Genomic DNA, 144,179 nt, shown 5'->3' on the forward strand with positions numbered 1-144,179 from the left:
TGGGTGGCGCAGCGGTTTGGTGCCTGTCTTTGGCCCGGGGCGCGATCCTGGAGACCCGGGATCGAGTCCCACGTCGGGCTCCCGGTGCATGGAGCCTGCTTCTCCCTCTGCCTGTGTCTCTGCCTCTCTCTCTCTGTGTGACTATCATGGATAAATAAAATTAAAAAAAATTAAAAAAAAATCCAGCTTTTCTAATTGTTCTTGATGGGAAGGTCTTTTTGTTTCAGGCCAATTCACCCACAGCTGGAAGCAGAACTGAATTATTATTTCCAATTTACCTATAGATTATTTTGTACTTTTCACATGCACAAATATGCAAGTGATGATACATTTGTGTTTTCCTTGTCAATATCCGTATCTGTTATTTATATTTTCATGCTTCATGGCTGAGGTGTCTCCCATTAATCTAGCAACTTTAGTAGGTACTAAAGTACCAGGCAGTTTAGTGGGTTTTTTGTGGGTTTGCTTTGGTGAGAGGGAGGAGTTAAAAGTGCTCAATTTTGCAATACTCATTTATCTTGCAAGGCTTAAATTTTCCTCTTTGCTTCTTTTCTTTCTCGTCACCTAATTGTCAAAGGGTGCTTCTCCTTTCTTTTTCACCTTTTTCCTTCACCAGAAGCTATGTTTCAATGCTGTCCCTTTAAATCATGCCTGCTCCCTTTGAAGCTCCTTCCCTATAGTTTGTGCTCTGATCTACTTGGATGTGTTTTTAGACTCAGACTGAAGATGGACTTGGTCTTTCTGGCAGTAGTTTCAGACTAATGTTTGCAATGCCCTTGCACAGGCATCCTCCTCTCATATTGCAGCTGATCTCCATCTGCCGTGACTCCACAAAACCTTGCACTGGGGTGGTGCTGGGGCAGGCATATGAGAGTCCATGCTGAAATTTGATTTTTCTCATTTTATTCAGGTAGTTTGACATTTCAAAGTTCTCTGACTCCAAGTGATGCTTAAAGTGTGACTTTTGTGTAGATTTACTTTGTCCTTCTTGTGGTTTTTGTTGTTGTTGTTGTTTTCATTATTCTGCAATGACATATTGGGAAACAGGTAGCTTAGGTTGCCACCAATGTCTTCAGCTACCTGGAAGTTCCTTTTTATTCCTGAACGGTATATTCAATATAAAATTCTATGTTGGAAGCTATTTAACGTTTTACCAAGCATTTCCAAAGTATAATTTTACTATAGTCTGGTTTCCATGGTTGGGAATGAGTCTAATCTTTTAGTCTAACAGCTAATCTTTTTATTTTTTTAAAGATTTTATTTACTTATTCATGATAGACACACAGAGAGAAAGAGAGGCAGAGACACAGGCAGAGGGAGAAGCAGGCTCCATGCCGGGAGCCCGATGTGGGACTCGATCCCGGGACTCCAGGATCGCGCCCTGGGCCAATGGCAGGCGCTAAACCGCTGAGCCACCCAGGGATCCCCACTAATCTTTTTTAAAAAAGATTTTGAGAGACACAGAGAGAAGCAGAGACATAGGCAGAGGGAGAAGCAGGCCCACCTTGCTTAACCGCTGAGCCACCCAGGAACCCCTAACTGCTAATTTTTTTAAAGTTATTTTCTCTCTGCTTTTTTCCCCCTCTTTGTCTTTGGTGCTCTGAAGCTTCACTGATGTATCTAGATATGCATGTTTATTTTTTCTTGCTTGGATTGTTTCTTTAATCTATAGATACCATTTATCAATTTTGGAAAACTGTGTCATTGTTTCAAAATAGTTTCTTATGCTCCATTCTTCCTCTTCTAGAACTCTGATGATCAAACATGTATTATTATGTTAAAGCCACACTTTTACCCTCTCCGTATTTTCTACCTTTTGGTCTCTGCACTACATAAGAGAGAGTTTCTGTGGGTCAATTTGTAATTCACTGATTCTCTGTGTCCAATCTGCCATTTTAACTGTGCATTTTAAGTTCCGTGCTGTCACTTCTGAAGTTCTATTATTTTATAGTTTCCTGTGATAGTCTCAGGCTTATCTTCTATTCTTTGAAAACAGTAAGTGTATTTGTTTTATAAGTGTCTGATAATTTCAACATCTGAAACCAGTATAGGACTTTTTCTTTCTTACTGGTGGTTTCTTATTTCTTTACATGCTTAGTTATCTTTGCCTATGTTTGGTCATTGCAAAATCATGAGGTCTCCTCCAAATCCAGGATGGAAATACCTTCCACCAGAGAAGAACTGAGTTTAACTCAGTTACCTAGAGGTAGTACCACATGGCTTGACACCTGGACCACCTAGGCTATGGTATGTGGCTAAATTCTAGACAAAATATTTGTGGTGCCCAGTCCCTTTCAAATGTGTTCCATTCAAGTCCTGCTGAATAGAAAACCATGTATACAATCCTTCCTCTGCTGCCCTCCCAACACCCACATCTTCCAAATAAAAACCCAATAGCCAACCTGGATTTTCTTAGTTTCAGACTAAAGATTTTAGCTTTTCTGTAAATCTAAAACTATTATAAAATTATTTTCTAAAAAAAAAAATCCAAGAGTTGTCCAACTGAGCCATTATCATAATCAGCCCACTCGCCACCTATCCCATTCCCTATCTTCAGGATCAATTCTTATGGGTACCTCACATCTTTCAAACACTAAATCAGAGCCTGTTTGATCTTGAACAACTCTACTAGAATCAAACAATACCTATTTAGGTGACAATAATAATTATAAATATTGGAATGACTTCAAATACTCAAAAACAGTAGTGGTTCAGATCTAACAATCTAGATCTCTCCCCATGACCCCTTTGCTTTGGCTCAAGCTCGGTGACAATCGCATGTTATAGCAATTTCTATTTATTCTACAATCTCTTTCTACATGTTCCATCTTAAATTTCTCCACCTGCTGCTACTATTTTCCACCTACAGCATTGATTGCCTCACAGCCTCTTTATATTGCTTCTAATTGAATCCGTAAATTGCACAATTTATTTTAAATTGTGGGTAATAATTGAGATATTTATCTGAGGTCTGCTATAAACACTATACAATCAGCTGGCATTCTAGCTGCAAGTGAGAATAAGATGAAGACCTAACACAATGGCATTTATTCATAACTGAATAGCGTTAGCACTGAGTATCATGCTTAACTGCCAAGAATAATTAGCTTCTAGAAACCTGAAAAATGAAATATAATTGATAGCTTACTGTTTATGATACAAATCAAAAGGTTCTTGATCAGTTATGAGAAACTCCTGACAAAAATTTAGGAAAATATTTCAAACAGTGAGGGGAAAAAACCCATTCTATTCAGACTTCTTACAGCAAGCAAGTAAGGCTCTTTTCACTGAATAAACATAAATACAATCTAATTTAAAAACAAATATGAAGCATTTGGCACAATTTTAAAAACTTCACTGCCATGTTATAGACAATCTATGGAACTACATAATGGAAAATTTCATACTCTCGTTTTTAGTATTCATGTGTAGGGATTTCTTCTAAATTAAAATGACCACCTGTACACAGATCTTTGTTCATATATTTGACACCTTTCTTTCTGGTTTCAAAAAAATCAGAAAACAGCAAATGAAGGAAAATGATGCTGTTTATCATGGGCATTCAATTCTGAGTCAAATAGTATGTTAATATAATCCAATGTCCATGTTCAAATCTCTATGTTATATTTCCCCTATAGCAGAAAATTTCTTTTTAGAGGAACCAGTCACTGTGGAAATATGGCCTATTCTTTTTTTAAAAAAAGATTTTTATTTATGTATTCATGAGAGACACACAGAGACATAGGCAGAGGGAGAAGCAGGCTCCATGCAGGGAGCCTGATGTGGGACTCGATCCCAGGACTCCAGGATTATGCCCTGAGCTGAAGGCAGACGCTCAACCGCTGAGCCACCCAGGTGTCCAGTTATTCTCATTTCTATTTCTCTGGTCTGGACTATGAGTTCCTTGTCAGCAGAGCCCATCTTTTTATGTAATTTCGATTTCCCTATTCCTATTGAGCCACCAGTATCAACAAATCATTGCTAAATGAAAGGGGTTGGTGAATTCATCACTACTGTGCCTAAAGTGGCAGGACACATTATAGAATGTGGCTTATTTGGAAAAAGGACAACATTTTTAACAAACCAGTTTGAAATGCATACATAAATTTTTCAATGGCCAGTTTTATGGTGTTTATTGTGGAGTGATTGGACATACATCAATCTAGCTGAGCCACAAACAAAAGGACTGTGGCTGCTATATGATGCGATTATTTCAGAAACAGCTTTGAGTCAATTCATGAAGACAAAAACACTCTACAGGTGATACTGTATATTCCTAGCTGGGTACTATTTTCTTTCTAGTATAGGTAGAAAAACCAAATACATAACTTTCTAATCGGACAATAATTTTTTCTGGTCCATTGCTTTTGAAAAAAGATTGAGACAAAACACAAAGAAAGACAAACAGCATAAAATAACTTTTATACAGGATTAGATCTGTTTACATATAAAAAACAGAAAGGACCTCATTACAATTAGATTTCACATAAATTACACAGATTGACTTTTTAAAACTACTATTCAACTTCATTTAAAGTCCCTTTTAAAATTTCATTTTGAAGGCACAGTGCATGAAATAAACGAAAGACTGAAGTACTTGAGATGAATGAGTGTTGGGCATCTCATATAAATAGCTATAGACTTGTTCTGGAGCCTGGAATGTCACTCTGAAAAAATGGAGAGGTGTAAAGTTGATTTTTATTCTGAGCATAAAAAAATACCATTGGGTCATACCTCCAGAAAATCTGCAGTATGGCTAGCATAGAATGTCACTAGTACATTTATGTGATGCCATTTATAAAAACTATAATCATACATATTTACATAATTTATATCCAATTGCCTTAAAATGGTAGCCTATTTTCAAATTTCATAGTATGTTCTATCTAATCAAAATCAACTAGGACAATATTCTGAAAATCAAGTGGAAAATTAATTATTGCTAAAGGTTGGAGAAATGGGTGTTGGGAGATATTTCTTTATAAACTGGAAATCCAAGTTTAGTTGACATTAATCAAGGGCCCTAATCACCCCAAAGAATCTGCTGTAGTTAAATCAGAAACTCAAAAGAGTTACCAAAAAGTTGCTAGGTAGAAAGTCACTGAACATCAACCACAGTAGAATTTTTTGTAGTAACAATAAAGTTGTTATTGTTAAAAACAATTCTACCAGAGAACCATGGGTGGGGCATCATTACAGCATTCATAGCCAAGAAGCTTTAATACAGCAGGGACAAAACCTGGCATAGGTGCATTTCTGGCAACAAGAAGAGAAAACTATTTACTATTGAGAATAAGCTGAAATGGAGGAGCAGATCATGGTTACTAACCTGGTATTAGCTCAGAAACACAATAAGCTCAGGCATAAGGACTACCTTTTATTTATTTGTCAATTTGTAATTATTTTTAAGTTCAATATTCATTAATTCAGCAAATCCTATTCAGGTGAAAGTTACTAAAGATTAACCAATCAATCACACTGGGCCAAATATACATTATGTTTCCTTTCTGGAGGATGACAAAGTCCCAAAACAAATTCCCTCCAATGAGAATTGCAAGCATTCCTCAACTGGACGGGATCCCTAACACTATGCAAGTGTTCAGCAAAATACATCAAAACCAAAAGGCTCTCCATCTGGAATTAACTTGGGTTTATCTTATTGAACTGCATAAACAGTACAAGTACATTTACACAGGCAGACACTTTGAAAATTACCTACTTGATCACTTTGCTTTTATTAAGGAGCTGGGAGGGAAAAAGGCTTACAAACTGATCACCAGGACAAAAAACATGCCTTGTGAGTAAAGAAAGGCACAACTCAGATTTGGGCAAATTTCTTAATACTGTGATACTTACTTGCCTCCATGACTCCAAGGAAATGAAAAGTCTATAGGAGAAACACTGAAGAAATGCATTCCCCATTCCATATGGCTTCAATGCCTTAAGCAGTTAATGTGGTCTAAGATTAGATCCACAAATAAAAGACAAAGCAGGGCTGATAACACAATCTTAGTAGTCATGATCCTATACATTCATGTTCATAGCTAACACAGGCTGAGAAGATCTTATTTTCCAGAGCAATGCATTATTTAGAAATTCATTAAAGATTCAAGATTCATAGCAGAATTTGGTCTTATTTTCAGGAAAAATTACTAAAAGAACTATTTGTATGTTCATTTCTAAAGAAATTTTATACATGCTTAAAAGGCATGGACTCCAGCCACTGTGATGAACAGTTTAAGACATGTTTAATTCAAAGGAGAAATGAATTTAAAAGGCACCCTCTAGTGAAGACCAATGCTAATAAAGTAAAGGCTGTCACATCAATTTTGTTTTCATTTCTACCTGCAATGTCCCAAGCAGGGCAAGCCACTCATTGGCCCTTTGTTAGTTTTGACTTTACACTCTTGAAAGTAAAGCTAAAAAGAGCAATGCCACCACATCACCCCCCCTAAAGAAAATATAAAGTTTTATTAGAAGACCAATAAATCTTTCATTAAGTATTAGATGTGTATGTGGTGGGGTGAGAATGGGTGGCAAGGGCTAAAAATTTAGAGTTGTTAACAATAGGATTAATATCATTAATATCATTTGAACCACCCAAATTTATCACAGATACTCACTAACAAATGTCATGACCTCATTATTCCTGCCAAACCAAATCTCTTTATATAAAGCCACTTTGGAAACTTGGAATGACCTACATGGATAGTAAACCACTCCATATGAAGGCTTTGGGATGATTGATACATTAATGGGTATAGAATACAATTCGAAAAGATGAGAGCAATTTTTTGATCCCCTGATTTAGTACAAATTCAGCAGCAACTTGGCCATTAAAAACATTCAAAGGTATTAAACCATTAGATCATTGGTAAGGTTCAGACTTTAAAAAAGCATCAATTTCATTGAATAGCATGATATGATAGACACAGTAAAATGCAAATCTTTCAGGTCTTTGCAATAACCTGAGTGGCAGTGAAGATGATACTTTCTCACTACAGTGTTATAGTACACGGCAGTCCATAGTTTACTTTTTTTTTAATGGAGGGAGCCATATTTAAATGCTTTCAATTGAACTTAAAAAAAAAACCTGGTTGATCAAAAAGAGACTGTCAAGTGAAACATTAGGACAAAGAACCCAATCACTTGCAGAGGCTTATATATGAGTAAGACTGGCCAAGCTATTTGAATAACAGTAGGATATCCATAGGCTTGAACTGGAACATGAACTGTAGATATTTTGTGTTCAAATGTCAGTTAAAGAATGTGCAAGTAGGTCTCTTCCACACTTCCAGATATTTTCAGTAGAATTCAGATCTTGTACATTGCTGGATCATCTGAGAGCCATAAGTGTACAATACAGAAAAAGGTTCAAATTTAGAAAGTATTAAAGAATTAGGTATTCTAGAATAAACTAGTGCTTCACAGATTAAAAGCAGCAGCACCTGTGGGATTTTACCAAGTTGAAAGATATGCGACACAAGTTTTAGCTTTTGGTAGATCTCCCTCTCAGTTCTATTCAAATGGACATTTAGATCTTTTACAACAAAGTCAACAAGTTCTCCCTTAAAATGAGGGTATTTAGAACTCTGCTAAACCTTACAAGAGAGGTAGTGAAATCCTGCTTAGAGCATAGCCCACCAGTTCTGGTCTAACCTTGGAAAAAGTAGAAAGCCAAATGCGGAAGCCCATTTATTCATTTCCTAATGTTATATATATTTAAAAATTAATTCAGCCTTCATTAAACCTGAATAATAAGAGAAACTCCAGCTATTTAATAACTAGAGAAAAGTACTTTTCAGTAGGCTGAGAAAGCCTTGAGTTTTTAAAGCTTTATGTCAGATTCTGACTGCTGTCCCTGCCTAAATGTTTCTGGATTCTTTTGGCCATTTAAAATAAAGAAGAAGAAAAAAAAAACTAAAGCCACTAGTAAACACTTGATGTGCAATATATAACATCCACTAGTTGGCTTTATGCAGTTATAACATAAGCTCCAAACAGCTCATCTTAAATTAAAAAGAAAAACAAAGTGGCTGTCCCATCGCTGCATAAATAGAAAGCAGACCTTTTTTTTTTCTTTTTTTTAAAGGTAAGAGTACTTAAAGGAGGGGAAGTTCAAAACTGCCAGCCAAATTCACAGAGAATACAAATTTAGCAAGTTAACTTCCCAAAGCTCTTTGAAGAAGCAAGAGAGTCTCTTCTTAATGCAGTGTGTCTCCCAAAAGGAACTGTAATTTTGCTTGGTATTTATGCTGGGAGATATGTGAAGTCTGTGTTTCAATGTTTGCTAGAATATAACGTTTCCTCTTCAGTGTCCGTTTCATCCTGGAACTCATGGCTTAAGAGGGACTTCTTGGAGCCTGTTGACATCATGCGAATTTCATCTTCATACTCATCATGGTGCTGCCTGAGCCGATGAAAGCCATCCTTGTGTCTGTTAGACTTGATTGAGCAGATGCACCAAATAATGCAAGCTGTTAGTATCAATGCTGACATGGTGGCACCTGCCAAACAAAATCACCATATAAGTGGTGTCCCACTTTCAAAATATAAATACGCTGCTTACAATGACACCTTTTATGTATGCCTTTTATTTTGTCTTCATTTCATGCACTTAGAAGCAACATTATTACACAGGCAGTACATGCATACTATGCAAAGTTAGAAAAATACAGATAAGCAAAAATACTAAAACCCCAAACCAAAATTCCATATCATATCTCTATTAACCAGAGATCATTTTTCACAGCTCTCATGAATATTTTTCCAGAGCTTTCTTAGTGTATGTATATGCATATTTTTCTTTAACCACAATGAAATCAAACTGTCTACTGTTCCACACTGGCTCTATATCGGTTGACTTCTACTGATCTTTTCCAGTAAATTTTACCTCATCCCAAACCCCTCATTTATTTAACATATTTATACATGGGTTATTGAAGTAAGAGTCTTAATATAAGAAAATAGTAATAAATTCATAATAAAAATTAAGTTCATTGAAGCAAATAGATGGGAAGCCAGACTTAAACCATTGCTGACTCCTAGCTCCTATGCTTCTAACGACTAAGTTATTCACATTTTATCTAGTTCAAGCTGATAACTCTTTACTTTAAACGCTCCACAATAGACTCTATTATTTGACCGTAGTTCCAATACACCACTGTTTATTAACTGAAACTCTCTCCCCCACAGACCGTATAGTAAAACTTGGTTATTTTGTGTCAAGTCCAAATTGCACTTAGAAAGGAACCAAGGTTCTCTGTCAAAAAAAAAAAAAAAAAAAAAAAAATATATATATATATATATACAGCAGAGTATTTATTATTTTACCACACTTCTTTTTTCCTTTCTTTCAGTAATTCAAGCTATGGCACATATTAATCCTGGAGAAAACAAATACTTCCTCCATGATCTTAAAAAAATAGAATACAAGTCGAAATCCAAAGGATTTATGATCTTAATGTAAAGCAAATGATTCATTCAATCAACAACTCTTCATTAAGACCCACTACATGCCAGCCGCAGTCCTAGATGCTAGAGATGTAGATAAACTCCCTGTTCTCTCAGGGTGTTTATATTTTAGTGGGAAAGATCAAATATAGACAGGTAAATGACTAAATATATAATACAATGTCAAGTGGTATAATAAGTGCTATAATAAAAAAAGTGGAGTGGAGTGACTGGGGTGCTATTTTAGCTAGGGTGATCAGGGAAAACCTCTCTGTGGAGATGACATTTTGAGTACAGACTTGAAAATATGAAGGAGCAAGCCATGAGAATGTATGGGAGACCAGTGTTCCAGGAAAATCCAAAAAGTGTTTAGATAAGGAGATATTAGAAGAAAAGTGATTAGCTTCAGGTGATTGGGGAGGCAATCTACTCTCAAACTGAAATGTCAGAACTGGTTTTTTTATTTTTTCAAATTTTTCTTTAAATTCTAGTCAGTTAACATATAGTATAATATTGGTTTCAGGAACAGAACCGGTTTTAGCTTCAACTACTAAAAAATTAAATTTCTTTACCTGATACAGTTACTACAAGCTCCCTTGGCAACCCAAATATCCGGTTATCCGTGTCAAAGACTATTACCACAGAACTAGCTGCATCATGATGCACAAAGACCTAGAGAGATAAAGTGCAAGAATTATGACAAAGTTTACTTAAGGTATATTATATCCCAAGAATATTCCTAAGGCCTTTCTACCACACCAAGGAGATGAGTCACTGTCCTTGGAAGTATACAAAATGCTGTAAAAATTTCCCTGTTCTTGCTGAAGATTATGATAACAAAAGTATCATAATCAAGAGTTAGTTGTACATTTTATTTCTTTTTTCCTCACAAGTTTCAAAATAGAAGTGCTATTAAGAATGAGAATTCATATGGTACTACTAAATCTGAGTTTCTGACCTGGGAATGTTGTTGCTGATACCCATCAGCAATGGCATTGATGTTATGGACGCCTGGGGCCAACAGCACGTGGAAATAGCCTCCTTCTTTTGTGTGCACCTTTATTCCTTCATTGAGTACAATGACTGCTTTAGAAATCGGTTTTCCAGTCTTATCTTTAACAAAACCATGGACTCCCTTGTGAACCTGAAAAAATATTCAAAATATAAATTTATGTTCCCAGATATCCTCGAGGCAATAGCTGGTGGCACAACAAAAACAATACACAAACAGAGCAACAACAAACTCCCCACAAAACTGGCTTGTGGGTTCTTCCCCACTGACTCTGGCCTTATTCACTACTCCTTCCCTACTTTAGAGCATAGAGATGAAATAAAGAAAAGAGAACTCTGACACGGTCAAAGCCTCAAGTGTTAGGACCTACTTTTAATGTCCTGAAGATTTACTTTCCACCACAGTACACTATCTCTGCATGATATTCAAATGAAAAAATATGCAACATCTCACAGGGTTAAATGACCTCAATTACAGATTTCAGATATGTGAAATCATGGCACCTATTAGATGATATAAATTCAACAAAACTCTTTCTCTATATATGTTTAAAATAGGGATCCCTGGGTGGCGCAGCGGTTTGGCACCTGCCTTTAGCCCAGGGCGCGATCCTGGAGACCCGGGATCGAATCTCACATCGGGCTCCCGGTGCATGGAGCCTGCTTCTCCCTCTGCCTGTGTCTCTGCCTCTCTCTCTCTCTCTCTGTGTGTGTGACTATCATAAATAAAAAAAAATTAAAATAAATAAAATAAATAAGTTATTAGTAAACCATTAAGAAAATGCTTTGATAAAGCTTTTTATTGAACATATTCCTGGGAGTGAAATCTGCTTTTAGCTAAAAGGAAAAGGCTCACCTCAACCAACATGCTAAGAAGAGACTTCTTGTTTTCTGCCCACAAGGAAGGCAGTTGTGCTGCACTAGGGAAGTAGCAGCAGCTTGTGTATACTGTGATTTCCGGACAGTGACCATAGGTAACACTATAATCCTGGAATACAAAAATTCAAAAACAAATATAGAAAAATTAATACATAAATGTAAGAATGAGGTTTTGTGATCCAACAGAAAAGAAAGAAAACCTAGGTGGTATAAACAAAGAGTCTGTAAAGCATTTAATAGCAAATCTGAATAAACCACTCAGTACTATAATCAGTCACAACCATAGCTGTTGTGAATAGAGTCCTTGAGACTAGGGACTAGGTCTAATTCATTTCTGCATCTCCAGTGCTTGCCATGGCACCTGGCAGGTAGAGGGGGCTTGTTAGGGTTTGTTGAATGAATGAGTGAATAAATAAGTGCATGGAGACGGCCAGCTTCCTTCTTAACTCCATAACTTCACAGCTGTTGTTGGAGCCTGGAGGCAGAAGCACAAGCACTTGCCCTCAGATACCTTCACCCTGCTGGTGACAGCAGCCACTGCTTACCATAAAGCAATTCTCCAAGCACAGGAACTGCTTGTGTGGACAGGTTCCAAAACTGAACTTACCACCTTTCCCCCCTCAAATATGTTCTTTTTCCTTATTCAGTTAATGGTATTAACTCATGTTCTCATGCAGACATGAAATCTGTTGTTTTTGACTTGAGTTTCTCACTATCATCCATAATTTGCTAAATCCTATCAATTCCACATCTGCAAATATTTCTGAAACTTCATCCCTTGATTCCGCTCCCACTGTCCACCATCCTAGCTCAGGACCTCACTATTTATTGTCTATGCTACTCTACACCAGTGTCCCTGTGCCATGGTCTCTCCCTCCAAATAATCTCCTATTGCCGAGAGATTAATGTTTCCATAGCACAGTTCCGATCATGTTACTATATACCTGCTCAAAACTCTCAATGGCTTCCCATTCCTTACTAAACAAGTGTTCAGAGATTCAAACTCTCTTTCCATTCTTGTCTTCTGCTGCTCTCCATTACACCTCCTGTTCTAACTAAACTAGACTGCTTATTGACCTCTGTCCATACTGCTTCCTCTTTCTGGAATGTTCTGCTTCACCATCTCTGCATCCCAAATACCATTTATTCTATGAAGAGAAGACCACATCTCTGACGAGGTGTAATCTTTTTTCTTTTATTTTTTAATAATAAATTTATTTTTTATTGGTGTTCAATTTGCCAACATACAGAATAACACCCAGTGCTCACCCTGTCAAGTGCCCCCCTCAGTGCCCGTCACCCATTCAACCCCACCCCCCGCCCTTCTCCCATTCCACCACCCCTAGTTCGTTTCCCAGAGTTAGGAGTCTTCATGTTCTGTCTCCCTTTCTGATATTTCCTACCCATTTCTTCTCCCTTCCCTTCTATTCCCTTTCACTATTATTTATATTCCCCAAATGAATGAGACCATATAATGTTTGTCCTTCTCCGATTGACTTATTTCACTCCGCATAATACCCTCCAGTTCCATCCACCAACGTGGAAAGCAAATGGTGGGTATTTGTCATTTCTCATGGCTGAGTAATATTCCATTGTATACATAAACCACATCTTCTTTATCCATTCATCTTCCGATGGACACCGAGGCTCCTTCCACAGCTTGGCTATTGTGGACATTGCTGCTAGAAACATCGGGGTGCAGGTGTCCCGGCGTTTCATTGCATCTGCATCTTTGGGGTAAATCCCCAGCAGTGCAATTGCTGGGTGGTAGGGCAGGTCTATGTCTTTAATTTCTTATGGCACCTGAGAGTTGCTCTCTCTGAGATCAAATCAATTAATTCTGTAACATAGTTATTTGTACAATAGGATAGGAAATATGTTTCATTTATCAATAGCATAGCAAAGTACCTCACACATAGCAACTTCTTAGTAAAAAAAAGAACGGAAAGCAGGCAGAGATGAGGATGAGGCCAAATTTCTAGTTGCACATGTTAATGAAATGATTAGCAACCACCTACCTGCTAACAACTTCTTACTAATTTGAAGTGTATGGACAACCAATTAAAATAATATCAGAAAGAATATAAAGAAGATCTAAGTAAATAGAAAGACGTAACTGTGTTCATGAATAGGAAAACAATACTATTGAGATGTCTATATAACCCAAAGTGATCTACACACTTAACACAACCCTTAACAAAATTCCAATAGTAAGTGCAAGCAAGCAAGCAAGCCAGCCAGCCAGCCAATCCTCAATTCAAATGGAATTGCAAGGATCTTGAATAGACAAAAACAACCTTGAAAAATAAAAAGGTTGGAGTAATCACATTTACTAATTTCAAAATTTACTACAAAGCCGCAGCAAATCAAAACAGTGAGAAAAGCTGGGAGAAGAATAGACATAAAGGCCAATGAAATAGAATGAGAGTCTAAAAATAAACCCATACATCAATTGATTTCTGACAAGGGTGCCAAGACCATTCAATGGGGGAAAGAATAGTCTTTTCAATACACGGTACTTGGACAGTTAGATTTCTATATGCAAAAAAATGAAGTTGAACTCCTACTTCCCATTACATACAAAAATCAACCTAAGATGTATCAATGACCTATATACAAGACCTAAATCCATAAAACTCATAGAAGAAAACATAGCGATAAATCATCATGACCTTAAATTTGGCTATGAATCCTTAGATATGACAACAAGAGCAGGGGCAGCAAAAGAAAAAACAGATAAATCTGACTTCATCAAAATTAAAACCTTTTGTGCATCAAAGGGCATCACTAAGAAACTGAAATGACAACCCTACATAATGGGAGAAACTACTGGCAAATCAAACAAAATGATAAGTGTTTGATCCAAATATGTAAATGACAAGTATAGCACCTAAAATATATAAAGAATTCTTATAACCCAGCAACAACAAAAAGACAAGCAACCCAATTTAAAAATAGGCAATAGAGGGTGTCTGGATGGCTCAGTGGGCTAAGCAACTGCCTTCAGATCAGGTCATGATCAAGCCCCACATTGGGCTTCCTGCTCAGTTGGGAGTCTGCTTCTCCCTCTCTTTGCCACTCTCCTTGTTCATTCTCTCTCTCAAATAAATAAATAAAATCTTTTTTAAAAAATAAAAAATAAAAATAGGCAATGGAATAAAAAAGTAACAAAACAGGGATCCCTGGGTGGCGCAGCGGTTTGGCGCCTGCCTTTGGCCCAGGGCGCGATCCTGGAGACCCGGGATCGAATCCCACGTCGGGCTCCCGGTGCATGGAGCCTGCTTCTCCCTCTGCCTGTGTCTCTGCCTCTCTCTCTCTCTGTGTGACTATCATAAATAAATAAAAATTAAAAAAAAAAAAAAAAAAAAAACAGGCAATGGAGAAACAGACATTTCTCCAAAGAAAATATACAAATGGTCAATAAGCATATGAAAAGATGCTCAACCCTATTAGTTCAGGGAAACGCAAATCAAAACTACAATGAAGTACCACTTCACACCTGCTCGGATAGCTAATAATTTTTTTAGAAAAAGGAAAATAACAAGTGTTGATGAGGATGTGGAGAAATTGGAACCCTCATACATTGTTGGTATGAATGTAAAGCAGTTAAGCTGCTGTGAAAAACAGTTTGGCACTTCCTCAAAAAGTTAAACAGAATTAGGACATGACCAGCAATTCCACAGCCAGATACATATCCCAGAGAACTGAAAACAAGGGTTCAAACTTACAGTTGTACACAAATGTTCCCTGCATGTTATTCTCAATAGCCAACGGTAGAAACAACTTCAGTGTCCAGCAACAGATGAACTGTTATACATACAACAGAACATTATTTAGCCTTAAAAAAAATGGAATACTGGCACAGGCTAACAAAATAGATGAACCCTGGAAACATTTTGCTAAGTGAAGAAGCCAGGCACAAAAGGACAAATATCATAATATTGTATGATTCCACTTACAAGTAGTATCTAGAATAGGCAAAAACATAGAGATAGAAAGTAGAGAGGTTACCAGGAGTTGGGGGTTACCAGTGGAATCAGGAATAATTGCTTAGTGGATGTGGAATTTCTGTTTGGGGTGATAAAGAAGCTTTGGAAATAGATGGTTTAGAATGGTGATGGTTGCACAGCACTGAAGTGTAACTAATGTCACTGAACTGTACAATTAAAAATGATTACAATGGCAAAAAACAAATGCTGTCAGAGGTTGAGGGCTGTCTTGTCAAGAAAGCCATGAAACAGATGCCATTCACTTGAATTATATCAGAAAAGTCGCCTATTCTGTCACTCAATGGTCAATAATTATAGTTCTATTTTCACTGTATTCTACAGAGCATACCTTCATGCTGCCCAGGTGACTATGCCATTCTGCTCCACGCATTACGCCTCCTGGAATATTTTCATCTATAAAAGTATTGAGAGATAGAAGATCAGCAAGACCTTAAGGTCAGACACTCTCTATCCCAGAAAGCAGCAACAACAACAAAGGACACAGAAAATACCCACCTGATTTTTTTTTTTTTTTTTGCTGTGCAGTATACTTTTTTTTTTTTTTTTTTACCCACCTGATTTGTTTGGGCAACTGGGCTGCCCCATGTGCATGGATGGATGGTTATTTGCATAAAGAGATGCCAAATGCTTCAGAGTTTCTTTGTTTTCCACTATAAAAAGAAAAATTCAGAAGTTGGAGAAGTCTATAAGATTTTACTCTAAGCTCAACTTCATGGATACAAAGGCATCTTTCTCTCCTAGTAAATCTTGTGCCTCACTGAGGTTTATCAAGGAGTTATTATAATTAACCACATGGTTCTGTTTAGCCCAGGATAATCAGACAAAGAAGACATGCATCTTCCTTATATTAAAAGGTATAAATGTTTAGTTTATACAAGAGGCTACCTCACTAAAATACAAACTAGTTTTGGTATGTTTTACTACATTTTACGGCAACTGTGGTCTAATAACAAGATTTTTATAAGCTACATTGAAAACAACACAAACTACCTCCATATACAATGGTCCCAGAGATTTAACAAGAAATTGTTAATCTCCTCTTAAGTGCAACCAGTTAGGCAGTCAGGGTTAAACCTGGGGAGGGCAATTCTATTTTATTAATATTTGGTTACATATCAGAATGAGTTTCTTGAGGCAGGCAATGTATCTTATTCATTTTCATATTCCCAATGTCTACAGACATAATAGTTGTTCAAAAAAATGTTTGTGAACTAAAATGAACAAATGTGATAAGATGGCTACACTCAATAAAACTAGCCTATTATTAGATCTGACCTCTCCCCTCCAAGTAACTAAGTTATATGTACAATCTTCCTAGGTTGGTTATTTGCTCATGGAGTGTGCTCAAATGCTCACTATTTTTAAAAAATTTTAGGGGATGCCTGGGTGGCTCAGTGATTGAGCGTCTGCCTTTGGCTTAGGGTGTGAGCCTGGAGTCCCAGGATCAAGTCCCACAGGGTTTCCTGCATGGAGCTTGCTTCTCCCTCTGCCTGTGTCTCTGCCTCTCTCTCTCTCTGTGTGTCTCTCATGAATAAATAAATAAAATCTTAAAAAAAAAAAATTTAGAAGGGACATTACCTAATTGGAATTTCCTACCTAATCTTGAATAGTATATACATAAACTAACATTCTACATACCTGTTTGTACTGGTTTGTCATATGGGTATGTGACCAGCACTGAACCACCATCTAAAGCAACAGAAAGACTGAAGTCTTGTTTTTGAATCAAATTTTCAATGATGGCTTTAGTTTCAGGCTGGGAGGCATTATCTAAAAAATACAAAAGTTGAATATAAAATATTAAGTTTTAAAATTTTAGTATGAATAGCTAAGAAAATATTCTCTACAAGAACACAATCAGAGGCTAACTAAAAAAATCTGCATATAAACACTTTATTATTCCATAAGCCACTATCTCAATAGCACAAAGGATACACTCTGGAAGATAATTTTGAGTTTTACATATTTCAGATGATGTGTAAGGTTAATGATCTAAGCAAATCTAAGAATGTTATTACTGGAAACAAAAAGGGATGGATATAACCTCTTTTAAAAAATAATCGTCTTTGAAAGAAAATAAGATTTTTCTAAATCAGAATGTTTTCTGTAGTGCTGTTTGCAAGAGCAAAAAATTAAAAAGAAACTAAATGCCCGTTAGTAGGAAAATTGTTGAGGAACCTAGAGTATTGCCATACATTAACAGCATACTAAGATGCCATTAATAAGAATATGTTAGTGATCTATAAATATTGGAAATGGAAAGATATCAGTGATGTACTCAATGAAAAATGTCGCAGAATAATATGTATAATTGATGATCCTATTTGAGTCAGTAAGAAAGGCTCCTTCAAATCAATACACACATACACCGTGTGTATGTGTGTACACATATATGGGGGGGAGAGAAAATATAAATATCCATATGACTAGTAATGGAACTCCTCCAATATTATTGATAGAATTTCTAAGAAAAAACTTGAATTACTTTTGTAAATGATAAAGGAGAAAAACTGGACAAGTTTCTAGCTTGTCATTTATACATTATACATATTACATAAAAGTAAACCAATTACTCATCTACACAATCTACCAATCTCCTAGTAAAGAAAAATAAAGTTAGCTGCAAATTAGGCTTACTTGTGAAGTCTGTATCCAAGTCTTTGCCATGAGCATTTGTTTGTCCTCTCTTTGAAGTACAGTCTTTCTCTTGTGCCCTCTCTCGCCCATCTGGATTTAGAGAAGGGACAATCACAATTCTAGTCCTGTCAACCAGCTAAAACAGAAACAAAAATCAGTTAGCCCTATGTAGAATCATAAGATACCCTCCCATGCCTCAAACAGAAAGTCTTTATTGTTTTAAACAGACTTAAAAGGTAGGAAAACAAATAGAAAATTCGCTATTGTTCCAAAAAAATTTAAAAAGAAATGAAGAACTACTGCATAACAAACATTCCCAGAGACCTCCTGATGACTTACAAAGGGGTCCGAAACCACTGTCTGCAGGCTAAATCCAGCTGGCTGCTTGCTATAGTAAATAAAGTTTTATTGGCACACAGCCATGCCCATTCATATGACTATTTTTGTGCTGTAATGGCAGAATTGAATAGTTGCAACACAGAACAACAGTCCCACAAAGCCTAAATTATATACTATATGTCCCTTTATAGAAAACGTTTGCCAACCATTGGCTGAAACCAATAATAATAGTTAGACTACATTTTCCAAATTAAAAACTGGAATGCATAATCTAACAAACAGCAGTCTATGTCTGGAAACAATGAGACAGGAGAGTTGAAATCAGCATAGCAAAGTGGAGTAGAATATTTGTCTTACTCATAATAATTTCTCCTCCAGACAGTCCATAGGCATCAATATCTACATATGTGGCATGAACTAACTTGTTATATACTTTATCCTGTATGTTTATGATAGTAAATCAGAATAAGTGATCTCTGACTTATTTATTCTGTTAAAATAATCTATAGATTGAAAATATTGGAGACCCTAAATTCATTGGTTCTTAACTTTCTCCCCTGGCAGAGATATTTTTTTCTAAAGTGTACATGCTTGGATTTCACTACAGGTTTCGAGGTATGTGTATATTTCCTTAAACTTGCCAAATAATTCTGATCCTCATCTCAAAACAAATCTCTAGAGTAAGATTAGTAGTTAGATTAGACCAGTGAGGCAAATTCTCATAAACTAGAAGTTTTGAAATTCCTGGTAGGTGTTTTACCTAGGACATATAGTGTCTTATAACCACAGTATCAGTAGGTAGCAAGGTGGCCAAACATTAGAATAACCTAAGGAGCTTTTAAAGAAATAATGATGTCTTTGGGGATGGGGCCCAGGTAGTGGTATTTTTAAAAATTTCCCAAATGTTTCTAATGTGTAGCCAGGCTTGAAAACCAGTATCCTACTCTCCCATTTTTTAAGAAAAGAACAAAAAAAAATGTCCTTGGATACTCTTTACAACTCACATTAAGAAATCAATACAATTTGCTTTGCTGAAAATGGTAAAATAATTTTTGATCAAGTCTGATTTAAGTTCATCTCACCTAATCCCATAGGTACTTTCCGGTCCTAACCATGACATAAATTTTTCCCAAATTTCTTTTAAGGGAGGCAGTATGGTAAAACACAACAGCACAGACTTTAGAGTGAGACACAGTTGGGTTTAAACCCCAGTTTTACCACATACTAGCTGTGTAAGTTATCAACTATCTCTGTCTCAGTTTTCACATCTATAAAATGGAGATAACGTAAATTGAGGATTAAATTATGATACATGGAAAGTACTTGGTGTAAGCACCTGACACATGCAGGTACTAAACAAGTATTAGTTCCTTTCCCCTTTCCTAAAGTCTATATATAGGCAGTGCCAGTTAGTGGGTGCTCTAGAGGGAGCACACTTCCTTTCTCTAAGACAACACAGAATTAGGTTCCTTAATCATATATGACCAATTCTCTGGATCAAAGTTCTTTTCTGTAGTCATGTGTGGCTAAAGTAGACAAAACCATATTTAGAAAAAGCCATATTGCTTTTTCTAAAATCTCTTAGTAGCCAAGATGTCCAATAATTTTGAACTTCTTACATGAAAAGAAAAACTATTTGTTTTTCCTCCTTGTATTCCTAGCAATATAAGTCTCTCAAGTTAGAATGTACAGAATGGTGAGTAAAGAAGGGCACTTTGACTATTAAAGGAGTAAAGGACTGAATATAAATCTTTAGTATTTTTTCTTCTATGCTTCTTAATTACACACAAAGAAATATAACAGAAAGACACTATTAACAATGAGTATAGACAAAGATGGTCCTCTTATTTTTATAGTTTTTTTTTTTTTAAATTTATTTATTCATGAGAGACAGAGAGAGAGACAGAGACAGAGGGAGAAGTAGGCTCCATGCAGGGAGCCCAACATGGGACTTGATCCTGGGACTCTAGGATCATCCCCTGGTCTCAATGCGGCGCTAAACCGCTGAGCCACCTGGGCTGCCCAAAGATGGTCCATTTAAAAAAAATTTATAATACACTAAAAGTGCCTCTGTGTAAAATTCAACAGGAAATTAAAAAAAAAATTTTTTTAAAGTAAGTTCTAGGCCCAATGTGGGGCTTGAACTCACAACCCTGAGATCAAGAGTCACAGGTATCTACCAACTAAGCCAGATAGGTGCTCCTAAAAAATTTTTAATGGTGCCTTAATCTCAATGCATGACTCCGTTTTTCCCCTTCTGAAGCATGTCAAAACAGGTTATTCTCTTACTTGAGTAACAGCTGGATTCTTTTTGTAGTTTAGGCAGAGAAATTCTGCCAAAGCCAAAAGTAGTTCAGTTCCAACTGGAGCATTTCCATGGATACCAGCAACAAAACGAATCTTTGGTTCTTCAGGCTCAGATATGTTGGGTTTATTGGAGATTTCAAGGGACCAAATGTGACGATATTCAGAGCTCTGTCCCAAACTTTCAAAAAAAAAAGTCAGAAGTAATCAGGTATTATGTTAATGTTGACATACAGATATTTTAAAAAGTCATGAAAACAAACATGAAAAGCCTTTAAATCTTTAAAGAATGAATCATTATGTCAGAAAACCCTAAGAAAATTAGTTTTCCTTGACCGAAGAAAATCAAATACAAGTAAGATATTATCAAATTTAGGAATTCAGTCATTCTCATGCCATCTTCACAGTATTTACCCTGCCTCCTATAATCTGTACTACTATTTAGCTAACATGTTTTTTAAATTAACTCACTCACATTTTTTATTATGAAAAAATTTACATATATACAAATGCACAGAACCCTACTTTCTGAATGTAAATTAATTTATATAAATAAGACACTTTATACTTTACTATAAATGCAATACTAGTATTGTAAGAAAAATCATTTAAAGTGCTATGATTGCCCAAGAGCTCTGAACTTAAGGCCTGGTTTCTTTGATACAAAGGGAGATTTACAAGAGTTATGTAGGGAAAAAATATCAGTATTAAATTGAGAAGGATTAATAGAAAAGAAAAATTATTGGTTTCCCACAATTCTATTCAATGATGCTTAGTGCCCATTGGTGGACCACCTAAAACTGTCTTGTGTCTTACCATTGGCAGGTATTGCATATTCGGGGGAAAATATTTAACTGAAAAGTGCATCTTGAATTGGAAGGTTAAAAAGAACTTAAATAAACTAGAACTTAAATGAAAAGAACAAAAAATTATGTCAAATTTTTCGTTTATTTTAAAATAAGAAAGTCTACAAGCTCTAAATGGCACTAAAATGGACAATATTAAAACCTGAATTGGGCAGAAATATTTATGAATCAGTTGAGGAAGAGAGGTAATTGGTATTGCCAACGTAAATATCAATCTTTGCATCTAGGAATATTATAAACCAGTATTTGAGAAGCTAAATGTCTAGATAAAATTAGAAGGACAAATAAAGAAAAACAAAGTAAAAACGTAAAAGGCTAGAGAATGTTCCTTAGGTATGTAGTAGAGAACTATAAGCTCAGGGAAAAATGCAGAGTACAGCTCTCAATGGGCAAATGATAGGTATCAACAAATCAAGAAAATATTCGAGTAACTATAACAAGACCTAAAAAAGATTTATAATGAAACAGTGAAAGTGAGGCAGAGAAGACACAGAAAGTTAAGCTAAAGGCTGGCTCAGCATCAGTTTTCCTTAAGCCAGTATTGAATATTTTTCCAGGACCCTCAATCACCTATTGTCCCTAAGTTTTCAGGGAATAGCAACTGTGAATAAAGACTAGAGAAAATGACAGCAACCAGGCTTAATTTTCTATTTGGGTAAAAAAAAAAAAAAAAAAAAAAGAATGATTCCCTAATGGGTGAGCTCATAGCTCCAAATCTGTCCCTTGTCCCCCCCCCAAATAAACTAAATTACAGCCAGGACATGAATCTATAGCTGAGAAGTGGAGAACATTTTTAATTCAGTCAAAGTAATCATTAGGAAGAGTAATTTTACATGTCCAGGAGGCACAGATCATCCATTGTTAATCTAAAAAGTAATTCTCCTCCAATGTTCCTCATAAAAATTTCCAGTTTCAGTGTTAGAAAGATCTCTAAGCAGTATCTGTTTCAAAATAAGTAAACTTCAATTCTCTCTATATGCAGCTCCCAAATAAATTACAAGAACCATTCAACATGGCTTATGTTGAATGTAATTTCTTTAAAAAAAGGAAAGAAAGAAAAGCAGTAAGAGAGTGGCACTTACTTGGTGAGATTTGTGATGTGTGGGTAGTTCATTACTAGTCCTCTCAGAAACTCTGATAAGTCTTTGTATGAATGGTATCGATAAAGAGCCAGAATTGAGGAAGATCGTAACATGAGGCCTTCTAAACCGTTCTCAGCTGAAAGGTCTTTAATTAAAGTCTCAAACTCTTTAGTAGTTGGATCACTGACATCATCAGTGTTGGTGCTATCCCCCTTTCCTTTCTTTGATTCGTTGTTTGAATCTGCTGAAGATCGGACAAGTGTGAAGTTCACCTGAATAGCACCTTCGCTCTTGACCGTCACATTCTTGGTAACTGGATTATACCTAGAATAAAGGAGACATCAGAGCCATGCTTCTGCAGTGGGAATACCCAGGCCTCAGGGAAATAGAAGTCTTCAGAGGAGACATGAATCCTTGAGATAAATCCTCTAAGAGTCAAATATTTAACTTTGTGATAGTTTATTATTTGTTTTAAATATTAATTAACACAGAACAGTCATGGATAGGCTGTAAAATGTGATTGAGTTTTTTGATTAAACATCTGACATCAGGGCAGCCCCGGTGGCGCAGCGGTTTAGTGCCGCCTGTGGCCCGAGGTGTGATCCTGGGGACACGGGATCGAGTCCTGCGTCGGGCTCCTTGCGTGGAGCATGCTTCTCTCTTTGCCTGTGCTTCTGCCTCTCTCTCTCTCTATGAATAAATAAATAAAAATATTAAAAAAAAAACAACATATGACGTGAAAAGAAAGTTATAAATACCCCATGTCTCCTGGAATCTGAGTCCACTTGTCTGTCATCAGGGTATGTGTTTGGAAAAATTTGAGAGGTACTAATTAGGACATTTTCTATCAACTGCATCATTCCTGCCCTATTTTTCAGATATCTTGCTGTTTTTGTTTTTCTAATACTATGCTAAAATGGAAGAAAAACAGAAAAGATCTCATTTCTCATCAGTGTGAAGTTCTAATCCATCCATTTTACAAACCACTAGATTTTTGAAATTTTTCTTTAAAAAAAGGTAGCAGTAACTATAAATGTTTTCATGTACTTATCCTCACTTCAGTGTAATGTTCAAACTAACTCTTCATAAATAAGACAGCCAGTAAGGGGAGAGAAAAATATCTACTGGTAACACCTACGCTTATTAAAACACAAAAAAGAAAACTAAGAGAGTAAAAACGATGTTTCAGATTAAACAGTCAAGTAGTTCCGATTCTAAGCTCTTTTTTTTTTTAATTTTTTTTTTTTTTAAATTTATTTATGGTAGTCACAGAGAGACAGAGAGAGAGGCAGAGACAGGCAGAGGGAGAAACAGGCTCCATGCAGCGGGAGCCTGATGTGGGACTCCATCCCGGGTCTCCAGGATCGCGCCCTGGGCCAAAGGTAAGCGCCAAACCACTGCACCACCCAGGGATCCCCTTCTAAGCTCTTTAAAAAGGATAAGGAAGATAAAGAAAATTAAGTTTTTTCCAAAGAAAAAAGTCACAAGCTCATTTTCTTAAGTAAATATATCTTTGTAAAAATAAAATTTATAAAAAAGATGAAAATTGCCTTTCTTAGAGAATTGGAAATAAGAAAAATTCACCAAAGTAATACTTCAACATAATAAAGGCCACATATGAAAAATTTACAGCTAACATCATACTCAATGGTGAAAAGCTGAGAACTTTTCCTCTAAAATCAGGAATAAAAAAACGATCCACTCTTGCCACTGGTACTGGAATTCCTGGCCACAGTAATCAAACAAAAGAAATAAGAGGCATCCATATTGGTAAAGAAGTTAAGCTGTCACTATTTGCAGATGACATGATATTGTACATAGAAAATCCTAAAGGCTACCCAAAAATCTACTAGAAGTAATAAATTCAGTAAAGTTGCAGGATACAAAATACCCAGAAATCAGTAGTATTTCTATACATTAATAACAAAGAGGTAGAAAGAGAAATTAAGAAAACAATTCCATTTACAATTGCACTAAAAAGAATAAAATCCTAGAAATAAACTTAACCAAAGAGGTGAAAGACCTATACCCCTAAAACTATAAAACACTGATGAAAGGTATTGAAAATAATACAAACAAATGGAAAGATATTCCATGCTCATGGATTGGAAGAATTAATATTGTTAAAATGTCCATACTACCTAAAGCAATCTACAAATTCAATGAAATCCCTGTCAAAACACCAACAGCATTTTTCATAGAACTAGAACAAAAAATATTAAAATTTGTATGGAACCACAAAAGACCTCAAATAGCCAAAGCAATCTTGAAAAAGAAAAGTAAACCTGAGGTATCACAAGCTTAGATTTCAAGGTATACTGCAAAGCTGTAGTAATTAAAACAGTAAGGTGGTCACGGAAAGCAGACACATAGATCAATGGAACAGAATAGAAAGCTTAGAAATAAATCCATACATACATTGTCAATTAATCTATAACAAACAAGGCAAGAATATACAATAAGGAAAAGGTGGTCTCTTCAATAAATGGTGCTGGGAAAACTGGACAGCTACATGTAAATGAATGAAACTGGACTACTTTCTAACACCACACACATAAATAAACTCAAAATGGATTAAAGACCTAAATGTGAGACCTGAAACCATAAAAATTCCTAGAAGACAGGTAGTAATTTGTCTTATATTGGCCACAGAAATGTTTTTCTAGCTATATGTAAGGCAAGGGAAATAAAAGCAAAAATAAACTATTGGGACTACATCAAAGTAAAATGCTTTTTGCACAGTGAAGGAAATCATCAACAAAACAAAAAGGCAACCTATCAAATGAGAGAAGATATTTGAAAATGATATATCCAGTAAGTGTTTAATACCCAAATATATGGGATCCCTGGGTGGCGCAGTGGTTTGGCGCCTGCCTTTGGCCCAGGGCGCGATCCTGGAGACCCGGGATCGAATCCCACATCGGGCTCCCGGTGCATGGAGCCTGCTTGTGTCTCTGCCTCTCTCTCTCTCTCTCTGTAACTATCATAAATAAATAAAAATTAAAAAAAAAAAAAAACAACCCAAATATATAAAGAACTTATATAAGTTAACACCAAAAAAACCATCAATCCAATTAAAAATTGCCATAGGACGTGAATAGACATTTTTCTAGAGAGGATATACAGAAGGTCAACAGGCACATGAAAAGATGTTCAACATCACTAATCATCAGGGAAATGTAAATCAAAACCACAATGAGATACCACCTTGAACCTGTGAGAATAGCTAAAATCAAGAAGACAAGAAATAACAAGTGTTGGCAAGGATGTGGAGAAAAAGGAATCCTTTTACACTGCTGATGGGGATGTAAATGGGCACAACCACTGTGGAAAACTGTATGAAGTTCCTCAAAAAAATTTTAAAAAATACCCTATGATCTAATAATTCCATTATTGGGTATTTACCCAAAGGAAACAAAAACAATAAATAAAAAAGATACATGTACCCCTATGTTTATTGCAGAATTATTTACAATGGCCAAGATATGGAAACAACCCAAGCATCCATCAATAGACCAATGGATAAGGAAGATGTGGTGTATAGGGATGCCTGGGTGGCTCAGTGGTAGAGCGTCTGCCTTTGGCTCAGGGCATGATCCTGGAATCCTGGATCAAATCCCACAGCAGGCTTCCTGCATGGAGCCTGCTTCTCCTGCTGTCTATGTCTCTGCCTCTCTCTCTGAGTCTCTCATGAATAAATAAATAAAACCTTTTTTTTAAAAAGGGAAGATGTGGTATATATGAAATATTATGCAACCATAAAAAATGAGATTTTTATCTGCAACAACATCCATGGACCTAGAGGGTATTACACTCAGTGAAATAAATCAGGCTGAGAAAGGCAAATACTATATGATTTCACTCAGATATGGAATCTCAGAAAACAAATGCATGAACAAATAAACAAAAAGCAGAAACAGGCTCATAAATACAGAGAACAGTCTGATGGTTGCAGGGGACAGGTGGGCAGAATGGGTGAAGAGGAGTGGGAGATACACACTTCCAGTTACAGAATGCATAAGTCACAGGGATGAAAGGTACGGAACAGGGAATGCAGCCAATGGTATTGTAACAGTGTTGTACAGTGACCAAAGGTAGCTGTACTTGTGATGAGCAGACCATAACTATAGACTTGTTAAATCATTATGTTGTACTTCTGAAACTAATATAACATTTTGTGTCAACTATACTCAAAAAAAATCAATCAATCAATAAAAGAATGGTTTAGGTGAGGATAGAAAAAGAGAGCGTGAAAGAGCTTTAAAAAGAAACAAATGTAAAGTGGTGGTATTTATTGGAACATGTATGTACAGAAGTCCTTGGGGCACCTGGATGGCTTAGTGGTTGAGCATCTGCCTTTGGCTCAGGGGGTGATCCCTGGGTCCTGGGATTGAGCCCCACATCGGACTCCCTACAGGGAGTCTGCTTCTCCCTCTGCCTGTGTTTCTGCCTCTCTCATGAGTAAATAAATAAAAATCTTAAAAAAAAAAAAAAAAAGAAAAGAACAGGAGTCCTTTTTTCCCAACTAACAGGTATTTCCCAGAATTGTTACCAATAGTGAAGGAATCGTTCACTATAGCCTTACATCTGGACAGGAGGCAGGGGACCTGAGAGGAGGAGTCTACTGTTTAAAGTCCAGAATATCATAGATTTCTTAAATCTGATAGCTTATATACTCATTTATCACTAGAGGAGGATCAAATGTGTAACCAGCTCTAAACTTTCCAGCATTAAACTCAAGGTTGCTTGACTTCTCCAAGGCTTTCTGACAATAATCTTCTAGGACAGAATCATGTTTGTCTTTCCTCAAGCACTTAATATCAAAGTATTTAGTCACTCACCCTCGAGCAGATGCTGTGATTTTATAAGTTCCTGGAACCAAGAGACGCCAGTAATCTCCAGTTTTGTAGGTAGTCACTGGATGATTAATTTCAGCAACACTAATGGTGGCATTTAATATACCCCTGCCATCTGTGGCATCTAGGACAAATCCTTTGACACCCTGATGAACCTGGATAAAGTACAAGGACACCCAGATATGAATGGTAAAGATCATCATCTAATTATTTGGGGAACTCATATCCAAAATAATAGATTGATAAAGTAACATGTGGAACAAATAGGAATTTAGGAGTTGAGAGTAAAGCTAAATGTAAACACCCATTTAAGCAAAATATTTTAGTTTCTGAAAGGCTAATTTTTCATAGTCTTAGGTTCATCTTTATCACGAAAAATACAAACAGCACTGTTTAAACTTTAGCACATCTGACAATTTCAGTATATAGGACATTCTACAAGAAAACTGTCCAGTCCTCTTTAAAAGGGAAATGTCAGGGGTGCCTGGGTGGTTCAGTCAGTTGAGCCTCCAACTCTTGATTTTGGCTCAGGTCATGATCTCAGAGTCGAGAGACTGAACCCTGCATCAAGCTCCATGTCAAGCTCTATGTCAAGCTCCATGTTGGGGCTCTACACTGAACAGGGAGTCTGATTGAGATTCTTTCCTTCTGCCCCCTCCACTTGCTCACTCTCTTTCTCTCAAAAAAATAGATAAATCTTTTTTAAAAAGGGGGTGGATGTCATTTTTAAAGAACGGAAGGACTGTTCTAGATTAAAGTGAGTAAAAAGATGTAATAATCAAATGCAATACATAAACCTTGGCTAGATACTGGCTCTAAAATATAGCTATGAAAAGACATTTTGGGGTAAAAGAGAGGGAAATTTGAATGTGGACTATGTACTAGGTAATATTAGAGAATACTATTAGTTTTCTTTTGTGAGATAATGGCACTTGAAAATAAGTGTCAGTCTTTAGCTCAGATCATGATCTCAGGGTCCTGGGATGGAGCCTGACATGGAGCCCTGCATCGGGCTCTGTGCTCAGCAGTGAGTCTGCTTGTCCCTCTGCCCCTCCCCCTGCTTGTGCATGTGCTTTCTCTCTCAAATAAATAAATAAAATCTTAAAAAAAAAGACGCAAATCAGTGCGCCTAGGTGGCTCAGTGGTTGAGCGTCTGCCTTTGGCTCAGGTCATGATCCTGGAGTCCTGGGATCAAGTCTCCCATTAGGCTCCCTACAGGGAGTCTGCTTCTCCCTCTGCTTCTGTCTCTGTGTCTCTCATGAATAAGTAAATAAAATCTTTAAAAAAAAAAAAAAGGCAAATCACCACCACCACCTTGTTTAATCATTTTCAATTCCTCCTCCTGCATACAAGTGAACTCATTTTCATCCATGAATTTTCTAGATAAACACACCAAAACATGAATAGGCTGAATTCAGAAGGGTGTATTTGAAAATCACTGTGTGAAAACTACATGTACACATAAAAGTATTCTTGCTCTTGGGAGAAATTTCATACTTCATTCCTGAATAGTTACCTGTTTCATAAACTGGATTAGAGATCTTCGATTCTGTTCCCAAAATTTTGGCAGATCTTTCTCAAATGGGTATTTCACACAACCTAGCTCAATAGTCACTTCAAAGCAATTTGTTTGTAAATAGTTCCAGTCCTGCATACCACCTAAAGGATAATAAATTAAAATCAGTAACTCTGAAGTAGAACTAGATCAGATCCCAAAAAGTAAGCAACACTCCTAGTAAAAAAGCCAAATCCATCTTTTCTCAGCATTGGCTGAAAAACAATAGTATGTTCATTTGAGAGTTCCCTGATGTGGATGGTATAGGTAAGATACCTACAGTTTCATGTCCAAAAAGAAATCAAGTATAGCTTACCCTCTTCTTATTAGCACACCAAAGGATTTTTGTCACAGCCAGAGGTAAAATATAACACTTTCATAAAGTTTTAGTACAGTATCTTTACTGAAACTCCAAAAGTACCAAATTAAAAGATAATTGAAAAGGTTATCTGAATATTTTAAATTATTTAAATAATATTTTTAAAAGAATGATATTTTCTCAAAATTAAAAAATCAGTAAGAAGCAGCACCATCCAGTGGGAAGAAAATCCATCAAGTTATATGGCCTTGATATTAAAGAATGTTTACCTGGGACATTATACCAACTAGCTCCATTTGTTATTCCATGAGGAAAATATTCATTAGGGTACATATTCTTGCAAGGTCTACCTTGAAACATCTGGGAATTTTCCTGAAAAAAAAATTAAGAATCTTTACTTACATTTGGTTGCATTGCAGGAAAGATAAGGAAAAATAATAAAAGTGGTTACCAATAGGGTATGTTCGGGGGGTGGGAATGAATGGGGTGAGCAGAGTCATGGGAAGCACTGAGACTTTTCATGTATAACTTTCTATGCCATTTTGACTATTTACTATATGAACTTATTACCTACTTTTAAAAATCAAAATTTTAGTATATGTGCTGCCGAAGCGAGCACTTAAAAATCAAAATTAAATGTGCTCTGTAAAAAAACATACTTTATTACTTGCAGTTACAAATAATATAAAACCCAACCTAATCCCCTTCCAAAAAAATCCCACAATAAACTGTTCATGTTTTCAAGAAGCTTGGAAGTCCCAGAAAGATAATTCACATACGATGTGGAATAAGCAGCTTTCTCTTACTTCTAGATGGTCCCTCTGTGCTTTGACTGCATTCTGTACCCTGTTACAATTGGTTGTACCTTTTTCTTCCCTAAAAACAAGACACTGTTCCTTGAAACAATTTGTGTCTTTGTGTCCTGAGCATCTATCAGCATCTAGCATAGTGCATGTGCAATAGCTTGCCCAATGAAGAATAAAACAAACTGCCATGGAGACAAAAGTAAGTGCTACTGGAATTCAGAGAAGAGAAAGATTACTGACCAGAGCAGCAGTGGAGGTTTCCCGAAGAAATTAAGCTTTGAAAGATAGTCAAAACTTCATTTCTTTCTTGTGGAAATAGAAAACAAATTGTACAAAAAGCATGAAGAGAAAAATAACAATTCTCTATTTTCCCACTACTGAGAATTAACCATTTAACTTTAAAATATATAAGCGGGGCACCTAGCTGACTCAGTCAGTAAAACATGTGATTCCTGATCTTGGGGTCATGAATTTAAGCCCCATGTTAGGCATAGAGCCTACTTAAAAAAAAAAAAAAGTGTATGCACATACACACATGAACATATGTGTGTGTGTGTGTATATATATATATATGTATGTATATATATATGAAAACAACTTCCCTTGATTTAAAATTTTAAAAAATATATATAATAACCCCCTTTCATAAACTTAACATACCAATTACAAGTTTATGATCCCACTGCTTTCATATCAAACAAAAATTATTATTTTGGATTAATGTAATAATTATGTACATGCTCTTTTGCTTTCTGATTTTTCTATTGAAGATGTGCACACACCTTTATGTCTCTCTCTCCACTTCCATCAGTACCGATCTATCCATTCAATTATAAGTTATACAGATGTATTACTATACTAATACAATAGACATAATATAAATCTGCATAAAAATAAAAACGTTTTTTTAGGGATAAATTTAAAAATATAAACAAGGAAAAAAAATATAAACAAGGGGCAGGTGGGTGGCTCAGTTGCTTAAGCACCTGCCTTTGGCTCAGGTCATGATCTCAGGGTCCTGGGATTGAACCCCATGGGCTCAGTGGGGAGCCTGCTTCTCCTTCTCCCTCTGCTCCTCCCCCTGCTTGTACTCTCTGGTCTCTCTGATAAATAAATAAATAAATAAATAAATAAATAAATAAATAAATAAATAAATATCTTTAAAATTTTGTTTTAAATATAAATAGAATTTCTAATATATTCTTCTTACATCTTAATGGATCATCTAGTATAAACCTTACTCTAGACACCATAGTTCTAGGAAGTAGCTATTAACATTTCAACTTTATCTCAGAGCAATAAAGAGCCACTAAAAATCACTGAAGAAAGGGTGGTATGTGAAATATTCATGGCTCTAGGTAAGTTTATCCTAATAACATGAAAAATAAACCAAAGCCTTCAGAGTACTACTGAAATAATCCAAATGTAACATCATGTGCCCCCCCACCCCCCGCCCCGGGAGGTTGTGGCTTTTGATTTTACCATGTGCATTTACCATCTCCTTTAATTCTCGCTACTCTGATAACTTTTAAAACCTAATTAAATTTTTTCACGCAGTTTGACAACTTAAAGAAGACTGAGGGTGAGGATGGCCAGTCTCAATCCACACACAGTCTAAAAGTTACATACCAAAATACTAAATGATGAGGGCTCGCTAGGCTTATTTTCTTCTTGTTTGCTTGCCTGGATCTTTTAATCTTTTTTACAGTAACTTCCATTCTATGAAAGTTTTTTAAAGAGGCACTTACATAGTGGTGACATAGTGGTGACATCTTGGTGACAAGATGGTAAAAATGGTTGAGGATAGAAGACGGAGGGAAAAAAGAAAGTAAAAGACAATGTCCAGCCAATAAAAGAAAAAAAGCAGAGCTTTCTATTATACAATGCAAGAGATCACGTGGAGAAGACAACAGTATCAGATGTCAGAGGTCAAGAAAGTTAAGAAAAACAACAGATTTCTGGTAATCTTTGAAGGGGCACTTGCAGGTAAAACAATGTAGGCAGAAGATGATAAGAAACTGAGATGAGAGAACAACAATAAGGAAGTGGACACAAGAGACTACTTAGTTTTCTTCTTTTCTTTTGATTCCTCCTGAACTAATTTTAGACTTGCAGAAAAGTTGCAAAAATAGTAGAGGGTTTTATATATCTTTGAGCCAGCTTTCCCTAAGGTCAGCATCTTATGTAACCAAAGCACAATTATCAAAACAAGGAAATTAACATTGATGTCATACTGTTAACTAAAATAAACTATTTTTTACTCAGAAATCACTAGTTTTTCCACTAATACCTTCCTGAAACTTTGTCACTTGGTGTCTGTCACGTCATATAGCAAAAAGCTCTGTTTCTTTACTTTCACTTAATTGAATTCATTGAATTTCATTATACTTAAAATATAATAAAAGTTATTATAGAAAGATCAGAAAATGCAAAAACACAAAAAGAAGAAAATTATAAGCCAAAGATTACTTAATATTTTGGTATGTAACTTTTAAGCTCTTTTTGGCCTCTGCACAAACTGGGATGGATGGGAATGGGTACCCCACCCCTTAGTCTTCTCAAGGTTCACAAAATCTGCTTCACTGAGATGTAATTCACATATAACATGGCTTACCCGTTTAAAGTGCACATCTCAATGGTTTTTGGTGTATTCACTGAGTTGTGTGATAATCACCATAGTAAATTTTAGGACCGTTTTATCATCCCAGAAGAAATCCACACCCATTAGCACTCTTCATTCTCTTCCAACCTTCTCCTGGCCTCCCCTTGCTTCCCCAGCCCTAGGAAACCACCGATCTATTTTCTGTCTCCATGGATTTGCCTGTTCTGGACACTTCATATAAATGGAATCATACATTACACGGTCTTTTGTGACTGACTTCTTCCACTTAGCATAATGTTTTCAAGAGATATTCAAGTTGTAATTTGTTGTGCTCTATTCCTTTTTATGGCTGAATAATACTCACTGTGTGAATGCATCATATTTTGTTTATCCATTTATTATTTGATGGACATTTGTATTGTTTTCATTTTTGGCTATTACTGATAATGCTGCTATCATTTGTGTTTGGTTGACCCTTGAACAAAATGGGGGTTAGTGGTGCCAATGCTCCCACACAGTAAAAAATCCAGATGTAATTTTTGACTCCCCCAAAACTTAACTACTAACAGTCTACTGTTGACCAGAAGTCTTTTTTTTCTGACCAGAAGTGTTAACCAATAACATAAACAATGAGTTAACACATGCTTTGTATATTATATACTGTATTCTTACAATAAAATAAGCTAGAGAAAAGGAAACATTATTAAGAAACTCATAAGGAGGGCAGCCCCGATGGCGCAGCGGTTTAGTGCCGCCTGCAGCCGGGGGTGTGATCCTGGAGACCCAAGATCGAATCCCACATCGGGCTTCCTGCATGGAGCCTGCTTCTCCCTCTGCCTGTGTCTCTGCCTCTCTCTCGCTCTCTCTGAATGAATAAATGAATAAATCTTTAAAAAAAGAAAAAAGAAACTCATAAGGAAAAGACATTTGTGGTACTATATTTATAGAAAAAAATCCACATACAAGTGGACCCATGCAGTTAAAACCCCTGTGGTTCAAGTGTCTACTGTATAAGCTTTTGTGTAGATATGTGTTTTCATTTATTTTGGGCATATACCTAGGAGTGGAATTGTCAGATCACATGATAATTCTATACTTAACATTCTTAGGAACTGCAAAACTGTTTTCCAAAACAGTTGCACCATTTTACATTCCTACCAGCAATACACAGGGTTCCAATTTCTCTATATTTTTACCAATACTTGTTTTCCATTTTTTTATTATAGCCAGTCTTAGTGGGTACAAAATGGTATCTCATTGTGGTTTGCATTTCCCTGATGGCTAAGGTTATTATCTTTTGTGTACTTCTTGGTAATTTGTATATCTTTTTGGAGAAATGTTTATTCAAATCCTTTACTCATTTTTCAATTAGGTTGTCTTTTGATTATTTAGTTGAGTTAGTTTAGTAAGAGTTCTTTGTATATTCTAAATATAAGATACTTATCAGATATGTAATTTTCTCCTATTTTGTGGACTGCCTTTATACTTCCTTGATACTTTGTTATGTGTTGAATTCTGTCCCCCAAAAAAGATATGTTGAAGTCCTAACCCCTAAAGACCTCAGAATATGACTGTATTTGATTATAGAGGTAATCAAGTTAAAATGAGGTAATTAGACTAGGCCCTAATTCGATATGTCTGGTATCTTTATAAAAAGGGAAAATTTGGGGATCCCTGGGTGGCGCAGTGGTTTAGCGCCTGCCTTTGGCCCAGGGCGTGATCCTGGAGACCTAGGATCGAATCCTACGTCGGGCTCCCGGTGCATGGAGCCTGCTTCTCCCTCTGCCTATGTCTCTGCCTCTCTCTCTCTCTCTCTCTCTCTCTCTGTGACTATCATAAATAAATAAAAAATTTTTTAAAAATTAAAAAAAAAAAGGGAAAATTTGTATATAGACAGGGAGGATGCCATGTGAAGACAGAGGACTGAATTCATCCACCTAGAAGCCAATGAATGCCACAGATTGCCAGCAAAACACCAGCAGCTAGGAAGAGACAAGGAAAGATTCCCCAACAGGCTCTAGAAAGAGCTTGGCCTTGCCAAAACCTTCATTTTGGACTTCTAGACTCTAGAACCATGAGAAAAGAAGTATCTGTTGTTTTAGGCTACCCAATTTGTGAAACTTCATTACAGAAGCTGTAAGAAACTAATACAGTATCCTTTGTAGCAAAAAAAGGTTTTAATTTTGATGATACCCACTGTATCTTTTTTGGGGTCACTTGTGCTTTTGATAGCACGTTTAGGAAATCAGTGTCTAACTTAATGTCACAAAGATTTATTCCTATATTTTTCCTAAAAGTTTTATAGTTTTAGCTCCTACATTTAGGACTATGATTTATTTTGAGATAATTCTGGGGGTATGGTGGAGGAAGGGGCCCAAATTCATTCTTTTGCATGTGCATATCCAGTTTTCCTATCACCATTTGTTGGAAAGATTATTCTTTCCCCCTTAAGTTGTCTTGGTGCCCTTGTCAAAAGATCAATTGATCATACATGTAAGTACATATTTCTGTACTCAGTTCTAATTCATTGATCTGTATGTCCATCCTTATTATGTTAGTATCTCAGTGTCGTATACTATAGTTGTTGTTTTGTTTTGTTTTTAAGATTTTTCTATTCATTCATGGGAAACACACACAGAGAAAGAGAGAGTGGCAGAGACACAGGCAGAGGGAGAAGCAGTCTCCTTGCAGGGAGTCAGATGCGGGACTTGGTCCCGGATCCTGGGATCACGACCTGAGCAGAAGGCAGGCGCCCAACCACTGAGCCACCCAGGTGTCCTGTATACTATAGTTTTGCAGTAAGTTTGAAATTGGGAAGTATGAGGTCTTTAGCTCTTGTAATTTATTTTTTTGTTTTAGAGATAATTTTGTCTTTTTCTTCCATGTATTTCCTGAGTTTTATCAACTGTCCTTCATTTCTTATCTTTTTTGTTCTCTGTTTTCACTTTTTAAATATCTGACTTAAAGTTTTCTTCTGCTTCTTGATTATTTTTTGGTGGTAGTAAGGTTTCCTCAAGCAATATGTGTAAAACTTCATTTCCTGATTTTCTCAAATAGTTCTTCTTGGATTTTACTTCTCTCTCTCTCTCTCTCTTTTTTTTAAAGTTTTTATTTATTTACTCATGAGAGACACAGAGAGAGGCAGAGATATAGGCAGAAGGAGAAGCAGGCTGCTCAGGGAAACCTGATACGGGACTCGATTCCAGGACCCCAGGATCACACCCTGAGCAGAAGGGAGATGCTCAACTGCTGAACCACCCAGGCGTCCCTGGATAAACCTATCTCTTGTTCATTTTTATGATACTGGGCTGTTATATACGATTCTTATTTAATGGTGCCCTTTTCTGTCAGTTTAGCAAAGTACTTTAGTGTGTTTTTGTTTTATTTGTCTTGAAATAAGGGTGGAGCTGTGAGTCCTCTGGATTTATGGTTCTCTTCTGTCTTGCACAATCCTATATTTCCCCTCTTTTCTTCTTTTCCTCTTCACTATCCAATTACCAAAGGGCACTTCTTCTTCATTTCTTTTTGCCTTTTTTTCTGCCCCAGAAGTTAAAAGTTTGGAAGATTTCCCTTTAAATCCACCTATCCTTTTAAATTGTGTCTGTCCCTTTAAATTGCACCAGACTTATAAGTTGTATATACTTTGAAATTTCTTTCCAATATTCCAGTGCTCTCACCTGCCCAATTATCTTTTTATTTAGATTTCAGATTTAGGGTGCACTTAATATTTGGTAGTCATTCCATCACCTTCAGGTCTGCCCTTCATTAATCCCCTACTTCTGTCATCACAGATTGTCTTGGTCTGTTTTTCTTCACCATGAAGCTATTGAGAGCATGGGGGATTTGGATGTATGATAGATCATGATAGATCACGGCTAAGAGAAAGGATGCTATGAGTAAAGACTGAGGATTTTAATTATTATCTTTCCCATTTACGACAGAAGAAATAAAGGAATAAGCTTCCAGAGGAGGCAGGATGTGGTGAGATCAAGAAATGGAGTAAAACATGGGAAAGACACAAATTGATAACAATGGAGAAGACAGAATCTGAATGAACTCACATCAGATTATTCAAAGTTCTACTTAGTCAAGGCAAAGTGATCTACTGAGAATAAGGGGAGTAAAGTTGGGATTAGGAGGTTCAGGTAGAGGGTAAAGGATTAGAATCATCCAAGTGGGAAACACGCCAAAGAGTCAAGCAGCAAAACATGAAGCATTGCCAAGTAGAACCGATGGCTCTGTTGAGGTTAGAGAGCATAGACGGAGTGTGGTCAATTTCCACGACTGTGTGGCTTTTCTGGGATGTATAAGAGAGACAGTGGTGACAAATACTGCAGATTGGACATTGGCAAGGCAGGTATGTCAAAAGGGTATCCCAAAGTGTGAGTGAGAGTATCACTGAAAAGGATGCTTGTGGGTCTAAGCTGGGTAGAAAGTAAAATCAAAAGAACTAAAGGTCAAAGAAAACAAAAAGAGGCCAAGGAACTCAATGTCACAATGAGGGTAAAAAGTAGCACCAAATGTGATGGGGATATGAGCAAAATCTGATCACTTATTTTGATTATTCAGAGGGTATAATATTCTCATATGCCACAAACATCCCTCAAAAATGGTGTGCCCAAACAGAAGACAACTATTCTTTAAAGTTTAAAATAGACATATTCCCATTAGAAACTCTCAACAAACTCACAAGGTCCACTTGTGCAGAATGAAGGCATGGGCAACATAAAATAACAGAGGGCTGTGATTAGAGACCACAGAGTTGCAGTCTTAATATTCTTTACCTATAACCAATAAAATCACAGACTGAGTATGTAATAAGACCAAAAATTGAAACTAACAGGCCTGGTTGCCAAGCCCCAACTTTTAACACATTATCTAAGAATGATTTTTCCATTAAAATTTCACACAAACACACATACATACAAAAACCATTTCTGACTATAAAACTAATGTATGTTCATTACAAGAAGTTTAGAAAATACATAAATTTCTACCTGTTTTCTTTCTTTTTTTTAAAAACATTCTTTTTTTTTTTTTTTTTTTTTTATGATAGTCACAGAGAGAGAGAGAGAGAGGCAGAGACACAGGCAGAGGGAGAAGCAGGCTCCATGCACCGGGAGCCCGACGTGGGATTCGATCCCGGGTCTCCAGGATCGCGCCCTGGGCCAAAGGCAGGCGCCAAACCGCTGCGCCACCCAGGGATCCCTCTACCTGTTTTCCCTTGGTATATGTTAATATAGGCTCTTTGATAGTTTAGACTAGTGGTTGGCAATTTTCTTCTATAAAGGACCAGACAGCAAAAATTCTAAGCTTTACAGGCTTGAAAGTGTCTGCTGCAACTACTCAACTCTAAATCCAGTAGGCTGGATTTGGCTCTCAAGCTGTAGCTTGTCAACCTCTACCTCAGACTAAAGGTAGGTTTATAATTAAAATACTAGTCAAATGAAATAAACCAGCACACTAGTTTATATTTATATAAATATATATATATATATATTTATATTTATATTTACTAGTTTATTATGATTCAGGTACAATGCTAAAAACTGCAGGCAAAAAGACATTACTTGAGCACACTAGTTTATATTTATATTTATATTTATATTTATATTTATATTTATATATAATATTTATATATATATTTATATTTACTAGTTTATTATGATTCAGGTACTATGCTAAAAACTGCAGGCAAAAAGACATTACTTGAGCTTAAAGGTTAGTGGGGAAATACACAACAAATTCAAAGTGAGGTAGAAAACAGGAGAAAAAAATGGTAAGACAGCATGAAAGGAATCATGCAATGGAATCACAGAAAGCGTAACCAAGAAGAAGGTACCTGACCAGATTCTTACTGGACTTTATTTTAATGCATTGTTTAATTAAAGAACTTTATAGCATTTTATGTTTAAACACAAGCCTACCTTGGAATAAGAAAGTGCTATTTGTTGAAACACAGCATCATCTGGTGATTTACTATATGTGGCAAGCCCTTGTTCATCATCATCAAAAGGATAGTTCACTACTAAAGAACCTGCAAGGGAAAAAGAGGAAAATGTATCATGTTATCTCCTTCAAGATGGATTATCAACATAAATTGCACTTTCATAATACTGCTAGAGACTGGAAACCAATACAATTTCCACAGTTTTCATTTGTTCACCTGTTCATGTATTCTATCTCTACTAACCCACATATCTTTGCCTTTTTTATCATGCCACTTTGTGGGAATGGAAGTGAAAGAACATATTCAACTTGATTTCAGATGAGGTAATCCTGTAGTAACAAATACCAGCCAACATTTGTATAGAGCAAAAAAATTTTTATGAAGCAAGTATGAAGAACTATGCTCATTCTATGCCCCAAAATAGTTCTAAGAAGAAAAAGTCCAGTTCAATACTGCTTAGACAAATTTAATGTCCCAAAAAATGTTCATCCCAGAATTATGACCTCCATATCTAAAAGAACAGAAAAAAGCCAACATCAACTTCTACTCAATACTGTTTTCGTACAGCTAATTTTCTAAGGACAGAAAAAAAAGTCATAAAAGACTTTTTTCTATGAAATGGTCTATTTAAAAAAAATTAGTATCAACCTAAAAAGCAGGATCAGTAAAGGAAAAAAATAGATATATTTGACTTCATCAAGATTAAAAACTTTTGTGTGTCAAGGACTTTATTAATAAAGTTAAAATATTTTTAAAAAGTTAAAATACAACCTATAGAACAGAGAACAGGAGAAAATATATCAAAATCAGCAATCTGATAAGGGCCTAGTATCCAGACTATATAAAGAACTCCCACACCTCAACAAAAAGACAAAAAAAAAAAAAAAATTTAATTGGCAAAAGACTTGAACAGATATTTCTCCAAAGCAGATACACAAACAGCCAAGTACAAGAAAAGATGCTTGTTATTAGTCATCAGAGAAATGCAAATCAAAACTACAAGGAAATACCACTTTTTACCCACTAAAATGGCTATAATATAAAACAGAAAATAACAAGTGTTGATGAGGATGTAGAAAAACTGGAATCCTCATATGTTGCTGGGAATGTAAAACTGTATGGCTACTGTGGAAATCGGTTTGGCAGTTCCTTAGAAAGCTAAATATGCAATAATCATATGGTGATATTTCCATCAAAAAGCTAAACATGGCTAAATGAAATAAGTCAGTCAAAGACAAATACCATATGATTTCATTCATATGTGGAATTGAAGAAACAAAACAAATGAACAAAGAAAAGAGACAGACAAAAAATAGACTCTACAGAGAACAAACTGAGGGTAAGGTGAGGGGAGAAGTGGAGAGATGGAGGAAATAGGTGATGAGGATGAAGAGTACACTTATCATGATGAGCACTGAATAATGTACAGAATTGTTGAATCACTATATTGTGCATCTGAAATTAATATAACACTGTATGTTAATTACACTGGAATTAAATTTTTATAAAAAAGCACAAAACATGGAATTACTCAAATAAATTGAAGACAGGGACTCAGATATTGTATATCATTATTTACAGCAGTATTATTTATCAGAGTGAACAAGTAGAAACAACCCAGATATACTTCAGTGAAAAAATGGATAAATAAATTGTGATATATACAATGAAATATTATTTGGCCATAAAAAGGAATGAAGTACTAATTAATGTCACAATATGAATGAACTTGAAAACATTATGCTAAGCGAAAAAAGAGACACAAAAGATCACATATTGCATGACTCCATTTCTATGAAATATACAAAAAAGAAAAAAAAAAAGAAATATACAAAACAGGCAAGTCCACAGAGATAACAGAGACTGGTTGTTACCAGGGCTTGAGGTGAGGGGAAAATAGGGAGCAACTGCTCAATGAGTAAGAAATTTCCTTTTGGGGAGATGAAAATGCTTTGGAGCTAAATAGAGATGGTGGTTGTGCAACATTGTGAATGCACTAAATGTTACTGAATTGTTCACTTTAACGTGATTAATTTTATGTTTTATTTTCAACTTTAAAAATTAGTATCAAAAAAAAATTAGTATCAAAATTTACAAAGAGGAATCTTACCTTTCTTTCAAAATCCTTCTGAATTGTTGACACCAAAGAAATCCTCTTTTAAATTTCTTTGCTAAGATTTCAAAACCCATTTAAAGATTTTATGATGAGAAAACATAATGTCATAGAGAGGAAAGGTTAGATGGCAGTGGAGTAGAAGGACCCGCATCCCACGAATACAGGTAGGTGACTATCAAATCATCCTAAATACCCCAGAAATCAATCTGAAGACTGCAGAACAAACTCCATAAAACATAGAGAAGAGGCCACATGGAAGAAGCTAGGAAGTGTGGAGACACAGTTTAGGAAAGAAATGGATCATGGTCTTTGTAGTGGAGAGGGAACCATGGTTGCAGAGGTCAAGAGACGGACTAGCACACAAACAGGGATGTACAGTGGAAAATGAATCCCCAGAGCAATTGTTTTGGCAAGCGAAAAGGCCTGAATTTTGTGAGTCCTTGCAACCAAAGGGGCTTAAAGCCTGGAGTTTTAAAGGTTAGCATGCTTGGCTCTGGGAGAGCTTGGAGGATATTGGGGTTACTCTTGAAGAGAAGGCAGAGTGAACAGCTAGTGGACACACAGTGTAGAAGCAGCAATTTGAAGACCACCTGGGGCACACAGTGAGGAGGTTATTTGCTCATCTCAGAGTGTGTCCCAGAGAAGTAGCATTCAAGGAGATACTCCTCTAGGAACAAAGAAACTGGCCAGAGCCATCTCCCTCTCCTACCCCTCAGCATAAGTATAGGGCCAACAGTAGAAACTAGTGCGGTGCTGACACTCACTACTTAACTTGCTTATATCAAGCTCCATCCCTCCACATCCCACACTTTCCCACCTCCATGCTCTGAAGAACCACCTTTCCCAGTCTCACTTGCTTAAGTTCCAACCCAGTGGGCCCCAGAAGATTGACCCAAGCTCCTGCCCACAGTGTGTATACTGAACTGGAAGTTCTGCAGGGCCTCAGTTCTGGTAGTGGTGGCAACAGGTCTCATTTCACAAGCAAACCAGAACATATCTAGTTAAAACTCACTACATTCAGGCTAGGGACCCAACACTACCCACAATAGGCAAAGAGAGCCTCTGCAGGCAACTTGCCTGAAGGATAAAGCAGCCAGGACAAAACAGCAGAGCATACACAGCACACATTGAAGATAATCCTAGAATACCAGGCTTCTAGGGGAAGAAGGGATGCTGCAGAGAGAGCAGGGCAATATAGGACCTCCTCATAAGGCCATTATCCGCAAGATAGGAGATGCAGCTGACTTTCCTAACACAGAAAAACAGGCACAGAAACTTAGACAAAATAAGAAGACAGAGAAATCTGTCCCAAATGAAAGAACAGGACAAGGCTATTGCTGGAGATCTAAGTAAAACAGATATAAATAACATGCCTGATAGAGAATTTAAAGCAATGATCATAAGGATACTCACTGGACTTGAGAAAAGAGTGCAGGACATCAGTGGGACCATTAACATAGAGATAAGGAATAACAGCCGAGTTAAAGGGGTCAATAAATGAAATGAGAACATGTTTGATGGAATGAACAGATCTAGAAGACAGAGTAATGGAAAGTAATAAAGCTGAACAACTCCAAACTGAAGAAATAAATGTTCCCTAAGATTTTAAGGTTAAAATCAGCCCAAACAAGAGGAGGGAATGAAGAAACCTCCCCCCTTGTAAGTAGGGCCAGCCCTAATCCAGAGGCAGCCCATCCAGGCATCTTCCTGAAATTTTAGCAACTAAAAGCATTCTGTTTACAATAAGAAAACCATTTCCCCCCACACCCTGATTGGAATGTCCCTGAATAGGTTCATGTTGACCCTCTGTGAAATCAATAACCTGAATGCTATGCAACTCCCGAGGTTCTTTTGTCTTTAAGCGGTTTTTTTTTCCCCTTTTGCCTTTAAAAGATACCTGTAATTACTAATCAGGGCTCTCTTCCTCTTCGGAGGCGGAGAGCCCGTTTGCGCAAACGTCCAATAAACCCTCTTGCTAATTGCAAAAAAAAAAAAAAAAAAAAAAAAAAAAAAAAAAAAAGCTGAACAAAAGAGAGAAAAAAGAATTATGCAAAATGAGACTAGACTTAGGGAACTCTGTGACTCCATCAAAAATAATAACATTTATATTATAGGATTCCCAGAGCAAGAAAAGGGAGAAAGGTGGGGGGGGGGGGAGATAATTTATTTGAAGAAATAATAGTTAAGAACTGTTCTAATCTGGGGAAGGAAACAGATATCCAGATCCAGGTGGCACAGAAAACCCCCAACAAAATCAACAAAAGCAGATCCACACCAAGACATATTATAATTAAGGTGGCAAAATACACTGATAAAGAAAAAAATATTAAAGGCCACAAGATAAAAGACAGTTATATACAAAGGAAACCTACCTCATAAAGCTATCAGCAGATTTTCCAGCAGAACCTTCCAAGTTAGAAAGGAGTGACATGATACTTAAAGTGCTAAATGGGAAAAACCTGCAGCCAAGAATACTCTACCCAGCAAAGCTATTATTCAGAATAGGAGAAATAAAGAGTTTCCCACACTAACAAAAACTAAAAGTGTTCATGACCAGTAAAGCAGCCCTATAAGAAATATGAAAGGGGACTCTTTGAGTAAAAAAAAGGAGAGATTAAAGTGACAGTATGAAGGCAGTTAACATAAAAGCAGTAAAAATAAATATTCCTGCAAAAAAATCTGTCAAGGAACTCATGAAATAAAAAGATGTAAAATGTGACACCATATGCCTAAAACATAGGGAGGAGAGGAGTAAATGGGTTCAAATTTTTAACAACCATCAACTTAATATAGACTGCTATATGCAGAATATGTTATATACAAACCTAATGTAATCACAAATCAAAAACCACTAATAAATATGCCAAGAATAAAGAGAATGAAATCTGAATATATCACTAAAGAAACCAGGCAAACCATGGAAGAGAGAAAAGGAGCGAAAATCCTTAGAAACAACCATAAAACAAGTAATAAAATGGCAATAAACACATATCTATCAATAGTTATTCTACATATAAGTGGACTAAATACTCTAATCAAAAGACACAGAATGACAGAATGGATAAAAAAAATAAGACCCATCTAATATACTGCTTCTAAGAGACTCATTTGAGACCTAAAGACAGCTGCAGTTTGAAAGTGAGGGAATAGAGAAATATCTATCATGCAAATGGGTGTCAAAAGAAAGCCAGAGTAGCAATACTTTTATTGGACAAAATAGACTTTAAAACAAAGATTGTAACAAGAGATAAAGACGGACACTATATAGTAATAAAGGGGACAATCCAACAAGAAGATAGAACAACTAAATATTTATGTACCCAATATGGGAACACTCAAATACATAAAACAATTAATAATAAACATAAAGGAACTAACAGATAATAGTACAATAACAGGGGACTTTAACACCCTATTTACATCAATGAACAGATCATCTAAACAGAAAATCAATGAGGAAACACTGGCTTTGAATGACATACTGGAACAGATAGATTTAACAGATATATTCATCCTAAAACAGCAAAATATACACTCTTTTCAAGTGCACATGTTACATGCTCCAGAACAGATCACATATTGGGCCACAAAGCAAGCCTCAACAAATTTAAAAAAATCAAAGTCACACTCTACATCTTTTCTGACCATAATGCTATAAAACTAGAAGTTAACCACAAAAAAAAAAAAAAAAAAAAAAAAAAAAAAAATCCAGAAAGTACACAAATACATGAAGGTTAAATAGCATGCTACTAAACAATTAATAGATCAATCAGAAAATAAAAGAAGAAATAAAAAAGTACACTGAAACAAATAAAAATGAAAATACAATAATTTAAAACCTTCAGAATGTAGCAAAAATGGTTTTAAGAGGGAAGTTTATACCAAGATATGTCCTAAAAGAAACTAGATGACTGGAGATGTATCTCCTACTGTGACAAGGTCTTGATACATTTGTAAATCTGTAAATTATTTTCATTGGAATATAAGTATTAAGTTTTCAGATTTAGCCAACACAATGTGTGATATATTCTGAGAATATTTTTTATAACTCAAAAACCTGTTTTCTATCAAACATGGTATAAAATATATTAAAAATTATTTTGCCAACCAGGTTGTGACTTCATAATTCCTGTTTGGGTCTTTAAGAGTTGTTCATGATTACCAAATGTAAAAAAAATTTTTTTTCCTACTTCTGGCAAGCTTTCAAAGCAATTTTTGAAAGAGAATTTCAACTTACTTTTTAAATATAAACATAAGTATGTACTGTTCTAAAATGGCAGGTTAAAAATAAATTTAAAATAAATAGAATAGAATAGAATAAAATAAAATAAAAATAAAATAGCAGGTTAATCTATATGCCATTAAATCTCAACTGTGATAACTTCAGTAGTTATCCTGACATACATCGACACTAGATTACTTCCCTATTATCCCTGGTGCTAATAACTTCACTCTTTTTTTTTTTTAAATAGCTTTACTGAGATGAACAGTTGACCCCCAAACAACAGGCACTTGAATTGTGTGGATCCATTACATGCAGATTTTTATCGATACAATACTACAAACTTATTTCTTAGTGATTTTGTAGAAAGATATTTCTACAAATGATTTTCTTAATAACATACAATTTTTTTCAAGCTTACTTTATTCTAAGAATTCAGTATATAATACATACAGCATACAAAATATGTGTTAATCAACTATTGATGTTATTGGTAAGGCTTCTGGCCAACAGTGGGCTGTTTATAGTTAAGTCTAGGGGGAGTCAAAAGTTATACATGGATTTTCAACTGCACAGAGGCTGGCCCCCCTAACCCTCATGTTGTTCAGGGGTCAACTGTAATTTACATAACATACAACCCATCCATTTGAAGTATATAATTCACTGTTATTTAATACATTCACAGGGTTGTACAACCATCATTACTATCTAATTATAGACAATTTCATCATGCCGAAAGAAAACCTTGTACCCATTAGCAGTCACTTCCATTTTCCCCCAACCACTAATCTATCATCTATTTCTATGCATTTACATATTCTGAACATTTCATAAAATAGGGTTTTGGGTGACTGGCTTCTATCACTTAGCAAATTTCCAAGTTTCATTTATGTTGTAAAACGCATCAGGACTTCACTGCCTTTCATGGTTGAATAATATTCAATTGTATGGGTATACTACATTTTATTTATCCAATCATCAGTTGATGGATATTTGGGTTGTTTCTACTTTTAAGTTATTATGAATAATGCTACTATGAATATTCATGTACAAGTTTACATGTAGACATATGTTTTCAGTTCTTTTTGGTATTTACACTTTCACTCTTACTCACATTGCCCTAGTTGGACATTGTGATTATTTTTAATCTTGACCTCTCATCCTATTCAACTGATCAATTCCTGCTAAATTATATGAAGGTGTGTAAGCCCAAACACTATAGGAGAATGAGACTATTGTGCTGCAGCTAAATACATAGCAAGGAAAAGATAAGAGAATGTCTTATAAACCTACATGAAAGAGTATATTTAATTTTAGGGAAGAATAGGACTAAAAATTTCCAGTTCGTTAGTGTTTAATTTTTCTGAATGACAAAGAGTATGTTACCAAACTCCCAGTGAGAGGGATAAATATAAAACACATGTGAGGGATAAATATAAAACACTTGGAGAACTAAGTGAAGGCAGAGGAGAGAGGAGGGCGAGAGGGACAAGGGGAGAGAGAGAGAGGGAGGAGGGAGAGAGAAGATAGTGGGGAAGGAGTATGGGGGAGGGGAAGAGTGGGAGAGAAAGGGGGGGAAATAGCCAGGAAATTGGCTTAAAAAGCAATGAGAAAAGATCTTTATTATTTTCTGCCCTAAAAGCGGTAATAGATACCTGTTTTAAAATACCCAAGACTATAAACAGGTAACATTCCACCAAGATTTTCAAATGCTCTCAACAAGAATTAATTCTGGAATATCAAGTTGCTATTACCTCCATGCAGGTTTGCTGACAGTACAAATGGATAGGACTTCATCCAGCTCATTACAGCAATAGTTTCTGGTTGGGTAGGATCTGTGATCTGAAAGAACTGGTCTGGGAAATTTCGGTTCAGGTCAAAGTTGTTGCTGTTGTTTCTGCCAATTACACTTACTGAATCTCCTGTATGAGAAAGTATTCAAATTTAAGCCATATTTCACTTACATTTTAATCAAACACACTGCTCTTAACTCAAAGGTAAACATGAACACATCAGTCTTCACTATGATTAATTATCACACTATGATTAAAACATACATTTTTGGGGGCAGCCCGGGTGGCTTAGCAGTTTAGCACCACCTTCAGCCCAGGGCCTGATCCTGGAGGCCTGGGATCGAGTCCCATGTCGCGCTCCTTGCATTGAGCTTGCTTCTCCCTCTGCTTATGTCTCTGCCTCTCTCTTTCTCTCTCTCTCTGTCTCTCATGAATAAATAAAATCTTTAAAAAAATGCATTTTTTGGTATTGTACATTAAAGAAGTGTTTCTCTTCCAGATCTTTTGAACAGAAAGGTAAAACCATTATTCTTTCATTTCTGTCCTCTGTTCAGACTTTGAGGGGAAAAAAATCCAACTACCTAAATTATACTAAAACATTGCTCAAAACAAAAGTATTGCTCAATTGTCAATAATCCATATACAATGATGCGATCACTATGTTCAGTGGACATGACTGATCAGAGGGAGGTTCTATTGAACTGGTGTACATGTTAATTAAAATATTGTAGAGATAGACCAAATGAAAAGAAGAAAATTGTGACATGCTTACATTAAAGTAATCACAAAAAGGTAGTCAAGGACATGGTTGGAAGTTTAACCCGAAGGAGAAGAAAGGGTTGAATTTAAATTTACTCCCTTTTGGGATCCCTGGGTGGCGCAGTGGTTTGGCGCTTGCCTTTGGCCCAGGGCGCGATCCTGGAGACCCGGGATCGAATCCCACATCAGGCTCCCGGTGCATGGAGCCTGCTTCTCCCTCTGCCTATGTCTCTGCCTCTCTCTCTCTCTCTCTGTGACTATCATAAATAAATAAAAATTAAAAAAAAATTTAAAAAAAAATAAAATAAAATAAATTTACTCCCTTTTAATAAGTAATGTGAATCCTATTATATCACTATGATGAGAAAAATTTGCAAGTGAATGAGAAACATCTACTGGAGGGTTCACTATTAGAACAGTTTTATCTCTCAGAAAGGTCTCAAAAGAGGAATATGGAGGGATTTGTGAAGTTGACAAAGAATAAAGTCCTTAGCGAAATGAACTGAATTAAAAACATGGATTAACCTGGTCATTCATTGGTTGGTTTTCTCAGTGTTCAGTCAGTGAGAGTCATGTGGCTGCATGTTCACATGGTTGGTACCTACTCTACTCACTGGTATGATTGCCTGGAAGGAACCACAGGTTGGGAAGAGAGATTCTCACACTCCTAGTGTTAGGCATAAAGTAGCCCCAGTAAGCAAGTGGCCATGCACCCTGCTCTGACTATACTGCCCCAGGAGAGATGAGCCAGCCCTGAAGAGGCAGAGGAATGGAAAGTTAGTAACTCAGCAGGTTTAGAATATGCATGGGGAATACAACTGGGAGTCAAACTAGAGTCACTGGCTTCAAAAGAGATTTGGTTTGAGTTTTCACCTATGGGATAGTGTTCCCAATACAATAATTTAACAAAAATTATGTTACACCGTAATTTTTAAAAATAATTAAATAAATTTATTTTATTAAGTTATTATTAATCAAATAATTAAGTTACCTAAAATTATTCAATTTTTTTTAAAAAAAGATTTTATTTAATTATTCATGACACATACAGAGAGAGAGAGGCAGAGTCATAGGCAGAGGGAGAAGCAGGCTCCATGCAGGGAGCCCAATGCAGGACTCAATACTGGGACTCCAGGATCATGCCCTGAGCCGAAGGCAGACGCTCAACTGCTGAGCCACCCAGGCATCCCTATAATTATTCTTAAAATGGAAAAATGTATCAAAAATTTGTATTATATTTTAGGCAATAAGAGCCATTACCACAGTGAAGAACTCCATTAAATATAAAATTGATATCATAATTGTTGAATGAACTAGCCTATCTTAAAAGAATACAAAAGCCAGAACAAAATAAATTATAAGACAAAATAAGAAGAAATTCCAAGGAAATAACTAGTTCAAATTCTACTCCCAAAAAATCCTTATGATAATCAAAAAGGTTAAGCATTAATAGACAGCTATTCTTTACCTTCCTGGGCCTTTTCATAACCATCAGGATTCATGGATGGCATAAGGTGAATTCTAGTGCTGCGAACCAAATCTGTTACTTCAGGGTCTGTTCCAAAGTTCTTACAAAGGTATTCAATGAGGTTCAATAATAGTTCTCGTCCAACCACTTCATTTCCATGCATATTTCCAATGTACTTAAATTCTGGTTCACCTGAAAACAAGGTAATTACATAGAAGAGTTTTTCCTTTTTATTTTATCACAGACTCTATTTTTTTCCCCAAAATATGTTAAGACCCTGAACCAAAAATTTTAGAAAAGACATACTTTGGCAAAAGAAGCAGGAAAAAGTATCTTATAAAGCAGCTTCCCTACTAGGGTATACATCTGAGCAAGCTCAAAGCATATACAACATGCACATGCCATATAATATGAAAATAAAAATATTATCAGCAGAAAAAAATATAATCTATCCAGTATATTAAATACTGTACCAGATATGGATTATGAAATGGATTTTTTCCTTTTCTTGCAAAAGATTGGTTACATTTTCTTTGTTCCAGTTATACCTACTATAAGTTATCCTTCTAGATGAAACACAGAACTATGGTACATAGCTCTGAGAGGCATTACTGAAATTATGTATAAGACCACACCAATTACCTGGTTCATGGACACCTGGATTATCAGATATCTCCATTACATAAAGTTCTCTTGACTCTACTGATTTTCCCAATGAATAAAGCCGGGTGATGTTGGGATATTCATTGGCAAACCTTCTCAAGAATATTTCCATATCAGGGAAATGGTGGTGGTGAAAGTCCTTTGGTTGAATTGGTTGGTGGAAGGGTTGTGTTCCAGGAAGATTACTAAGCAGAGCAACTGTGCTAGCAGTTACTACCATCTCAGTTGTGTCAGGGATTACCGAAGCCACAGTTGGCCGAACGGAAAAATTCACCTTTGTGGCTGGTCCTTCTTTCACTATTATATTATTAATAGTCAGTGGCATATACCTGAAAAAAATTTTTTTTGTAAAAGTAGGTGGCTTGGAGTTAAATTCAAACACACAATGCTTTAACATTATAAAAGCACAACAGGTTTTTCATTCTCTTATACTTAGTGGTCTATCAAAACTCAAACTAAAAAAAGATAAATGGGTGAATTCAAGTCTTTTAGGATATGATCTCAGAGAATCCCAGATTAAGTCCTTAAAGAACTATTTCTCTTACCCTCTTCTCAATTCCACACATTAGAATGCTTACCAAAAATTACATGCAAAGGAGAGAATAATATGAAAGACTGTAACCATTACTGTAACCATTACTACATTACTCAAAGAAGGGATAAATCATCCAATTCTTTGCAATACCTTATCAAACTGACATTCCAACTAGTTTCCCAAATTGTAAAGTTCAAACTAAATGAAACATTTTCAATTAAATCCTTAGCAAACTGTGCTTCCAGAAAAGTGTCCAGGGGAGGTAAGAAACCATTCATTTCATATATTAGAAAGCTGATGATAAGACAGCTCTTTAAAATGTCTTTCCCAGGGCAGCCCGGGTGGCTCAGCGGTTTAGTGCCGTCTTCAGCATAGGGCGTGATCCTGGAGACCCAGAATCGAGTCCCACGTCAAGCTCCCTGCATGGAGCCTGCTTCTCCCTCTACCTGTGTCTCTGCGTATCTTTCTCTCTCTCTCTCTCTGTGTGTGTGTGTGTGTGTGTGTGTGTGTGTGTGTTTGTCTCTCATGAATAAATAAGATCTTAAAATGTCTTTCCCCGGGACACCTGTGTGGCTCAGTGGATGAGCGTCTGCCTTCGGCTGAGGGGGTGTAATACCGGAGTCCCTCCCGGGATTAAGTCTTGCATCGGACTCCCTCCTGGGAGCCCACTTCTCCCTCTGCCTATGTCTCTGCCTCTCTCTCTCTATCTCTTGTGAATAAATAAATTTTTTTAAAATATGAAATAAATAAAATAAAATGTCTTTCCCAGAGCTCCAAGTTTCTTCTACTCCGGTACTCAATTAGCTTTGAGGTAATGCTTTACACAGCTGATTGTCTTTTTAAGCTTTTAAAACTATCCTTCCTGACACTTTTACAATTATGCTTCATATCCAGTTATACTGTTAGAGTATGTGACAAAAGACTCCACAATACTATTTTTTCACTATAAAGGAGGGAAAAATCAGAAAACAAGGAAAAATAAAAGCCATATACAGTAAATAACATTTCCTAGACTATATTTCTCTCTTAGCTATAAACAGAAGCTTGATATTTTTAAAGTCTAAATTCTTACCCAGTTAAAACAGCTGTAATGTTGTAAGTTCCAGGAACAAGTAATCTGTGGAAATCACCAAATCTACCTGTTGTGATATTATGATTAATACCAGCCACTGAGATGGTTGCGTTCTCTAAGCCAGATCCCGTCACTGAATCTTTAACAAATCCTTTAACTCCAATATGGACCTAAAAAAAACAAGAATCAAAGTAGGCTGCTCAAAGACAATTTGGAAGGCAAGAGAACACAACCTCTCTGCACTGATGCTAGAATTTCTTTAAAAAATAAGGTTACTTTTCTATTTCTCTGAAATATTTTTCAATGCCTCCAAGTGAAAATAAAATATAGACAATATGAAATTCTTAAATTTAAGTCATATGTGTCTGACATCTAGGCCAGTAATATGCTTTTGAAATTCCTTCTCCTCCAACGTAGGCTTCTAATTTTTTCAACAAGGAATAGTTTCTCATTAAGTAATAATTTCTGGTATATTCAATAATATATTACCCTGCCCAATATTTAAACTGATGTCCATGACTGATATAGTAGTAAAGGCTCTCTAGCAAATATGATCACATGACATTGTAAGAACCTGACAGTAAAGGTTTGGCTAATTATTTTAGCCTATAAAAGCGTTCTAAGATAATCAGAGAAAGCCCTCCAGAGGAAAAGAACTGTTAAAGATTGCTACTCATATGCAAATAAATTTCTCCCTTATGTCATTCATTACTTCTATACCCCAACCTTCCAGTCTGCTACTTTTACCTTTTCAATCAATGTGATCAAAGACTCACGATTGTTCTCCCATTCTTGTCGAAGCTGTGAAGCAGGTGGGTACTTGCAACAAGACAGTTCTAATGTAATCTCAAAACAGTTGGCCCATACATAATTGTAATCTTGCATACCACCTGTAACATAAAGGAAAAAATAAGTTTACTCTCAGAATTCTACTCTCAAAAAGACCAAAAAAATTAAATCAGCCACCTCTACATCTATAAATTTTCTTTTCATAAAATTGTTTGAAGTTGGGGAATGTTCTTGGATTATAGAGGACACTAAGGAAGGTTAAAAGAATATACACTGAAAAGGAATATACATAAAGGAAATAAATTTGACTGACGGGATGAACAGTTATGAAGAGCACAAACATATCAATTAATAACAACAGTAATAATGATAACAGCTCTACATTTGGGTGTTTACCACATGCCAGACCTGTTCTATGAGCTTTAAGAGTATTAACATTTAATCTTTACAACAAGTGTATAAGGTAGGTATTATTATTTCACGCATTTTACAAATGTGAGACATAGGATACAGAGAGATTAAGATTTTTAACAGCATGCATGAAAAGTACACATGATCTTAAAGTTGTGAAGAATGTTCACGCCAAAGCACTATTAAGTGCCTACTTTTCTAACTGTATTCCCCTTTATCAAGAAGGTGGCAAGAAAAAAAGAAAGGCCAAATCTAGGGTGATGCAGCTACATAAATCAGGGAGGGAGGTGGAAAAACACAACAAATCCTTTCAAAATGTGTTCAGTGGAAGAGAGAAGTAAAAAGGGGAGTAAGAATATCTACAGCCAACTACCTTCACCACTTCTATACCCATAGAAGCCTACACACTCATTATGTAGAAAGTTTATTAAAACCTTATCATTCCTGTCACTCGATTTTTTTTAATAGGCTTTATTTTTTAGGGCAATTTTAGGTTCACAGCAAAACTGAGCAGAAGGTACAAAGATTTTCCTTTACCCCCTGCCCCTATACAAGCATGAGCTACCTCATCAGCATTTGCAACAGAGTGGTACATTTATTAAAACTGATGATCCTACATTGTTGACATATCCTTACCATCCAAAGTTCATAAATTACATTAGGATTCACTATTATTGTATATTCTATGAGTTTTGACACATGTATAATGACATGTTTCTACCATTACTGTATCATCTAGAGTAGTTTTACTGCCCTAAATATCCATTGTGCCTCACCTATTAACCCCTCCTACTCCCTAACCTCTGGTAACCATTTATCTTTTTACTATTTCCATACGGCTTTGCCTTTTCCAGAATGTCATTTAGTTGGAATCATACAGTATATAACCTTCTCAGATTGGTTTCTTTCATTTAGTAATAGGTATTTAAAGTTCCTCTATGTCTTTTCATGACTTGATAGTTTTCTTTTTAGTGCTAAATGATATGCCATTGTCTGGATGTACCAGTTTATTTTACCCATTCACCTACTGAAGGATGTGTTGGTTGCTTCCAAATTTTGACAATTATGAATTAAGTCACCATAAACATCTGTATGCAGAGTTTTGTGTGAACGTAAGTTTTCAGCTCCTTTGAGTAAACACCAACGAGCATAGTTGCTAGATCATATAGTAAGAATATGTTCAGTTTTTTTATAAAACACCAAACTGTTTTCCAAAGTGGTTTGTACCATTTTGCATTCCACTACCACCAATGAAAGAGTTTCTATTGCTTCACATCTTCGTCAGCATTTGTTGTCAGTGTTCTGGATTTTGGCCATTCTGGTACGTGTGTAGTAGTAACTTGTTGCTTTAATTTGCATTTTCCTGATGACATGAAATATGGGACATCTTTCATGTTTTGGTTTTTTAAGATTTTATTTATTTATTCATACAAGACGCACAGAGAGAGGCAGAGACATGGGCAGAGGGAGAAGCAAGCTCGCCAAGGGGAGCCCAATGCAGGACTTGATTCCAGGACCTGGGGATCACAACCTGAGCCAAAGGCAGACACAACCACTGAGCCACCCAGGTGCCCCATCTTTTCATGTTTTTTTTTTTTAAAGATTTTATTTATTGAGAGACAGAGAGAAAGAAAGAGAGTGCATGAGCAGGGGGAAGGGCAAAGGGAGAGGGATAGCAGACTCCCCACTGAGTAGGGAGCCCTTTGCAGGGCTCAATACAGGACACTGGATCATGACCTGAGCCAAAGGCAGCTGCTTAACTGACTGAGCCATCACAGCGCCCACATCCTTTCATGTTTATTTGCCACCTGTATAACTCTTTTTATTTAAAGATTTTATTAATTTGAGAGAAATAGAATAAGCGAGCAAGCAGGTAGGGGGAGGAGCAGAGGGAGAGGGACAAGTAGACTCTGTGCTGAGCACAGAGCCCAATGCAGGGCTCAGTCCCACAACTCTTAGATCAAGATGTGTGCCCAAATCAAGAGTCAGACAGTTAACTGAGACACCCAGGCATCCCTGCCACCTGTCTAACTTCTTTGGTAAGTTGTCTGTTTTTTGCTCACTTTTTAATCAAGTTTTTTTTTTTCTTATTGTTGAGTTTTAAGAATTCTTCATGTATTTTAGGTAACAGTCCTTTATCAGATGTCGTTTCTTCCCTTTGGGGGCAGAATAATATTCCATTGTATGTGTATACCATGTTTTCTTTATCCAAATGTCAATGGACCTTTAAGTTGTCTCTTGGCAATTGTTAAATAATACTGCAGTGAAGATGGATGTGCAAATATCTTTTCAAGATCCTGCTTCAATTTTTTTGTATAGGTACTCAGAAGCAGGATTAATGAATCATACGATAATCTATTTCTAACTTTTTGAGGAAGTTCCATACTGTTTTCTATAGTGGCTGCACTATTTTTATATTCCCGTCAACCATGCAAAGGGGTCCAAATTCTCCACATCTTTACTATTTTGTTTTTTTGGTATTTATTTTTTATAATGACCATCCCAAAGGAGTGTAAGGTGATGAGTCATTGAGGTTATGATTTGCTTTTCCCAATTAGTGATAATGAGTATCTTTTCATATGCTTATTGGCCATTTGTATATTTTCTTTGAGGAAATGCCTATTCATATCCTTTGCCCATTCTTTAATCAGATTATTTGTGGGTTTTCTTTTTTGAATTGCAGTTCTTTATATATTCTAAATATTAAACCATTATCAGATATATGGTTCACAAATATTTTCCACAGGCTGCTTTTTCTTACTCTGTTGATCGCTTTCCTTGCTGCACAGGACATTGGAAGGTTTTGAACAGGGATATGATATGATCTAAGCCACTTTTTTTTTTTTTTTTTTTTAAGTAGGCTCTCCACTCAGTGTGGAGCCTAATGCAGGGCTTGAACTCATGACCCTGGGGATCAAGACCTAAGCTGAGATCAAGAGTTGGACACGACCAACTGAGCCACTCAGGTGCCCCATGAATTGCTTTTTAAAAAGATCATTCTGACTGCTGTGTGGGAAATGACTGGGGGCAGGGAGCAAAGGGGAAGCAGAGTGAAGAATTAGAGAAGAAAAAGATGGTGACTAGGTTGGTAGTAGACATGAAGCAGACAGATTTGGATATAGAAAGGACTTGTTTATACAGAATCAAGGCCTTACATGACTTGTCTTCTACCATTTTCCTTTGCCCTTTAACCTCCTTTCATACTCTCCCATCACTGGCTCTGCATCTGCCACAACGACTTCCCTGCAGTTCACTGGATATACTAGGTATCTCCTGACTTTGGGTCCTTGCTCTAGCTATTCCCTTTGCCTGGTATGCTCTTCTTCCAGATATCCCTGCTTGATTCATTCCCTCGCCTCTAGCTTTTTGTTCCAATTTCAACTTGACTTCCCCCATTTAGGTTGCTACCCTCCTCAGCACTGTCCCCAAGCCCATCCCACCAACACTCATAATTCTGCTTACCGTTCTGTACTTTTTCTTTTTTCTACAGTACTTAACAATTTACCTATTAAGTTTATTATTTACTGCCTATTTCTCTCTACTAGATTATAAGCAACACAGAGCAGAAATATTTGTTGCACCCACTGATGGATATTCCAAGCACTAGAGCAGTATCTGGCACACAGTAGTCCTTCAGTAAATATTTGATGAAGGAATAAAACTAGGCAATTAGGGGATTCCTGGGTGGTGCAGCGGTTTGGCGCCTGCCTTTGGCCCAGGGCACAATCCTGGAGACCCGGGATCGAGTCCCACGTCAGGCTCCAGGTATATGGAGCCTGCTTCTCCCTCTGCCTGTGTCTCTGCCTCTCTCTCTCTCTGTGACTATCATAAATTTTAAAAAAAAATTAAAAAAAACTAGGCAATTAAAATTTGTTTTGAATGTATTAAATTTGAGATGCCCCTTGAACATCTATGTAAGGATGTCAAATAGAGGTTGTCTTCCAGAATATATGCAAGTTTATAACCACCACAAGCCCAGTAACTTGGTCTTAAGCCTTTTTTTAGAAGGCAAGGTATCCATCTTTTGGCTTTCTCTTATTGTCCAGCATCTTGGCACTCACTTTGGGTCTGGTATCTATGATCATCTTTGATTAACTCTCACTTGTATGTACACATGTGAAATACACATAGTAGTTATCATACATAATATTTTATTTCTTTTAAAGATTTTATTTATTTGGGAAAAGGAAGGAGAAAGAGAGAGCATGAGTAAGGGGGAGGGACAGAGGGAGAAGCCGACTCCCTGATGAGCAGGGAACCTGATGTGGGGCTCCATCTCAGGACCCTAAGATTATGACCTGAGTTGAAGGCAGATGCTTAACCAACAGAGCCACCCAGACACCCCATACATTTTTATTAACTTTTTCCAATTTTGTACTATATTGGTCATAATACAATGGTCATTGTGTTTAAGATATTATACTAAGATTATAAGATTTATAAATAAGAGACATACCTTCACTCATAGTCTAGTTTTGGTGAGGAAGCAGAACACAGAATACATAAAAATTATAATTTCAGAGCAATGCGAGTGTGGATTAATATGTTTTTTTGCATATGTAAAATTTAATAGCTGTTTTAAATTGCAAACATGGCCAACTCATATTTTAATTATGCCGAAGGCAGTGAAGTAGACTACTTACAACACTATAATCACCTGGCTTGAGTCCTGGCATCTTTTGTCTGTCCCTTAATTGTCTTCAGTAGCAATTTAAGAAACGCTAGCTAAGAGCAACAAGAAGACCAAGTTTACAGTAATATGTTGAAGTATTATCTAATCAGCTTTTTAGACTTAGCTTTAATAGTACTGTAACTAGCCAGTGCCAATTAATGACACACAGAAATATCTTCCCAGGGTAGGAGTGGAGAGGAAGAATAGAAGTCTTTGAAAAATAAGACTTCAAGAGAAGAAATTACAGGGGCACCTGGGTGGCACAATTGGTGAAGGGTCTGCCTTCAGCTCAGGTCATGATCTCAGAGTCCTGGGATCCAGCCCCACATCAGGCTCCCTGCTCATCAGGAAGTCTGCTTCTTCTTCTCCTTTTACTCCTCCCCCTTGCTTATGCTCTCTCTCTCTCTCTCTCAAATAAATAAATAAAATCTTTTAAAGAAGACTGAGAGAGAAGTTACATTTAGTGGCCTCTAGTCCCATAGATCACATAGTGTTGCAATCTTTTTTTAATCATATAACTACAGACAATCTAAAACTAAATGTCAGATTCATGGAGACAAAACTCTTTTTGTAGGTCCTATAGATTTGAGGAAGTATTACAGTGAATAGTGTACCTAACTGTAACACATCCTTGTGGAATCAATTGTAGCCTCACAGTATAGAATCTAGGAGAAATACAAAATATTAATTGAATCTTGGCATATGCTCTCCAAGTTTTCCTTTGATAAGACCCTATTTAACAGAAAGCCATGTAAATATTGGAAATAAAAGGATGATTACACTACATAGAAACAATACAAAAACTAATTCCTTTCCCATATTTCAGCAATAATCAGAAAGCATAACAGAAAAAAAGATCTCAGCAACAAAACCCACAACACACATAAGATTAAATATAATAAAATGTATAATACTAAGTAACATAAAATTTTAATGAGGGATGTAGATTTCATGCTTCTAGATAGGAGGCTTAAAAATATCAAATTTCCTTGAAATTAATTTTCAAATACTACACAGAAAAATAGATTTTTATTGCAAGTGGACAAAATGATCTAAAATTTAGAAAAACAAATGGATGAGAATATCCAAGACAACATTAAAAAATAAGAATGACAACAGGGACTTGTATTGCTACATATTAAAATGTCTTAAAACTGTACTTACTAAGGCAGTACAGTTAAGATCAAAATAAACAGACCAATAGAACAAAGCAGAAAGCACAGTAACAAAAACATTTGCAATAACAAAATGATTAAAGATACATTTAAAACCGATGGGTAATGAATTAGTAATTATTACATGAACAACTGGTTAACCATGTGACAAAAAATAGAGGGGAGGTTTACTTCATATCATACCAAATAAACGCTTAAATCCATATTGAATGATGTAACAATGAGATCGTAAACAAAACTGGAAGCCAACAGAAATATTTTCATAGTCTCAGGATGAGAGAGAGCAGCGCCATGGCGGTCGGCAAGAACAAGCGCCTTATGAAAGGCGGCAAAAAGGGAGCCAAGAACAAAGTGGTTGATCCATTTTCTAAGAAAGATTGGTATGATGTGAAAGTCTCAGGATGAGAACCTTTCCGAGTATGACAACAAAATAGTACAAAAGCATAAAAGGAAAAAAATGATGGATTTAACTGGTAACAATTGTAAAATTTGGTTAATCAAAAAACAATCTTAAAAATAGTTTTAAAAAAGAGACAAAAAAAACTCATAAAATAAGGGAATTTAGAACATTCCTGAGTAATAATTCAAAAATTATGTGTATGAAATCTTCAAATCAGGTATGACCCTAACATAGAAATTTCTTTTTCAGGAATTTATTCCAAGATAATAGCTACAAGGATGAGGATTATAGTGTTTAAATCGAAAGAGAATAAAACTGGAAACAACCTGAATATCCAAAAACGGTGGGTCAGTTTACAAATTATTATATAAAATAAGCTACTATGCAACTATTTAAGGTGTTGTGGACATATATTTATGGGCATGATATTTACCATATAATAACAAACAAGATTACAAAACAGCATATAAAGATAAATCTTATTTCATGATACTTAAATTTTATTCTTCTTTGAAACATACAGAGTTTCTCAAAAACTATACTCAAACTATCCTCAAAACAATATTCCCCTATACTCAAGTATGAGTTAACTGATCGATCAAAACAATTTTGACAATCTCTCTAATCAACATACTGCTATATAGTGTTTTTTTAAATCAGGTTTATTGAGTCATATAGTTTATATACTGTAAAAGTCATCCCTTTTAAGTACATAGTGCAATGTGTACATTCATATAAGCCCCACCACAATCAAGATGCATAACATTTATAACATCCCAGGAAGTTCCCTTCCCCCCAGCTCCCAGGCTCTGGGCAACCACTAATCTAATTTTTTTGCCTATATTTTTGCCTTCTCCAGAATGTCATATAAATGAAATCATGTAGTGTGAAGCCTTTTGTATGAGGCTACTTTCATTCAGCACAATGCTTTTGAGGTTCATTCATATTGTTGCATATATAAATTCTACTTTTTTTTTTTTAAGATTTTATTTATTTATTCATGAGAGACACAGAGAGTGAGATCGGGAGACAGGTAGAGACACAGGCAGAGGGAGAAGCAGGCTCCATGCAAGGAACCTGACATGGGCCCCGATCCTAGGTCTTCATGCCCTTGGCTGAAGGTGGCGCTAAAACGCTGAGCCACTGGGGCTGCCCTAAGTTGTACTTTTTATTACTATGTATCCCCTCACATGGATATAGTACAATTTATTTATCCATTCACATTCCATGGGTATTTGAGTTGTTTTCAGTTTGGTGATTATAAATAGATATCTCTGCACAGAGATCTTAGTGTGGGTATATATTTTCATGTTTTTTTTTTGGATAAATATCTAGGAGTGGCATGGCTGAGTCATACAGTAAAAGTTTAACTTTATAAGAAACTGTCAAACTGCTTTCCAAAGTGGCTTACCATTTCACATTCCTACCAGCAGTACATGAATGTTCCAGTTGCCCTGCATCCTCACCTAACAAACTGCTCAAGCAACTGTTCAGACTTTTTAACTGGAAGTATTCTAGTAGGCGTGTAGCGGGGTCTCACTGTAGTTTTAATTTGTATTTCCCTGACAACAGATAATACTGCACATCCCTTCATGTCTTTGTTTATCCTCTATATTAGGAGACCTTGGAAACTAGGGACTATTGGTGATATCGTAGAGAGGAAGGACCTTAAGAAAGGGATCCCACAAAGTTGTCTATGAACTCCTGGGTTCAATCTTGAACTGCACATGTGTGGGTATGATCCTAAACAACATACCAAAAGCACGGAGAACTGAATTACAAAACAGATCACCGCCTAGTTCCCAGACTGGTCCTTAGGAGATGAGTACATAGAACAGATCTGAACAGAATCACAAAAGTTTTGAAAATTGATATTGCAATCACAGCCCACAGGAGGCAAGTCAAACTTAAAATGGAGCCTAACTGGGTCATTCATTGCTAAAACAAAAAAAGAAATTATCATCTTTATAGAATTTAAACAAGACTCAGATCTCATAAGATCTAAAATGTCCAGTCTATAACTCAACATTATTTTACATTCAAAGAACCAGGAAAATGTCAAACACTTGAAAGGAAAAAACAATGATGAGATACCAACTCCAAGGTGACCTAGATGTTGGAATTATCACACTAACCTTAAAGCAGTTATTTTAGCCATACTACAAGGAAGTAGGATGAACCATTCTTGAAATAAAAAACAGAAGATATAAAGAAGAACAAAGAGGAAATTTCAGAACTGAAAAATATAATAACCAAAAATTTAAAATTTACTGGATGAATTCAACAGAAGAATGGAATCGACAAAGGGAAAGAATGAGTTAACTTATAGACAGACAAGTAGAAATTACCTAATGTGAACAACAGAGAAGAAAAAGAATAATTTTAGGGACAAAGGTCTACCAATGGGTCTGACATTCTTTCTTGTCACTTGAATCTGAGGGCAGAAAAAGGGCACAATGGAAGAAGAAGGAGGAGGAGGAGGAGGGGGAGGAAAGAAGAAGAAAGAAGAAGAAGAAGAAAGAAGAAAGAAGAAAGAAGAAGAAGAAAGGGAGAAGAAGAAGAAGAAGAAGAAGAAGAAGAAGAAGAAGAAGAAGTAGTAGTAGTAGTAGTAGTAGTAGTAGTAGTAGTAATGATGGCTATTAACTCCCCAAATTTGGCAAAAGACATAAACTTAGATTTCAAGAAACTCAGTAAATCCCAAACCGGATAAATTAAAAAAAAAAAAAAAAAAAGCCTAGATACTTCATAACCAAACTTCTAAAAACCAAAGACAAAGGAAAAAGTCTTGAAAGCAGTAAGAGGAAAATGATATGCTCATTTGGGGAACAACAGTCCAAATGACTGAATTTCTTCATCGAAAGCCATGGAGGCCAGAAGACAAGAGCACAAAACATTTAAAAGGAAAAAAAAAAAAACCTGTCAACCCAATACCTAGAGTTTTATAACCAGTGAAAAAGGCAAAAATAGACATTCTCAGTGAAGAAAACTAAAGAATCCATCGCAAACCAACTTGCTTTAAAAGAAATGCTAAAGAAACTTATTCAGGTAAGAAAGAAATGATACCAGAGAGAAACTTGGGACCTCCAGAATGAAAGAACAACAGAAATGGTAAATATCTAGGTAAATATAATAAACTATTTTTTTCCTCTTAAGTTCTTTAAAATATGTATGACAATTGAAAACAAAAATCCTAACATTGTCTGGTGAGGTTTTCAATGAATATACACATAACCAAATAAAGTGGTGGAGGGTAAAATGTGGTGGTTAAGATTTGTGCATTCCTCCTGAAGTCGTAAAATATCAATCCTATGTAGAACTATGAAAAGTTAAGTGTGACCCAGCAATTGCACTAATGGGTATTTACCCCAAAGATACAGATGTAGTGAAACACCGGGGCATCTGCACCCCAATGTTCATAGCAGCAACGTCCTCAATAACCAAACTATGGAAGGAGCCACAATGTCCTTCCACAAATGAATGGATAAAGAAGATGCGGTATATATACCGGTGTATAGATACACACACACACACACACACACACACACACACACACACAGACACACACTGGAATATTACTTAGCCATCAGAAAGGATAAATACCTACCATTTACATAGACATGGATGGAACTGGAGGGTATTAGCTGAGTGAAGTAAGTCAGAGAGGGACAATCATCATATGGTTTTAGTCATATGGGGAATATAAGAAATAGTGAAAGGGATTATAAGGGAAAGGAGGGGAACTGAGTGAGAAAAATTAGAGAAGGAGACAAACCATGAGAGACTCCTAACTCTGGGAAACAAGCAAAGGTTGTGGAAGGGGAGGTGGGCGGAGCGGTTGGGGTAACTGGGTGACAGGCACTGAGGAGGGCACTTGATGGGGATTTTATACTATATGTTGGCAAATCGAACTTCAATAAAAACAAATGGAAAAGAAAAAAAGTTAGGTGTGTAAATTGTAACTCCTAGAGCAACTACCAAAATAAACTATACAAAGGAGATATAGTAAAAAACACAGAGATAAAATACGAAACATTTAAACAATCCTGTAGAAGACAAGAAAGAGGAAGCCGCAGAATAAACACCAGAGGGAATAAAGAGGAAAATAATTTAAAAAGTAGACTTAAATCCAAACATATCAATAATTATATCCAGTGTAAATGGTATAAAAATACCGACTAAAAGACAAATTGTCAAATGAATTTAAAAACAAGAGCCAGGGACACCTGGGTGACTCAGTGGTTGAGCATCAGCCTTCAGCTCAGGTCATAATCGGGAGTCCTGGGATCAAGTTCTGCATGGGGCTCCCTGCAGGTAGCCTGCTTCTCCCTCTGCCTGTGTCTCTTCCTCTCTCTGTGCCTCTCATGAATAAATAAATAAAATCTTTTTTAAAAATTAAAATAAATAAAATCTTTTAAAAAACACACACAAAAAACCCACAAGAGCCAATTCCATGCTGTCTATAAGAAACTCACCTAAAATGTAATGGCATAGGTAAGTTAAAAGTAAAAGAATGGAAAAAGACATACTACGCAAACATAGAACAAAAGGAAAATGGAGGGGCTATAGTAGTATAGTAGTATCAGCTAAAGTAGATTTCAGAACAAGGAACAGTGCCAGAGATAAAGAGGATATTACATAATGATAAAAGGATCAATTGACCAAGAAAACATTACAATTCAACTCTACCATCAACTAGATCTAAATGACATTTATAGCACATCCCACCCAACAGTAGCATACACATTCTTTTTCAAGTATAAATGTAATATTCATCCAGACAGACAATACCCTGGGTTATAAAACAGACTTAACAAATGTAAAAGAACTGAAATCATACAAGGTATATTCTTTGATATGATGGAGTTATACAGAAATTAGTAATAGAAGGCTACATATAGGATATCCTTTTTAAAAATTTATTTGACAGAGAGAGAGAGAGCGTGCACAAGCATGGGGAGTGGTAGGCAAAGGGAGAAGGAGAAGCAGACTCCCCCCTGAGCAGGAAGCCCAATGTGGGACTCAATCCCAAGATCCCCAGATCCTCAGATAATGACAGTGGCATCTGTATGAGTCCTGAGTCCTATCTTGGGTCCCCCCAGCATAGCCCCTCTACCTCCAGGGGCTCTCCAAATAGGAGCTTGCTGTCTCCAGGTTCCTTCTGTGGTTCTGCCCGCCCTAAACCCTATGACCCCCCTGGAGAGAAGACCGCAAAAGTAAAGGTTGAGAAACTAGATAAGAAACTGAAAAAAATGGAGCAGAACAAGACAGCAGCCACTAGGTACCGCCAGAAGAAGAGGGCAGAGCAGGAAGCCCTCACTGGTGAGTGTAAAGAACTGGAAAAGAAGAACGAGGCTCTGAAGGAGAGGGCAGATTCTCTAGCCAAGGAGATCCAGTATCTGAAAGATTTGATAGAGGAGGTCAGAAAGGCCAGGGAGAAGAAAAGGGTCCCCTAGTTGGGGGTGTTAGGAATGTGTGCTTGTACATAGGCTTGCGCTGAAGCTGTGTTGTAATAAATTATTTTGTAGTGAAAGTACTTGAAAAAAAAAAAATAGGAGCTGATAGGAGCTGAAGGCAGCCGCTCAACCAACTGAGCCACCCAGGTGCCCAAGAATCCTTTTCTTGTTTTTTTTTTTTTTTAAAGATTTTATTTATTTATTCATGAGAGACACACAGAGAAAGGCAGAGACACAGGCAGAGAGAGACACAGGCTCCCCACGGGGAGCCAGAAGTAGAACTCTATCCCAGGACCACAGGATCATGACCTGAGCCAAAGGCAAGCGCTCAACCACTGAACCACCCAGGCGTCCGAGGATATCCTTTTCTTAATGAAATCTCATAAAAGTAAAGCAAATTTCCTCTAAGCCTATAATAATAAACTATTCTCAGAAAGCAACTGATAAGTTGTGGTGTCTACTCAATCTACCTATTTCTAAACTCATAGGAACCCACCAATGTGAATACTAGCAAACTAACCTTTATTTGCAACACAAAAAAAGATAAAGCTACCCTAACTTTAGAATGTCACAAAGTTTTTATTCACCAACTTCGCTTCAGTTTAGAAATTACATTTTTAAAATCATCTAAAAAAAAACTGGAAGCAAATGAAGATGTTAACTGAGTATTATGAATAATTTGGGATTTTTTTTTTGTGAGATGCTACAAATAGGCATTATTTGTTATCTGTGTTAAACTTAACATTTATTTTCCCAATACTAAATGTCAAAGACTCTGAGTAATCTTAACTAGGTAACTGATTTAGATCTTGTTGTCTTGATTTTTCCCTCAACAACAACAAAGAGTTCCCTGTAACAGATAATAGCCATTAATCTGTAGATAAGTCTGATGTTACTGACAGCTGCACCTACTTCCAGATTCAGTTAACACATTTGCTTTTTTTAAGGTGATGTCATGCAGCTCAATACAGGCTAAAAGATTAAATATCAGACTTCAGAACTATATATTTATCCAGTCAAAGAAAATTTTAATTTTGGGAAGTGGAACATTCATTACAGGCATGCCTCAAAGCAATAAAGCACTTTACTAATAGTATAAATGATCTGTTATTTATCTAACTTATTAACAATTATAAATAAGCAAGCCTCTATTACCCATTAGTCTCTCTCAGGGGGCTATCTAAACCAATGACCTTCAAACTTGTTTATTCATATTAAAATAATTTTGAAAAATTATGCAATGCTTACATATTTTTATTTAATTTGTATTTTTTAAAGGTTTTATTTATTCATGAGAGACACACAGAGAGAGGCAGAGACATAGGCAGAGGGAGAAGCAGGCTCCTTGCAGGGAGCCCAAGGTGGGACTCGATCCCCGGTCTCCAGGATCACGCCCTGGGCTGTAGGTGGCGCTACACCACTGGGCCACTGGGACTGCGCAAATTTTTATACTTTTAAATAAAACTTTTACATTATTATTTTAGATGTCCCCAAATAAATAAAAATTGAGATTTAATTCCTGGAATCATATTTTTAAAACTTGTATGAACATATACTCTTCTTTAACAATAAGAATTTTATATCTTCCCTTTTTCTACTTGAACTTACATTTCTGTTCTGCTTCATCCACAGATTTTTTTTTAAATATTTATTTATTTGAGAGAGCATGAGCAGAGGGGAGGAGCAGAAAGAAGGGAGAAGCAGGCTCCCCTCTGAGCAGGGAGCCGGATGCAGGGTTTAAACCTAGGACACTGGGATCATGACCTGAGCTAAAGGCAGACGCTTAACTGGCTGAGCCACCAGGCACCCCTACAGATTGTTATTTGAATGTGACATATTTGTACGGTTCCAAGTCCTTCACTGATCATCCTATAACACTTTAAACTATAATATGTATGTGTATATAGTTAAATTTTCCTTAATTTTCAATTAACTTAATGCCCTAAGTACTAATTTTTGTCTTCCAGGTTGAATTATTATAATAACGACTGGCATAAAATTTATCAGAAAGGCAAAATTATAAATTTTAATAAACAATAAACAGGTAATAATTCTTGAAAATATTTTTTTAAAGATGTATTTATATATTTAGAGGGGAGGGGCAGAGGGAGAAAGAGAGAATACCAGACTCCCCACTGAGCATGGAACCAAAGTGGGGCTTGATCTCAGGACTCTGAGATCATGACCTGAGCCAGAATCAAGAGCCCCTCACTCAACTGACTGAGCCACCCAGGCACTCCAAAAATATCTTTTAATGAGAAGTTTGGCGTGATGCTTTTAGGATACCATTAAAGTAATCACCAAATTGTCCCTTTTGTTTTGCCCCGAGAGTTTGTAAAACTGAGTCAATATACCAGAGTGAGCTTCAGGTGTGTAGAAAACTATGCCTATCTTCAGTCAAGTGGTCAAAGAGGACATGTGATTGAATCTCCGCAGTAAGCACCTCTCTCAGGCAAACCAATTTTAGGAAAGAGTAGGTATGGAAGAACTGGAAATTTATTTTCTTAAAGTTATTGAAACTAACAGGTCTCTTCCTTCTCCCCACACATACCTCAGTTTGAAAACCAGTGATTTAGATTATTGCCTCTACTCACAAGGAGAATTAACAAAGAAAGAAAAAAAGGTATGAATTTTGTTTTGAAGCCTACCTATCTGGGTGTCTGGCTGGCTCAGTCAGAAGTGTGCAACTCTGGGTCATGAGTTCAAGCCCCACATTGGGTGTAGAGATTACTTATATTAAAAAAAAAAATTTTTTTTTAAAAACAAACAAAACCTACCTAGCAATCCAAAGTTTTCTATGTTCAGAAAAAACTGATGTAACATACTATGAAACCTATAATGCTTTAATTCCTTTTCTACTATCAAAAAACAAGACTGAAAGTGTAACCATTAGAAATCTGTCCAGTAGTACAACAAATTGTGATCAACAGTAATTGTTATGGGTGGCTAAATCTTCTGATCAAAGAATCTATTCATATCCATTAAACTCTTTCATTTATCTAATAACACATTTTCATATGCTTTAATACACTCAATTCATCTTTATCATGGAACAAGTCCTTATTACTGTTTTCACTACAGAGAGATCTAGCTTTGTTGGGGGAGAAGTACTTTAATAAATTTAACCCTTCATTCAAAAATAGAGAACTAAGGAATGACTCACTCTTATGTCTCAAGCAGAAAGTCAATAGAAAAAAATATAATCAATTCTTCAATGTTAAGACTTGAACATAGCAAGTTTGTTTTAACTTGCCTTTGTAGGCCAAATTATAAAGTATGAAACTGTATTATACAAGAATCCTACAAATCGTTTACAGAAAAAACTGCAAATGTATTAAGAAATTTCATTAGGAAAAAAAAAAAGAAATTTCATTAGGAAAAACATTTCAGAGTGCTTGACTATAGATGGGCAATTTCCATCCTATATTCAAATTTTGAGCTTACTGTTATTTCTTTAATAAAACTACTTCAAAGGATAATGAAAAGTTCTCACAATTTTGACATTTGTGAATAATTTCTTTACTGATAATGAATGAGATATAAAGTGATAATTTTACACTCCCTGAGATATTTTTAAAAGCTAATGAGGATGGTGTTCATAAAAAATTTTAAGTGGGACATCTGGATCAAATGAATGGGGAAAAAAAAAAAAAAAGAGGTTGCCCTTGAAAAAAAATCCCCATATTCCTAGTCTCTAAATTCAAGTTCATTTTGAGCAAATCTTAACTTGGTCTTTGTATTCTCAGCAACTTTATCTTAAAAATCTATTTCCCTCACCACTCCCACTGAATATATATTTGTTAATGATGTGGTTGTACAAAGTTAAACTAAATTACACAGTTCTGCATTGGTTTTCAGTTCTGTTTAAGTTTGGTCAACATGATCTCTCACACAGTCTTTGAACTGCATTTTCCTTTTTTTAAAGTAGAATCCCAATTCTCTACCACCTAAGTTAAATGGAAAAAAGAAAGAAAAAAAAGCACATCTAATTTCTAGACATCAGATCTGAAGATTTAGGGACCAAATCCTAAAGTAGTAATTAATGTTTGGTTCTCAACCGTCACATAAGTCTATTATCACATTACAAAATACACAACTGTGCCGCTCCTAAAGGTCAGATTTTAAAATATCAGGCTATCCTTCAGTTTCCTAAAGCAAATTCATGACTCAAGTAGAAGCAAGTACTCTGAGAACTGTTTTACCTTTTTGCTTTACTTTCAAATTAGGCAGCACTCAGATTAAAATAAAGAAAAAAGAAAGAGGTCCAATCACCTCCCTAATGAACAAATTAGTGAAGACCAAAAGCACTTTACTAATGCTCATTTGATTATCAGTAGTATTCTTAAAACATGAACAATGGACTTTGAGAATTAATATCTGAACTTCCAACATTCCTTTAAAAAAAAACATCCCAGGGCAAAATGTCAAAAGTACATTCACTTTAGAGGTAAAAAACAAAACAAAAACAAAAAACCAGCCATCTGTTTATTTGTATTTGTAATATATATATATATATATATGTATATATATATTCTATATATATACATATATATAGAATGTGTGTATATATATATTACATAAATAGAATATATTACATATATAATATATAATAATATATATAACATATATATATAATATATTCTAGTTGAATTTCTGGCTCTAGCTCTAGCCAATTAAATTATGCCAGGAAACAATATCAATTCAATTTTCAAAATCATATACGCTGCCATACACTTTCACATCTCAAAACTCCTAAATCTCTTTATCATCTTGACTTCTCTCCCAATCTCCAGGGCCTATTTTCCAACTGCCCATTGGATACTTGTAACTAAAACATCAAGTACCATCCTGATCTTCACTCTTCTCTCACCCGAAGAGAATAGGAACACATGAGCACCCCTCCAATGAGTTTTCCTATTTCCATTATCATTCTCACTTTTCCAAGCTCAAAACCTCCGATTATATCTTTGGGTCCTTCTTTTTGACACTCTGTTCTACCATCTAACAACAGATAGTCAATCTCACAGTTTTTTCTGCACAATTTATTATATTTCACACACCCTCTTCATCCCCACAGCATCCCTCTAGATAAAGCCCTTATTTCCAAAAAAGACCTTGCTCCAAATAGCTGTAAACACCTCCCTAGTGCCTCCTACTCTAGCACTCTTTCCCCACCAATACATTTTGTGTAAAGATAACTTTAAACAAATAGTACCACACTGTCCTAGCAGGAGACACAAAAAGCTACTAACAACAGAAATGGGTAAGCATTGTATTGATGGTATCAACAAAAAGCTCCAGGAAGGCAAAAGAGTGACAGCTACTACACTAGAGGTTCCACTAGAATGGAACTGGGGAAAAGCATTCCAGAAAATAGCCAAGGTACATGTTTTGAGGAAAGGACAAGCAGTTCAACGACAGGGAAGAAGTAAGAGAGAAGACCAGAAATGTAGGCTTGAGTCTGGGACCTTTAGTGTCCTGCTAGTAAGTTAGGACCTGATCCCATTAAAATGTGAAACAAGCTAAGATATAAGAATGCTTTAGGTTTTTGTAGGTTTGCTACTTTGCTTATAACATATAATTTTAAAAACAAAGTAATATAAGCACCAAGAGGACCAGACACATCTTCTGTAAGTGTAACTAGTGGTAAATTACCTTTCCTCTATACTTCAGATTAGTAAAGATTGCAGGAAAATTAGATATGACAGTATTCTCTTCATGTTCATTAAGGCAGGTTGGTTTATTTATGTTATTTAAATCTACTGTGTCTTTATTGATATTTTTGTCTTTGTGATCTAACAAATACTGAGACATGTTCAAAATCTCCTACTGGGGCGCCTGGGTGGCTCAGTCGGTTAAGCATCTGCCTTCGGCTTGGGTTATGACTCTAGGGTCCTGGGATTGAGTCCCACTGCTTCTCCCTCTCCCTCTGTCTGCCATTGCCCCTGCTTGTGTGCTCTCTCTGTGTCAAATAAATAAATAAATAAATAAATAAATAAATAAATAAATAAAATCTTTAATTAAAATCTATTGTATTAATGGATTTGTCTATTCTTACTATCAGATATTGTGTTTTTTCAATTCTACACTATTTGATTCATTTTTGGTCTGTTTTAAAAAGATTCCAATTGTCTGGCATCTTATGATTAATCCATAATGTCCTGGGCTTTGTTTTGTTTTTGCTTTTTGTTTATTTGAGTATAGCTGACATACAATGTTAACCTAGTTTCAGGTGTACAACATAGTAAAAATTCAACAAGTTTATACATTGTGCTATGTTCACTGCAAGTGTAGTCATCACCTATCTCAATACATCACTATTATATCAATTGTAATCCTTATGCTGTGCATTTTATTCCTGACTCATTAATTCCGTAACTTGAAGCCTGTACAGCCTACTCCCCTTCACTCTACTTTGCCCAAGTCTCCGCCCCACCCCTATGGCAAACATCAGTTTGTTCTCTATAGGTTTGATTTGGTTGTTTTTTTATTCATTTGTTTGTTTGTTTTGAATCTACTTATGAATAAAACCATATGGTATTTGTCTTTTTCAGTCTGACTTATTTCACTGAGTATAATACCCTCTAGGTCCATCCATGTTGCTTCAAATGGCACAACTGAATTCTTTTTATGGCTGTATAATATTCCATTGTGTTTATATATATGTATATATGTGCATATACATGTGTGTACATATATACATCACTTCCTTATAGACGTCTATTTTTAAAAAGATTTTATTTATTTATTTGAGAGAGAACAAAGCAAGGAAGAAGGGCAGAGGCAAAGGAGAAGCAGGGAGCCCAACCAGGGCTCGATCCCAGGACCCTGGGATCATGACTTGAGCTGAAGGCAGATGACTAACTGACTGAGCCACCAGGTGCCCTGTCCATTTGTCTACTGATGGCTCTTAGGTTGTTTCTATCTTTTGGCTATGATAATACTGCAATAAACATAGGGATGAATATATCTTTCCAAATTAGTGTTTTTATTTTCTTTGGGTAAATATCTAATAATGGAATTATTGGATCATATGGTATTTCTATTTTTTGAGGAATCTCCATACTGTTTTCCACAATGGCTATGCCAATTTACATTCCCATCAATAGTGTACCAGGCTTCCTTTTTCTGCACATCCTCGTCATGATGTCCTGCTTAATGACACAGAAAATGCTACTTCAGAATAAGCTTTTCAGTTGCTTTTTGGACCAAATATAACCTTTCGTGCTGTTCAAAACAATTTGGTAATTATTCTCCCCCATGTTTTTCCCTTTCCGTCAGCAATCTACTTCAAGCCAAATATACCTCAAAATTTAGAGCACATTAGTGCTGCTCAGTCTGACCTCCACTTTATGCAGAGAATAGCTGCCCACATGATCAAAAAGCTTATACTCACAAAAAACTGAGTTAGTTACATTATATGCTATCTGGTCACATTTCATAACTCTCTGCCCAATAAAAGGTGAAGGGGGAAAAGGTTGAAATAAAGTATAAAAGGAGAGCGAATAAAGTTTGATAAATCCACAGAACATTTTCTTCTTCCAAAGGGGAAAAAAAAATTCATGATTACCAGTTTGAAAAGTTAGCAGTGGTTTAAAAAGACATAAGTATAAAGCCTATGGCAGTTGACCTAATCATAGTCAGCTACTAAGATAAGTGTTTTACATCCATTCTCACTTGGGCCTCGTAATCCTATAAGGTAGATAGTATTTGTCATCCTTTTATATATGTGGGAAATGAGTCTCAGAGAAATTCCTTAACTTGCCCAAGATCTCTCACTTTCTCTCTCATACACACACACACACACACACACACACACACACACTCACAGAGGTAGTCAGTGGCAGAGCTGGGATTCAAACTCAAGCCAGTCAGATTTCAAAGCTCTGTCCTTAGCCCCTATACTACACTGCCTATACTACACTGCCTTCCAGAGTTCTTTTACCTGCAAGGAAATGAAATATAACAGCATTTGCCCAAGTAAACTTCTAAAAATCATATCTAATTGTGACTTTTGATCATATAATTTCAATTATAGGTGGTCTAGGATTACTTGGCCTTTTGTAAAATTTTGTAAGTTGAAAGAAAGTAATTTTTTAAAGTTGACCTAAAACTACAGTTCAGTTTCATTAAATTTGGTTTAGAATAAACCATCAGATGATTTTTAGGTCTTCTTAACTGTGAAGAAAGAAAAAAAGAATGATAGACAAAAGTTATACAAATCGGCACATTGTGGTGAAAAAAAAGAAAGTCTGCTCCATGAATAAGTTCAGCTTAGGTTCTTACAATAAGGAGGCTTTAGTAGCAGAGCATGACTATTCATTCAGAGGCCTTATTAGGATAGTTACTCCCTAGAGGGATCCTGCAGGTTTGAGACACATGTTGAGAGAAGCAAGGCCCACCCTCATAGGCAGGCTGGATATGCTGAGTCAATCCTGGCAACCAGCGTGAACATGGTGAGGCCAGATCACCCCATATCCCATGCTTCTAATATCCTTCCTGATCCTTGGCAGCAGGAATTGTTCCTATTTTGCTCCTACTGCTTTGCTCCAATCACCTAATACAGTATATGGGATGTGGCAGAGGCTCAGTAAATATTTGCTAAAGGAATAAATGATACTGTACAAGTTACTTCCTCTCTTGGGTCTTGATTTCTTATAAAGCAAAAGAGTTAGAGTAGATCAATATATTCACTTTTAGCTCTAAAAGTATATACTTCTTTGAGCTAGAATTTCTTTTTTTTTTTTTAAGATTTTATTTATTTATTCATGAGAGATACAGAATGAGAGAGAGGCAGAGACACAGGCAGCGGGAGAAGCAGACTCCATACAGGGAGCTGGATGTGGTACTCCATTCTGGCACTCAATCCTGGGACTCGATCCTGGGACTCAATCCTGGGACTCCAGGACCATGCCCTGGGTCAAAGGCAGGCACTAAACTGCTGAGCCACCCAGAGATCCCCTGAGCTAGAATTTCTAAACACATCACATAAGGCATCAGTCAAATTACTCCAGGACATCCGGGTCTGAATATATGCCGAGTCACAAGGTTTCACAATATCTTACTCACTGCAGTCCTGCATAAGATAAACAAAGTGAATCTGCACTGTTGAAACTCTTAAAACTGCTCAATATTGTGGGTGCAGGAAGAGATAAAAGCTAGTTGTAGAAATAACAGTAAATGGCCACCCAGCTAGGAAAGGAGAAAAGTTGACGTTCATTAAAACAGTAATAATGGCAGCAGCAAAATTTAGCTTCTTCATGTTTGAAGAATCAGAAAAATCTGATATCTGGTTTAACTGAATAATCTTACTGTGAAGGCAACACCCTCTTTTTTTAATAGTATAACATAGATTTACCTTCCTTAATCGTCAACCAGAAATTACTTTCTCGTTACAATTTTCTCCAAAAAAGAAAAGTAAATTATTGTTAACACATTATTTTAAATAATATCTTTAATTATTATGAAGCAACTTGACTATATCACAAAACCATTAGTTCTTAAAGTCAGATTTGATTAAGTATGTTTGCTGAAGATTGAAATGGGATTAAACATCAAAGTCTGTCCCTTATTTATAAAAAAATGAAATGATTTTCAAATCACTTCTAGTTTTTATGGGCAGAAATGGCTTCTAATTATTTTAAACCTCTTATGGATGTTTGCTATATACAAAAAATATTGGTAGAAATACAGGGGAATCAAAAACTCAAAATTATCAAGTCCTCAAATTTAGGATCCAGTTTGGGTAAACAATGCTTCACACATATAAAGTCAAAGAATAATTCAAAGGTTTAAATAAAGGCACATTAAAGAGAAAGTAATAAGACACTTTATAATGTAACTGCCAATAAAAAAAAAAAAAGTAAGGACGAGGTAAGATATTTCACCATGGGCAGATTCCAAGAGCAGAAAAAGTTTATACAGAGGACATTTCCATGAATTATCTTTTTCCTTCTGTTGAGTCTTAATAGTCTAAGACTGCATTAAAAAATAGGTTATTATTCAAAGGACATCAAAAATTTAAAAAGCACAACAGCTGGTCTATGTAACACTTAAAAAGAAAAGGTAAAAAAACTTAATTTAACAACTTTTTTAAAAACAATATTCCATGAAAAGCGAAAAATCCTTGTATATTACTGATAAGAATGTAAAATGGTATACAGCCACTATGGTAAACAATTTGGTGGTTCCTTAAAACTAAACAGAAAATTACCATATGACCCAAGAATGCCACTCCTGAGTACATAGCCAAAAGATCTGTAAGCAAGAACTTTTTTTTTTTTTTTTTAAGATTTATTTATTTTAGGGAGAGGGAGAGAGAGCATGAGCAGGAGGAGAAGAGGGAAAGGAAGAGAGAGTCCCAGGCCGACTACACTGAGCACAGAGCCTGACAGGGAGCTCAATCTCACCACCTGAGCCAAACCAAGAGTTGCAGGCTAACCGACATGCTACCCAGATGCTCCCCAAACCAGGACTTAAACAGATATTTATATACCAATGTTCATAGCAGCATTATTCACAACAACCAAAAGGTGAAAACAATCCAGTGCCCATCAGTAGGGGAATAGATAAACAAAATGGAGTATATACATACAATGGAATATTTCTCCATCATAAAAAACAATTAAGTGCTGAATGTGTGAACCTTGAAAACACCAAGCTAAGAGAAATAAGCCAGATGCAGGTCAAACACATGATTCCAGTTACATGAAATATCTAGAATAGGGAAATCCAGAGATAGAGAGTAGATTAGAAGGGAATGGAGAATCATCGCTTAATGGTTACCAAGTTTGTTTGGAGTGTTGAAAAATTTTTGTAAGTAGGCAGTGGGGATATGGGTGTACAACACTGTGAATGTAATTAATGTCATTTAATTCTATACTTAAAAATAGTTAAAATAAGTTTTATGTTATGTGTGTGTGTGTTCAACCACAATTTTTAAAAATTACATGAACCCGACAGATTAAAATATAAAAGGAAAATGTGCCCTTATATAAAAAGGAAAGAACTGGTAGGCATCACATTAACTAAGATGTCCTCCATGGCCACATGGCACATGTACTTTATGTGTGTCCTGATGTGATGTGATGTAATCTATGTAAGTCTTGCTGGAAAATTTGACTAGGATTTAGAATATGGGATGTTCTGTAGGACAAGTGACCTGAACTCTTCAAAGGATTCACCATAATTAAGAAAAGAGAGTACTGATATGATGGTTCTATATTGGGGAAACTACAAAAGCACAAGAACCAAATAAAATGCTCAAACCTTGATTGGATCTGATCTGGAAGAAAAGGAGCTATAAAGGAGATCTGAGGAATAATAAAGAAATTTGAGTTATGGACTGAATACAGGATGGTAGTACTGAATTACAGTTGATCTCTCAGTTACATAATGGTATATAGTTACACATAAAAATGTTCTTATACTTGGAAAATACATGCTGAGGTACTTACAGGTGAAATATTAAGGAAACTGCAACCCACTTTTGGATGGTTTGGCAAAAGAGAATGTGTGACGGGAAGGGACAGGAGAGGTGGAGCATTCAGGGTAAGATAATAGTGGTGAATTTATTTATTTATTTTTATTTTTTTAATTGTTATTTATTTATTTATTCATGAGAGACAGAGGCAGAGACACAGGCAGAGGGAGAAGCAGGCTCCATGCAGGGAGCCCGATCCCACCCTGGGCTGAAGGTGGCGCCAAACCGCTGAGCCACCCGGGCTGCCCAATATTGGTGAATTTAAATAAAGGATAATATAGGCCTTCATATAGTCTTTCAATTGTACTGTGGGTCTGAAATTTTCAAAATTAAAAAAAAAAATGCTTTTTAAGAATTAGAATTCCTCAAAATTTCCTCTTTTCCACTTAGAGTATACATAAGAAAGCTAAATGAGGGGCACTGGGCTGACTCAGTCAATAGAGCATGTGATCTTGATTTTAGGGGATTGGGAGTTTAAGCCCCATGTTGGGCATAGAGCTTACTTAATGAAAGAAAAAAGAAAAGAAAAGAAAAGAAAAAAGAAAAGAAAAGAAAAGAAAAGAGAAGAGAAGAGAAGAGAAAAGAAAAGAAAAGAGAAAAGAGAAAAGAAAAGAAAAGAGAAAAGAGAAAAGAGAAGAAAAGAAAAGAAAAGAAAAGAAAAGAAAAGAAAAAAAAAGAAAAGAAAAGAAAGAGGGATGGAGGGGGATAGGAAGGAAGGAAAAAAGAAAGGAAGCAAGCAAGGAAGGAAGGCAGGCCAAATGAACAAGGGGGAAAACAGCAAATTCATAACTTTCCATACCTTCCACATCATACCAATGTGCGCCGTTTGTGATCCCATCTTTGAAAGTCTCATCTTCATCTCCTGGACAATGAGGGGCACCAGTTTTCATTATGGGATGGTTTGATGCATAGGCTTTTGCCAAGTATTTAAAGACTTCATCATCTGAGGTTTTGCTATAGATTCCAGTGGCCTTATGTTCTGGAGAGTCATCAAAGGGATAGCTTGCTACCACTGAGCCACCATGCAGATTTCCAGAAAGCACGAACCTTTGAAAACAACCAAAGCATGTATCAGTAAAAAAAGGCACAGAAAATGTCATGTATTTAAAAATCCTCTTTCATAAATGAACTCAGGTATCTCTGAGAGACCTAGAAAACAACTCTAACAGCTATTGGAAGCAGAACAACAAAGGAAAAGGAAAGAAAGTCTCATCAGTTCAACAAATCTCAGGCAAACAGTTTTTGCAATTTAAGTTAACCTTAAGCAACTTTAATATTTTAAAAAGATTTTATTTATTTATTCATAAAAGATACACAGAGAAAGAGGCAGAGACAGGAAGAGAGACATGCAGGCTCCATGCAGGGAGCCCAATGTGGGAGTCAATCCGGGGACTCCAGGATCATGCCCTGGGCCAAAGGCAGGCGCTAAACTGCTGAGCTACCCAGGGATCCCCCCCAACCTTAAGTAACTTTAAAGAATTTCCCCATCATTGAAAAAATAGCTGAAAAACAGTACAAGTTAACGTTTTAGGAGACATCTTATTCAGGGAATTCAAATGCATGTATCAGGTTGAATCACATGAACCTGCCAGGGTTCAGTCACTTTTTGATCTACAAAAGTGACAGTTTCATATAGTTCAATCTGATACTTGTATTTCATAACATGTTAACATTGTAGAAAACATGGTTTGTTTAAATATTTGTTGAACATGTGAGTTAGGTTAATGACTTTCATGATTTTTTATATTTATTATCCCAAAATTATTTATATTTTAAGGCACAGCGTCTAATTTAAAACAGGATGTGTTCTGCCCCACAAATACAGTTTCACAATATAGTAAATTCACATTGTCAAGAGAGAAGCTACAGTTGAGAAGACTGGGGGTGGGGAGAACCTGATACAGTAAGCTGCTTTCAGAGAAAAACAATATAGCACAGAGAAGATTAGTCCTTCAGTGCATCACCATAGAAGCGGCTCTCTTTCTAAGCCCAAGACTTCTGATTGGCCCATTAAAAAATAAACTGACATGGAGACAAGGCTGCTCCCATAAAAGAAACACTTTTTTTTTAATGTTTCTACTTCTAAGTGAACCAATTTATAATTTGGTGAAATTTATAGATACAGAAATACTGAAGAACTCCTTTTATGGTGAAAGCTAAAGGCAAAAACATGCTGAAGCCCTATTTATACATCCTTCCCTCATGGAACAGTTCAAACTAATGCTGTGACTACAGATTGAACACTTTGCTCTTTGCACTCTAAATTGGATTTTCTTGCTTCTACCTTTCTGTGGCTGAAATGAACTGACCTACAGAAATTCTAAAGGGAGTTATATAGAACATTTCTTTCTATATGCTTCAAAGAACCTTAGGCCTATAGTATGTCTAATTTGAAAGGTTATTTTAAGTATGATCAATGTTATCCCAGAAAATATCAAAAAGTGAAAATATAACACAGAATATTCATCAGAAGACAGAATTTAATCAGTAAAAACAATGATTATATACTAGAATAGACTATGAAAAGAGACTAGTTAAAAACTAATATATATATATATACATATATAAATATATATATATAACTGTAATTAGCAATCTTCCAGACACCAGAGGATGCCATTTGGCGGAACAGCAATAGCATGGGCTTTGGAGCCACGCAAATATGGGCAAGAACATTCAGTCTCCCAGAGCTGTCACTCACCAGTAATAAAATATGATCAGAAAGAAGTTACTGCCTTTAAATTCATTGAACCCCAGTTTCTTTCTCATCTATCTGTTACATGAGGATTTTTTTTTTTTTGTATTTTTTTTTTTTTTGTAAAATGAGGATTAACACTACCTGCTTCCCAGGGTTGTTATAAGAATTAATACACGTAAACACCTTCTAGCATAACCACTGCTTTATAGCCTCTGCTCAACTAATGTTCACTCCTTTGGAGATATCTAGCATCCTACTTAGGGAATCACTGCCTTCAGACTTTCATTCTATTCCCCACTACCAGTGCTAGCATTTGGGTGACAGAATGATACAGAAACAAAACCTAAGTGTATGTTCTAACATTCTAACTCCATTCTACCTATCTAAAAAATGGCATTTTAATACTGCTAAGGTATTGTCAATTTACTTCTGATTTGTATATCTAAAGTAACTTGAGTACTTTTCTCTCCCCTTCTGATTTTGGGAAAGTTTAAAAGAAAGCTAGCGCAGTTCAGGTAATCCATTCAGCAACAAATGTTCTTAAGAGTCAACGTTCTGGGCACTAGGGAATATGTCAGGAAAAAAACATTAAAAATGCCCTCATGGCACTCATATTCTAGAAAAATAAAATGGATAACTGCATATTCTAAGTAAGTGAAGCATACTACTTTAATTGTATATTTTCAATTAAAGTCTGAGATTCTCTACTAAATGCTGTGTTTTTTTTAAAAAAAAAAAAACAAAACAAAACAGATTTTTATTTATTCATGAGAGACAGAGACTCAGGCAGAGGGAGAAGCAGACTCCCTACGGAGAGCCCAATGCGGGACATGATGAAGGGGGATGGAGGGGACCTCAATCCAAGGACTCCCGGATCACACTGTGAGCTGAAGGCAGATGCTCAACCACTGAGTCACCCAGGCACCCCTACTAAATGCTGTTTTCACTTTGGCATTTTTAAAAATATTTTATTTATTTGAGAGCGAGAAAGCACAAGCCAGGGGGAGAGGCAAAGGGAGAGGGGGAAGCAGACTCCCCGCTGAGCAGGGAGCCCAATGGAGGGCTCTAACCCAGGATCCTGGGATTATGACCTGAGCCAAGGCAGACCCTTACCCGACTGAGCCACTCAGGTGCCCCTGTATGGCAATTCTTGCAATGCTTCCCTGAAATATTAAAATGGCCTAACCAAATGCTTTTAGAACAACAAAATACACGCGATCTATATAGGTGATAAAATTCAATTGCTAGATTTTCCTACCTTTACTTATGTAGTCTTAAAAGTATGAATGCCACTCATAAGGATTTCAAGACAAAGGGAAACCTATTACAGTAGCTAGAAGCTTATCACTTTTAGTCTTTATCAAACCAACTTTGCATGTCAATCCAATTTTATTTGAAAGATATTTTATGGTTTCCATTCAAATCAATTCTTTTAAGTGTTCCTCATATTTGACTTCAGTATCATATATTATTCCTTACATAAGATTTAAGGTACCTGCTAAATATAAATGTATGTAAGCAAGACTCTATAGATATTAAAAAGTTGGGGGTCCCCAGGTGGCTCAGCGGTTTGGCGCCTGCCTTCAGCCCTGGACATGATCCTGGAGTCCTGGGATCGACTCCCGCATCGGGCTCCCTGCAGGGAGCCTGCTTCTCCCTCTGCCTGTGTCTCTGCCTCTCTCTCTCTCTGTGTCTCATGAATAAAATCTTAAAAAAAAAAAAAATTAATCTCTAGGTTAACATTTTTATGTCTTGGATAACCCTACAAATAATTTTTAAAAATTATGAGAACTGGAGTGGCATCTGGGTGGCTCAGTCAGTTAAGTGTTGGACTCTTGATTTCAGCTCAGGTCATGATCTCAGGGATAGGGGATCGAGCCCCACATTCAGCTCAGCACAGAGTCTGCTTGAGATTCTCTCTTCCCTCCCTCTGCCCCTCCCCTCCCATGCTCTCTCTCTCTAAATTTTAAAATAAATAAAAAATAAATAAAAATTATGAGAACTTGAATCTGATAAACTAAATTCTAAAGATTCAAGAAACTATAGTTAAAACACAAGCCCCTCAAAAATACCCACCCCCAGCAATATGATAATGCTTTTCAATAGCATACCAAAAAATCATTTACATGCCAATCTCCTATTAAAGTCTAAGCAGGTATATTTAATTAAAGAAGCCTAGTGTGCCAGAAATGGGGGTCAATAAAACTATAAAATCTTTATTTTAATGATGGGATTAAAATCTTGTATATTTTCCTAAGTGTATGTGTCAATTATCAGTGATACAAAAACACCCGTTGGATTATGTATAAAGTGAAACAAAGAAAATAAAATTCACTATCTGAAGCAGAAGGAAGTAAGTCTTAAATTCTTACATACCCAAAATAGCAACAAAAATCTATTTCTAATATAGGTGGGTAAATACTATATCAAGAAATTATTCAAATGATTTCAGAAAATACATTGAAAAAGATAATTTTCCCATACAGACTAATACATTCAGTTCTTAAATTTCCTATTCATAGAGCTCACTCTAGGCATCAATCTCAAATTGCATGTATGCTTGTGTTTTTAATTTTATTCACATATCACTGTCTTTTGTTATTAATTTATCATTAAAGATTATCCATTTTGGGATGCCTGGGTGGCTCAATGGTTGAGCATCTGCCTCTGGCTCAGGGCATGACCCTGGAGTTCTGGGATCAAGTCCGACATCAGGCTCCTGCGAGGAGTCTGCTTCTCCCTCTGCCTATGTGTCTGCCTTCTCTCTGTGTCTCTCATGAATAAATAAATAAAATCTTAAAAAAAAAAGATTATCCATTTTGAGGTAAATTGTGAAGTTAATTTGTGAAAACTGAGGATAGATGGATGTACTTTTCACCCTAATCACCCACTTTCCCTTCTTATTAGAGTTACATGTATGAAACATAGTTGGTTACCATCGGATGGTCCATAGCTATGGAACAAAATGACTTTCTGTCTGATGCCAGCAAACACAGATTAACTTTTAAATTCGTACAAGCTCCTATCATTGAACTAACTGCCCCAAACCAAAACTTATGTTATTTAAATACTGTGGTATGAAAAAGTTAACCAGAGAGCAAATTTTTGATCCACATTTAAAATTTAAAGCTTTTGGTACAGCCTCAAGGTGACTTGCACCAAGGCAAAGCTCATTTTCATTTTTACAGCAAAACTAATACTGAAGAGAAAAATCTAGTCATGGAATTTATATCTCTGCAAGGGTCACAACAGGGCATTTTCATTTAAGCAATGCAAACAGTACATTCGATATACCATCTCAGAAAAGCCCTGGCCATCACAGCTTCTAACAGCAAGATACACATTAAAGTCATGTTTCTTAGGCAAATGTTCAGAGATCGTGACATGGTTATCTTTAAAAGAAAAAAAAAACCTTCTCCAGGAGATGCATGTGAAATTAAATACCTACAAGGGATCTCAAAAGGAGGAGTAAAGTGAAAAGTAGAATATTAAAAAAATCTAGGGTTGTCATAATGCCTACGAATTTTCTAGATCTGCTCTATGTATTTAAATATTACAGAAGAGATGATCCCAAGTCTCATAGAGAAACTTTTCTGTTCATTATTACTTTTATAGTATCTGTCACTCAGAAATCTTCAAATTGAGATGGCACGATTAACTATTGCCTCGCAAGCCTTATGAAACACAAAAATTGGGGATATGCTAGCGAAGCTTATACTTGAAAAGGGTAGAAGTACACGCTCACTTCAGACATTATTCCATTTGGAGTAAGTTCTTTTATTCCTCTCCTCCTCCTTTTTGCTGAAAATCCTATTCATCTCCTGAGACACATCTCTTGAGACATGGTTCAAGTTCACCTCTTGCACAGAGATGATCCATATTATTGCAGCCCACACACATTTTGCCAGTAGGAACAATTCCTGTAAAGTTTAACTGGATACATAAACACACCTCATAGATGTTTATAATATTCTCTTGTTATATGCCAATTTCTTGAGGTCCTATTGCTTTTAATTTTTACATTCCACATAGTGCTTAATGACACTTAAGGTGTGTGTTAAATGTGATAATTGGCCATTCAGCCCACTAATAAAGTGCACAAATGGCATCAGAAACCTTCTGGAGAATCAAAAATGAAGCAGCTCACAGATGATAGTATCAGCTCTGTGCAAGTTCTCCAGCCATAGCCATATATTTCCCTAGCGGAGTCAGAAGTAAAGACTGGAAGTGAACCAGTGTCTGTCAAATAACCAAGAGGACCCAGGGAATGCCACTTATCATTGATCATTAATGGGTTACAGTCTCCCTCTATGGCTAAGAGCACGGACAGAGTCAGATTGCCTGAATCTAAATCCCACCTACACTCCCTACTGTGTAAATTATTTAACCAATCTGACCCTCAGTTTCCCATATATGCAAAACAGGGATATTAATGATGTGTATTTCATGAGGTTGTGGCCAACATAAAGTGAGATCACGCAGTCCAAGGAAAGAGCTTCCTTAGCACGTTGCCTACGGTAATAAGAGCAATATTGATAGCTTATCTATAAAATGAGTGAGCTGACCTAAGTCATCCTTAAGTTCTCTTCTACTGCTCATATTCTACGGTCCTGTGACAACAGGGACCAGAATGTCAGAAAGGAGTCTACCTTCTAGCTGAACAGCTCTTTGCACCCGTAGAACAAAAATGACAGCCTCTAGGCAGTGCTTCCTGGACTATTAGCCGGACAAGAGGCTAAGCGGCCTGGGCCCTGTCCCGGTTACGGGGTGTCGCCTTCCACCTTCACGCCCCCGCCCCTCAGGCCTGCAAGCACTGTCCGAATGCCTACTGAGTGCCCGACCCAGCCTCTGCCCTTGCAGGCCCACGTGGATGGGCAAGGAGCGGGGGGGGGTGGGGGTGGGGGGGTGGTGTGGGGGGTGTTTACCACACTCACTTGTTCCTGCGGATCCAGTCCATGAGGGCGCGCACCTCGGGCACCTCGTCCAGGGCCGGGGGCTCGCCGGTGCTGAACTGGTCGGGGAAGCTGCGGTTGAGGTCACGGCCGCGGCTGTTGTCGCGACCACTGGCCCCGGGGGGGCCACTATCGCTGAGGCCGCAGTCGCCCTCTCGGGCGCGCTCAAAGCCGTCGGGGTTGAGGCTAGGCAGCACGTACACGTCGGTGGTGTTGAGCAGGCGGACGAGGCGCGGATCCCCGCGGCGGTAGCCAGCCGCCAGCTCGCGGGCCAGGTAGATCAGCACCTGGCGCGACACGGTCTCGTCGCCGTGCATGTTGCCCACCAGTTTCACCTGCGGCCGGCCGGGCAGCAGCGGCCCCGCCGCGTCGGGCCCCGCGTTGCCGTCAGGAGGCGGCGGCCCCAGGCCGGCCGTGAGGCGCAGCACCCACAGCGGCCGGCCCTCCACCGAGCTGCCGATGCTGAAGAGGCGGGCCAGGCCCGGGGGCCCAGCTGCCGCCGCCTCCCTCAGCGCCGAGCCCAGCTCCTCTTCGTGGTAGTAGCGACTGAACTGGCCTTCGTCCGCCTCGGCGCCTGCGCTCGTCGTCGTTGTCGTCGCCTCCGCCTTCTTGATGTGCGCTGCCCGGGCCGGGTTCTGCAGCAGCAGCAGCACCAGCAGCAGCAGCAACAGCAGAGGCGGGAGGCGCCCGGGCCGCCAGGGCGGCCGCGCGTCCCAGCCTCTCGCCATGTTCCAGCAGCTCGGCTTTACCAAGCTGGGCTCCTGCGGCTCGGTGCTCCGCGAGGCGGGGGCCCGCCGGATCCCCTCCGCGCCTAGCAACCCCCCTCCCGCCCTCCAGCCGCAGCCAATCGTGGACGGGCCTGCTGAGGCGTCACGTGGGGGGGGCGGGGCTTTCCCTTAAAGAAGCAGGCCCCTCTGGGCGTGCCTTTCTCCTGTCCCGGACGAGTTGGGTCACTCTCTTCCTTCCTTCCTTCGCTAAGTTTCCTCTCGCGCTCTTTTCCCTCCTCCCCGTTTCCTCTTCTGCGTTTGCTCCGCTTGTCCTCTACTCGCCCAATCTCTCTGTTATGGCTTACTCGTTAAAGTCCCACCCACTTTTTCTCTGAGTACTCTTGCTAGCTCCCTTCCCATCTTTGTTGCAGCTTTCCCCACTGTGCTTTAACGCTTAGAACCGACAATCAATCGGAAGAATCAAAGGTTCCAAAGAATCAAAGGACTAAAAACAAAACAAAACAAAACAAAAGGTTCCAAAGAATCTACGTTTAAAGAGCCAAAGGATGCCTTAGCCTTTCCACCCTGCGCCCTTTTCCCTGGAGCCGCCCTGCCTTGGCTTGAGCCCAGCGCCGTGCAAGCCATTGAAGACAGTGGGACACTTCAAGCTCACCTCACAAGGCAGTCCATTCCAGTGTTTAGTTTCTGTGTTGAAAGAAGGTGTCTCCTTTATGTTTAGCAGAAATGTGCTGTGTAGTAGATTCCCTTTGTGTATACCTTAGTATAATCATGTATGATGTATATTGTCTTTTGATGTCACTCCAGGTTATTTAACGGTCACTAATTCTTGTGTGTGCTGGCTTCAGCCATATGTAGGCAGATTTCATTTCATAGTTTGCAGAAAGCTCTCACCTCTCACAACTCTCTTGAAAGATTTGTTTAACTTTGGCCCTAGAGCGGCATTCTTAAAGCAGCAGGTATGACATTTCTGGCAACACTTGCTTGGTGACTGTAATTCCTGAACTCCTCCATGTTTTGTCAAAGCTGGCAAATAAGGTTTTCATCGTCTAGAGAAGAGGCCTTTTAAAATGGTTTTTTAAATAATCTTCAGTCATTTTAGCTTGAAGAAACACAAAACCTCAGAATTCTTTTATCAAGTGTGAAATTTTACCCATCTAATAACATAATTGCAGTAACTGTGATATTTCCTTCTTTCAGAGCCAGATATTTCAAGGCCCTTTCCCTGAACTATGATTGAACCCTATGACTAGTATAGAGTTAATTTATTTCTCTGTCGAATATTTATTGAGCAACTACTGTCTGCCAGAGCTAGATGCTGACAAAATAGAGATCAGATACAGTCTATGATAGAGACATTCAACCTGAAGGGGAAAAAAAGGACAAGAGAAGCTGAAGGAGAAAAGGGGAATTCTGGGCAGAAGGAGGAGCCAAAACAGAAAGCTGCAAGGCTTGAGAGCAAATAATGCAGGCACTGAGGACTGCATGCAGGTCAAGATTACTGACGTGAAGACACTCACAGGTTTGGAGGTAGGTCGACCTGATAGGACACAAGCCAGCGAAGGAAGACCAGAACCTGAAAAGCCTCACAAACTAGGCTCTGGGGAGCATTTAATACAGAAGACCATGGAGAGCCACTGATGGATTTTAAACCATATGGATTTTAAATTTGAAAAATCCCCTTGATATGGAGCACCTGGACGGCTCAGTGGTTGAGCAGCTGCTTTTCGCTCACATCATGATTCTGGGGTCCTGGAATCAAGTCCTACATCAGGCTCCCCACAGGGGAGCCTCCCTATGCCTATGTCTCTGCCTCTCTCTCATGAATAAGTAAATAGAATCTTTAAAAAAGAAAAGAAAAATTCCCTTGACAGTAACAGAGAATAGAGCAGAAGGTCTAAGATTTGAGACCAAGAAAGCCATAAGGAAGATACAATCCAAGAAGACATGATGAAGTTCTTAACCTTCAAAGGTGGTGCCAGTGGAAGCAGAGAGAAGGAAATGGGTTTGAAAGACTTTCAAGGGAGAAAGTATACAGAATCTGGTGACAGAGAAAGAGGATTATAGGCTGACTCCCAAGTTACAGCCTTAAGCAACTTGCAGATGTTCACTGAGATACAGGACAGAAGAAAACATAGGCTCACGTGAAGATGAGTATAGCAGTCACTGTGCTGGTCCTGTGAATGCCCTTTCTCTTTCATGGCCCACTTAGTTTAGGTCACATCATACACCACAGCTGCAACTCATTGGGAACAGAAGCCCCCACTCTGTACAGAGACCACTTCCCCTTGGAAAGTGCTTAATCATCCAAATCAAAGAAGCCCCAGGGGACATGTTAACCTCTAATCAAATATTTCCTTTTCTACTATTTTCACACTCCTTTGAAACCTCTTCCTGCCACCTCACTCCTGCAACCTCACCTAGTGAGGCATCCTTGAAATGTAAATAAACAAGCTTGAGGGCAGTTAAACAATGTGATGTAACTTGAGCCAGGGCCCTCCCAGGAATCCTCAGACCTCTTTCAGGTCTAAGCACACTGTGCCAGTGCTTAGAAGTGAAATCTGACCCTGGTCACTGCTCACTGGAGGGGAAACCTCCAGCTATATACCTCTAGCTGTCCCAGAGAAGTCTTGAACCCTGTGACAGGTATCCCTTTCCTTCTCCCCCATAAGGAGAGTGTTGTTTTCACAAATGAGGGAACTCAGGAAAAACTTGAATGTGAAAAGGCTTCCTGTTCACAGAAGCAGAACAGTAATGACCTGGACTTTCAAAAACAAGTCAGAGCTGTTGGATGGTCTTGTTGACTTTGGTAACCACTTTCTTTAAAGGACTTGAAGGTAATTAAAGCACAGCATAGACCATGAACTTGTAAATGTCACATTGTCTGGCATGAACACCCATATACTTACAAATTCAGTTTGATAAATGTTTATGGAGCACCCACTCTAGTGAAAGGCCTACTTTGCTGGGGGCAGGAGAACTGGAAGATGAATAGGAAATAAAAAGACTGAGGCACAAGATCTCAGAACTGGCAAGCCACATATCTAGGACTCAAACCCAGGGAGTTTAGCTTCAGAGTCTATATGTTTAATATCTGTAACAAAACTGCTTTTGTGTAGTCAATTAAAAACAACAACAACAACAACAAACCTGCTACTGGAACACAGGAAAAGGCAACTAATTGTGACGAGTCAGAGAAATTTTTACCAATGCTGTCAGATCATGAACAGAGTTCAAATCCTAGATCAACCATTTCCTAGCTGTATTAACTTGAGAAAGTTATTTCAGTTTTCTGATGATTAAATGAAATAATACATGTATAATATTTGTGTCATACTTTGCATATTACAAGCTTTCAGAAATCATTTTTTAAATAATAATAATTCTCAAACAGGAAAAAAAAAATGGAGGAAGAGGCACTCCAGGCAGTGGGACCAGCAAGGATAAAAGGACAGAGGCAGGTTGTGAATGGTGGATAGAATATAAGATGTGTTGACAGAAGCAGGAGTCATAGCTGTGAAGGCAGGATGGTGCCAGATAGTAAAAGGACTTCAGTACTATGTTGAGGGGGTTTTGCTTAATTGCACAGCAAATAGGAAACTTAGGGAGTGGTTTATGAGTGGAGTGGTATGGATTACATCTTTGTTCTAGCAAGAGAATTGCAGGGACAGTGTGGGGCACACTAAAGAGCAGTTACCATCCAGACAGAAGCTGTCTGACAAGCATTGCAAGGGCATAAAGGAGAAAACAAATTAGAAAGATGTTTGGGTTGTTGGATTGGTGAGATTTCCCAACGGCTTGGGTAAGAGGGAAGAAGAAGAAGAAAGGGATGACTTCACAAGCTGGTGAGAGTGACCAGATAGATAGCCTTGCCATTATCCAAGACAAGGAAGGCAGAAGACAAACTCTTTGAGATGAGGACTAAATTGGATTGACCATTCGATTTAGCAGCGCAGAGGTTCCTGGTGACCTTTGTAAGAGCAGTCATGGCAGAGTTGTGCAGGAAAAACCGGGATGGACTGGGTTCAAGAGAGACTAGAAGACAATGAAGTGGAGTTGGTGAAATAATTCTTTTGAAGAGTCCTGTTATAAAGGAGAGTAGAAAATTGGGACTAAACTGGAGTTGGGTGCAAGGCCAATAAGTTTTTTGGGTTTGGGTTTGTTTTTTGTTTTTTAAGATGGGAGAAATAATAGGTTGTGTATTGATGGGAATGATCTAGTAAAGAGGGAAAATCTGATAATGCATTAGAGAGGGTGGAGAATTGCTGGAGCCATTGGATCTAATCCATCAGTGGAAGGGCTTAGGTAGGAGCCACGTTACCTGTAGTAACGTAGAATATATGGGCGTAGGCACAAGTAAGTGGGTAGGTAAGGTGATGAGAGCTGGTGGATATTCTTTGATTGCTTCTGTTTTCTTAATGAAATGGAAAATAAGGCCATCAGCTGAGACTAAGGATGCTATAGTGGGTCTCAGAAGTTTGAGAAAAGAAAGGTGTGAAATAATCATCTCAAAGACTGGGAGGGAGAAATGGAGGGTAATAATAGTTTCCAATCATTGATACTTAATGGGGACTGGCTGTTTTTTTAATCACGTCCTTTATACCTGAAAGCTAATGTGACATGGAACAGAAGGGTTTGTTTGATTGATTGATTGATTGATTGATTGATGAGATCATCTGGGAGCCTGAAAAGTGTAGTTAGAGTTCAAAGAATTGGGTTCTGAAAAGCCAGCTTGAGGGGATGGAGGGCTCCTGAGAAGATAAACATAGACAAGGGAAAGGTTGGATCACAGTTAAATTCTCCATTTCACTTTAATTTTGCTCCATGCCCAGGTCCCCCTAGTGTTGACTCACTCAGATAAGTGACCACCTGCTCTTGGTTACCTCTGCAAAAGAATGTCAAATCCTAGCAGCTTGCAGCCCAGGAAACACTAGTAAGATATGAAATCATCTCATTCTGACCAAAAGCAACCATCTGAAAGCAAATTTGAGATTTGAAAGAAAGGTATCATGTCAATGCAGTTTGCATACTAATAACATAATGTGCTTTTATGTATGTTATTCATGCTCACAACAACTCTGATGGGTAGCAGGGCAGCCTAAAAAGTTTCTAGTTTTCAGCTGCTACTAAACAGCTCAGACAAGTTCTGTAGCTAGACACACAGCAGAGCTGGGAAATCCAGCCCAATCTGCAAAATCTTTCCAGAGCTCCTGCCCTCACACCCTGAGGCTCATTGCACTTAACTCACACTGAACTGTCAGTACATGGTGTGCACATCTAACTTGCAATGAAAAAGACTGAAAGAAATAAGCAACCAAGCCTAAAACAGAAGTAGAAGTGTATGTTGGTGAACACCCCTTAAAGAATATGGAAGTAATTTTAAGGGGTTAACAAAGAAATGAAATGCCTTTTTCAGGTGACCAGACACATGGTTAGTGCCTGTAGAGGAAGAAACTGAAGAATAGGGATACCTGGGTGGCTCAGAGGTTTAGCACCTCCCTTCAGCCCAGGGCATGATCCTGGAGTCCCAGGATCAAATCCCCCACATCAGGCTCTCTGCATGGAGCCTGCTTCACCCTCTGCCTGTGTCTGTCTCTCTCTGTGTGTCTCTCATGAATAAATAAATAAAATCTTAAAAAAAAAGAGAGAGAAAATGAAGAATAAACTGAAGGCCATAGAGACTTAAAGAAGAACTAGAGAAACTGACAAAAAGTTGTGTATAGGAGATGAGAATGATGAAAACATGAAGCAATATTCAATTAGAATTTTCATAAGTTTGCTGATGTGTTCCAAGCAGCACAACACAAAAACAGTTTGATTTCTGAAGAGGAATTCTTAAATATAAAATGAAGCCTCAAGATGGGTGAAGTAAGGAAAATTTCCAGAGATTTGACCACATCTTGTAGGTGCTGTTGGATCCTTGCCCAGATCCTCTTTACCAAACCAGCCTACCCATCCCCTAACAGCTGCTATACCTGCACCCTTTTCTGGAAGGTTCTCCTTAGCTAATAGGAGATGCTTTATCCAGAAATCCCTGCCAAGTTGCACACACTGCCTGTATGCGCCTCCCTGCTCCTCACTCCACTCCCCAACCAGGGTCATGACAGATGCAGGGTCCCTTGCCTCTGGATGGGACAAACTTTGCAGCAATTTATGATCCAAAGCTTTCTGTGGAATCAGGCTGAAGTAAGAGTCCTTTCATCTTTACTTAGCTTCTTCCCCTATCTTGCTTCCTTTAATCCCTTACAGGTTTCTCCTGAGGGCACTTCCTCAATGAATCATTCATCCAAGAATGTCTCAGACTGTGCTTTTAGAAAACCTGCTTTAAGACAGCCAGATAGGGTGTAACTCCACAGTACTTCTCTCTATGGGTTAGATAGGATACATTTTGTTTTATGTTCTTGTTGTTGTTTGTTTTTTTGTTTTTGTCTTTATAGAGTTTGCTCTTACTTTCTTGGAGTCTGTTTCTTTCCAGGGCAAAGAGAAATGAAAGATGTTGATTGAAATCTCTTTCAAAATTTACCCTTGGTTAAGCAGGCCTGTTCTTTAAATTTTAGTTAGTTAGGTCTGTTTCTAGGGCATATATATACTGTTGCCCAACCACAATGCCACTGACAGTGATTTTGATCTGCGTTTCCAAAAAATTCACTATCAACCAGCACCAAATGGACAGTAGTTCTATTCTCACAAGGCAGAGAGGGAGGTAAGCAAGTATCAAATACTCTCAGTTATACATATCAGAAAACCTGACTCCTTTAACTTGAATAATAAATGGAATTTGTTGGCTCATAAAACTAAGAAGTCCAAAGGAGAAGCCTGGATTCAGGCATAGCTTTACCTTATGACTAAATGGTCACCAAGCACCTGTCTTCTACAATGTTCATTTTATTCTAAGTTTGTCTCCCTTTGACATCCCAAGGGGGCTGCCTGAAGCTCCCAAAACCACATGCTTTCTCATTTATTCTCAGCAAGAAACAAAGGATGTCCTTGTCCTATTAATATTGCTGAGTTTCACTTAGATTGGATCAGCTTAGGTCACATGCTCACCCCTGAACCAGTCACTGCTGGAGAGATGGAGTCTACTGATTGGCTTAGTGTAGACTATGAACTCCATGGCTTTGGCTCGGGGTGGAATCTGATCCCAGGAACTACATGGATCCCCAGATGGAAGTCAGAGCCTCTAGCAAAAAGTAAGTGGAGAATGGAAGCTGGGAAGACAACCAATCTATATCAACCTGTGTCACCATACTAACAACAGAACATTTTATCCATTCAACATTTGTAAGGTATATATCCATGTGCCCCGTACTGGGGTCTGGGAGTTACCTAACCTGTATGAGATAAAAGGAAGAAGAAAAGAAGAAGGAAGCGGAAGTCCTGCAATGCAGTGAAATAAGAACAGAGAGGAATAAGTAAGAAATACGTGAATAAGTATGTACACAGTGCTGGTAACTAACACCCATGTGGGCATTTAGAGCTTACAGTATGCTTTTTATACAGTTTGTCTTGCTCATCCTCACAACTTGAAGAGAAACAATTGTCCACATTTCTGGCTGTCCAGTATCCAGACCCCCTCCCTTCTTTTAGGGAATCTTCCACATTGTGAGTCTTGGTGGGATGTGAGACTTTCTCCCACTATACAGGCTGAAAATGTCAGGTGCTTGCTCTCCCGGGTCATGGGCACACAGCCTGGGTTTGGCCAAGCAGACGGACCTGAGAGCAACTTTGAATTGTGACACAAAGAGGCAGAGACTGTTGGAAATTCATTTTGATTGTAGTGGAGTGTGAGTGGTAACAACCTATAGTTTCCATGTGACAGAGCAAACAGGACACCCCACTCTGAGCACCAGTGGTAGTGGCAGGATAAGCTGCTGCAGATGGTACTTGGTGACAGTAGGAACAATGTCCTAAATTCTGCCACTTGCCTTAGGGCATTGTTACTCTCCAGGTAGCATCTTGGATTTTCCAGTCCTCCTAACAATCCCGTGAACCAACCAATATCCTTTTAATAAACTCATCTTAAACCAGAATCTGTTTCTGTGGCTGCAACTTTCTGAAATACAGCCCTTGAGGTCAGTTTTTTTTTTGTTTTTGTTTTTTTTAAGATTTTATGTATTTATTTGAGAGAGTGACAGCATGAATAGTGAGGAGGAGCAAAGGGAGAGGGAGAGGCAGGCTCCTTGCTGAGCAAAGAGCCTGATGATGTGGGGCTCAATCCCAGGACCTTGAGGTCATGACCTGAGCCCAAGGCAGATGCTTAGCCAATTGAGCCACCCAGGTGCCCTGGGGTCAGTTTTATCATCCTTATTTTTCGGGTGAAAATACAGGCTCTGAGAGGTTCAGTAACTGGTGCTGAGGATCACCCTATCTTCCAGCTAGTTTGTTCAGTACAAGCCTCATTCAAAGGTAATGAGAGAAACTGGGAAAGACTCCTTCATTCCCCAAATAGTTCTTCCCTTTCCCCCATATGTCTAGTGCCTGAAATGTGCCTTTAAGAGAGGAGTTCCTCAGAGTCTTAAAGGATTTTTCCTCAGTTCAAAGGCATGCATGTCAGGGATCTTGTGATCTTAGCTGAGACCAGGGATAGGGCGGGAATGGTGGGGATTCTTAGGACTTAACTAACAGCTGCTTGAGAGCTGGGCTCATGAGAGTAGGATATAAGTGGGTGGAACAGGAGAAGGAGAAAAATCCTTAAAAAAGAATAAGGTTGCCATGTGACTGGAGCCAAAAACAGACTTTGCCCCCATATTTCTATAGAGGATCTTTGGCTTGGCTGGCTGCTTAGTCTGCCAGGGTAAAGAGTGGAGATGTCAGCAAAGGAAGCCCCAGGAAAGACAGAATTGTTCTATGCTTGTGGTTCTCAACTCTGGTTACCCTTGAGAATCCCTGAGGGAACTTTTACAAAACACAAATGCAAGGGGAATGGCTGCTTGCCAGGAACAGGGTTTCTTTTTGGGGTGATGAAAATATGGTGGAATTAGATAAAGCTGATGGTAGCACAAACATTGCGAATGTACTAAATGGCATTGAATTGTGCACTTTAGGGGACCTGGGTGACTCAGTCAGTTAAGCCTTTGATTTCACCTCAGGTCATGCCCTCAGTGTCCTGGGATTGGCCCTTCAAGCTCCCTACTCATTAGGGAGTTTGCTCTTCCTTCTCCTCTCCCTCCCCTTTCCCCTCTCTCTGCTCATGTTCTTTCTTTCTCTCTCAAGCAAATAAACAAAATCTTAAAAAAAAAAAAAAAAAAAGAATCGTGCACTTTAAAATGATTAATTTTATGGGCATCTGCATGGCTTAGTCTATTAAGCATCCGACTATTGATCTCAGCTCAGGTCTTGATCTCAGTGTCGTGAGTTCAGGCCCTGTATTGGGCTCTATGCTGGGCGGGGAGCCTACTTAAAAAGAAATAAACTAAATGGTGAGTTTTAGATTATATGAATTGTGCCTCAGTTAAAATTTAAAAAAGATACTAGCACTCTGCATCCCTTAAGAGGGGAAAGGGTAATAAAGGGCATGTATGAGGGTGGAGAATCTCAGAGAAAAAAGGAAAATTGGAGGAAGCTCTTAAAAAGCGAGACTTTAGGAGAAAGTGTGTTCTGTAATGGTAAGGTAAATCCTAAAGCAAAGCAAGTTAACAGTACTTAACTTTTCAAGACTTTTATGGGAGTTGGATTTGGATTTTTTTTTAAATGTTTATTTATTTATGATAGTCACACACAGAGAGAGAGAGAGAGGCAGAGACATAGGCAGAGGGAGAAGCAGGCTCCATGCACGGGGAGCCCGACGTGGGATTTGATCCTGGGTCTCCAGGATCGCGTCCTGGGCCAAAGGCAGGCGCTAAACCACTGCGCCACCCACGGATCCCAGATTTTTTTTTTTTTTTTTGATGTAATTCTGTCCTGAGACAGAAACAAAAGTAGCCTAGTTTTATTTGGGTTATACCTTATACCTATTTTACAGGTTTGCCCAAGGCTGGCCCTTGATTCCACCACATATTCAAATGGGACCAAGTGCTCTCTTGCCCAGATGTGGTAAGGAATGCCCAGATCCAAAGACATTCTCCAAAAAAAGAGCAAGTAACTGAGATTGTTCACTCTTGCATAAAGACCTCAGAGTACAATTCACACCCCCTAACCAGATTAGTTTAGTTACCAGGGATGCTCTGGCAGCCAGCAATTTCAGCCTCTAATTTTGATGAAAATACTTGCCGAGACTGAATTGGCATAAGCAACGCACATTCACACCCAGCCAGCTGGACTCCATCTCAAGAGTACATGATAAAGCTCCAGAAGGTGAAGAGATTGATGCTATTTATGGGAACAATCTGCAGTCATCTTTCCGTTATAGGTCTGGGTGGAAATAGTACAAGGGAATATAGGAGCTATAAGGAGAAAGCAGCTACTGAAATGCTGCAAGCCCACACAAGGAGCCAAAGCTCCCAGGATAGCCTGAGTGCCAGGGACACAGAACAAGGCAGTGGGTTTGCAAAATGACCCTTGTAAGAAGTAATTACTAGCTCATTTGCTTACTAAAGAAGGGAAACACTTTTCACAGCACCCAGAGAAAGACCAGACAATGAAGACAGATAAAAAAAAGAGTGAACTGATGCAGTCAAAGATAAAACAGAATGAGTGGAAATTATAGCAAAACTCTTAAGGGCACCAGAGCAGATGTTCCCATGGGGTTCTCAAATGTTGCTTCCCAACACCACCCCACCCCTCACTCTCATCTTTGCCTCCTTCCAGTACTTCGTTGTGTTCTGCAGGTATCCATCCATTTATTAGTTCATCTAACATATCTTGACTAAGCATGGTCTCTATTGCCAGACTCAGTCAAGGCTCTGGATATACAGAAGTGAAGAAAACACAGTTAAAACCAGATTAAGAAAACTATCAGAGGTCTTAAGTGCCGAAGAGATTATGGTTTCTCCTTCCCAAAAGACAATTCACAATAAAATTTTATTTTTCAGAATGCCACAAACCTTACATATGTGCTCAAATTAAAATAGCTTCTTTCTAGATTTAAGGACTACAAAATTCCGGTTACATTAATTAAAGATGAATATTTGTCTTGCTTTCACTTTGGTGTTCCTACCCCACCGGTATCTTAAGGGGTCCCAGCTTTGGACATTGTCTCTTCCCTTTATTTTTTTTTAAGATTTTATTTATTTATTCATGAGAGACACACAGAAAGAGAGAGAGGCAGAGACACAGGCAGAAGGAGAAGCAGGCTCCATGCAGGGAGCCCGACATGGGACTCAATCCCGGGTTTCCAGGATCAGGCCCTGGGCTGAAGGTGATGCTAAACCGCTGAGCCACCCGGGCTGCCCTGTCTCTGCCCTTTAAAAGCTCATGGGAGGGGGCACCTGGGTGGCTCAGTAGTTGTGCATCTTTCTTGACTCAGATCATGATCCTGGGGTCCTGGGATGGAGTCAGGCATCAGGCTCCCTGGAGGGAGCCTGCTTTTCCCTCTGCCTATGTCTCTGCCCTTCTCTCTGTGTGTCTCATGAATAAATGAATAAAATCTTTATAAATAAATAAATAAATGCTCATGGGAGGACGCCTCTTGCTTTTCTGGCTGCCACAATTACTTTTCTCATTCCCAATTTCTAGTAGTCATCATGGTTGTTAATGAGTGAAAGGAAGAGGGGGGTGGCAACAAGGGAGGAATTGGTATTCTGGAAGAAGAACCAGTCTGCTTGTTGACAAAATCCCACAAAATCATTGGTCTCTCATATCAGGATGCCGAACGAACTTTTGGTGGTTGTTGCTTCCAAGGTGTGGAGGAGGTTTTGAGAACAACAACATATTAGGGAGACAGAATGGCTTCCATCTTCTAAATCATTTTGTACTTTTACCACTATCTAGAAATATAGAAACTGGGAGGTTATATGACCCCAATTATAAAGATAAGGCTTCAGCAAATGTGGCCACCTTTACCATAGCCTTGAGCGCTAGAAATACAGGTTACTTCTTGAAGCTGAACATAGGCACCAGTGTAGCCGAGAGACTAATGCTTGGGGATAATGTTAAACCAAGCAGAACTTGGTAGATAGCAGGCCCAGCAAAAAGTAGTATAGGAACGGGTCAAGGCCAGGAAGGAAAAGAGAGTTCCTGAGGTAGCTTCTAAGAGCTAAAATAATTAGATTTGGAGCCTGGGAATTGCAGAAAAAGAAAGTTTCCAATGCTAAAAGCTGGACAATGGGAGAGGAAATAAAAGTCAATGATTTACTGAGGAGAGTTGGCTCCAAAGGCAAGATGAAGTAGCCAAAGAAAAATATAGGAAGAGAATGTTGACATGTTAGCAAGGTGGGGTAGGTTGTTAAGAGGCCTAGATGGCATTTTGGCTACTGGACCCAACAGAATGTTGTTCAAATGGAAGTCCCCTCCCAGTTCCTCAGTAAGCCTGAGAGGTCATACAGGAATTTGTCCATGCATGATCGGAAAAACTCAGAGCTGAAAGATGTACCAGTTAAGTGAGATTAGAAGTGCCTAAGATATCTGACTTGTGGTTGTCAAGTGAAGAACAAGCGTTCTAGGACTTTTGGATCGCATGGAAATATAAACTTTTTTTTTTCTTTTTGAGACAGCCTGTGTGCACAAGCAGGGGAAGGAGCAGAGGGAGAGGGAGAAGCAGACTCCCCGCTGAGCAGGGATCCCAGGGCAGGATCCCTGAGATCATGACTTGAGCAGAAGGCAGATGCTTAACTGACTGAGCCACCCAGGCGTCTAGCAATATAAACATTCTTAAAAATTAAGATGAATATATAGACGTGTATTGTTTTACCTGCCTCAAAGAGTACTCTACTTCTTTAGAAACTGTTCTTCCCCGGGGCAGCCCAGGTGGCTCAGCGGTTTAGCACCGTCTTCAGCCCAGGGTGTGGTCCTGGGGACACAGGATTGAGTCCCACGTCCGGCTCCCTGCATGGAGCCTGCTTCTCCGTCTGCCTGTGTCTCTGCCTCTCTCTGTGTCTCTCATGAATAAATAAATAAAAATCTTAAAAAAAAAAAAGAAAATTTTCTTCCCCATTCCAAACACAGTTATGGTAGGGCAGTCCAATAATAATTTCTCCATTCTCCAGTTACAAGCCTGGCATACAACCGAGGCTTGGTCTCTGCGATAAATACGGTGATTGATTCAGGGATTATGGGTACCCCAAGCTAGAATGATCAATTTCTTTTTTAAATATTTTATTTATTTATTTATTTATTTGAGAGAGAGTGAGAGCAAGAGAGAGCACAGAAGAAGAGGGAGAAAGAGAAGCAGTCTCTCTGCTTATCACGGAGCCCGACACAGGGCTCCATCCCAGGACTCTGAGATCATGACCCGAGCAAAAGTCAGACACTTAACAGACTGAGCCACCCAGGCTCCCCTAAAGATCAGTTTCTAAGTGGAACTAACGAGAAAGGTGATTTCTTCTCCGTTCAATTAGAAGACCATGTGGATGAAAGTCTAGACTTGCCTGAAGAAAAAGTTCCAATTTACCAGGGACAAATGAATTTTGAGAATGAAGCCAACATGCGAATAGAGGCAGAGCAAACAGGTTATACAGGAGTGATCTGAGAGTAATTCCTGAGGGCCGCTTCATCTCTGTCCTCCATGGATAGGTTGGGGAGGCAATAAAGACTGTTTTCCATTTCTTTTTTTTTTTCTTTTAAGATTTATATTTATTTATTCATGAGAGACACAGAGAGAGAGGCAGAGACACAGGGAGAGGGAGAAGCAGGCTCCATGCAGGAAGCCCGATGTGGGACTCGATCCCGGGTCTCCAGGATCATGCCCTGAGCCAAAGGCGGCACTAAACCGCTAAGCCACCCGGGCTGCCCTGTTTTCCATTTCAACTAGTTTAAGTTGTGTTCTTTAACTTTTATCCAAAGAGTCCTATCCTAGCAAAGCTAATCTGAAACATTCCCTGAAATTGATTACCTGGGGAATTTATAAAAAGTTGCACAAGTACCATCACACACTCACTAGACAGTTTAAAACTTTTTAAAACTGACAAGACCATAGGCAAAACTGCAGAGAAACTGGGACTCTTCTACATTGCCAGGAAGTAAAAGGTAAAATGGCAAAAATAAATGAAATAAAACACTTTTGTTAGACATTTTCTAATAAAGTTACAATAGACGTCTCTGATGAGAGCTGATCTACTTCTAGGTATGTATCCAAGAGAAATGGAAAATATATGTCCACAAAAAGATATACAAGATAATTCACAGCAGCTCTATGATTAGCCCCAAATTGGAAACAATCCAAATGAGAATGAATAAACAAACTGCATATATTCATACAATGGCATAACACTTAGGAATAGAGGAGAATGAATTACAATGTGCCTGAATTTCAAAACATTTTACTGAGCAAAAGAAGCTAGGCGCAAAGGAGAACATACTGTATAATTTCAGTTATTTTAAGTTCTAGAGTAGGCAAAACTAATTTATAGTGATAAAAGTCAGAACAGTGCTTGTTTGGAAGGAGAGATTGCAAGGAGGCCCAATGAAACTTTCTGAGATAATAGAAATATTCCATATTTTGATTAGGGTGGCAGTTACATTAATCAATGTATTTTTCGAAACTCATCAAAGTTTTTTTAAAAAGAATATTTGTATACTCTTGTTCACACAGCAGCTTTACTCACAGTAGCCAGAAGGTGAAAGCAATCCAAGTGTCCAATGACAGAAGACTGGTTAAACAATATATGGCAGATACATAAAATGGAAGATTATCTAGCCCTAAAAAGGAAGGGAATTCTGACATGTGCTACAACATGGATGAACCTGGAGGACATCACACGGAGTTAAACAAGCCAGTCACAAAAGAGCAAACACTATATGCTTCTACTTATATGAGGTACCTAGAGTCAAAAGCAAAGAGACAGGATGTAGAATGATGATTACCAAGGCTGAGGGGAGGAGGAAATGAGGAGTTAATATTTAATGGGGACAAAATTTCAGTTTGCAAAATAAAAAGAATTCTGAAGATGTACTGTGGTGAAGGCTGCACAACAATGTGAATGCCTTTAATATCACTGAACTGTATATTTAAAAATTGTCAAGATAGTGAATTTTAAGTCATGTGTATTTTGCCACCATTTAAAAAAAAGCATATTGAAAAAAGACTAGGGGCACCTGTGTGCCTCTGTGGTTGAACGTCTGCCTTTGGCTCAGGTCATGATCCAGGGGTCCTGAGATTGAGTCTCATGTCCGGCTCCCCATAGGGAGCCTGTTTCTCCCTCTGCTTATGTCTCTGCCTCTCTGTGTGTCTCTCATGAATAAATAAATAAATCTTTAAAAAAAAAAAAGAAAGAAAGAAAGAAAGAAAGAAAGAAAGAAAGAAGAGAAAGAAGAGAAAGAAAGAAAGAAAGAAAGAAAGAAAGAAAGAAAAAAAGAAAGAAAGAAAGAAAGAAAGAAAGAAAGAAAGAAAGAAAGAAAGAAAGAAAGAAAAGGAAAGAATAAAGACCACCCAGGGATTGACATGAGGTTGTCTACTTTTTGCTTTGCCAAGTAAGCATACTGATGAGCAACAATATGCCATCTATTACCACCTGCATTTCCTAAAAGGAGGTACATTTTTGCAGTTAAGAAATGTAAGAAGATTGGGACGCCTGGGTAGCTCAGTGGTTTGGCCCCTGCCCTCTGCTCAGGGCCTGATCCTGGGATCCGGGATCGAGTCCTGCTTCGGGCTCCCTGTGAGGAGCCTGCTTCTCCCTCTGCCTACATCTCTGCCCCTCTCTCTGTCTTTCATGAATAAACAAATCTTAAAAAAAAAAAAAAAAGGAAATGTAAGAAGGACATAGCTATGGGGCGCCTGGGTGGCTTAGTCAGTTAAGCCTTCAACTCTTGCTTTTGGCTCAGGTCAGGATCTCAGAGTCGTGAAATCGAGCCCCACTTCAGGCTCTGCACTCAGGGCAGGGCTGCTTGTCCCTCTCCTTCTCTCTCTCTCTCTCTCTCTCTCTCTCTCTCAAATAAATAAAAACAAAATCTTTAAAAAAAAAAAAAAAGAAGGACATAGCCCCAGGATAAAAAACAGTTCTTTCCCCAAAATGACATTTGAATATGTTTTCCCATATTCTTACTCTTTTTATTTCATTACCGATTAAACACACACACACACACACACACACACACAACTTCCCGGGTTAGCATCATTTTGGAGACCAAGAGTTTGGAACTGCTACTGGTAGATACTACAAAGTAGGGATGAATGGCACCACCAGTGATAGAAATCCTGAGTCCACCAAACCATTATGCTGATCCAATATGACCTTTCTAGTGTCCCAAAAGCATGCTTTCTTTCACAGGGAAGAATTTAAAGCAAAAATGTCCCAGAGGCAGTGACTGAAAGTCTTCAGACACCATCAGATGGTGCACTGGTGCTTCTCTTGCACCTACATTCTTATTTGTGTGCTTGTAATGGGGGCCCTGCTTAGCCAGCAAAAGCTTCTGCTGCCGCAGCTTCTCAGAAGCCAGGAAGTAAAGCAACCCAAAGTCGATGTAGCCAGGGAGGCTGAGTCTGTGTGGGTGGTGGTAAGGTGAGAAAAAAAAATAACAAGTGTGAAACCACAAGGAAATTCATAGTTGGTTTCAAGGTTTAGCCTTTGCAGCAGAGTCCCAGGAAGTCTTGGGAGCCTGAACACTAAGCTTCATTCACCTGCCGAGGAAAGAGGTGAATGAGCACTGCAAAGTGAAGTGGTCAAGGAAGTCTCAGTGTCTACCGTCTACCCGCTTCATATTCTTTGAGTAGAATTAAAATATTTTTTTTACATTAGCCTAATGAAATTCCTTAATGATCTAGCCGAAAGCATTTACGTATTAGAAAAGTAAGACACAGTTAAAAGGAATCTGTATCATGTGATTAATATGATACTCCCAGCATTTGTATACATACATATCAAATAAGACTTTAAAAAATATTGTCTGTGTCTTGTTTCCTTCCCAATAAATAGCTGAAATGTTAGAAAAATAGTCTATGTGAAAAGTACATTTAAAAAATAGTCATACACTGTCAGAAAAATCACAAATAAGGACAAAACACTTTTTTATGCCCTCCAAAGGAGATTCCCTTTCACTATGCTCAAGTTCTCAAACTCTATTCCAGTCAGTGCTCCCATGGAGAGGACTTCCTCTGATACCCTCGCCAGGTCACCTCCATGCATGAACATCTTCACCATCTGGCTCAGGCTCTGTCACTCTGCCCTTAGCTGCCACCACCACCACCCTCACTCCATATGGATATCCTTCTCACCCTGCAAGGCTCCAACTTCTTGCATTCAAGCAGATCTCCAACATCAGTACCCTGCATAGACACCTACTTTGTGTGGGGCTGCTCCTCTGAATGGTTGCCCTCTTTGCTGTACTCAGACTCTGACATCCTGTGACAGGCCACACCACCACATAGATGTCCTCCTCACTTTGGCATGCTAGCTCTTCTTTGTTCAAACAAGTAGGACCTATTTTGTAAACATCTGTAATTGTTTTGCTTTATTTCTAGATTTACATAAATCTGACTTCGTGACTAATCCCATTGCATCACATTTCCCCCATTCCCTAGGTTTTTATTCTGAAATATCTTAATTGACTGGATTTCATCATTAGTAGCTATTACAAAAAGTATTTATATATGCCTTACCTGAGCTAAGCCTAACCAAATAGTATGACTATTTGTTGATTGCCTTCATATACAGGTAGAAATTGGGCTGGGTATAAAATTCTTGGGTCACACATTTCTCCTTAAAACTCTGTAAACATTGCTCTATCATTTTCTGGCATGGACCATTGCTGTAAATAAGTTTGAATCCAGCTTTACCTCTTCCTACAAGTGACTTGTAGGGGCACCTGGGTGGCTTAGTGGTTGAACATCTGCCTTTGGCTCAGGTTGTGATCCTGGGGTCTTGGGATCGAGTCCCACATCAGGCTCTTTTTGGGGAGCCTGCTTCTCCCTCTGCCTCTCTCTCTGTGTGTCTCATGAATAAATAAAATCTTTTAAAAACAAAACAAGTGACTTGTATCTTTTGCCTAGATGTATGTAGAATTATTTACTTGTTCATGAAGTTTAGTTATTTCATGTGACTATGTCATGTTTTTATGCCTCTCGCATTAATTTTTCCTACAACACAGTGTATGATTTAAATTTGTAGATTCTGGGCAGCCTCGGTGGTGCAGTGGTTTAGCGCCGCCTGCAGCCCAGGGCGTGATCTGGAGACCCTGGATCTCGTCCCACGTCAGGCTCTCTGCATGGAGCCTGCTTCTCCCTCTGCCTGTGTCTTTGCCTGTCTCTCTCTCTCTCTCTCTCTGCATCTCTATGAATAAATAAATAAAATCTTAAAAAAATAAATTTGTAGATTCTGTTCTTCATTTCTACTTTTCTCTTTGAATATTTTTAAAATAATTTTATAAAAAATTTTATAATTTTTAAATAATTTTTTATAATTTATTTTTTATTTATTTTATTTATTTAGGATAGTCACACAGAGAGAGAGAGAGAGAGGCAGAGACACAGGCAGAGGGAGAAGCAGGCTCCATGCACCGGGAGCCCGACATGGGCGCCAAACCGCTGCGCCACCTAGGGATCCCTCTCTTTGAATATTTTTATTCTCCATTTGCTCAGCTCTCTACTCAGGGACACCAAGTATATACATGGTGGATTTCCATTGTCTTTTTTCAATGTGTTTCATTTCTATGACTGCAAAATTCTATATAGATGTAAAATGTCTAAGTTTGAGCTGCTGTAGCAAAAATACCATAGACTGGATGGCTTACAAACACAATTATTTATCTTAGTTCTGGAGGCTAGGAAATTCAAGATCAAGTTGCCAGGAGATTCAGTGTTTGGTGAAAGTTTACTTCCTGGTTCATAAATAGCTGTCTTCTCACTGTGTCCTCACATGATAGAAGAGGCAAAAGAACTCCATGAGGTCTCTTATAAAGGCACTAATCCCATTCATGAGGGCTCCATCCTTATGACCTTATCACCTCCTAAAGGCCCCACCCCCTAATGCCATCACATTGAGAGTTAGGATTTCAACATATGAATTTTGGGGAGACATACCCAGTCTACAACATAAAGATAATAATCATTACTATAGGTATGATCCAAATATGGACATTTTAATGTTCTTTTTCAGTTCAGGTCTCATATGGTCTTTAGTGTATGTGTGAATGTGTGTGTGTGTGTGTGTGTGTGTGTGTACATGTGAATGTGAGTATATATATAGTTTTTATATGAAACATTAAAAAAAACAAACATGCTAAATGGATGTCACTGTTTATAGTAATAATGAAGGAAGAAAACAACACTTATCTTGAGACAGATGTAACACAAGGTCCAGACCTTATAAGAATGTGAATGTGAAGTCTCTGATGTAGTAGGCTGAGATAAAAGATAACACAGCAGTCAATTTGTTTTCCAGGAACTACAGAGACCAGACTAATTTTATTAATTAGAACTAATTTTTATTTAATGCTTAAATAATGCTTCAAAACTGTACAAGGCAAGGACATAAGTTCTTTAGACAGCTCATTCAATGAGCACAATAACTATATAAAATAATTATTATTAGGCCATCACTTAATAATGGGGAGACTAAGTCTTAAAATTGTTAAATAAGTCTCCAAGTTGCCTTAAGTGGTAGCGTGGGTTTGGAATATGAGTTTCCCAGAGTGGTGTCTCCACACTAAGCCTCTGGATTCTCTTTCTCACCTATTTTCTGCTACACTCGGAAGTCCTGTAGGAGAAAGAGAGATGTGTGTGCCTCTAAAGGGTACTCATATTTTAAGAAGTCAAATCTGTTGGTTCCCATGAATGTGTATTATCTTTACAGCAATATGTTAGAACTGTAAAACGTATGGACTGGAAAGTTGTTTTTAGCCTCTGTCACCCATTGTCTTTTTTTCCAATTGCTCCTTTGATCTTCTCTCTTAAGGTTTCAAAGGCAATCAAAACTGGAAGGTTTAAAATGAAATCCATTGTTTTATGACCCAATAACTTTTTCTTCTTTTTTTTCAGTCATTAATGCCTCCCTCTCCTGGCTTTCTAAATGCCATTAGTCACCAAAGCTTATTGCTCTGTCTTCTTTTCACCTCATTTTCTGGTATCTGTCTCTTTCCACCCAAAATGACACTACCCTAATTCAGCTTCTTATTACCACTGACCTGGAATGTTGTGTGGCAGAAGTGTTGACTGGTCTCTTGTCCTAACATCTTTTTTTTTTTTTTTTTTAAGATTTAATGTATTTTTTCATGAGAGACACAGAGAGAGACAGAGACATAGGCAGAGGGAGAAGCAGGCTCCATGCAGGGGGCCTGATATGGGACTTGATCCTAGGACCCTGGGATCACTACCTGAGCCAAAGGCAGATGCTCAACCACTGAGTCACCCACGCACCCCTGTCCTAACATCTTCTTGCCCCCCCTTCCTTTATTTTGTACATAGGCTCAGACTTCTCTTTCTAAGCAATGGTTTTCAATTTTTAAAAAATATTTTATTTATTTATTCATGAGACACAGAGAGACAGAGGCAGAGACATAGGCAGAGGGAGAAGCAGGCTCCCTATGGGGAGCCTCATGCAGAACTTGATCTCAGGACCACGGGACCATAACTTGAGCTGAAAACAGGCACTCAACCACTGAGCAACCCAGGCATCCCTCAAATTCTTTTGAGAGCACACCCTCTCAATAAAAATGCTTGAGTATGAATCTCTAGTATATTTACTTATTTCTAAGTAATGTAGGTAGGACTAAACATATACGAACATTGTAAAATGTGCATAAGAATATACATTAAAAGGAAATAGAGAGGAAATGACTACTCTTATTTAAATTTTTATTTGATTTCTCAGACATACAAAACATTTTTGTTCTCTGTATACATGAATAAATATCACTGTTTTTGTTTTAACATTGGTTCAATAATTAGTGACTCAGAGATTCACAAGTACATTTCTAACTTTGGTTTATTTTGAAAAAAGCTTTTATTCATCATCATAGCTGAAAAAGATACAAAGTAATATAGTATTAAAATGCACCAAAATGCATTATTAAATCCTAATATTCATTTCCATCCACCAATTATGCCAGGTTTTATAAAAATTCAGCCAATAAATTTACTGATGTCAAAGAGTTGTTCTTGCAAGCCAATTGAAAGGCATTGTAATCGTATGTATGGAATATGACTAGATTAGAGGACTTTGTTTCCAAAATTTTTTACACATAAAGATTCAAATGTTTCCTAGGTGATGATATAGTCATATTAATTTCAGGAATAAAATAACAATGGAAACATTTCCAGACATCCATTTTCAAAATGATCTCTCTCAATAAAAAGAATTTCTTTGCAAAAGCAGTTACTTTTACTTTGCACTACCTTTTCTTTTAAAGATATGTCTAAATGTATTTATTATTTTAATATCTGCTAGGTAGCATAGCTTTGAAAGTCACCTGTCATAAGAGAAAAGGTCAAGAATTTTGGAATACTAGTCTTTTTGTAAGAGAAAAAATGTGTAATTCAAACAGGGGTAAATTTTTATGATTTTGGATTAGGCAATGTTGTCTTAGATATGATATCAGAAGCACAAGTGACAGAAAAAATAGGTAAATTATACGTCTTCAAAATTAAAAACATTTGTGCTTCAAAGGACACTATCAAGATAGAAGAAGGACAACCCACAGAATGGGATAAAACAGGCATAAATCATATGCCTGTTAAGGGATTTGTATTTAGAATGTATAAAGAATCTTACAACTCAACAATAAAAAGAAAAATAACTCAATTGAAAATGGCCAAGAGGAGCGAGGGTGGCTCAGTTAGTTGAGTGTCTGACACTTGGTTTCCACTCAGGTCATGATCTCAGGGTCATGGGATGGAGCCCCACATCACCATCAGGCTCTGAGCTCGTCAGGGAGTCTGCTTGTTCTTCTCCTTCTGCCCCTTCCCCACTCATGCTCACTCTCCCTTTTTCGCACTCTCTCAATAAACAAACAAACAAACAAACAAACAAATCTTTAAAAAAAGAAGATGGGTAAAAGATTTGAGCATTTTTCCAAACACAATACACAAATGGCCAATAAGCACATGAAAAGATGTTCAACATTATTATTCATGAGGGAATGCAAATGAAAACCACGATGAGATTGCTAAAGGGAATGGAGTTTGTTTTGAGGATGATGAAAGTGTTCTAAAACTGATTGCGGTGATGGTTGTGCAACTGTGAATGTATGAAAAACCACTGGATTGTACACTTAAAAAAAAAAAAAGATCTTATTTTTAAGTAATCTCTACACCCAACATGGGGCTTCAACCCACAACCCCAAGATCAAGAGTCACATGCTCCACCAACTGAACCAGCCAGGTGATCCTGGGTTGTACACTTTAAATGGGTGAATTGTATGGAGATAAATTATATCTCAATAAAGTTGTTAATCTTTTGGTTAATCCACAATGAGTTACTGCTTTAAGCATACTAGCATAGCTAAAATAGAAAAGGCAGGGATCCCTGGGTGGCGCAGCGGTTTGGCGCCTGCCTTTGGCCCAGGGCGCAATCCTGGAGACCCGGGATCGAATCCCACGTCGGGCTCTCGGTGCATGGAGCCTGCTTCTCCCTCTGCCTGTGTCGCTGCCTCTCTCTCTCTCTCTCTCTATGACTATCATGAATAAATAAATAAAGTCTTTAAAAAAAAAAAAAGGCAGACAACAACAAATGATGAATATGCAGAAAAACGTAACCCTCATTTCTTGCTGGGGGGATTGTAAAATGGTACAGTCAATTTGGAAGCTTCTCAAAATGTTAAACATAGAGTTATCATAAGACCAAGCAATTCCTCTCATATGTATATACATAAGAGAAATAAAAACACATGTCCACACAAAAACCTGTACATGAATGTCCATAGCAGTATTACTCATGATAGCTAAAAAGTGGAAACAATCTAATTGTCTATGAACTGATGAAGGAATTAGCAAAATCTGTCATATCCATATAATGGAGTAATATTTGGCCATTAAAAGGATACATGCTACAGAATGGATGAATCTTGAAAATATCATGCTAAATGAAAGAAGTCAGACATAAAAGACCACATGTTGTGTGATTACATTCATTGGACATGTCCAGAATAAGCAAATCCGTGGAGATAGAAAGTAGATTAGTGGTTTTCAGAGGTGGAGAGAAAGGGGGACTAGAGAGTGACTACTAATGGGTAGGGGGTTTCTCTTTGGGATGATGAAAATGATCTAAAATTTGATAACAGTGATGGTTGCACAAGTCTACGAATATTCTGAATACCACTAAGTTGCACATTTTTAAAGGGCAAATTTTATGTGAATTATATCTCAATCAGCCTGTTATTAAAGATTTTTTAAAAATCACAAATAGGGGTGCCTCAGTAACTCAGTTGGTTACATAATCAACTCTCGATTTCCGCTCAGGTCATGATCTCAGGGTTGTGAGATCAAGCCCAGCGTTGGGCTCTGTGCTAGGCATGGAGACTGCTTAAGATTCTCTCTCTCCCTTTTCTTCTACCCTTTCCCCTTCCTCTCTAAAAATAAAAATAATAAAATAAAATAAAAATCACGAATATAGTAATGTGAATGCAATAAATCAAAATAGCATTATAAAGTTGAATAGGGGCTGCCTGGGTGGCTCAGCGGTTGAGCATCTGCCTTTGGCTCAGGGCGTGATCCCGGGGTCTGGGGATCGAGTCCCATGTTGAGCTTCCTGCATGGAGCCTGCTTCTCGCTCTATTTATGTCTCTGCCTCTCTGTGTCTCTCATGAGTAAATAAATAAAATCTTTAAGAAAAAAATAGTGACTAGGACTCTAGCGAAAATATAGAGTATGATTGTATGTTATAGGATAAGCTTCTGAAAATGTGATTATTTTGCACAAGAAAGCAAAAATAGTACAAATAGTAAAAGGGATACTGAGTATCTGAAAATTGGATATTACTGGGCTAGCAGTTTATTCATCCCTATTCTTCAGTGTATTGTTTATTATGAACTTGTTCAGATATAAACATAAAGCCACCCATGACTTTTTATTGTCTTTTTCAAACAAAACATGGTGACCTCTCAATAAAGAAGTAGTATTTTTTCTAGAATAAGAACAAAATAATACTTTCCAAATTGATAAATTTTGTTTTTAACAGCAGACAGAAAATATTATAATTATAGCAACATTATTGAAACCTACACTTTTGGGATCCCTGGGTGGCTCAGCGGTTTGGTTTGGTGCCTGCCTTTGGCCCAGGGCGCGATCCTGGAGTCCCAGGATCGAGTCCCACGTCCGGCTCCCCTCATGGAGCCTGCTTCTCCCTCCTCCTGTGTCTCTGCCTCTCTCTCTCTCTCTATGTCTATCATAAATAAATAAATAAATATTTTTTAAAAACCTACACTTTTGCAGCAAAACAAGGCTATAAATCATTTTATTGCCAAAAAGGTATAAATCCAATCACGGGAATCACGGGGCTAATTACACAATTTATGCTCAAAGAGAACGCAAACAAAAGTTGTTTATCCAGTAATGTTCTAGGCTGTTGCAAAAATTCAACAACATGCAATGTAAAAGAGCAATTAGTATCGTGTGCATCCTAAAAGATACTTCCCTTCACACAGGAAGGAAAAGGCTGCTGTTCTTTTTTTTTTTTTTTTTTTTTTTTAATTTTTTTTTTATTTATTTACGATAGTCACAGAGAGAGAGAGAGAGAGGCAGAGACACAGGCAGAGGGAGAAGCAGGCTCCATGCACTGGGAGCCCGATGTGGGATTCGATCCCGGGTCTCCAGGATCGCGCCCTGGGCCAAAGGCAGGCGCCAAACCGCTGCGCCACCCAGGGATCCCAAGGCTGCTGTTCTATGTACAAAACTGCCCTTGGTATTTGTGGTTACATATAGGAAGGGGAAAATGCTCCATAACATTTTTTTCAAAAGATTATATTTATTTATTCATGAGTTACTCACAGAGAGAGGCAGAGATATAGGCAGAGGGAGAAGCAGGCTCCTTGTAGGGAGCCAGGTGAGGGACTCGGTCATGGTACCCTGGGATCATGCCCTGAACCAAAGGCAGATGCTCAACCACTGAGCCACCCAGGCATCCTGATCCATGGCATTTTATTCTATTCATCACTGCAGATTCTTGCTATGGGAGAAGAGTTTTCATCTATAATAATCATTTTGTGAAAAAAATATATGTTGGAGTGGTATTGTTGGAAACGTGGCCATATGCTTAGTAAAGAAGAGCGTTATTGGGGATCCCTGGGTGGCTCAGCGGTTTGGCGCCGGCCTTTGGCCCAGGGCGCGATCCTGGAGACCCCGGAACGAATCCCACATCAGGCTCCGGGTGCATGGAGCCTGCCTTCTCCCTCTGCCTGTGTCTTTGCCCCTCTCTCTCTCTCTCTGTGACTATCATAAATGAATAAAAATTAAAAAAAAAAAAAAAAAAAGAAGAGCGTTATTCTAGGAATAAAAGGTTGCACTGGAATGACAATCCACACACCACTTCCCTCACAGAGAACAAAGCAAACAATAGGTGCCCTGACCTTGACGAGAAGAAACAAGACTGCTTCTCTAAGTGGAGGCATGTTGTCTGCTGCAGAAGGGTGCTCCCACACATTTTTTTTTTAAATAAAGAAAGTGATTTATAGTATTTCCTTGTGACACTTATACTGCATGTAGAGATATTTCTCTAATTTCAAGGGGATTATCTCAGCTCTGTGTTCACATGTTTGTATGGCCTCAACACGGCACTTCAAGACTGACATAGCAACAATTCTTAAAAGTTGAAAATGGGAATAAACTCACAGAGTTTCTTAAGAAGATGTAAGCAACCTATATTAGTTATTTATCACTGCATAAATAATTACCCCAAGACTTGGCAATTTACAATAAACATTTATGCTCTCACAGTTTCTGTGGGGCAAGAATCTGGGTGCAGCTTAGCTGGGTGACTCTGGTTCAGGGTTCCTCACGAAATTGCAGTCAAGTTATTAGTGAGGGCTGCAGTCATCTCAGGGCTTGACTGGAGAAGGATCCATTTCCAAGCTCACTCAGGTGGCTGTTGGCAGGCCTCAATCATCCCTGGCTGTTGGCTGGAGACAGTTCATTGCCATGTGGACCTCCCCCAGGGTATCTCACAACGGCAACTGGATTCTCTTGGTAAGTGCTCAGATGGAGAGCGAGACAGAGTTAGATTTGTAACCTAATCTCAGCAGTGACATCCCATAGCTTCTGCCATATTCTATTGTTAGAAATTAGGCAGTAAGTCCTGGCCACACACGAGGAAAAACAATTACACACAAGTATGGATACCAGGAGGAGGGATCATTGAGGTCCTCTCAGAGACTGCCTACCACAGTATCCATATACTTGCATGGGTGTGACTTTACCCGGACCAGGGGTGCCCCCATGATTCACCAGGTCTTGGTCAGTGAAGCTCTATACTCCTTCAATTGGCATAGCCTGAATTCTCAGTGCTCTGTGATCTAGAAGGCATATCTTGACCAACCATGTTAGTCATTGGAGATAGGTCCAAGGTCTAAGTCAGATCTTCATTAGGAGTCCAATGCCCTTGGGTACATATCTATTATAGAGCTGGTGGGTTTCCAACCCTGCCTCCTTCAGTTGGCATGGCTATGATGTGGTGGGACAGGTCTGGGCCTATTGATCTTCTTTCCTGTGGCAGGGACAAAGGTTATCTTTGGATAGCATGCCCTCTTAGCCAGGATACATTGAGATACTAATTATGCCAATCCCTCAAATGGAGTTGGTCTGGCGTGACCTGAGAGGTCAGTGGAGTGGGTTTGACCTGAGAGAATGCTTCATCTTTATCCTTGGGAGTTGGCTCTCAAACATGTGTAATGTTTGTTTCAGCCAGTCAACTAAAACAAGAGTGTCCTGAGTTGGGGCAGCAAGGCTCTTATTGATCTGGTCCATCAGGGATTAGAAAGAGCTGGTTGTCCTTCAACCTCCGTTTCCTCTGTACTTAATAACAAAATCCCTGATTATTAGCTGGGCATGGAGCTGCCTGGAGTAAAAACCACAATGATCAGTCTTCTTGCAGTTAGATGTGGTCACATAACTATGTTCTGGCCAATGGGGTATAAGCAGTAGCTATTGTTATGAGCAATGTAAGTAGTTGGTACAGGCAACTTCCAGGAAATAGCTTTAAAAGAGGAAGCAAGTTTCGCCCTCTTCCCTTGTGTTGGCTGCAATGTGGATGCAATGACTGGAAGTCTAGCAGCCATGTTGAGATAACTTTGGGAATAGAAGCCATGAAGGATAAAGCAATATGTAAGAAGGGTGCGGAGGCACACCTTACCAATCCTGGGATGACTATCTCTGGACTTCTTAAATATGGGAGAGAGCAATAGATTTGCATATTTAAGTCATTTATAGATTTTTTTTTGTTACTCCTAAGTGATTCTAGTCCTAATGATGTGGCGTTGTTCAAGGCCAGACCCTAAATGTATACAATCTAGTCTTGCCATGACCTGAACTCCCCTACTACTCCCTATGATATTCTTCTAGTAGGCAGGTATTGTCTCTAAATGCAGGGCAAAGAGTTAAAGCCAACATTGCCAGGGTTCTCACTCGCAACTCTGCAATCTGCAGAGAGGAGGACATTCCTGCTGAACTTAGGGATGGAACTACGTCAGGACAGGGGCTAGTCCTTGGAGTTTTCTTTAGATAGCAGGACCAACAGGTGCCTGTGGGGCTCTGAACTGAGCTCTCCTGCCATCTGTCCTGGGTGTTGCTGAAGTCCAAAAGCCTGACAGGTTCAAGATGTGTAGGTCAAGCCCTTGTCTTACTCAGATATGCAGAGCCAGCAGGTACTTTAAGAACAGAGAATGGGACTTGGAAGTACAGATAAAAGACAAGTAAAGCTGTCTTCTGGAAGAAGGCAGGGACTGGACACAAACAAAAAGTCTGTATCAAGCACCAACGTGGACAGTGTTTGTGTTGTGTGTGTAATGTCAGCCAGAGGGCCCTGGGAAACAAAGGCCATGTCTGTTTTCCTTTCATGGCCTCTGCTCCCCGGTGTCAATTACTTTCTCTAATGAAACCCACACCCAGGCTTATGCCAGGGCTATGTTCAGCTCCCACTCTCCTTTTCACAGCATGCCAAGGAAATAACTTGGCTTGGGGCACACATGGAGGGCATTGCTCGGGGATTTTGTGTTGAAAGACCCCAGAGTATCTACTAGTTTCTTGGGCCGATTGAATTCCTAATATAAAATGTAAGTCCCCCCCAAAAAATAAATAAAAAATAAAATAAAATAAAATAAAATAAAATAAAATAAAATAAAATGTAAGTCCCGTTTTGTAGAAAGGACAGGAATTCACCTTAGGCAATAGGAGAATTTCAGCAAATTATAACCTGCTATCAGACTTCTGGTCTGTGTGTAATTTTTAATGCTTCTGAACAAACTTAACTTTAGCTTGACAAAGTCACTCCAACTTCTTCAGACTGTTCTCTGTTCATATTCACTGGCCCAAGAATACCTCTAGTTCAAAATCCATTACCCAGGGCCTATTATTTTCAAATATATTTTCCAAAATGGGGCACTCGCTGGCCCAGGAGTGGTCAGAGGGATGGAAAAGATGTGGGTCTTCAAATCAGGCAATCTGTAGGGAAACCAACACTCTCACACTAGAGTCCAAAGATATCATCTGTAGTTGTGGAATAAGAAATAAAGGAGTATATGCATTACTTATAGTTATAAAGGACTAGTTGAGGAAGTAAAAATATTGATAAAGCTTTAAAAGGAAGCAGTCTGGGGGGTTAAAGGCAAATGTTAGCACACTAGATCCTTACCTTACATAGCAGGAAGCCAAATGATACATCAAATGATGGTATTTTTTCAACAAATATTTGATGTACGAAGGCAATGAGGATACAGACATAATACAAACTAAACAAATTCACTATACTCATCATTCTACTAGTAAGCCTATCAGTTAAAGACAGAGTTATTAAGGTGACTACCAGAAGGAATAGTAAAAGCTTAAAAAAAGTTGCCTTGGGGAGCAGATTTAGAAGGGGGGGAGGTGGAGAGAAATAGGACAAGGGATTGTTTCTCCTGCAAGTTCTGCCAAACTGTGTGTACATTAAATATGTCAAGTTATTACTTAAATATTCTACTACCTATTAGCTAGATATCCTTGAATAGATGACTTCAATCCCTGGGCCCCCATTCTTTTGTCTGGAAATTGGGGATAATAATGATCTCCTCAAAGACTAGTGGCTACAAGAGTATCTGCATAAAGTAGATACAAAAATGTCCGTCCCCTCCCTATGTTTCCCATATAATATTCTGCAGTTTAAGACTTTCAGGCTGAGAAGTGATATAATGTTCCTGGGTCTGGCTTGAGAAAGCCGCATGACTTTTCTCTGTCTGCTTTTGTCCATCTGATGCAAAGATGCTCATTTCAAATTTCTCCAAGTGCTAGGGGAATAGGATGTGCATTGGTGAGAACCTGCATCTTGAAAGAACACTAACCAAATAGTACCATGATTTTCATCTGGACGATGCTGTGCAAGTTGTCGATATGGTCTTTACTACTCACTTATGGGCAGCTAAGGTAGTGGCTGTCCTGACTGTGTCATTGCCTCAGAAGCTTTCACAACCAGCTCCTTAATCCCTGAGGTACTGAAGTCCTCATGATGTAAAGGAGAGAACAATTGTGAATTCAAGAGAGAGAGAGATATCACTGGAATTAGGATGTAATTAGTAAGAAAACACTAAAATGTCAACACAGAGCAAGGAGGATTGTTGACATCCAAGCTGGCTATGAAGGGGAAGTGTACAAATGTGATCCTTTGTGCGTTTACCCACACACAAATACACACACAGGGCAGCACGCTTGCAGGTTCTGCGATCTGTCAGTGGGGGGTTGGGGTAAGGGAGGTTTTAGGGGTGAAGCATGGGCAGCGATGTGCTGGTAAAGATCTAACTACCAGTCCTGCGGAGGAGAGCCCTGAACTGTAGCAGTTGCCAGTTTCAATGGTGTAAATATTCCCCACGTGGCTCATTTCAAGCTACTACTGAGTTGCAATAATTAAATGCAGAATTGAGAAGAAATGCACAGAGTCAGCTTTTACCAGCTGGTACTAGTGAGTTCTAACACATTGCTGGCTGCAGGTTTCCAGCACAGTTCTTGTTCAGAACCTCGCCCCCCCCCCAAAAAAAAACCCACCCCAAAAAGCCCAGCTCCTTACACTCATCTGCTTCTGAAGTTCTAGATATTGAGTTAGTTTTTATTCCAGATTCATGCTAAACCACCCAAACAGCATTGTTCATTCAACCCTTATTGATTATTTACTCTTTTGTAAAGTTCATGGCCCATCACAGCTCATGGGAATTCTGGGACTGGAGTATTTCCCCCCTCAAAATCTACACAATGGTTGGCAGGGCCATTTGTTTATTCAGAAAGCAGCCAACAGGATGCTACAGGCCCATCAGTGAACTACCCTGGCCCTCAAGATTTGGCAAGCTCCTGTTGGCCAAGGAAAGCTCCTAGCAGGCAAGAGGGAGCTCCCTCACTTCTAGCGCCCCCACAGCTACAGTTCTTTGGAAATTAAGTGGCTGTCTAATTGTTTGGCACATGTACGAACCTCTTCCTCATCTCACAGGAAACTCTCCCTCGTTAGTCTCCAGGGCTGCCTCTATTTGAACCATCCTCCGCCCCTTTCCCGGAGCCAGAAGAGCTACATCCAGGCCCCAAGGGGCCTGATGTTTATATACTTAGGGGATCACCTTCTTTAAAGAAAAGAATATGTCAATATAAATATAAAGCTATTAGGGTCAGGGCCTTTAGAATGGGCCTGTGCAAATGAGGGTCTCCAGCGGAAGCTTCATTAGCTTCCAGTAAACACAGCTTGTACCAGACTATGCTTCAAAGAAAGCTGGATGTTTGCCTGGTGACGGTGAGCAGTGGAAGGTCCTGTGATTTTTTTTTTTTTTCCTTTTGGAGGAGGAGGAAGCTCCAAACCCTGTTCTGCTTAGAAACTCTGCTTTTGAGCCCGATACTGGAAGACATTGTCCAGCTTCTGAGGAGGCCATTTTATTCTGTATCACTCTTGCTGTATCACATGGCTACTCCCCCCTGCTTGGCACAGAATACAACAGTATGCCTGTAACAGGCAGAGACCTTCCCCATTGGCCCAGGAAAACATCTCCTACTTCTAGCAGTCTGACTTCAAAATCACTGCAGATGAGAAGGGACCTCTAGTGGTCAATCTCAAAGGTCACATCACGGCTACCTTCTCCTTAGTCCCTGAATGATGTTCTAGTCTGTCAACTCTGGGTTGTCAGTTCTAAGAGGCAGAACAAGGAAAATATAGAATAGATCAGAAAAATTTTTGGTTTTGATATAAGTAGGTTGTGGAGGGTAGGGTGACTTCTGTATGGCATGTAGACGAGGTAGTGGGTACTTTTTTTGTATTCTTGCAGACAAAATCTACTCATCCCATAGGGAGGGAGACTGGGTCCAGGATTGTGCCAGGGAGTGAAGGCATATAGGGGAATCAGAAATGGAACCTCAGCTCAAAGTAATAGATGTTCTTCATTTTGAAGGTGGAGCGTAATACTATAAAGGAGTGGATTTTAAGCTCTTTTTAAAATCATGACTCCCTTGAGAGGCTAACTAAAAGCAAGAAACATCTCCTCAGAAAAACAACCATGTGCACTTGCACACAGGCACACATCCACACACACAACTTTTGCCTGAAATTCAGGAATTTCACTGATGCTCTAAGGCATACGCATAGTAGTTCAAGAAGCTGATTAAACTCTGGAATAAGGCATTTGGGTAAGAATGCAGTGGGGCAGCCAGAAATCCTGAATGGATTTTAACCCCTGTGTCACTTTGGACAAGTCTCTTTACCTCTCTGGACTGCACTTCCTTATATATTAAAAAAAGGAAGGGTAGACATAGAGGTAGGATTTCCAGATAAAAGGATACTTAGTTAATCTGAATTTCAAATAAATACAGTTTTTTTTTTAGTACAACTGTATCCCAAATATTGGCTTTGTCATGAGTTAACAGGACATAATCATACTAAAAAAGTATCCATTGTTTACCTGGAATTAAAATTTAACAGGCTGGGGGTGGATCCCTGGGTGGCTCAGCTGTTTGGCGCCTGCCTTTGGCCCAGGGTCTGATCCTGAAGTCCTGGGATCAGGTCCTGCGTCGGGCTCCCCGCATGGAGCCTGCTTCTCCCTCTGCCCGTGTCTCTGCCTCTCTCTCTCTGTGTCTATCATGAATGAATAAATTTTAAAAAATATTAAAAAAAATTAACAGGGTGTCCTGTATTTTTATTTGCTAAATCTGGCAGCCCAAGACAGGTGGCCTTTCAGGTCTCAATTTAAGGTCTAAGATTTTTGATGATGAAGAAATCCAATGGAGATTGGGAAGTTAGAGGATTATTAATCACTGGTTAAGCTAGAAATTCTGAAGTCCCATGACTGAGTGAGTATAAGCAGTGTATTTATTTTTAAAATTTTTAAAAAATATTATTTATGTTTTGGTAATCTCTACACCCAACGTGAGGCTTGAACATATGACCTTGATATCAAGAGTCATGTGTTCTTCTGAGCAAGTCAGCCAGGTGCCCCTGAGTTTAAGTGGTTTAGTGGGCTCTGTGTCAGATTCTGGATAGTAAAGTCACCACAAGTTTTCCTGCATTGCTCAAAGAACCACTCTATTGTTGCTAGGCTGTGACTGCCAGATTTCTAGCTTTTCTGTCACTTTAAAGCCCTCAATGAATTCCCCGTGACCCAGCTAGATGATCCTCCAGGCTTGCAACCCTCCAGCCATCTGCTGCCTCCGTCACAGCAGATGTGAAGGCTGTGGCTCGAAGACCTTTGAGAATGGCACTGGTTAAAAATGGCTTAAAAATTGTGCCTCTCAGACCTTTCTGATGTGCTGGTTGCTTATTTTCCTCTCCCGTTCTTCATTCCCATACCACGGGAGGTACTGTGAGGCCCATGCACCTGCAGAGTCCATCTCCTACAGACAGCCCCGTGTACACAGTCTCTTCCAGGGGAGCACCCAAACTGCATCCCTAATTTATCTCCAAGTGGGTATTCTCCCCATCTCTTTCCCCCTTCCTTTCTTTCTCTTCCCTCCACTCCTTCCCTCCTTTCCTTACTCCTTCCCTCCCTCTTCTTCTTTTGCTAATATTCCTTGAGTCCTGTCATTCAGTAGGCACTGCTCTAGGCACATCCCCCTTAGTTGAGGGGCTCCCACCTCCATCACTCTCATCAACATTTAGTCCCATAGTTTGTGGTTCTCAAAATGAGAAACCTGAACACTGTGTCAGTCACCTGGTAGGTTGTTAAAGATGAACATCTGAGTCTCATCAGAACTGATGAAGGAGGGATCCCTGGGTGGCGCAGTGGTTTGGCGCTTGCCTTTGGCCCAGGGCGCGATCCTGGAGACCCGGGATCGAATCCCACATCAGGCTCCCGGTGCATGGAGCCTGCTTCTCCCTCTGCCTATGTCTCTGCCTCTCTCTCTCTCTCTCTCTCTCTCTGTGACTATCATAAATAAATAAAAATTTAAAAAAAAAAAAAAGAACTGATGAAGGAAAGGTGCCTGGAGACTCCCCAGGTGTTTGTTTGTTTCTTTCTTTTAAGGAGATTTTGTTTATTTATTTGACAGAGAAAAGCAAAGGAGAGAGAGAGAGAGAGCATGAGCAGGGGCAGGGGAAAAAGCAGACACCCTGGGGAGCAGGGAGCCCAACACAGGGCTTAACCCCAGGACCCTGGGATCATGACCTGAGCTGAAGGCAGCCGCTTAACCACCTGAGCCACCCAGGTGCCCCTCTCCAGGTGTTTGTTCTGCTCACCTAAATCAGCAGGCTGTGGATGCCAGTTCTCAGACCCCCCTCCTCTGTCCAGAAATACATGGGACTGATGTGGACCAGATTGGTTTCTACTCCAAAGAATTTCCAGATTCGAGTCTGCCTCTCTCCTCTCTCTCTGGGCCTGATCTACTTGTGGAAGATGTGAAGTATAGACACTGTTTTTTTTTTTTTTTTTAATTTTTTATTTATTTATGATAGTCACAGAGAGAGAGAGAGAGAGGCAGTGACATAGGCAGAGGGAGAAGCAGGCTCCATGCACCGGGAGCCTGATGTGGGATTCGATCCCGGGTCTCCAGGATCGCGCCCTGGGCCAAAGGCAAGCGCCAAACCACTGCGCCACCCAGGGATCCCTAGACACTGTTAATACTCCAACCAGCCAAACTACTTGGGCTTAATGGTTAACTACGAGGCTTAACTATTTGTGGCAAAATTGTTTTCCTTTTCTGTCAGTTTTAGAAAAGAAGAATGTTCCAGAAATGGCTTTTTTGACCTTAGACAAATCTCATCACTTCTTTGACTCTCCAGAAGGGGCGCCATGATATCATTTTTTAAAAATGTGAAATGCCTCTCCAGCACTGAGTGCATGGTGTCTGGCTTCTAACCATTATTAACTTTCCCTTTTAGATGAGAAGACCCTTTAAGAGAGAAGCTTTGCTTTGTGCATCTTTATATCTCTCAGGGTACCCACTTACTGTTGTGGAATTCAGGAAGCATCTCTCAGGGTACCCACTTACTGTTGTGGAATTCAGGAAGCATCATTCATCTTGTAGACATCATAGATTTATATAGTTAGTAAAGCAATAGTTAGTAAAGCATCTCTCAGGGTACCCACTTACTGTTGTGGAATTCAGGAAGCATCATTCATCTTGTAGACATCATAGTTTTATATAGTTAGTAAAGCAATTTTCCACAGATATCAGGAGAGTGACTTGGGAAGCAAAGTCTTCTATTTATTCATGATAAAGACACCATGTTGGCTTGGATGGCACTCCCAGTGTGTAGAGTACTCAGCACATAGGAGATACTCAATAAATATTGCTAAATAATTTCCCTTAACATTTTAGTTATGAAAATGTCAAGTATAAAAAAAAAAAAAAAAAGAAAATGTCAAGTATGTAGAAAGGTTGAAACTGAGTATCTATTTACCCTATCTAGTTTCTAGATTCAGTAGGTGTGAATTTTTGCTATGTGTTTTGTGTGTGTTTGTATGTTTATTCTTATTTTATTTTTTAAAAGATTTTTATTTATTTAATCATGAGAGACACACAGAGAGGCAGAGGCACAGGCACAGCACAGGCAGAGGGAGAAGCAGGCTCCACGCAGGGAGCCCGACGGGTGACTCAATCCTGGGTCTCCAGGATCACACCCTGAGCTGAAGGTGGCGTACACCGCTGAGCCACCAGAGCTGCCTGTATGTGTATTTTTGCTGAATCATTTGAAAGTTAATTGCAATCCTCGTGGCACTTAACCCATAAATATTTCAGCAGGTATCTCCTAAGAATTAGGACATTCTCATACATAACTGCAATTCTATTATCACACCTAAGAATAATTAATCGTTATTTCTTAATATCCTTTAGAAATAGAAGTTGATATTGGTGCCCTGCTCACATGACTTTGGCCTGCCTAGAGGTCACCTGCAAACAGTTCCCGTATAGCAAACCGGTGACTTCCTGAGAGTCAGGAATGTTCATGGCTGGATTAAAAGAGTGCACTCCACCCTCATAGGATGGGCTGGAGATGCTGGGGAGTCAATACCTCAAGAGTGTTCCTTAACTTATGATGGAAAGAAGTTAATGGATAAATATCTAAGCTTCCTTCTCCTCATGAGTTGATTCTGAGGTGCGCTCCACAGAGCCTGTCAAAGGGTCCATAGGACAGTCACCCACAGCCCTAACTTGTTTATTAACATACCCTTTATTCGTTATCCTTCCTTCCCTACCTCATTTCCTTACTGTGCTCCCTGAGATCACCTTGAATTAAACTACTTGCCCCAAAAGCTTTTGTCTCAGAGTTAGCTCTCAAGGGACCCAGAACCAAGACATCAGTTCATTACTAAATTCATTTACAAATGATGATAGTAAAACACACTGCTCTTGGATTCACAGAGAAGCAAACTCGAACCTTCTTAGATGGTGCTTGCAACTCAACCACAGAAATGCCCTTAGCTACGATTCTTACTGGAACGATATTATATGCTGAGGCTGTTTTTATTTATTATGCCTGCCCAGCCTGTATTATTAATAATAATAGCTACTGCTAATTAAGAGCTTACTGTGTGGCTGCTTCACATACTTTATCTACTCCTCACAATGACTTTGTAGGGAGAACGTTATTATTTTTCCCACTGTCTTGACAAAGAACTTGAAGCTCATACAGGTTAAATACCTTGATGAAGTCACACGACCACCAAGAGGCAGATCTCTGGTATGTGTCACCAACGTGTTAAAATGTGCAGATAACTGTAAATGTTCTTTTATTCTATTCTTGTATAAATGGGAACGGTACTAGCCACGTAACACAGTGTAACAATACCATAAACATACATATTTTTTAACCAATAAAAAAGTTATCTTCAATTGCTAATTTTTGAAAGTGTAACACAAGGAATCCCTCACAAGACATGAGTCTCAAAGGGATAAAACTTTTCGTTGTCGTGCTTGGCTCAGTACAGCTTATGCACCAGGCATAGGTTACCAGTGGCAAGTAATATGTTTCCAGCATTATTTAAGTTGTGGAATCTTCCAGTATTTTGGCTGCCATGTTCAAGTTAGATAACTTTGATAATCTGACATCCTGAGAATGGTAACAGGGCGAGCCTGAGGAGAGGGTTGCTTTTCACAGCAGCCAAAATAAAGCCCGGTGCATTATCTAACTTGAACATGGCAATGTTCTGTGAAATGTGCCCCACAGTTTTGCACATGGTCAGGTTTTCCTGGAATAATTACATCCTTAGTAATATCTGGTCCCATCTGGTAATTTGGGTACACATGAAAACTTAGAGTTGAAGATGTCTTTCCTAGTTAGTGTCTTCTCTAAGAATCCATAAAAAGAAAGAGACTTTGAACCCAATTTATTTTGTTTGCTTGACCCTACTGTCATAAAGTGTTTAAACGCAAGTATTATAAAGATGGTAACAGGGAAAGGATTTGGGGTTCCAGATGAAGGAACGATTGGCCAAGGAAGTCAGCTTTTCAGAGCTCGGCAGGTAAGCAGTAAAACTTTGTCTTGTATGAAGAGTAGAGAGTTGTGAAAATTTAGAACAAGCCAAGTAAGGGAAATTCATTTTTAAAAGATGCTGGCTGGTGTGGTGGAAGGGGAGGGGAGATGTTGATCCTTCTCCTTAATTACTAGGGTAGAGCAGGGTCTGCCAAGGAGCCCATACACTTACTCAGTTCTTATTAGGCACCTTCGGTGGTCAGTGCTTGAGAAAACTCTACAAATGACCAAATTCTGAGGTCATCACCATTGGAGTGCCTTGATAGAAATCTTTTTGGCAAAGTTTTAAAATTACAAAAAGAATTGATGTTGGTACTAACTACATTTTGTGGAAATATTGATGTAAGGTTACCAGTCAGAAAGGGTGAGTCTGGCAGGAGTGAAGCTTGCTCCTGTCAGGACAGGCTTGGGATGGGGAGGAGCAGAGCCTGTCTACAGAAGTCCTAGGGATGTTTCAGCTCTTGAATGTTAATATTTATATTAAAGGGACAAAACTCCATGTCCCCCTGTGGAGAGGCCAGGGCTCAGAAGGGATTAACGGCAGCTGCTGCTTCTTCTTTAATTCATGAGAGACACACACAGAGAGGCAGAGACTTAGCAGAGGGAGAAACAGGATCCCTATGAACAGGACTCGATCCCAGGACCTTGGGATCATAACCTGAGCTGAAAGCAGACGCTCAACTGCTGAGCCATCCAGGTGCCCCTAACAGCAGCTTCTTAATGGAGAAGAATATCAGTGGATGCAATGGGATGGTTAAGAGCCTGGCCTTGGGAGTCTGGGGTTTGAATCCTAGCCCTGACATTTACTGCCTTTGGGATCTTGGGCAAATTATGTAATCTCTCCAAACATTTAGAAATGACCTCAAGAGGGTTGCTAGGGACTTCACGGGGATTGAAAGAATGTATGTAAAGGGTTTAGCACAGTGCCTGTTGCATAGGAATCATTCAACTTGTGTTTCTACCATATTCATAGCGGTACTCTTGAAGGGAGGTCAACGAATGCATGTTTTTCCCAGATGAAGTGGAAAGTATCTAGGGAGGCAGATGACAGAAGCAAAAGCATAGCAGGAAAAAAAGGAGGACTTTATTATCTATTATTTTTAGTTTACACTGGGTTAAAGGGAACGCATATAAGAGGGGGGTGATGGTGGTGGGAGTGGAGAAAGAAGAGAGATTAACTTGGTTTAAGATTAGAGACCATACTACAACTGAATCTTTTCTAAGTTATGAACCATTTGAGTCTATGGGATTTGGAGGGGGTCTCAAAAACTCTCTTTAGCAGCGAGCAACTTTTACAAAACGACCCAAGAGAGGCTTTATTTTTTTTTCTTTTTAAGATTTTTTTTAAATTTTTATTTATTTATGATAGTCACAGAGAGAGAGAGAGAGAGAGAGAGAGGCAGAGACATAGACAGAGGGAGAAGCAGGCTCCATGCACCGGGAGCCCCACGTGGGATTCGATCCCAGGTCTCCAGGATCGCGCCCTGTGCCAAAGGCAGGCGCCAAACCGCTGCGCCACCCAGGGATCCCTCTTTTTAAGATTTTTATTTATTTATTCATGAGAGACACAGAGAGAGGGAGAGAAGCAGAGACACAGGCAGAGGGAGAAGCAGGCTCCATGCACGGAATCCGATATGCGATTGGATCCTGGGACTCCAGGATCACGCCCTGGGCCGAAGGCAGGCACTAAACCACTGAGCCACCAAGGGATCCCTAAGAGGGGCTTTCAAAACCAGAATTACTACAGTTCAGTAGAGACTGTCTGTGAATGAAGCAAGTTTATTTTCTCTTTCTGTTAAAATGACATTCTATCCATTTCTCCAGGGAAGACTGCTTCTACCCTCTCGAGGGCTTCCCCATGGCTGCCCTATATCCTATAGCCTATATCTTTGTGGTTTTCATTTTCTTGCCTTAAAAAAATCTTTAATACTGAAGGTACTTTGAACTCAGTAATCAGAGCAAGATTGTTTAATTAAAAACTAGAAAAAGTACTGTTACAGCTGGGATGACTCATCTGGGATTTTATTTTAAATGCAAGATAGACAAGAGGAAGGTTCATAAACTCAGTGTAGACCAAAGTTCAGAACCAACTACACCCTTTTTTCCCCAGCAGATCAGAAGTAAATTTGTTAAAGATGGCGTGGAACATCAGGGAACTAATGAAAATGTGCAGATTTCTTCTCTTAGCAATTTTGTTTCTTCCACGTGAGGTGACAAGTAAGTTAATAATATTCCTTTGGTCTCTTTGTAAATAAAGAAAAATTTCTGATTAAAACATGATCAGTTGGCTCTGGGAAAATCCAAAATCCAAATCACCAGATACACAGTTGGTATGACTCAGAGAACGGGAGTCAGACAACATGATAAAATGTTAAATGGAAAAATTGTTTATGGCTCTGATATGGCAAGGTAGAGTAAATATTCTGTTATCTCCAGAGCCGCAGCCAAAATTTTTCTACTTTTTAAAACAACTTTTTAACTTTATAATGCATTTCATTATTTTTTTAAAAAGATTTATTTATTTATTTATCCATGGTAGACATAGAGAGAGAGAGAGAGAGGCAGAGACACAGGCTCCATGCCGGGAGCCCAACATGGGACTCGATCCCAGGACTCCAGGATCGTGCCCTGGGCCAAAGTCAGGCGCTAAACTGCTGAGCCACCCAGGGATCCCAATGCATTTCATTTCTAATGACATCCAAAATAAGTTCTAATGTCTATTTGAGCATACTGCTTCAGGAAAATCTTCCCTGCATTTGTTCTCCACCCCACCCTGGAAGTAGATCTCTCCAAACCCCAATTTTAAAAGTAATATGTAGTCATTGTAAAAAAAAAAAGGGGGGGGGGAATATATAAAAGAATAAAGAAGGTGTGCCTGGGTGGCTCAGTTGGTTGAGTGTCTGACTCTTAATTTCATGGGATGGGCCTGTGTCAGGCTCCAGCTCAGCAGGGAGTCTGCTTGGGATTCTTTCTCTCTCCCTCTTTCTCTGCCCCTCTCTACCCTGCACGCATGTGCACATGTCATGTTCTCTCTCTCTCTCTCAATCCTTCTCTAAAAAAATTAAAATCTTTAATAAAAAAAAGAATGAAGAAAACCAAGTCCCATCATCCAGAGATAATCACTCAACAACATTTTGATATATATTCTTCCAGATTTTTGAAAAATACTAGGCAGCAATCACATAGTTTTCACCAGTACTTTGTGCATTTTAAAGGAAAAGTTCATGTGTTTACAGACTGTATTAACAAATGTTCTGTAGAAAACAAGTCTGTGGCAGCTAACGTCATTTTTAGCTGTGGTTACTTGGTCCTGAACCAAGAAAGTAAGAACTGAAATTCAGGTGTGTTACAGTGAATGGATTTCTGGAAATCAGAGATGAAAACCAACTGCTATATATCCTGATTATCCTTCCACCACAACTCGACTACCCTCAAACCATAGCTATTTAAACATCAATTATTTTACTGCACTGCCCAAATAAGACATAAGAAATGCAGAACCAAAATTTCCTCAATCCTGTCACACTTAATCAGAAAGCTTTTCAGATTGGCTTCTGCCCATATTCAATTTTATGTTCAATTTTTATATATTTATAGTAATTATTATAGATGTACTTTACATTATGCCTATTCTCCTAAAGTTGTATCTTAAGTATGTTTCAATTTTACTATAGTCCTTTTTCATTTGCATTTTCCTCTCCCACCCCCTCCCTTTGTTACTTTCAACTCCCTTTGCTACTTTCACATAAACAATTTAAGTCTGGAAAGGGTTTTTTGTTTTTTTTTTTACCTTTTTCTCTATTTTTATCAATCCTACTCAGTATACCCAGTGAGATTTTCCCCAAGATTTTTCCTCATAAATGCATGTATGTGTGCATGCATGTGTGTGTATGTGTGTGTAAATGGGATAGTTCTGTGCATAGTAGTTCTGAAACTTCACTGCACATTAGAATCGCCTGAAGGCTTTTTGCAAATGCAATGCCCAGATTGCACTCATATCAATAAATCATAATGTCTGAGGGTGGAAATCAAGCATCAGTATGCTTTTAAAGATTCCCCAAGTGATTCCAACGTGCAGCAAAATCTGGTAACCATCATTTTAACATTTTCCTTTTTTTAAGTTAATAATACATTCTGAAACTTTTCCCTTGTAAAATTGTATAGATCACTATGACTTTTTAATTATTGTAGAGTAGTTCATTGTACTGGTGTAATGTGATTTATTTAACCAATCCCCTGTTTATGCCACTTAGATCTTTCATTTTGTGTTAATGGTTTCTTCCTGCCCTCCCAGGTTCTGTTCTAACTGTGAATGATAGAACTGAGAACTATATCTTGGACACTTGGCTCGGCTCCCAAGAATCTCTGAAATGTGCTGTTCAAAACCACACCAGAGAGGAAGAACTTCTCTGGTACCGAGAAGAGGGGACAGTGGACTTGAAATCTGGAAACAAAATCAATTCCAGCTCTGTGTGTGTCTCCTCCATCAGTGAAGATGACAACGGAGTCACCTTTACCTGCAAACTGCAGAGAAATCAGTCGGTGTCCGTTTCCGTGGTGCTGAATGTCATTTGTGAGTGAGGGGGGAGAAACTGCTAGTCAGTCTGTGCTGTCTGCCCTATATTAAGTGGTACTTGAAATTTGGGACTAAAGAGGGTGTGTATTTTAACATTTGTTTGGTGTTGCCTAATTGCCCTATTTATGCTCCTGCAACAATGCATGAGGGTGCCTATTTCCCCACACCCTCGTGAGCACTGAGTACCCTCAAACTCTAAGAACTTGCCAGCCTGATTTGAAATTTTATTTTCATTTTCCAAATTAAGAATGAGGGTGTCCACCCTTTCATAAGTGTATTGGCTGTTATGTTTCTTTTCTGTGAAATGCCTGCTCATGTCCTTTGCCCATTTTTTCTATTGGTTTATTTACCTTTTTAAAATTGGTTTGGCTAGGGGTTCCTGGGTGGCTCAGTTGGTTAAGTGATTGACTCTTGATTTTGGCTCAGGTTGTGAGGTTGTGATCTCAGGATTGTGAGATTGAGCCTCCCCATGAGCCCTGCTAAGAACTCTGTGTTGAGCCCCATGGGGAGCCCTGTGTGGGGCTCTGTGCTGGGTGTGGAGCCTACTTAAGATTCTCTCTCTCCTTCTCCTTCTACCCTTCCACCCCCTCACCCTGAAGAAAAAAAAAAAAGAATGCCCATGAAGTAAAATGATTAAAGTGTCCTATATTACACTGTAGCGCTCTAAAACAATGAGCTAGGTCTCTATGGTTCAATGTGGATATATCTCGAAAAGATACAAGCTATTGAGAGAATAAAGTCTTTTATGTAAGCCTTCTAAAACAATATGATGTATTTCCTATTGGTACATTATATGTATAAAAATGATTTTTAAAAAAAGATCTGATAAAAAAAAGATCTGCAAGGATTTACATCAAACTCATAGCAGTGGATATCTTTGGGGAGCTAGAAAGTGAACAAGATGGAATCAAAGACGACCTTAACTTTATCTGAAATGTACTAATTTTTGCAAAAAAGAATACTCATGTATAGTTGATAGACTTCAAAATTAATTTTAAATAGTTAAATAAAAAGGAACAACTAATAGGGCATGTCCACAGGTCCTATGATATATTTGGTAATAGTGTTATCTATTCTAGCAGCTTCCTACATATCTGAATACCATGTAACATTCTTGTTGGATATGGATACAGAATTTCAAGCTCATTCCAAAGAGCAACAAAATGTCATTCTTCAGAAAGAGTTATTAATAGCACAGCCTACTCATGGTCTAATTATTCAGTGCACAGATTATACAAGCTTCCTTTTTCCTCTTCTCCACCTCTATCTCTTTCCTACTACCCACTTTTCAAGCACTTTATTAATCTTCAGCACCTTGACCAGAAAAGCAAGGGGCATGGAGAAGAGAAAGAGCTCAGCCATTTCTCCCCTTGGATGTTGGAAAGCCGTGTGGGGGTGAGGGCTGGAATTATTTGGTGAGGATAAATGTGTTCAAGTATCTATGTCTCAATGACTGCTCTTATCATAGAGGGACTAAGGACTTGCTTTAACAGAGGAATGAGAGAGACTCAGAAGATCATACTTTCCATGGATGTCAGAGTTGCCACCATTGGAACACTTTCTGGGAGGAGATTATTTCTAGAGGATCACTGAGGAAATGCAAATAGGTACTGGTAAATGTAGCCAGGGCAAATGTGGTTAGATGAAATGCAAAAACAGAGGATGTGAGGACACCACAAAACCACCGTGGCCACTGCCACCACCACAATAATGGTTATTAGCACTGTGGTAAATTCTTTGTAGGCATTATGTCATTTAATCTTTACAACCCCTTGTGAGGTAGGTAATATCCCACTTTTCTAGATGAGGAAACTGAGCGGTTACGTAGCAGTTAAGTAACTTTCCCAAGGTCAGAGTAAGTGGCATGGATGGAATTACGAATAACTGCAATTTCTGCTTTCTTCATATTATACTCTTTTCTCCAACATATTAGTAGAGATGGGTTTCAGAGAGCAAAGACTCAAGGCTTATACTTTTAGGTAGTGTTATAAATTGTCTACTTGGTACAGATTCATTATTTTAAAGAAAGATTTATTTATTTGAGAGACAGAGAGAGTGCTCATGCGTGGAAGTGGGAGGAGGGGCAGAGGGAGAGAATCTTCAGGCAGACTCCTCCCTGAGCGTGGAGCCCATATAGGGTTGGATCCCACCACCCTGAGATCATGACCAGAGCTGAAACCAAGAGTTGGACACTTAACTGACTGAGCCACTCAGGCACCCCCAGATTCATTATTATATACATTTGTTTCATGGTTTATCTTCTGTACCACATAAAAGTTCTATGAGGTTTGGAACTGGATGTATATAATTTACCATTGTATCCCCAGTTCCTAGTCCAACACTTGGCACAGAGTAGATACTCAACAAATTTTTAAAAAGTTATTTATTTATTCATGAGAGACTCAGAGAGAGAGAGGCAGAGACATAGGTAGAGGGAGAAGCAGGCTTCCTGCGGGGATACCAATGTGGGGCTTGATCCTAGGACCCTGGGATCATGATCTGAGCTGAAGGCAGACCCTCAACCACTGAGCCACCCAGGTGCCCTTCAATAAATTTTTGTCAAATTAATGAATTACTCCATGAGATGGACTGAAGGGAAATCTTGAACACTGATAGTAAATTACTGTTTATCTGCTAATTTAACCAAAATGCTTGAGTCTTGCAGTTCCTCCTATTCTAAGTGGAGACGACTTTCAAACAGTTGAGGAAGGCAGTGATGTGAAGTTGGTTTGCAATGTGAGATCCAACCCCCAGGCTCAAATGATGTGGCACAAAAATAGTGATATCCTGAATTTAGAGAAAAATCACCAAGTCCACCAGACAAGTGAGTCTCTTCAACTGTCAATCACCAAAGTCAAGAAATCTGACAATGGAACCTACAACTGTGTTGCAAATTCATCTCTGCAAATGGAGACCAAGGACTTTCACCTCATCGTCAAAGGTAACTCTCTCTCTCTCTCTGGTAACTCTCTTTTTAAGTAATAGTAACTCGCAAAAAGTCAGAATAGGTTTTCATAAGTGTTTTTGTGGCAATTAATGATGATGACAGTTGTGATTAGTAGCTATGCTTTTCTTTAGTGAGTCATCCCTATCCAAGGAATTCCCACTAAGAATTCCAAATCTTCCATTTGGGATGCCCATTCCATATGAAACGCTGCTTTTTGAGCAAAGGTCCTTTTTAGAACCAAGTGGGGGAAAAAATTCTGGTCAGCATTTAGGGAGGAGTACTTTTCATGAATTCTCCTGGGCAACAAGGTTCGTTGGAACTGGACTTTTGAGTTTACAGCCAATGACAACCAGAAAGAGAAGTCAGAAACACCAAGAGAAAGATAAATAGATAAGAAAATGAATCTCTAAAATCATTCTTATCCCTGAAATTGTAATCTATAGGCTAAGCAGTAAGGAGGGAGGGGGAAGATGGTTCCTGAAAGGTCTTTCTCTTGGCTTCATGCTTCATCTACCCAGATTCTTCACACCTGCAATTAATAACAGGGAACAAATGAAGTTCCAAGTGTTCTTCCCTCCTCATATTTCTCATTCATACAAGAAGAGAAAGGGGACCTGAGCAGAGAAAGCAAGGAAGACAGTAGAAAGAAATGAGGTCAGAGAGCAAACGGAACGCAGACCAGTGTTCCCCCACCTCCACGTACCACTGGTGATTGTGGCAAAAATTGACCCTGAGGTGAGCAGCATGAAAAGAAACTCTCAAGAATGCAGCTGTGATGACTGAAATAGGAACAACCATCTTGGTACCAGGATAAAGAAAGCCGCAGTCTAAGCACAGCACAGAAGACCCGTAGAGGATGTTGAGTCTTGAGGGCTTTTTTAGGCAGTGCCCCAGCCCTGGAAATTTTCGGGTGTTGAAACAAGCAGGACAGTGTGAGATAGAAATTGGCAGTAGTCAAGGCTGTCAATCATTCTTTGCTGCTATTAACTGAATCCAAGTTCAAAAATAACTTGTTTTTTTTTGATACAGATTCTGAAAGTTTGATTAAAGTAGTCAAGTTTTCTTAGATAACATCTCTTCTAATTTGAAAAAAAACATTAATTAAGACCCTTAACTGTCAATTTTAGTTGCTGAATATACAGGCATACTAAAAAAATCGTTAAAGTTTGCTTTCATGTTAAAACTTCAATTATGGGGATCCCTGGGTGGCGCAGCGGTTTAGCGCCTGCCTTCGGCCCGGGGCGCGATCCTGGAGACCGGGGATCGAATCCCACGTCAGGCTCCCGGTGCGTGGAGCCTGCTTCTCCCTCCTCCTGTGTCTCTGCCTCTCTCTCTCTCTCTGTGAGACTATCATAAATAAATAAAAATTAAAAAAAAACAAAAACAAAAAAAAACTTCAATTATGAAGTTGAGAGACATATCAGATGATGTCATCTGCAAACTTGGGCAAGCTAAGTTAATTTTCTGGTTAGAAAATTTGGGGCACCTGAGTGGCTCCGTGGGTTAAGCTTCTGCCTTTGGTTTGGGTTGTGATCTTGGGGTCCTGGGATCTAGCCCCATGTTAGGCTCTCTGCTCAGTGGGGAGTCTGCTTCTCCTTCTCCAACTGTGCTCTCTCTCTCTCTCTCTCTCTCTCAAATAAATAATAAAATCTTAAAAAAAAAAAGAAAGCCTCAGTTTGGGTACATTTAATAAGTTCCTTCTTGTTCTAATTGGATCATATGGATCAGTTGAAACAGAATTTTATTTTTATGAAAAAATCAAAAAAGAGAAAGGCAAGTTACCTGGCATAGCAGATGCAGAAAATGCTCATGCACACATTTCCTGGTCCGAGGCCAATATGCTCAGAGCAGCCAAACAAGCTGAGGCTCTTCTTTCTTGTTAGAATATTATTCACTTTGTCGTTTGCTTCCCTGTGCCCACTCATTGCCTTTCTTGCTAGTTCCTAGGAAGCCAACTGAACCCCTGCCAGAAGTGTTAGACTATGTGACCACTGGGCTTATTTCCTCCCCCTTCGGGGAGATCTGGGACACAAACACAGTGGCTGGTGGGGAGGAAGAGCCACTGCAGTTCAATGCCCATTACTGTGATTACTGGCGTGTTCAGTAATTTGTCCTGCAGAGTGACAGTATGCCCAGGGGGCGCTTGCTTTAAAAACCAAAGCCATAAATAACCCAAGTACTCCTAGGATAGAAGGGGTAGAAGAGGCAGCTTATTGAAGCTGAGGCTATTCACCTCTCCACAAAAGCATGGCTGGTAGGGACCCCTAGCCGTGTCATTCTTTTGTGTGTGTGTTTTCTTTTAAAGATTTTGTTTATTTATTCATGAGAGAGAGAGGACAGAGGCAGAGGGAGAAGCAGGCTTCCTGCGGGGAGGCTGATGCAGGACTTGATCCCAGGACCCCAGGATCATGACCTGAACTGAAGGCAGACACTCAACCACTGAGCCACCCAGGAGTCCCCTGGCCCTGTCATTCTAATCGGCTGTAAAATTACATGCAGAGATTAGGGAATTATATCATCCCCCTTGGTTACGAAGGAATCACAAGTGCTCCGTGATATAAAAAAATATATATATACACAACTCATATGGCAAGCTGGATGCCAGTTTGGCAAATTGGCTTTCAAGTGGGCAGGATCCTGTTTTGGGTGGAGCTCTTCCAAACCAACTTGTTTTTCTTATTTCTTCCTGCTCTATTATTTTCTTGGCTGTGGGCTGCCTTCACAGCTTTAAGTGCTCTGCGGCTGGTGCACAGGCTAAATATGTTTGCCATGAACCTCTCCGGGCTTCATAGCTCAGTAGAGTAGTTTCTAAATGAGGCCACACAAAGCTAGAAGTGAAAGCACAGATCTTGAGCACAAGCGTTTATCCTATGTGTTGGGATTATCTTGCCTAATAAATATGAAGGGGAAAAAATACCAAATCTGGTTACCAATAAGAGAGTAAAACTTGGGTAGGTATTATTCGGTTGTTTGAAGGATTTAATTAAGAGGATGATATATGTGAAGTGCAAGGCATCATGGCTGGGACATAGAAGTATGTAAATTAGACTCATGTAAATGTTAGTTGCTATTCCTTGTGCTTGCATTTCCAACAGATAGAGCTGTGACTGTGCCAAAAGAACCCATTATTGCCGCGTGTATTGTGGTCTTTCTGACATTGTGCTTTGGACTGATTGCTCGAAGAAAAAGAATAATGAAGGTATCTGAATATTCTAAGCTATTGAGGTATAAATTCATCTAAATCCAGTCAGGAAACTGGCTATCTAAATGACTATAGAGTTGGGAACCATACTTGGACAATCTAGTCTCTCCAAAGACCAAAATGGAATAAAATGGCACACATACAATGAGTACAGCTTTAGCGAAGAATGGAAATACATATGGACAAAAGCTGTATGAAAATAGCTGTGGTGTTAGGAATAGGGGATTTGGGGCTGATTTTTCTTTCTTTTAAATTTCCCTTTATTGTTGCTATGGTACCTTTGGTACAATAAATAAACATACAGAGAAACATCTACTGTGGATTCAGAGATCTGCATGAAAAAAGTGACACTGAACAGCAGTTCACCTCTGAGTATAGCCACAGTCCCTGGTAGTAATGAGCTAAAGTTGGAATTGTTGAAGGGTTAACCTTGTCAGTTAGCTTGATGCCGAGTATGTGTATGCATAGGTTAATGCCATGCATTTGGCTCCACCCAGTGCCAAAGGGAGGCAAATGTGGTAGAAAGCCTCTAAGGAAAGACCTGTATGATCTAGGCTGTTAGTTATGCAGCAAGAGGTGTTCTTCTTGAAACATATGGTAACTGGGTGTGATTCAGGGGAACAACGTATCCCAAGAAGAAATTCACCCACCCCCTGGTGCCAATCCAAAGCAAAATTTTTTCCTGGGAAAAGAAAAAGGAAGAAAGGAAGAAAAGGAAAGGAAAAAGAAATATTCAACTACCTAAGAATCCTGGAAGCATTTTGGTTTAAGAATTACATCTCTGTAGGATTAGTAGAAATAATTAGTATGGCCAAAAACATAAGACCTGCACCAGTGCAGAGGTTCTATATTTCCAGCCACCTCTGTATTGATGAGTACTTTTCTTGGTAGGAGATTAACAGACATTTGGGCTTCCTATCCCTTGAGCCACATTGATGCATTCAAAATGTTTATCTACAGCCTTAGAAAAGCAGGCAAACTCATTGCCCCTGTGTTTGCTTTTAGCTCTGCATAAAGAATGAAGATCCTCAAAGAGAAACCGCTTTGTAAGTACTCTGGGCTGGGGTCAATGATTTTCCATGAGCAGACAGGTAACAGTGGTGTGTGTCATAAAGCCCATCCTGGGCAAACTCCTCCTGAGATGGGAGGTGCTGGGAGGTGAAGAGGTTCAGATTAGAATGGAGGGTGGAGGAGAATCTGCCTCTACTTTAGAAGAAGACAGGCGAGGCTCCATTGGAAGGTTGCCTAGAACTGAGAATACTACCCTTGCTCTTAAGCCTGTTGTCCACTTAGGAAGTTCTGGGCTACTGTCCAGCTCCTGCATTGTATAGCTACATAATGTAAATGACTGAGAGGGCTGACCCTGGGGGAAGCCACGCCGCTTCTCCTTCACAACGACGTCAGAAGCCACAGTCCTCATTCTGAACACTGCCTTCTCTGTGGGGCTTCCTTTTACTCTGTTGGCTCCAGCCTTGGAGAAGTAAGCAGTCAGTAAAAAGAACGAAGGCATTCTTTCTGAGAGTGAGGATTTTGTTTTGAATTTTTTTTCTTATTGCCATGATCATCATTATAATTGATTTTTTGGTTCATTTCAGATGAGAAAGCTGAGATGCCATCCAACACAACAAGAGTTTTGCATCAGGACTTCCTTGATTTAATGTAGTCCCATCTGTATTTATTGCTATTATTAAATTCACTCCTGTCAAATTGTCAGAGGTTATGAAGAAGTGTTTCATTAGGCACTTAACAGTAGCTGTGATGACTAATTTGATATTCTTGCAGAACATTTTTATGGAGAAAACTATTAAGAAGGAAAAGTAAGATTCTGTTGTCTTCTCCTTGAAGCATATGTTATTTAATGGAGGTTTGCTCCAAAAAGCTTGGTCACCATTTACCATTTAGTATGTATTTTTCTAGGTAGGAAATGGACGGACATTTGGGTTTCATGAATAAGTGCAATACCAAAATGGAAAGGAGAGCTGAACATAGAGTGATCAATTTTTAAGTTGCCAAAGAAGTACATAAATAATATCAATTATCTACTTTCACTGTCGTCTCATAAATGAAATGTTTTAGGACTAAAAAAAGGAAGGATATAATCTCAGAATATAAGGCATTCCTTTAAACAGAATAAATTTAGCATTATGAAAAAGTCAGCATATGTCCTTATTTTTCTCATCTCATCCTGGTTTGGTGACACAGTCGCTGACTTTGTAAGCTCTGTGTGGGGATGGAGATGAAAACTGCCGGGGACATGGGCTAGCCAACGGCTCTGCTCACAAAGCAGCCTTTGCCCTTTTGGCACAGTTGTTTGCCTAGATCCAGCAACATTAATTATGAATCAGCCTATACTCTTCTCATATACCTCTGTTTTAAATTGCAGCTCTTCTGATTTATCATCAACCTTCACTACTTCCATTATTTCTTCATTCTCTTTCCCTGAGAATCTCTGCTTTGCTGTCCCACACAGTGGGATGGGTTAGGAGAAGAGGCCCTCTTGGTCAGAACAACCTTTGATATCTGCTGTGCTCACCCTCTAACTTAGGGGGAAAAAACCAGAATTTTTGGTCTAATATTGCAGTAGCTAAATGTGCCACAGCAAGAGAGAAAGCAAGAGATCTATCAGCCAAGTGGTTAAAAGTTTCTCACTGACACAGAAGCAGAGAGGAAATGAGCAGATTGTATGAAATCCCAACAGTCTTGCGTGTAAGAGGGACCCAGACACATCCTCCTCGTTAGGCTTCTCTCTGCTTCCTTGGAACCTTCTGCATGGAATGGAGAGACCATTAAAGACTGGGACTTACAGGTTTTTCAGTCTTCCTGGAGGCCCCAGCAGGTTTTTGTGGGGAAGCCTTCAGATCTTGCTCCTCATTCAGGATTTCTCAAAGTAGAATTTGGAAGCCTTGTGAAAACAGTGTAAGAACAAAGTAGGAGGATTGTGAAAATCTGAAAGTTTAGACAATTAAGGAGAAGTCCAGAGACTACATGGAAAAAACTAGATCTCAGGCAGTGACTGGGATAGTTTAAAGTGGAATGGGAAATGGGAAAAACCTATTAAATTGGTCTTGGAATCAGGAGACTCGAATTCCAGTCTTGCTTGTGTTACCTTGGGCAAGTCCTTTAAGCTCTCTTGGGCCTTTGGAAAATAAGGAGGTTGAATTAGAAGAAGGATTAGGATTAATTTTCATGTTAAATTTCATGTTAATGCATGTGATGCTCAAAAGATTCCCAAATAGTTTAGTTAAATGCTGAAAGGAGTTGGCAAGAAAAATGAAAACGTAATACCTTTGCCCTACCTAGTAGAATTATGAATCAGCTTTATTCTAGGACATATGGCAATCCTTAAGTATTACAGGTCATCAGTAGAGAATTTCTTCACCCTTATAAACTACTGTGACCTTGTACATTAGCACAGACAAGGGACATTAAGTGGTTTTAACAGAGCATGGCAATATCATAAACGGTCACTGCATTTCATTTTGCTTCGGTTTTGAAAAAAACACAGAGCCTTTATTAAAAATTGTGTCTGGGGATCCCTGGGTGGCTCAACGGTTTGGCACCTGCCTTTGGCCCAGGGAGCAATTCTGGAGTCCTGGGATCGAGTCCCAAATCAGGCTCCCAGCATGGAGCTTGCTTCTTTGTCCTTCTGTGTCTCTGCCTCTCTTTCTCTCTGTGTGTGTGTGTGTCTATCATAAATAAATAAATAAATAAATAAATAAATAAATAAATCTATCTATATTAAAAAATAAAAATAAAAATTGTGTCTGTTATTATTATTATTATTATTATTATTATTATTATTATTGAGAGGGATGAGGCGCAGAAGGAGAGGGAGAAAAAGAATCCACACCCAGCACAGTGCCTGAGGTGGGGCTGGATCTTATGAGCCTGAGATCATGAGCTGAGCTAGAATCAAGAGTTGGACATTTAGTCAACTGAGCCAGCCACCCAAGCAGCCCCAAACTGTGTCTCTTATTTAAAATGAGAAGTTCAGCCTAGAACCTGACTTAAAAGGACATGAAATTATAGAACTTAAAAGAAGCTCCCATAACCTTTCCCTAAGTGTCTTCTCTATCTACCATAAGCTACTTGAAATTCCAACATAAATAGTCTGTTTTTGACAAATACCAGTGGAGAAGTGACAAAGCCAGTTGCTATCTTCTCCACCTTTCTATCAATAGAGGTACCTTTTACAATAATTATTTTTCTCCGTCTAGGGCCCCATTTTTTGAAAAAAACAAGACAAAACAAAACTGGTCTATCAAGCACCTGAATTTATTAAGTAATAATAATCTGCTTTCCCAATTTTCAAAACATCAGTGATATTGGTGTGCCTGGGTGGCTCAGTCAGTTAAGCATCTGACTCTTGATCTCAGCTCAGGTCTTGATCTCAGGATTATGAGTTCAAGCCCTGCACTGGGTTCCACACTGGGTATGGAGCTACTCAAATTAAAATAAAGAAATAAATAAAACATCATTGATAGCTACTTGCCAGTCTGAACTTCTTTTATGATTACAGCACAATTACTCAGTTGATGTAATTCCATTTCAAAGCAAAGAAATCTGGTGCTTGACTTAATTAACCTGGGCAATCTTTTATAGGTTAATAATAAAATCACTGCCATTAGGTTTTTTGAATCACTGAAAATAGCTTACAAATTCCTTTGCCAATTTTACCCCTGTTATGGCCACCATCACCAACTTCCTGAACTTACTGGCCGGAGGTCATAAAGTCAAATTCTTACAGAGGTCAAGCAGTTCAGTGGAATAGGCAAGTGGTAAAACAATAGGAAGTGGTGGGGACAGTGGCAAATGGAGAACACAACTTTGTCTAAAAAAGGGTTAATTGCTACCATTGAGCACAGATTTTCTGATTCTTTAAGAGAAGTCAGAACTCTGAATTAAAATGTATAATTTTGGGATCCCTGGGTGGCGCAGCGGTTTGGCACCTGCCTTTGGCCCGCGGCGCGATCCTGGAGACCCGGGATCCAATCCCACATCAGGCTCCCGGTGCATGGAGCCTGCTTCTCCCTCTGCCTGTGTCTCTGCCTCTCTCTCTCTCTCTGTGACTATCATAAATAAATACAAATTAAAAAAAATAAAAATAAAAAAATAAAATGTATAATTTTGGGGCAGCCCTGGTGGCTCAGCGGTTTAGCGCCGCCTTCAGCCCAAGGCCTGATCCTGGAGACCCAGGATTGAGTCCCACGTCGGGCTCCCTGCATGGAACCTGCTTCTCCCTCTGCCTGTGTCTCTGCCTCTCTCTCTTTCTGTGTCTCTCATGAATAAATAAGTAAAATCTTTTAAAAAAAATAAAATGTGTAATTTTCTTACTTAAAAAAATTTGGCGGGGAGTGCCCTGGGTGGTTCAGTCGATTAAGCATATGATATGACTCTTGGTTTCTGCTCAGGTCATGATCTCACAGTTGTGGGATCAAGCCCTGCTTCGGGCTCTATGCTCAACATGTAGTCTGCTGTTCCTCTCCCTCTGCTCCTCCCCCTGCTTGTGCTCCCTCTGTCTCTCTCAAATAAATAAATACAATCTTTAAAAAAAATTTTAAATTTAAATCCTGGATGTCTAGGAGTAGAAGAATCCTCTTACCCCAATACATGCTGATCTCTGTTAGTTAAGTTACAACCCAGCATTGTCTTGGGCTTTCATTATTTCGTGGAGATTTTTATGAAACAGCTCTTGTAATTTTCACTCCTATCCTCTTCTCCAAAGCTCAGGCATGACCATGAAGAAGTAAGCCAGAGGACAGTTAGTTATATTGTGCTGAGGATTTTACCTGCATTATTTGATCCTGTAAACAACCCTTACAAAATACTCATGGCTGTCCCAACTTTAATGGAGCTAACTAACTTATAGGGAGTGGCTAAGATGGGATTCCTATTGGGCTGATCCAAAGCCTGGGGCCTGGAATAGGGGAGAGGATATCACAGAAGGGGCAAAGGTTGAATAATAAAGACAAACTTCACTTCTCTCATATGTCACCAAGAATGATGTCCAATCCTACTTCTAGTGACCTATAGACAATTTATTTGAGTAAGTAAAGGGAATTTAAAACAAACTTAGTTGGGGAGCATCTTGAAGATGTTACAACACTCCTTGACATCATTCGAGATGTCTTGCGGTGTTGCAGTACTGGAGCTGAGAATTGCTGCCCTAAATATTTGCTCCTTCTTCTTCTGATTATAATCAATGAGTATTACTCTTTGCCAAAGGGTTTGCCTAGATAATTTCTTATCATTGCAACAATCCTAAAAGGTAGGCGTTGGAATCCTCATTTTATAGATGAGGAAATTGAGGATTAGAGAAACAAAATAGCTTGTTCCAACTTGCACAATTAGAATAGGGTGGAGTTGGGATTCAGTGGCCTCACATTGACTTTACAGTCCACACTGCTTCTCTACACTGCACTGTCCTGGGGGTGGGGGACAGGGATAGAGATACTGGAATGTGACTGAGAGCATCTTACTGACTGGGGGCTTGAGGGTCGTGGCAAAGATATTTATCATTAACTGAATATCCTTGTTCTTCTCACACTTCCCTGCCCGCTACAAGATAGTCCATATGACTAGTCCTACTCAAGGGGCTATGGGTAGAAATAACAGTGTCAGTTCTGGGCAAAGCAAAGCAGAATGGGTGCATGTTCTTTAGATTCTTTTTTCCCTGACATGGCAACTGTGGAGAGATGTTAGAGCATCTGCCAGCCTGGGATTCTGAGTAGCTATGTAGAACAGAGCTACCTGTTCACAGGTAAGTGAGAAATAGACCCTTGTATTAAAACCACCATGCTTTAGGATTAATTTGCTACTGCAGCATAACTCAGCCTATCCTGACTAATGCAGGCATTTCATTATAATAAGAAATCAAGAGACAATTTAATCTAGTTTAATGAAATGATGCTTAATATCAGGCACAAGTTAATCATAATCCCCATTCCCTTCCATCAGAGACCCTGCATTATTTAAAATGCTGACAAGCCTGCGATGAAAATCACATTTTCCCCTTTGAATAAACTCACATCTTTAAAGAAGACAACACATCTTTAAAGAAACAGGGCATCCATAGTGTACCACAAACTCTTTAACACTCCGGAGATCTTTCTTCAAGAGTCTTCTCTGCAACACAAGGTGATTCCAGAGCAAACAACATAGAGCACGGGTAGTTTTCACTGACAGAATATGGGAAGACATGGAGGACACTACTGTGAATTCCCTGACACTTGAGTTCTCAGAGAATTATGCACATGTTAAGAAAAAAATTGTGGAGATCTGGCACCCCTGCCAACAGATTCCTATGGTAAAGTATTGCTGTGGAAATTCAGGAAATAGTTGTCTTGATTTCTTCAGACACTCTTGATAGCAACAACAATAGCCTCAGCCTCTACTTAAATTATGGCTACTAATAACAATTTGTTATACTTTCACACTACCTAATAATTTATGGAATATTGGTACATGTATCTTTTTTGATCCTCATAGCCACTCTGTGACATAGATAGTGCTCTTTTCGTATATGATTTGCAACCGGAGATACTAACGTTCAAAAGGTTAAAGTCATCTGTCCAAGGTCACACAACTAGTAAGAAGAGTCACCCCTCTTATCACCCTGCCTTTGGGCTCTGTGTAAGTACTGCAGTTGCTTTCAGTTTTGTACGGGACAGTCATTCAGCCCTCCGAGCCTTGTAAGTGATCACTGTATGCCAGGAAGAAGGGAGACAGAAGAGGAGAAACTAAACTAGCATACACAATTATTCGGAACTGTCAAAATTGAGTTCCTAGTCTAGGTAACCTGAAATATCCAGGCATCACATAACAATAGATACACTCCTCTATGTACCTACCTTGCTCTGTCCTAAGTACTTTTTTAAAAAAAGATTTTATTTATTTATTCATAAAAGACACACAGAGAGGCAGAGACATAGGCAGAGGAAGAAGCAGGCTCCCTGTGAGACTCCCGGAGCCGGAGCTGAAGGCAGATGCTCAGCTGCTGAGCTACTCAGGCATCCCTGTCCTAAGCACTTTAAATATATGATAATTCGCTTAATCCTCATAACAATCACACAACAAAGATCCTATTTTTATCATACCCATTATACAGGAGAGGAAAACAAGGGCACAGAGAATTTAAGTCCTGTGTGTCCTGGGTCACACAGCTTATTAGTGGCTGAACCAGATTTAGACCTGGGTAGTATGGTTTCTGAGTTTTTAACCACTAGGAAAAATTACCTTTACATTAAGAACTGACTGGCAAAAAAAAAAAAAAAAAGAACTGACTGGCACAGTACTTCCTATATGGCAGGAACAAACATACATAGACTGATTTAAACCCTATTACACTTAACATTTGAATTCAAGTTAAAAGTAGATGCAGAGTGTCAGAGTGAGGGGGGAATGGACAAAAAGGGCAGAGGTGAGGAAGGGTGGGGGTGGGGAGGAAAAGAAGGTGGGAGAAAGTAGAAGAGGAGGAAAGAAAACAATGTAGAAGTGCCTGTGAGAGGCTGGCCTTTCAATGCAAAGAACCTGCGCCCTGACGTGAGCAGAGGATGAGGAGGAGAATCAGCTCTCCCAGCCAGTTCTAGTTTCTTCACGGTTCCTAAAGTGTGAGCATCTCATGAGCTGAGGATGAGTCTAGCGTTCAAGGATGTGCATTTATCTTACAACATGGCTCCTAAAGCAAGCCAACTACTTAATTTGGTTCTCAACCAAAGAAACAGCAATCTCTTCCCATCCTGGAATGAAAACCCACTCTGCTATGCTGATGAAGAGGAGCTGTTTGGGTCTTGGAAGTGATGCTTCCCTAACGAATTTCCAAGGATATTGGTTATAATCCATTTTTTGCCTGACTTTGGAACTTAATTGAGTAACACCAAAACCCATTTGTATCATCCATCCTGACTGGTGCTGAAGGAGGTCATTGAATTCTGTAGTTTGTGATGCAACTCTGCTGTGTATATTCAACATTGCTCATAGAAGAGTTTTAGCTATCAGATGTACATGAAACTACCAGATGTATGAACAGTTGCTTTGGAAAAAAAAAGGCCTCCTTTCTTGGCTCGGCCACTAATGAGCTGCTCAGTTCAAGGGTGTCCCATAATCTTCCAGAGATTCCAAACTGAGGTTCTAGACCAAAAGATAATCTCTAAGATCCTGTGAGTCCTCATATTAAATGATTTGATAATGAAACACCTCTTCGGAGGCCCTATACTTCCTTGTATGGCATTTTGCAAACTGTATGCTTCTTTTGCAACAGATTCTCAGCCCCAAACAGGTCATTTTTCACTCTGTCATTTGTAGGCTTTATAGATAGCTCAAGGGCATAATTTAAAACATTCCACCCAAGAGGGTATAAACTTTGCTTCTGCTAAAGAAGTATAGCCTTGACTTCCTGAATTTTATAGTTATGGTACTCATAAAAGTGTTTAATAACAAACTTGGCTCACTTGGAAATTACTAAGCTAAAGGACTTTGCCCCCATTTGAGACATGTATTATATTTCTTTTTAAGAAAATATTTACTGATTTATTAACAAGTTCATATTTATTTTTTCTTTTTTTTTTTTTAATTTATGATAGTCACACAGAGAGAGAGAGAGAGAGGCAGAGACATAGGCAGAGGGAGAAGCAGGCTCCATGCACGGGGAGCCCGACGTGGGATTCGATCCCGGGTCTCCAGGATCGTGTCCTGGGCCAAAGGCAGGCGCCAAACCGCTGCGCCACCCAGGGATCCCCCAAGTTCATATTTCTGCTAGAGGTTTCTGTACAATCTCCTTTGATTACTCTAAATGCGGGCATAACTTATTTTATGATTCTATAATGCTATTAATCATCTAAGGTTTCTGCCATTGATCCTTCTTTGTCTTGTTGCGTGGTCTTCATGATTTTCTACCTTTGTCAGACAAATTAAAATGGGCCAGTGTAAAAGCATAACATGTAAGTGTTATATGTAAATGCCTAAGACAAACTTCCTGATTTTATCTCATTTGTCAAAACCTAAAATAAAAGCACCCATATACCTAAACCATCCACAAATTGAATATCCACAATGGTTGCTTTGTTGCAAATTGAAAAATGACATACAACACACAATAATTTATAAATCTGCAGGTTTATTGTTTAGGCTGACATGTCTAAAGCACTTGAGTTTCTTTTCTTTTTTTTTTTTTTAAGATTTTATTTATTCATGAGAGACACACAGAGAGAGGCAGAGACATAGGCAGAGGGAGAAGAAGGTTCGCTGCAGGGAACCTGATGTGGGATTGATCCCAGGACTCTGGGATCATGTCCTGAGCCAAAGGCAGATGCTCAACCACTGAGCCACCCAGGTGCACCTAAAGTACTTGAATTTCAAAATGCTTTCATTTACACTTTATCTTTCAAGCTTATATTCTTAGTCTCTGGAATCAGGCTACCTGGGTATAAATCCTAACTCTACTACTTCACTAGCTATGTGATGCTGTATAAATTACCTATCCTTTCAGGTCATCTAATCTTTACCATGACCCTGAGTTAGGAGGTAGCTTCTATAACCATCCGCATTTTGTAAATGAGGAAATAAAGGAACAAAGATTTGTACATGTAAGACTGGCATAATAAGCACTCACTCAATTTTGGCTATTATAACTAGTATCTTATTTTTCAGAAAAGGAAATAGACACTCAGTTAAATGATTCTTTATGCCTATAAATAGTAGTTGAGACTAAAATAAAATTTAATGGGCTTCAAACCTTAACTCCATGCTGCGTTTCTTATTTAACATTAAAAATTGGCTTTTCAGGGCATCTGAGTGGCTCAGTCAGCTAAGCTTCTGCCTTCAGCTCAGGTTGTGATTCCCAGGTCCTGGGATTGATCTCCTCCACATTGGGCTCCCTGCTTACAGGGAGCCTGCTTCTCTCTTTCCTCCCTGTTCATGTTTATGATCACTCTTTCTCTCTTTCAAATAAATAAATTCTTAAAAAAAATCAGGGCTGCCTGTTTGGCTCAGTGGTTGGAAAACATATATATATATCCTACAACTTCTTTAACCATTTATCAGTTGATGGACATTTATGCTCTTTCCATAATTTGGCTATTGTTGATGCTGCTGCTGATAAACATCAGGGTGCATGTGTCCCTTCAAATCAGTATCTTTGTATCCTTTGGGTAAATACCTAGTGCAATTGCTGGGTCATAGTGTAGTTCTATCTTTAACTTTTGGAGGAACCTCCACACCGTTTTCCAGAGTGGCTGCACCACTTTGCATTCACACCAACAGTGTAAAAGGGTTCCCTTTTCAGTTTGCATCCTCATCAACACCTGTTTTTTTCCCCCTGTATTGTTAATTTTAGCCAGGGGCGAGGAGGTAATCTCATTGTAGTTTTGATTTGGATTTCCCTGATGATGAGTGATGTTGAGTATCTTTTCATGTGTCAGTTAGCCAGCTGTATGTCTTCTTCCAGTGATATTTAATTATGTTCTCTCAGATCCAATTTCTTCTTTTTCATCTCTATCATGTTCTCTTCCATTATGCCTATTTTTTCCCTTTCATCTTCATTTTAATCTTTTAGTAATTCGACAAAATTTAGGTTTTGGTGATCATTTTATAAAGATTATTGGCATGAGGAGAAGCATTTTTCAGAGCAGCTTAATCAGGACCTCCTGTGGCTAGATTATCTGAGAGCATTGTATCAGTGCTCTGCTTTGTTGTTTACAGGGATCTTCCTTTCTTCCCAGCAAAGGGAAAGAAAATGGAGGCAGTGTTCCTGCATTTTCAGAATAAGGTCTCAATCTCTCAGTGGGCACAGTTGACCCTCCATGTTTGACTCCTGCCTTTACTCTTAGCTTGAGCTATGCTCAGTGTTCTCAGTTCCCAAACAGCAACTTTTAGCCTTAAGATCTTTGAATAAATCTTACTTCCACCTAGAGTGCCATTCCTCAATCATCACTTAAGGAACTCCTAATTGTCCCAAACTCAGATGATCTGTCATCTCTTCTACAAAGCTCCTAGTCTAACTTAGATATTCCTTTTCTATGCTCTACATTACATGGTGCAAACCTCTACCAGAGCATAATGGTTAGGATCAGGCTTAGAGTTGGTTTGGGCTAGGGTGATTTGCCTCCAAAATATATCCCATATATATCTACTCCTTTTTCTTCTCTATGGCTGCCTTCTAGATCTATGTCACCTTTTGCCTGAACAAATTCTTGTCATCTAACAGGTTTCCTGTTAACATTCCTGTCTCTCTTCAATCTATCACTTATGCTACAGATAGGGTAATCTTTTTTTTAAAGATTTTATTTATTTGAGAGACAGAGCATGAGGGAGAGGCAGAAGGAGAGG

The 144,179-nt window shown here is 38.5% G+C and overlaps 2 protein-coding genes across 2 annotated transcripts; one reads left to right on the top strand and one right to left on the bottom strand.

Moving 5' to 3' along the window:
• Positions 1–4,403: 4,403 nt before the first annotated feature.
• CPD (carboxypeptidase D) lies at positions 4,404–84,157 on the bottom strand. Its single transcript, XM_041725011.1, has 21 exons — positions 83,312–84,157; positions 76,479–76,726; positions 52,045–52,187; positions 51,298–51,467; positions 49,670–50,019; positions 49,028–49,219; positions 46,762–46,929; positions 38,647–38,756; positions 29,581–29,683; positions 28,954–29,096; positions 27,423–27,592; positions 22,582–22,905; positions 20,619–20,814; positions 17,991–18,126; positions 16,992–17,123; positions 15,908–16,003; positions 15,682–15,746; positions 11,321–11,452; positions 10,412–10,597; positions 10,026–10,125; positions 4,404–8,507 (listed from the first exon to the last, which is right to left on the bottom strand). Exons 1-21 carry the CDS (start codon positions 84,055–84,057, stop codon positions 8,281–8,283), a joined length of 4,137 nt encoding a protein of 1,378 aa, XP_041580945.1. The 5' UTR covers positions 84,058–84,157; the 3' UTR covers positions 4,404–8,280.
• A 36,943-nt stretch (positions 84,158–121,100) lies between these two features.
• On the top strand, positions 121,101–133,568 carry TMIGD1 (transmembrane and immunoglobulin domain containing 1). The gene is made up of 7 exons (XM_041723993.1): positions 121,101–121,119; positions 123,244–123,347; positions 125,425–125,703; positions 128,372–128,647; positions 131,749–131,852; positions 132,861–132,901; positions 133,451–133,568. Exons 2-7 carry the CDS (start codon positions 123,266–123,268, stop codon positions 133,452–133,454), a joined length of 786 nt encoding a protein of 261 aa, XP_041579927.1. The 5' UTR covers positions 121,101–121,119; positions 123,244–123,265; the 3' UTR covers positions 133,455–133,568.
• Positions 133,569–144,179: the final 10,611 nt, after the last annotated feature.

This window comes from Vulpes lagopus, chromosome 12 (genome assembly GCF_018345385.1).
Source record: "Vulpes lagopus strain Blue_001 chromosome 12, ASM1834538v1, whole genome shotgun sequence".
In the NCBI taxonomy this organism is placed as follows: Eukaryota; Metazoa; Chordata; class Mammalia; order Carnivora; family Canidae; genus Vulpes; species Vulpes lagopus.

What these genes read in the sequence shown, in the direction of transcription:
- CPD (XM_041725011.1), bottom strand. Translation starts at nt 84,057, where the DNA reads ATGGCGAGAGGCTGGGACGCGCGGCCGCCCTGGCGGCCCGGGCGCCTC. An exon ending in GACTGGATCCGCAGGAACAA is followed by an intron (nt 76,727 to 83,311) that starts GTGAGTGTGGTA and finishes TTGTTTTCAAAG; the next exon opens with GTTCGTGCTTTCTGGAAATC. An exon ending in GCTTGTAGTAACTGTATCAG is followed by an intron (nt 8,508 to 10,025) that starts GTAAAGAAATTT and finishes TTTGTTTGGCAG; the next exon opens with GTGCCACCATGTCAGCATTG.
- TMIGD1 (XM_041723993.1), top strand. Translation starts at nt 123,266, where the DNA reads ATGGCGTGGAACATCAGGGAACTAATGAAAATGTGCAGATTTCTTCTC. An exon ending in CGTGGTGCTGAATGTCATTT is followed by an intron (nt 125,704 to 128,371) that starts GTGAGTGAGGGG and finishes TGAGTCTTGCAG; the next exon opens with TTCCTCCTATTCTAAGTGGA. An exon ending in CTTTCACCTCATCGTCAAAG is followed by an intron (nt 128,648 to 131,748) that starts GTAACTCTCTCT and finishes CATTTCCAACAG; the next exon opens with ATAGAGCTGTGACTGTGCCA.